The sequence below is a fragment of the Artemia franciscana genome, chromosome 10 (genome assembly GCF_032884065.1).
Source record: "Artemia franciscana chromosome 10, ASM3288406v1, whole genome shotgun sequence".
NCBI lineage: Eukaryota > Metazoa > Arthropoda > Branchiopoda > Anostraca > Artemiidae > Artemia > Artemia franciscana.
The window spans coordinates 14,561,950-14,664,696 of NC_088872.1; the positions used below are offsets into that span (position 1 = coordinate 14,561,950).

Consider the following 102,747-nt stretch of genomic DNA (forward strand, 5'->3'; position numbering starts at 1 on the left):
CAGTGGTTTAATTAAGGATTTCCTAAAATCATTAGGTACTTCACCTTTTTCAAAAATCATATTCATAATCTTCAGTAGCTTATATCTAACCTCAGAGCAACCATATTCAAGATAGTCATTTATCACACTATCAGCACCTGGAGCCTTATTATTTTTTAATCCTTTTAGTACTTATTTTATTTTTGCAATGTTACCACTAGTAAAAGAGCGACTGATTTTATTCCACTTTCATCACCACTCTCATTGCCAGTGTCGCATTACTCGTTCTCACTGCCAGAACAGGCTGTTTCAAAAATCTTGTTGATAGAAGAGCATCGCCAAGTGCTGAAAACCATGTTGTGACCAAGATGGATCCAGGATTGCAAAGGGCCTCCAATCATACTGGAGGTCCCAGGGACTTCTTGCTGTCCGATTTTAAGCCGTCTTAAGTGCTTTGGCATAAACTTGAGAAGATATGTTGGCCCCCGTCCTGCACTGGTATCCGGGGCCATTGCTTTTCCTAAAGCCAAAATAATTTCAATGATTTAAAGAATATGAAATTTGGAACTCGGATCACGAGTTATTGTTTTATATGTAGTTGTGTCATTTAAATGTGAAAGGATTTTCTTGTCTTAGTCTGTCGTATCCATGGCAACAATGGAATTACTTTTGTATGCTTTGTTTAGCATAATAGAGGGGTCTTTGCAGAGATTGGATAATATTTTTATGTCGTGCAAATTTGTCGGTGTGAAAGTGGTTGGAGACCTAACTTGTTTTGGCTGCTATAAAGGGTATTTATGAGACGAGACCTAACTTATTTATGAAACTAAGACGTATATATTATGAATCATAGAAAAAAGGGCTTTCAAATGAGCTACTAGTCAAGCAGATATGGTTTAGTCCCAAAAAATAGTGTTTGACCCCCTACAATCTCCTCTGCTCTGAGCTAATTGTGCTTGTGCTCCAACTTGTGGTGAGTGACAGCTCATTTGAAATGTTCCATCTGTCTGATGACAGCGCTCCATGTTTTGATATGGATAGGAACCTTGTTCTCATTCTTTGACCTTAGAGGCAGGATTTTCAGACCAGGGCGATGAAAAATGGTCTTGTTAAGTAAGAGTCACAAAGAGTTCTAACAATGGAGAACATATTGAAATTTTATGATAATCCAAGGGCTATTGTTTTTCACATAATAAAACATTGTATAGGGCATAATAAGCCAAAGCAAGGCCTATGATATAGGCTTTATGATAAATCTACGAAGGTGTTTATTTATTGGAGTTGTTGGTCTTCTTTTCTGGATATGACTCCATGCCCCCCTTCATAAACTGAAAAAAAATAAGTCCCTAGCTTTTGAAAAGAAAAATGATAAACGGATAACATTTTCTTACAATATCTAGTTTCTCGTACACTGCGATATGTGGCGAGTGATAGTTCATTTAGAATGTCTTATCTGTCTGATGATAGCACTTCAAATGAGACACTAGTCAGGCAGATATGTATCCCAAAAATGGTGCCTGACCTCTTATAATTTCCTCTGCTGTAAGTTAATTGTGTTTGTGCTATTACTTGTGGCGAGTGTCATTTGAAATATTTCATCTGTCTGATGATAGCACTCCAAATTTTGACATGATGGAAGCTTGTTCTCATTCTTTGAACTTAAAGATGGAATTTTAAGACCAGAACGATAAAAAAAAAAGTTTTGCAAAGGTTTAATAAAAAAGTCCCAAACAGCTATAACAATGGATAGAATATTGAATTTTATGATAAATTCAAAGACTATTGTTTTTCACCTAACAGAAACACTCTATAGGGTATAATAAGCCAAAGCAAGGCCATCGCTCGCTTTTTTGTAATACAAGAATTTTGAATTTGCCAGAAAATATTTAATTAGCAAATAAATTGATTTCAAGACTTTGAAACGCGGTAAGATGTATATATTGTGAATCAGAAAAAAGGACATTCAAATTAACTACAAGTCAAGCAGATATGGTTTAGTCCCAAAACATACAGTCAGACCCTTTACAATCTCCTCTGCTCTGAACTAATTGTGCTAATGTATTTCTAATAGTTTTTTTTAAGGTTATAGGAGACAACATGTGGCAACACTTTAATCAATTTAATAAACTGGGTGATCAGCGAACGGTTTTTCCTTCAAATTTTGCTACACTGAAGACAGGGCGATAGGAGACGGGCTGGTCAGGACGGTTGGTGGTATTAAGTTGAAACTTTCATCTTGTGTTGTAGAGAATGTGTAAGAAAATCAAAGGTGTTATGTAAATACTGCTGCTAATGCTATTACTGTTACTGCAAATATTTCTACCACGGAAGTTAAAGGTTTTAAGGTGAAGTTCTCAAGGAATATTTGGTGGATATTGGACTAAATAAAATGAAATATGAGTATGTAGATTGTAAAAAGGGTAACAAATCAATATTTTAAGAGCGGCTTACATTACAAAGTTGGACAGTGGAATTTGTAAGAGCCAGAAGACACTATACGTATACTTTTTTACTACTTCTACGTTTACTGCAACTAATAAAATTAAGGACATTAAGGTGAAACTTTTGGGGAACGTTTAGAGAGATTTTCAATTAAACGAAAAAACTAAATGCATGCAGGTTTTCAAAAGGTCATATGTGCAATATCATAGGGAGAGCTGTTCTGTAGTAGCTAGTAACTTAATTGAAGCTTTTAAAGGAGCTAATTTGATTGAAAATTAAAAGCTCTAGTGCGGTTTTTAAGAGTCAAAAGTTGTTGAAAGGCAAGTAGCCCTCTCCCTTAGTCTATAGTTTTCTAAACACTTCCAATCAAAACTTTGAGACAGATATTTTGCTCAGCATGGTTGAATGGTCCGGTAACTGTGTCTATAGAAATGTCAGGGATGTTAACCACCACAGCTATGCAATTTGCCTATTATGCTTGAAAACCAAATTCTGCTTTAAAACTAAATCAAAAGGTACTGTGTTTGCGGATTCAAAATAAAACATCTCAGCAATATTCCAAGAACTACTGAGGGAATTAAGTTGAAAAGTTTCAAGGCTACTAATATTACTGCTTCTGCTCTTAACATTTGTCTAAATCAAAAGAATATAAGCGCATCAAGGTTGTCAAAGATTATAGATAGAATTTTTGAGGGAATAATATTTATTTTCATTTTTCCGATCAACTAGAGGAAGTATAAAACTAAATTAAACACCCATTTGTGTCAAGATTTTCAAAAGGGTGTGTGCTGTTAAAAATTGTTGAAAAAGTTTGTCCAATATACAAATAGCAAGCCAAACTATGGATTCTTACAAAAAAAAACGAAGAGACATAAAATATTATTTTCTTTTTCCATGAAAAATGTCAATAAAAAACAAACAGAAACTAATTTTAAAAATCTTTTTCCATAAAATAAGTTTTACACAGAGAAGTGAAAAACCCTATTAAACCAAAAAGGATCTACTAAAACAAGATATAACTTCAACAGTGTGACTACAACAAGAAAGGTAATAATCAAGACTATAAAAAAGAGAACGTTTTTTAGCGTAATTAAATTTTTCAGCGCTCAGTCCAACTTTATTATTTCAAAAAGACGCTTTTTCATCAACACTTTCCTTTGAGTCTGTTTAAATCAAGAACATAAAAAGTGATAGATGAGTAATGCTTTTAAAAACCAAACTTCAAACTTTGAAGTGATGTATCTAGTTTCTTTGAAGTAATTGGTCAATCAACAAATTATTTAGCAGTTTATTTTCTTCATATTTGAAAGGAACATGTTCAAAAAGGAAAAAGTGAATGAAAAATCTGACAAAACCGCAATACTTTACCCCCTCCCCTAATATGTAAATATATAGCCCAATTTTTTTTTTGAAGTAATATATTTTTATCACACTGTGGTATATTTTATTAGGATTAACCTAATTTCACTTCTTGAGTGGGCTCGCTATAACAGATAAGTACAAAATTTGCTTTATTCCCTTTATATTTTTGCGAATATTATTTAGTATCGTGAAACCATGCTTAGATTTCCTGTTCCTAAGATTAATTTTGATTCCCTCTTTTTCTTTCGCATTAAGAGTCGCAGTAGTGTATAGCAGGTAGTGAGTCAGCAATTTCAGATTTTTAATGATGGAGAAAAAACTTCAGAATTATTCACTATCAGTTTTTTCCAAATTCCGATTACTAGTATCTATTTTGTTGGGACTGCGAAAACAGAACTGCTAATTCATCCGAAATTGTTTCCTAACAATTCACAGAAATATAGCAAATTCGGACGCGATTGAGAAACTATAAGCTTGGAAATAAACTTGAAAATTTCAGTGATTGTTCTTGAGGCCAATGAGACCTCAAGGTAGGAGACAAATGTATGCTAAGAATACACCGTTTTCAGGAAATATTAGCATTCATGAACTCTTTATTTTTACTATAAAATGTAAATTAATCAATATGCTTTGTTGCGTGGAATATTTCGCTTGGACGTACTGAAAATTTTACTGAGCTAAAAGCCATATACCGGTTCTTAACCGAAAATCACCGATCGTTTGAAGCGCAAAGGGGAAGGCATGTGCTGAATAGGCTAGCTCGATATCTATATAAGATTAATCAACTCATAGATGTATGAGTGAAAAAAATATCCATAAAAGAATAAACATATATGAATGAAGCTCGATCTAGTAAATTTTTGCTAGCCTCTATATGAATCCTCAATTCTCAATATGAGGAAGCTAGCGGAAAACTTTGGTAGAAGAAGGCGACGAAAAAGAAGGCCTAGTAGTTTATTTTCAGAAATAAGCAGAAACGGTATCTTTATCCCTAACTTTATCGCTACTGCTATTTAATTAGTTTTATTGCTATTCACTTTCCAAATAGCAATGTAGACCAGATAAAAATCAAGATTAACTGAGTAAATTATTGAGCTAGGCTGATTAAAGCTTGAGGAATGGACTTAGTCTACAGGCCAGGGAAGTAAAGGTTATGTAGTATTGGCCTATAGACCCCGTCCAGGAAATTTTTAGCCAACCCTTGGATTACTTATTACCTTAATTACTTTAATCCATCTGAGAGCTTATTTTACTGTCTTTCAAGGTATTGTATTTATATCCTAGAGAATGTATCCCCATGCCCTGATGCTAACTGTTATAGGCTAGCCTTAGCCTAGTTTACAGAAAAAATGTAGTTTCTTGGTTTAACTGGGAATAGGCATCATTTTTTGGTTAGTCTATTAAGATTAGATTGTCATGTTTCCTTCTATTTATATCCAAATTTTTCAGGCCTAACACTATGGTATCCAACTCAATTCAATTGCAATGACCTGCCTAATTTTCTTCATGGGTCAGGAGTTTAGCTACTCATTGACAGAGACAATGTATTGCAAGATGAAAAACTGCAAAAAAGTATATCATTAGGGCTATGTCTAGGACCATTAAGGGGTAGAGACATAGAGCACACTATAACAAACATGAATACAAAATTTAGAGAGAGCCAATTGGCTAGCCTATTGAGATTGTTTAGGGCATTAGTGAGGTTGAATTTTAGGGTCATTAGTTGTACACCATTCTGGTATTAAGATGCTTCCAACAATATATGTGGTGAATCACAGAGTACATTAGGGAGTTTTAGGATTCAGGGTTATGGTGTATGTGAATGATATTCAGTTAAACCTAAAGTGACAAGCATTGGAACTTTTGTGCACACACAGACTTAGTTATGAATTATTATGATTATAATCCCCTAAATTCCCTTCTATTTGCTATAAGACCAATGAATATTCAGTAAAATTCTAGTTGATTGACTTTTGGCTACCTTGGAAAGGGGTTAGGTTAGGAAAATGAAACTTTCAGGGATTAGTCTAAAGGCTAGAGTATGTCCCAGGAAGGTATTTTGAAGTACCATCCTCTACTCCTCCCTCTAGAGGGCCCTGACCTTTAAAAATATGTGTGTTATAAAAGTGAAACCTTGTAAAATCGATCTTCTGCTTGAATGAATTACAACAAAATTGTTTTCAGCTTCACAACTTTGCTCAATCCCAATTTGTAAGGTTTTAAAGATATGCAAGTACATTTCCTAAATTTTGAAAAAAACATTGATATGGCTCAGAATTCTACTTGAATAACAGAAATTGCATTTTCAGAACTAAAGGCAGAGAAAAAGCAACTGGTAACTGAAAATTAAGGTAAAATGTTGTTTTGTCAAAATTTCAGTAGGTATAGACCTGTCATGTAAGTGAATTCCAGGGTTCTCTAGAGGGAGAAGGAGTAGAGGTGGGTACTTCAAAATACCTTCCAGGGATATACTTTAGCCTTTAGACCCATCCCTCAAAGTTTCATTTTCCTAACCTAACCCCTTTCCAAGATTGCCAAAAGTCAATCAACTAGAATTTTACCTAATGTTCTCAACAGTCATTACCAGAAATTCACTTTCTTTGTTTTCTTGATGGTTAAGACTTCAATTAGGACATGTTTCCATATTAACCTTGTATTCAGATAACCAAGAAGTAAACATATGCTTAGAGTCAGAATTTCATTCCAGATCCAAGCATAATGTTTATTTGCATTAGAAATGAAATACTATAAGCCTAGAATTGTGGCTATTGAGAAGGAAATAAATTAGAAAACAATTCTTATTTTATAACATGCAGAAAAATCATAGTCAATACATTTTGAAGATGCTTCCACTATACTTTACTCCCAAATCCCTAATATGTAAATATATAGGCAAAATTATATATTTCCAATGTGTTTTTCCAAGTCTTGATTTTGTCAACATTGATCTAATTTATGGTTATATAGCCCAACATAAGAGTGGTGCATAGGAAATGTATAATTTGGGCTGTAATTTGAACATTAAGAGGACAAGGGTAAAGTAAAAAGAATCTAAATATCATCCACAATGTAGATTTAGTATTAATTTCCATTGCAAATTTACTCTACCCTTCCCCATTATGATCAAATATATGCCCTGAATGGTATATAGAGTAAAGGCACCAGTGATTAGACAGTGAAATATTTGGAACCACTGTCAAAGTGTTCCTTCAAAGCAGGATAACTCTGCTTAGTTGTGATTTGGAACCCCATATCCTGAAGCTGGCATTATCTTTTGGCAATATAAAATGTAGACACTATGTTCAATGTACCTAGATAAGAAAAGAATGTTCAATTCAATCAGTTTCCTCTTTTCAACACAAAATGAGCTCTGTACAATTTTTTAGCAAAAAAAAGCTTAGAAATGACATATCTAATCACATTTATCAGTATTTACTCAATCAACATTTTTCACCTCAACCTCAAAAAACTTAAATTTATGAAAGAGCCAGCAAAATTTTTGAATTAGGATCAGCACATACTTTTTAGTCAAGTTGTGAAAGAATTGTTTGTATAGCAGTTTGTTTGAGGTTGACCTCTTTTTTTCATAGTTTTCCCAGACTAATAGTGAAAAATACACTTCACAACATATAAACAAATAAAAATGTGTTTTTAAACCTTTTATTGACTTTGGAATTCTTCAGTCATAAAATTGACAGAAGAAAGCCTACACTACCTCGTCGAAAATATTTAATTTCTTGCCCCCCCCTATAATTTTGCCCTTCAGATCTGTCACTGTTCAGCTGCTGAAAGCCAGGAAACTGGCTTTTAAGAAAGAGTTTTATGGACAAAGAATTTTTTATATTGTAGAATAAATTGTATATTTATTTTAAAGGCGACTTTTGAGATGGGGGGGGGGAAGCAATCCAGGGTTTCCTGGTTTCTAGCCATATCTGATCAGTTGCACTTTTTTTTACTCATTTTCAAGGGATTTCCAGCTCTTTTTTGAAAATCCTGAAAGTTTATTTTTGTAATTCCCAAACACACTGTTTTATTGGATGTGGCTAACAGTTACCACTCTTGATTCAGATTCTATTCTGAATGATATGGGATTTCACTAAAAAAATAGCTTATTTAAGTGTATTTTTATTCTTGGTTATTATGGGCTAGTATTTACCCTTTATTAGGTAGCCATGATATGCGAGGTTGTACTACAGTAGTTGTTGTTTTTGTTACTTTCCTATTTGCTTCTTATACTGCATGATAAGAAAAAAAAAAAAAAACAAAACTGAAATACATATTAGTATTTTACCCTCCTCATCCACAGCCAAATTGGAGGACTCTCCTAGAGGCAAATTATAAGAAAAAAGTAGTGACTGGGACCTGTGCAGTCCCTTTGCCTTTTGATTACCTCTGAATAGTCACTCTTTCTAAATGGAAAAGGAACTAAAGTCACTTTTCTTGCACATCTTGTTAAAGCTAAACCTGGTGATCCAAGGAACACTACGAAAGTACAGCTGTTTTCAATTCTTTTCATTTAATTTGTACTGTAGAACAGATCTAGTTTCCTGGAGTTGCCTTTGTAGATTATTACTAATTTATGTTGCTTACTTGGGAGCAAAAAAGCGTCATCTATAATAATTTTCACTAGCAGATCTCACAGTGTGTTGATCTATATATATATATATATATATATATATATATATATATATATATATATATATATATATATATATATATATATATATATATATATATATATATATATATATATATATATATAGAAAAAAAGTTTTTTTTTAACTGAAAGTAAGGAGTGATATTAAAACTTAAAACAAACAGAAATTACTCCGTATATGAAAGGGGCTGTTCTCTCCTCAACGCCCCGCTTTTTACGCTAAAATTTGACTCTGTCTCTCAACTCTACTTTTTGAAACAGTAAAAAAAAATACCATAAAAAGCGGAGCGTTGAGGAGGGAACAGCCCCTTTCATATACGGAGTTAAAAAAAAAAACTTGTTTTATCTATATATATATATAAATAAGTTGTCTGTGGATGTGTCTGTCAGGTGACGTCATATTTGTGTGTTGACTGACGTCATGAAGTTAGTTGTCTTCATTTTTGTTATGATGGTGACGTCATTAAAGATATTTAAGACATGCGTTCACGTAGAAATCTATTAATGTTTAACTTTAAAATGACTGATGAACTTACAATGGCAACAGCCGAGGAAGATGCTCAAAGAGTCTATGCCAAAAAACTTGCTGCTGATAGAGAAAGTCAGAAAAGAAAGCATGCCGAGGAATCAAAAGAACAGTAAGGAAACAGGCTTGAGGCTGATAGAGAAAGAAAGAACAGAAAGCGTGCCGAGGAACTACCAGAGCAACGCGAAAGCAGACTTGCTGCTAAAAGAGAAAGTGAAAAAAGAAGGCGTGCTGAGGAACTACCAGAGCACCATGAAACCAGACTTGCTGCTAAAAGAGAAAGTGAAAAAAGAAGGCACTGAACGAAAATTCACCTTGCATGGCCAAAGGAAGGTGCACAAAGCAATATCCTCGACTTTTAGTATCCAACACAATTACTGGCAATGATGGTTACCCACAATATAGAAGAAGATCTACTGAAGATGGCGGTAAAACAGCAATAATAAAGAAGTGTAACAGTACCACCATCAAAGTAGATAACCAGTGGGTTGTTCCATATTCCCCATCATTATCAAAAACATTTAATGCACACATAAACGTTGAATACTGTAACTCCGTAAAGGCAATCAAATACATATGTAAATACGTCAACAAAGGCAGTGACATGGCAGTTTTTGGCTTGCAGCCCAAAATCAAAGATATCGACGAAATCGTACAATATCAGGCTGGAAGATACATAAGCAGTAATGAAGCTGTTCGGCGAATTCTTTCATTTCCGATACATGAACGTAGTCAGCTGTTGTTAACTTAGCAGTACATTTACAGAATGGTCAACGTGTTTATTTCTTGGAAACCAACGTGCAACAAAGAGCCCTGAATCCACCGGATACAAAGTTAACCGCTTTCTTTTTGCTTTGCAAAAATGATTCTTTTGCAAAAAAACTGCTGTATACTGAAGTGCCTTCGTATTACACGTGGAATACTAAAAATAAAGTATTTGAACGTCGAAAACAGGGAAGGTCAGTCGACGGCCAACCTACCATCTTCAAAGATACCATGATAGGAAGACTCTACACTGTTCACCCCAATCAACATGAATGCTTCTTTCTACGCCTGCTATTGGTGAATGTACCCAGTCCGACATCCTTTGAGTATTTGAGAACTGTAAACGGTACTATACATGACACTTACCGTAGTGCATGCCAAGCTCTGAATTTATTGGAGAATGACCAACACTGGGATAACTGCATCAATGACGCGTGCGAAACGTCAACCCCAAGTCAAATTCGTGCATTGTTTGGCATCATTTTAACAACTTGCTCTCCATCAGCTCCTACAGAGTTATGGGAAAAATATAAGTCAAAAATGTCCGAAGATATACTCCATCAAAAACAGTTAGAGACGTCAGATATGACTTTTGATTTTACATCAGAAATTTATAACTACACTTTAGTTATTATAGAAGATTTGTGCGTACGTATGGCAAATAAACCTTTTCAGGATTTGGGAATACCTTCACCTAACCGTATCGCTGCTGTTTCGACATGTGTAGAATTGGATCGTGAACAAAGTTGCAGTACGAGTGATCTTTTGTCGTATGTACAAAATAACATTTCCAAGTTAACGTCAGAACAAAAAGACATTTATGATACGATAAAGCATTGTGTCGATAACAACGTTGGAGAAATTTTCTTTTTGGATGCGCCAGGAGGTACTGGTAAAACGTTTGTGATAAAACTGATTCTGGCATCAATTCGATCAAAAAATGATATAGTGTTGGCAATTGCGTCGTCCGGAATAGCCGCAAAATTGCTGCCTGGTGGAAGAACTGCTCATTCCGCTTTGAAATTGCCTCTGAATTTGCATTCTACGGAAACTCCCACGTACAATATTTCCAAATCATCTGGGATGGGTAAAGTATTGCAGCAATGCAAACTTATTATTTGGGATGAGTGCACAATGGCACACAAAAAATCGCTCGAGGCTCTGGATCAATGCTTGAAAGATTTGCGAGGGAAGTCGAAACCCTTTGGCAGCACATTAATATTGCTTGCGGGAGATTTCAGGCAAACATTACCTATAATACCTAGATCAACTCCTGCAGACGAAATGAATGCTTGCCTGAAAAACTCTAATTTACGGGCACACGTAAAAACATTAAAATTAACTACAAATATGCATGTCCGATTGCAAAACGATGACTCTGGTCAAACGTTTTCACGTCAATTGCTGGCAATTGGAAACGGAAAGCTCCCAGTAGACTCAATTTCAGGACGTATGCAACTACCTGATGATTTCTGTAATTTAGTGACGTCCAAAAATGAATTGATTGAAAAAGTATTTCCGAATATTCTAAAAAATCATAAAAATAATAAACGACTAAGTGAAAGAGCGATTCTCGCACCCAAAAATATAGACGTCCACGAAATCAACAATATTGTTTTGACCAAGATTCGAGACCAGGCAGTCCTTTACAAGTCAGTCGACACAGTTTTGGAACCAAATGTAGCGGTTAATTATCCATCTGAATTTTTAAATTCCGTGGATCTTTCAGGGTTTCCACCACACGTGCTACAACTAAAAATAGGCGTACCAATAATACTTTTAAGAAATATCAACCCACCAAAGCTTTGCAATGGCACGCGACTTGCCGTAAAAAAAAACAATGGAAAACCTAATAGAGGCCACAATCTTGACAGGGCCTTTTGAGGGTGAGGCTGTTCTTATTCCTCGCATTCCCATGATTCCAACGGATCTGCCTTTTCAATTTAAAAGATTGCAATTCCCAATTCGATTAGCATTTGCAATCACCATTAACAAAGCTCAAGGTCAGTCATTAGAAAAATGTGGTATAGATCTTAATACTGATTGTTTTTCCCATGGACAATTGTACGTTGCATGTTCGAGGGTCGGTAAACCTGACAATCTATTTATATGCAGCGACAATTGGACAGCAAAGAATGGTGTATATTCGCAAGTTTTACGCAGTTAATTTGTATTGTATCTATCTATCTATCTATCTATCTATATAAAAACGAGTTGTGTGTATGCATGTTTGTTTGTTTGTAAAAAGAGCGTTTGCATATGACGTCATTATTAGTACATACGGCTTTGTTTATGCACAGACAATCGGAAAACCAAGAATGTTGTATATTCGCAATTTTTACGTAGTTTGAAACACATATATAAATCTATCTATATTCACAGGTGGGACACAGGGACACAACTACAATGGCGCGTAACTAATATGGCGCGTAACTAATATGGCGCGTAACGACTTACGCGCGCGGGGGGGCTTGGGGGGGGCGAAGCGCCCCACCAACTAGGTGTTGGGGTGGCGCGAAGCGCCACCCCAACTGCTAGTTATTAATATAAATATTAATTTATTTTATGACTAAATGGCTTTCTCATAGTTTTGATCGGACGTTTTTGAGAAATAGGAGTGGGGGGGAGTAAGCCTAGTTACCCTCCAATTTTTTGATTATTTAAAAAGGCAACTAGACCTTTTTATTTTTTACGAACGTTTTTATTAGTAAAAATATACGTAACTTACGAATTAACTTTTGTAACGAACTTTTATATTCGTATATTTTAATTACGTATATGAGGGGGTTCACTCCCTCGTCAATACCTCACTCTTTACACTAAAGCTTAAATTTTTTCCCAATTCTTTAAGAATGACCCCTGCACAAAGACCATAGAATAAATATTTGAAATTAATAAAATTACTTTAGCGCAAAGAGTGAGGTATTAGGGAGAGGTGAACCCCTCATATGCGCGATAATTTTTGTTCGTTTTGAGTTTTAATGCTGCTCCTTACTTTCAGTTGAAAAAACTTTTTCATATTTATTTTTTCATTGTTCTTTAAAAAAATGTTAAACAGTCCTGTGCCCCCTTCATGGAAATTTTCTTCCTCCATGAAAAATTCCTCCATGGAAAGTTCCCCCAGCCTAACCCCCTCCCCTCAACCCCTCCCCAACCAAAACAATTCCCCTGAAAGCGTCTGTACACTTCCCAATAACCATTGCTATGTGTAAGCACTGGTCAAAGTTTGTAACTTGCAACCCCTCCCATGGGGACTGTGGGGGAGTAAGTCGTCCCAAAAGACATGGTTATTAGGTTTTTCGACTATTTTGAATAAAATGGCTATCTCAGAATTTTGATCCGGTGACTTTGGGAAAAAATGAGCATTGGAGGGGGCCTAGGTGCCCTCTTTTTTGGTCACTTAAAAAGGGCACTATAACTTTAAATTTCCGTTAGAATGAGCCATCACACGACATTCTAGGACGACTGGGTCGACACGATCGCCCATGGGAAAAAAAAACAAACAAATAAACACGCATCCATGATTTGTCTTGTGGCAAAAAATGCAAAAATCCTCATTTTTGTAGATAGGAGCTTGAAACTTCTATTGCAGGGTTCTCTGATATGCTGAATATGATGGTGTAATTTTCGTTAAGATTCTATGACTTTTAAGGGGTGTTTCTCCCTATTTTCTAAAATAAGGCAAATTTTCTCAGGCTCGTAACTTTTGATGGGTAAGTCTAAACTTAATGAAACTTATATATTTAAAATCATCTTTGAAATGCGATTCTTTTTATGTAATTATTGTTATAAAAATTCCGTTTTTTTTTTTAGTTTTGGTCACTATTGAGCCGGGTCGCTCCTTACTACAGTTCGTTTCCACAAACTGTTTGAAAATAAAAAAAAACTAAAAAAAAGAAAAAAAAACTAAAAAGAAACTAAAAAAAAGAAAACAGAAAAGAAAAACTAAAAAAACTAAAAAGAAAACAGAAAAAAAAACCTAAAAAAGAAAACAAGAGAATAAAACTAAAAAAGAAAAAAAACTAAAAAAAAAAAAAAAAACTAAACGCAGTTAAAAATTAGCACCTTGCATACGTGTTGCTGTGGCGCGCAGCAACGCGTGGTAGGGGGAACTAGCTGACATTCCACGTGTTGCTGGGGCGCGCAGCACCGCAGCAACACGTGGCAGGGGTCAGCTAGTATTTTGATATAATGAGCTTTATGCAAGAAATGGGCAATCAAGGAGAACTGATAATTTTTCTGGTGCTGAATTTTGTGCAAATGAGTTTTAACGCGGGAATTATTGAGGAAGATATTATCCATTATGGCTTGGACTTTTTGATATCAGTTTTCAAATGAGCCGTTAAACATCACCTAGAAATTCTAGTAGCCCACTAGCCCCAGCTTTTCCACTTGAGACATGGCACTAAAAGTGATGTTTTTAGTGCCATTTGAAACTTGCAGATGGTGGAATATATAGGAAGAGCGTAGATATTAGCAATATTTTTCATATGAGCTATCAAAAATCTGTCTACGATGTTATGGTACCCCGCTAGCCCCACTTCTTCAGAAATGGCATAAAAGGTACCTTTTTTCGTTCCATATAGCACTTTCAGATGGCGGAATTTATGTAAACCACGTACATATGAGAAATAGATTGTGAATGAGCTCTTAAGCATCTCTCTGACGTTGTAGTAACCCGCTAGGCCTGGAAGAAAGAAGAAAAAAAATACCGTTTTAACGTTTTTTAACTTTAGTTACTACGGGCCGTGGTTTGCTCTTTACTAGCTTGCTGGTAATGCTTCAATCATGACAAAGAGTTCATTGCAAATTCCCTCGAGAAACTAGCTAACATTGAAATCTGTGAAATCTAATAGATGGTAGAGTTTGTTAAAACCTAGTAAATATAAGCAATAGCTTTTAATTGAGTCATTAAACATCTATCTACTATGGTGTGGTAGCCTGCTAATGTTGCAGTAGCTTATTGGTGAGCAGACGATTTATGAAACTTACTACGGAGGCTGGGGGGGAGAGTGTTCGGGAGGAGCTCCTGTAAACACCCAGTTAAGGGTTCTGGAACATAACTTACAATAGTACTTATTTTGTACTTCAGAGCTTTTCCACTTAAGAAGTGGCATGAAAAGTGTTGTTTTCAGTGCTATATCGCCCTTACAAATGGAAGAAAAGATAAAAAGACGTAGATATGAGCAATAGCTTTCGAATAAGCCGCTAAACATAACTGTTAAAAGTTCTGCTACCCCAGTAGCCTTAGCTTTTCCACTTGAGACATGGCACCAAAAGTGCTTTTTTTAGTGCCATTTAGGACTTCCAGATGATGGAATTAATTGGAAGGACTTATATAAGAGCAATATCTTTTATATGAGCTGTAAAAAATCCGTCTACAATGTTCTGGTATTCTGCTAGCGCCACCCATTGAGAAATGGCACAAAAAATGTCATTTTAGTGCCATAAGACACTTGCAGATGGCGGAATTTATAAAAAGCACGTAGATATGGGAAATAGCTTTTGAATGAGCCATTAAGCATCTCTCTATGATGTTCTGGTAACCCACTAGGCCTGAAACCGCCACAAGAGGGTGTCGGATCCAGATGAAAAACGGCACCATTGGAATTGCCCTATTATAGATATAATCCTTAACCTTGTAAGTATAATCACTTTTTCACATAGGATATGTTATAAAGTAGGCATATTGTGCATCAATGTGCATATAAACAATAAAAAGTTAATTCATAACAAAGAACAGTGTCGCACCGATTATATTGAGACCTTAACCTACAACTTAAAGGACAGCGCTGACGTCTAAAATTTTAATATACTGGGGTAGGAGAATTTCTTTTAGAAGGTCAAAGATCTTCTTAAATTGTAAATATCCTTCCTTCGAATCTGGCTCCTCCTTTCGCTCGCAGTTGGAGACAAACACTAATGAAATGTGCCATTATAAAATCAGCTTTCTCTAATAGAGAGAGGAAGAATTATTCTAATCATAATTTACCAAGTCTATAAATATTTCAAATGGTGTTATCCTACTATGTGACCTTTTGTTTTCCTGTTTTATTAATAATCCTGGTTGACTGAATGTTATAGTTCACTTGGCAACAGAATAGTAAGCGTCTCTAAGCGCAAATACACATTGAAAAATAGTAACCCGGTGATTAGCATTTTACCTTTGTATTTATTTAGTTGAAATTCAGACTGGTTAGGGAGAGTCTAGTCAACAATGATACCTGAAGTGTTAATTGTAACCTATTTTTTAGATTTTGTGAATCCATAAAGTTTCTTTGTGCAGTCCTGTAGATGAATGATTTCCCTATCTTCATGGATTGCCATTTTGGAACACCAGATGAATCACGTCCGGCCTTCATTTGGGCCGGAAAGACTTTGAACTTTTCCCGATAAAGGCTTTATTCTGTACATTTTGTTTGATATTAGTGGTTTTCAGTTATAAGATTGCATGTAGTTATAATGCCAAGAAGAACATCAAATGATTCACGAGGGCCAAGACCTGCAAAGATAGTCCAATCAGTAAGAAAAACTCCAAGTCCTGAATCACCACTTTCTGATAATGCCTCAGATAATTCAGACCTATTTCAGTGGTCCACCTTGGACTGCACAACTGTCACAAGCGTTGCACCAAGTTTTGCTGCTATAAATGCTTCAAGAAAGCGCAAGCTTTTGGAGCAATATTTTGGAAATGAGTCTCAACCTGGGCCTCTCTCAACTCCCCCACCACCAAGACCAAGGTCACCACGTTTCAAAACGCGTTTTATGTTTTCGTCACATCGATCTCACTCTGATGATTGCCAACATAGTAGCACTGAAAGTCTGTGCAGTACCCAGGACAGTCCTATACATAAATGTCAGCAAGGTTCAGAGCCACTCGGCGGTTACAAACTTTGTCCAGGGAAACGCTTTCCTGTTCCTCAATCTGAGAGTAAGTGTTTGTTTCTTCTTTCTACCTAGTTGCTTCTAATTCTCCTATCCGTATACCGGACCTTATCAGTTCTTTTCTCTTTATTAGAATTCAGGTTCGTAGCGCCAGCAGATTTATTGGGGGAGGGCAAGAATTTTATTCAAGCGCTCCTGAAGAAAAGTTACCATTTACCGGAGACGCTACTAGGCTAGGTTAAATTCAGAATATTACACAATACATAATAAACAATAAACCCACATTAAATAAACATAAAATTAAGTAGTGATGATCAAGCTTTTACTAAGATTATCAGAAATGAGTTGCTGCAGCGACAGTAGTATAGTTTAAAAAGAGTTTTTGCATGGTTTAAGGTGAGTTTCATATACATTCAGCTTTTTTCCAGCAGGTTTCACCACTAATGTTGCAGAACCTAACCTCCCCCTCCACTTCCCCAACCTCCAATCCCAGCACAGGATGCTCTATCTTATAATTGAACCAAGCCCCATTTTAACAACCCCGTGTATTGTGCTATCAGTTGTACGCAATTTTGAGCCGATTTTGACTCTGTAAGATTAAATTCGTTGTGCTAAACCTTTTCTATGCGTGATTCATTGAAATATTATTTATGACTTCTTATTAAATTGATTTAAGATAAGATAAGATTATTCATCACGAAACACATACAATATTACATTTTACTATCCCCCCAAAGGCTCTTTGGCCTGTAAAAAAGGGAAAATAAGCGAGCCACTTACTCAGAGAAGAAAACAAAAATTAAATAATCACTTACTCACAGAGAGAAGAGCAAAAAGGAGAAGAAAAGAAGATATAAATAAAACAAAAATTATAGAAAACAAAACTAAATAGACTAATAGATTGAATATACTAAATTAATTATTTAGATCTGTAGATAAAACAGACTCTAATGAAATAATAAGGAAATATATATACATATACATATAATTTCTAAGATTCTAATTTCAAAATAATTTCTAAGAAGTCAAAGAATTTTTAATAATTTTTTGAACAAACTGAATGAGTGGCACTTTCGAGCTGATTTGGGTAACTTATTCCATACAATATAAATCGCAATTAAAGGATTAAAGTCTGACCTTGTACAAGGAGTAAAATGAATTTGAATATGATTTTCGGTATTGCGAAGCTTATAATTATTCCGATCAGAAGTGAAAGATGGCGGAACACTTAGGCGATGGGGGAGGTCACCATGAAGCTGAGAAAAAGTAAAACATGCACACGAAAGAATATACAGTGACTCGAGATCAAGTAATGGGATAACTCTTGAACGGTTAGTTTCTTTAATGAGGTTTCTAGCTTTATTATTAACCTTAGAAAGTGGTTTTAACAGTGAAGGAAAGGTTGACATCCATTCTATTGGACAGTAGGAAACGTAAGATCGGATCAAGGAGTGAAAAAGGATTTCCAAAATTGATCCAGGGAAAATATGTTTGAGTTTGAGCATATCTTCATTTTAATCAAATCAATGCGACGCTTGAAAGACAAGTTTTCATCAACAAGAATGCCCAAAAAACAAACATATCGATCTTTAGATCTATGAATTATCCCATTTGGCTGATAAATTTCTGATAACTTGGGATAAATCTGAGAAACATGTGAAAATATCAAAAAACCGGACTTTGAATAATTTAGGGTAAGATAATTAGCATCAAGCCATGAAATTACTCTCTCAAACAAGTATTCCAAGTTTAATCAAAGCTCGGATTCACAGTTTCCCGAAGTGCCGAGTGTGCTATCATCAGCAAAACAAACAAGGACATCAGAAGATGGCGAACCATAGCTGGCACTATGGGCAAGGGAAGGTTTAGGATGACAGAGTCTACAGCAATGAATCGGTTTCTGCTTTTTTACTGCGTAAAAAAGATCATTTACATAAATCAAAAATAGCACTGGGCCCTAAAACTGATCCCTGAGAGACGCCAAAATTCACTTTTGAGGGTGAACGGAAAAGTGGATCGACAGAACCTATCATTCAAATAAGATTGGAACCAAGAAAATACATTATCCCTAATGCCAAAATAAGACATCTTCGATAGAAGAATTTCATGCGTTAAGGAATCGAATGTCTTGCGAATATCCAGGAATATAGCAGCCGGAATTAATCCCGAATCTAATGCAGAATGTATAAAATTCAAAAGGGTCATACAGGCATGCTCAGTGGAGTGCTTCATTCGGAAACCAAATTGAAAATCATGAAGAAACTTTTTAGATTTTAGAAATTTAGGGAGACGAGAAAGCATAGCCTTTTCGAAGATTTTACTAAACACTGATAAAATTGAAAGTGTTCGATAATTTGCTGGATCATTTCTTGGTCCACCTTTATACAGAACAATAATCCGAGCACGCTTGAGAGCATCCGGAAAAACACCATATTTAAATGAAAGATTAACAAGTTTTGTTAGAGGCACAACTATTGAAGGAAGAATAGATTTAACTACCTTAGTAGGAATAGAATCTGGCCCAGATGATGACGGGTCTTTCAAGCCATTAACAATTTTAGTAATTACACCTTCTGTTACTGGCTCTAGAAACATAGACAAGACGGCCCGAGGTAAGATCTAAAGTCCGACTTAAACCGAGATAAAATAGCTGTGGAAGCAATATCCTTACCAATACGAGCAAAAATGAAGTAAATGCTTCTTGGACAAAGCTTTATCCTTACCAATACTAGCAAAAATGAAGTAAATGCTTCTTGGACATTAAGCTCACCCTCTACAGTTTCGTCACCAATGACCAGACTCATAGGTAAAGAGCTATATTGAGAACCAGATTTAAGCACAGAATTTATTACCTTCCAAGTTTTACGAATGTTCTTATCAGACGCAGGAAAATTATTTAGATAATAGAGAGATTTGGCTTTCCTACACAAGGAATTATATATATTCCGGTAAATCTTGAATTAACAAAGACGAATAGCACTTGCTGAAAGTTGAGCGCATTTATAAGACCTCCACAGATTATTTTTCCTTCTCCAGCTTTTGAGAAGTCCGGATGTCATCCATGGGTTTAGAGGAACAATCCTTTTAGACCTGCGATTAGAAGGTGGTACTTTACAAATGCTAAGAATAGCCTCTTTTATGGTTCCATAAAACGACTCAAATAAACAAGAAAAATCCTTATCATTATCAAATAAGCTCCACGAATTTTTCGCTAATTTAGAACCAAGAAGAGATAACTCATTCTCACCAAACCTAATGGAATAGGAATCAAACACCTGAGCCCGGTTATTCTTTCCCTGATTAAAACTGAACCGAGAATATATGGGAGAATGATCGGAGATATCAGTTACTAAAATTGAGTTTTCCTTCAAGCAAAGCCGTCCTGGCCGAGTTGGTTGGTGCGCTGGATTCGGGATCCTTTGTCTGAGAGGACGCGGGTTCGAATCCCAGTGTATCCAATTCTGCAGTTGGGACGGGGGTCAGTAGCGTGACTCTGTAAGCTTAGCCAGAGTCAACCCAGCTCTAAATGGGTACCTGGAGAAATCTGGGGAAGGTAAACAGGAAGGGTGTGCGTAAGCACAGGATGGCTGGCCCCCAACCCCCCATTGTACTTCCTGGTGAAGGGCCGAGAAACGGAGATCAGCACCGCCGGTAGGGACTGTAAAGTCTAATGCCGTATCCTTTACCTTTACCTTTTAAAGCGTAGAGAAGATATTGTCAATCAAAGAAGCTGTAACACTAGTTACTCGTGTGGGGATGGATGTAGTTGGTAGAGTTCCAGCGGCAAGCATGGTTGAAAGAAAATCAACTGAAGCCGAAGAATTTGAATCCATCAAATTTATATTAAAGTCACCCATTATGATTAACTGACACGGACGTTTCAATTTTATGTCAAGTATTTCCTCAAGATTCCGAAGAAACAACGAAACCGCACCACTGGGAAAACGATAAATATTGCCTATGATTAGATCAATACCATTAACTCTAATTTCTATAAATTGTGACTCAAAGATACCTTCAAAATTCCTTGATAAGTCATCCCGCAAGCAATGGTATGCATACGATAAGATATGGGTATGCTCTATCTTATAATTGAACTAAGCTCTATTTTAACAACCCCGTGTATTGTAGGCTACTATTCGGTTGCACGCAATTTTGAATCGATTTTAACTCCGTAAGATTAAATTCGTTGTGCTAAACCTTTTCTATGCGTGATTCATTTAAATATTATTTATGACTTCTTATTAAATTGATTTGGTTGTGGGTATGCTCTATCTTATAATTGAACCAAGCCCCATTCTAATAACCCCGTGTATTGTACTATTCAGTTGCACGCAATTTTGACCGATTTTGACTCTGTAAGATTAAATTCGTTGTGCTAAACCTTTTCTATGCGTGATTCATTGAAATATTATTTATGACTTCTTATTAAATTGATTTGGTAGTGGGTTCGCTTCTTTATATTATTAAATAGAATTGAAATAAGCGAGACTCATAAAGCAAAAGCACAAATACAGGATATTTCCAAGTTTTATTAAATAGATTCCAAGTCTAAAATTATACAGTAACACGAAGACGAATGTGCACATAAAGTAAACATACAATACACACAGAGTTGTTACGAAAATTTTAGTCACCTATTTTTTCTGTTTCAATCGCCAACAGTGCAAGTGAAGAATCTTTCTTGCCCCGTGGTGTTGTGGCAGTACGTCTTCAACCATCGAAGGCAAGAAAAAGGTCTTTCACACGACGCAGAATTCATAGGGATAGTGAAGTACTGTTTAAATAGATCTGATAACAGAGTAAACACGGATTTCATGCGTTTCTCAGCAAAAACAGATGGTCTTTCTAGAATGTTTTTTATATCCTCAGCTCTGTAAAAGCACTGTAGCTCAGACTTGCAGTGTTCAAAATCGAGTTTATGGTACTTACACACAAAGCTTACACTGTCTTTATTCATTTCGTTTGCACGCTTAAGTGGTTCAAAACGTCCAAACTGTTCTCTTCTTACCTACTTTCAATCTCTGTAGTTAGAACATCAATAACATGATACAACACTGTATTTTGAAAAACTCCTCTATTGTCTCATATGGAACTATTGTGCCCCCACCTAATTTCACTGGAACTTTACGTTTCCGGGGCCGTTCAGGACCTCTAAAACCACATCTATTAGCTAATTCTTAGTGTGAAGGCAATCATGAAGTGTCATGACACCCAAAACGTGTACTTTTGTTAAAAAAAACTTGCTTTTTTTATTTGATATTTATCTTTAATATCTTAAATATTTAATATCTTTTTTCTTTAATTTTTACGGGTTGAAGCAAGAACGACGCATGGCAAAATACACGGGAAACATATAATATTTCTGCATACTAAGGCGGGGGGGGGGGGTGGGGAAACTATAGTGCAGCTGCAGTCAAAATGTGTTAACTACAATTACTTTATATATTATGAAGTAGATTCAAGAATTGTTTTTTAACATATTTCCTTCTCAACCGCCTCAATTCTATACTTATAAAAAATTTAAGGATGGGGGCAATTTTCTTTTTTTTTCCCGGTGAAAATACCAAATAAAAATCTATTTTTGAAATCAAGGGATGGGGGGGGGGAGAATACAAGAGGCAAATCAAGAAAAAGATCTACAAAAAAATACAAATAAAAAGAAATACAAGAAAAGATCTAGCCTGTTTTGTGTGTTATTACAATGGTTTGTACGCATAACAGTCCGTCCGTTCCTACTCTTTTAGAGTTTCTTAAAAATGTTCAATCTTCTAAAATATTAAAGGCATCGTTTTAGTCTACGATTTCTGCAGTACCATTTTACTCTTTTTCATTATACTATTCCATTTTTATGGAATGAAGATGTTTTGCTCAATATTCATGGTTATGAGACAGTTAACAGCGATAGCCGAGTCTTCACAATATATGAGCTATTGAATACTGAGCGCATTAACGTTACTTGTGTGAGGATAAAGTAGTTTTCAATGTAATGAAGGTCTTGAATAATAACGGAGCAAGACTGGAGAAGAAAACATGGCTTTTAGTGTTGCAAATAGTCTTCTCAATGTTGGGCTTAAAACTGTCAAAAGGGTCTTGGTGAGCGTTGACATTGCTGATCATCTTGAGAATTTGCGGTCTATTGAGCTTCTCCCGTATGCACCTTCTATATTCCAGCAAATTGTAATCGCTTGGAAGATTTTACTCCGGCCAGGAACTAAATCAGCTCTTCTGGAATGTCCGAAAACAAAAACGCTTAAGCGAATGTCCTGTTAATGTCGATAATGTCTGTGAGTGGTCTCTTTCAAGTTTGCTAGACTTGAGGCCGTACCTCAAAATTCACCGGCCAACCGATTCTAAAACCATTGAAACTCATTAGGAGTTACAGAAAATGAACTTATTTCTCTCTTGCATGTTATCACCGACATTACAGAACTGTGTGTTTTTATAGATAGATGCGACGGAATATCTGGATATTGTAATAAAGAAAGCAATATGATCTACTTAAAGGACTGTATTGGTTGCCACCCACCACCAGTGTGGATCTCTATTCAGATTTGCACACCTTAGACTGTCTGAAGATGGGTATCGACTTATGGATGTTGTCTTTTTGATATTGTTACATTACAAATTGATTCTTGGATACCGTTCAAATGGTGAAAATCGGAAAGCTTTTGCCCAATTCTGTGTCTGTGAAGCAGCTTAGAAGGAATTTCCCAAACGATTTCGTTTTCTTTTGTATTCTATAAAAGAAAATACTTGGCGACTAAGGCTATCAAGACGTGAGGATCAAACAGTTCGTGGTAACGAACTGTAGTAAGGAGCGACCCGGCTCAATAGTAACCAAAACTCTAAAAAATTGAATTTTGATATCAATAGCTGCATCAAAAGAATCGCATTTTAATGCTGATTTTAAATATATAAGTTTCATCAAGTTTAGTCTTACCCATCAAAAGTTACGAGCCTGAGAAAATTTGCCCTATTTAGGAAAATAGGGGGAAACACCCCCTAAAAGTCGTAGGATCTTAGCGAAAATGACACCATCAGATTCAGCGTATCAGAAAACCCTACTGTAGAAGTTTCAAGCTCCTATCTACAAAAATGTGGAATTTTGTGTTTTTTGCCAGAAGACAAATCACGGGTGCGTGTTTATTTGTTTGTTTTTTGTTTTTTTTTTCCCCAGGGGTCATCGTATCGACCAAGTGGTCCTAGAATGTCGCAAGAGGGCTCATTCTAACGGAAATGAAAAGTTCTAGTGCCCTTTTTAAGTGACCAAAAAAAATTGGAGGGCATCTAGGCCCCCTCCCACGCTCATTTTTTCCCAAAGTCAACGGATCAAAATTTTGAGATAGCCATTTTGTTCAGCATAGTCAAAAACCATAATAACTGTGTCTTTGGGGATGACTTACTCCCCCACAATCCCTGGGGGAGGGGCTGCAAGTTACAAACTTTGACCAGTGTTTACATATAGTAATGGTTATTGGGAAGTGTACAGACGTTTTCAGGGGGATTTTATTTTGTTTGGGGGTGGGGCTGAGGAGAGGGGGCTATGTTGGAGGATCTTTCCTTGGAGGAATTTGTCATGGGGGAAGAGAAATTCAATGAAAAGGGCGCAGGATTCTCTAGCATTACTATAAGAAAACAATGAAAAATAAACATGAAAACGTTTTTTCAAATGAAAGGAAGAAGTAGCATTGAAACTTAAAACGAACAGAGATTATTACGCATATGAGGGGTTCTAAAAATACTTTAGTATAAAGAGCGAGGTATTTAGGAGGAGATATATACCTCGCTCTTTATGCTAAAGTATTTTTAGTAATTTCAAATATTTATTCTACGGCCTTTCTGATTCAGGGGTCATTCTTAAAGAATTGGGACAAAACTTAAGATTTAGTGTAAAGAACGAGGTATTAACGAGGGTACAAACCCCCTCATATACATAATAATAATTAAAGAATATAAAAGTTTGTTACGTAAGTTAATTCTAAAGTTACGTATATTTTTTACTAATAAAAAAAAATCGTTAAAATTAAAATTAATAGTTGCCTTTTTATGTAACCGAAAAATTGCATGGCAACTAGGCCTCCTTCCCCATCCCATATTTCTCAAAATCGTATGATCAAAACTAAGAGAAAGCCATTTAGCCAAAAAAGGAATTAATATGCAAATTTCATTTGAATAGTTTACGTGTGGAGAGTCAAAATCAAACATGCATTAATTCAAAAACGTTCAGAAATTACATAAAAAAAACTAGTTTTTCTTAACTGAAAGTAAGGAGCGACATTAAAACTTAAAACGAACAGAAATTACTCCGTATATGAAATGGATTGTTCCCTCCGCAATCCCTCGCTCTTTACGCTAAAGTTTGACTCTTTGCCACAATTCTGCTTTTTAAAACAATTGAAAGCTTTAGCGTAAAGAGCGAGGGATTGCGGAGGGAACAATCCATTTCATATACGGAGTAATTTCTGTTCGTTTTAAGTTTTAATGTCGCTCCTTACTTTCAGTTAAGAAAAACTAGTTTTTTTTTATGTAATTACTGACAAATATTGCTTATTTTGTGCAAGAGATAGAGAGATGGAAGTTTGATCCTTCAGTACAGCAAATTTGTCTTTTTATTTGCAAGAAAATCAATATTGAAGCATACGGAAAAGATCCACGGCTCTTTACCCTTCTTGGTGACCTTAAAGTACATTGATGCCATTGACTGTGGGAGCACAAGTATTTATAACCCTTTGACCCTGCTCTCGATTGGTGTGCTAGGTGCGTTTAACTCCGGTGACCAAGGCCACAATTCCTAGATCCTTTAGATTTTGGCTGGCCATTTCAGGATGGTGAGGCTATGCCACTTGTTTTGAAGCTTATTGTGTCCCCAGATTTCATGGCACCTTGGTGCTTCTCGCGCAAGGACTATGCAACAATTATTCATGTGGGTAAAAAAAGGTCCTCTGATTTACTTTATGACTGTGTTGGGACATGTTTGAATACTTTTCACGTCTTATGTAATAAGTTCTTCTAGATCTATGGCCTTTGAAGTTTCTTTTGACTTTGATTCAGACTCATATGGTTAAATTTTTTATATGAATCTAATATCTTTCGAAGATGCTTTATTAATACCTGATTTACACGAAATTCTTCTTAGTTCTTATTAAAAGAGCATACCAGTCTTAGACACCTTGAGTGCCCAGTGCCCAGAAATGTTGGATTTTTTTTTTTTTTGGCAGTTCACCGAGCCCTCACCCTGCCCATGTCTTAAGGTTCACTAGCTGTAGTATTGAGGCATTAACTATATACATTTCTACAATCCCTTTAATGACTGACTATGTAAAAAAAAAAAAAAAAAAAAAAAAAAAAAAAAAAAAAAAAAAAATCATACGGAAATCCTGGTACTTCCTATCGCCCAGGAAAATTCCTGTTGGCCTCCATGTGATATCTGCACACGACGCTCGCGTGATCAGAAGATGCATGATTATTTCAATTTATATATGGAATCCTTGGGTCAAAACGGAAAAAAAAATTAGTAAGAACTAGAGTCTTCTCTATTATGTATGGTATGCAGCTTCATCAAAATATTGATTGCCCAAAACGTAATCGGTTAACAACAAGTATCTCAAAGATTCTACAGAAAATTAAAGCTATATTTATTTTCTAATTGCTCAATCGAAGCTAACTTGCAAAAAAAATTCATGGCTAATTGTTGCTACCATCTTAACGGTCGGTTTTATCCTGATCATCTGTGGCAAATGTGTAATTTCGAAAGAAACTCTCTACCGTTTTTTTCGATGACCCCTCCCCCCCGCCCAAGACAGCAATTTTGGGTTCCTGTCCCCATTCTCCAAGACTGATTTTTGATTATGCCCATGAAACTTGCTAACTGGGTGCAATTGTGCGCAGCGGTGTCAATGCACGAAAATATTAAGGGAAAAAATTTATATTTCGAAAACTATGGAGGTCAGTTTTTTCATTGAAATTCATTTGAAATTGAAATTCATTTTTTGCTAGCATATAAAATGTTTTAAACCAACGAGACCTTGAACGCAGTAGCAACAATTAGGGAAGGAGGGTACTTCTTCCCTAGATTTTGAAATATTTTTTGTTGTTGTTTTAGTGAAAAAAAAAATTGGCCCCCTGACTTGTATTTCAAAAACACATTTTGCCCCCCCCCCCCTCCCTACGCAGTTTCGTGAATTGGCGCCACTGCTTGTTGGTTATTTTTATGATTTACTTCTCTAGCCATACTGCAGTTTTGAAAAAGTAAAAACAAACTAAATTCTAATTGACCTTCAACCAACTGTCTGCTTGACCTTCAATTGATCTTGAGCCAACTGTCCGCTTGACTTTCAACTGACTGTCAGACAACTGTCAGCTTGTCTACTAGCTTTAAAAATTTTAAATGTTTTAAACCAACGAGAGGTTGTTAGCAGGAGGGACAGTTGGGGAAGGAGGGCAGTTTCCCCCTAGATTTCGAAAATACACTTTTTTCAGTATTTTCATTTAAAAAAACCCGCCCCTCTGCATAGAATTTCAAAAAAATATTTTGCCCCCTCCCCCTAGCAGTTTCGTAAATTGGCGCCACTGCTTCACTTTTAAGATTTACTTCTCTAGCGTGTAGTCCTTGAAAAGTAAAAAAAAAAAATAATTAACCTTCAACCAACTGTCTGCTTGACCTTCAACCAACTGTCTGCTTGATCTTCAATTGATCTTCAGCCAACTGCCTGCTTGACTTTTACTGACTGTCAGCCAACTGTCAACTTGTATGCTAGCTATCCATCTCTTTTCTTGTCTGCTACCTGATCACTTTTACATTTTTGATCCCTTGTGCTTTTATATGCAAATATATTTAAAAATAAGCTTAAGTATCCGGGAAGTGGGGGGCGACTACTGTGGGAGACGAGTGAAAAATACCCTTCGGGGTTGTAGAATTTTCGCCCTCAGTCATAATTATGTTTCTACTCAATAATTTCAGTAAAAGTTATTCCAGTTGTGGTGAAATAAATAAAACAAAAAATTTTAGTGTCATTTGGGATCTGATAAGTCTTTCGTCACATTCTGTTATTAGAGTATTAGAATTTTATAAATTAATTAAAATAAGAAGCTCGTTTATATCATTTTTAAAGTTGTGATTCTTGTTTTGGTTGTGGATAGTGTTCCACAATTGTTCCACAATTTTCTTTGATTAAAATGTTTTATGTAATTCAGGTGAAGCTAGTGGTAAAGAGATATGTCACGAATCAGAAGTGAAGCAGAACTTGTGGTCCCGTGATATATTGGAGGATATAGACAACAACCTTGCTGCTGACTTTGATGGCTCATTATCTGGACTGGGCGTGGACCTTAGTGCTGCATCATACAATATGAGGTGAGTCTATAAAAGCCTTAGATTAACTTTTGACTTATTTCTTCCTACGCCTAGAGGCGCGAAGAGCAGCAACAGTAGTTCGCTTTAACGGTTTATCCTGAGCATTTGACCAGAGATTATTTGTCGAAGTCCTCCCCAACTTCGTCTCCCTCCCTAGCAGAGACTTTAATGTTGCTGAACTTCAGTGCTTAAGAACATAAGTAGCAAATTCATTTACTAACATGGACTTCTTGTCGACTAAAGTACTGCAGAACAGATTGTGAGTTGATCCACATGTATTTATGTCAACGGAGCCATGCTTACAGAGGCGTTTTCAATGGGGGGGGGGGGTCTTGAACCCCCGCCCCCGTAACAAAATCCGAATTTTAAAACGTAACACAAATGCATATAAAGAAATTTTGATGCATTTTTTAAAGTTTTTCGTACCTCCCCCCGAAAATATCCTGGCTACGGCCCTTCTTGCTTTATGTTACTTTACTTAAACAATTAAGAATGTAAATAACAAATTATATCTATTATGTTTAATCAGATCTTTAACATTTTATTGTCTATGTAACCCATGCGTTTGCTGAAGCTGAAGATTTGTAGGAATTCTGAAATTTTCAAGAAGGCGTAAAAACGAATTTTCCGTCGTTCAGTACTGAGATTCATCTGTTATTCCCTAAATATGTCATCTGTACATTATTGCCCTATCGTACAAGTTTATAATTTTCCTTCTTTTCTGATTTCACTCTCCGAGGTTTACGATACAGTTTTAAATATTTTTATCGCGATAAATAAATCAGATTATTATCAAGAAGCAAATCTGATTATACTGACCTATCAAACAGTTCGTGGTAACGAACTGTAAGTAAGGAGCGACCCGGCTCATTCGTAACTGAAACTCTAAAAAACGGAATTTCGATACCGATGGACACATCAAAAGAATCGGATTTTTGTGCTGCTTTCAATTACATAATCTCGTCAAGTTTAGTCTTACCCATCCAAAGTTAAAGCCAAAGCCTGAGAAAATTTGCCAGTTTTCAAAAAAAAGGGCAAACACTCCTTAAAGGTCACAGAATCTTAGTGAAAATCACACCATCAGATTTGGTGTATCAGAGAACTCTACTGTAGAGTTTTCAAGCTCATATCTGCAACAGAAGAAAGATCACGGATGCGTGCAAGTGACCAACAAAATTGGAGGGTAACTAGGCCCTCCAATTTTTCCCCTCCCACGCTCATTTTTCCCAAATTCACTCGATCAAAATTTTGAGATAGCCATTTTGTTCAGCATACTCGAAAATTCTTATAACTATGTCTTTGACGACGACTTAATCCCCCAAAGTTCACGGGGGAAGGGCTGCAAGATATGAACCTTGCCCATTGTTTAATTATTAATTTAAAAAACTATTCTGAAAACTCCCATGCCTTCTCAAGCCCAGAACACAATTTGCGCTTTACTGAAAAAAAAACAAAAAAAAACAAATGACCGTGGATTGTCAGTTTAATTGACATATACTGACATTTGTTGCTTAAGGTTTTGATCATTTTTTATTATGAAAATAAGAAAGGGAAAACATTTCAAAGCCATTTTATTTTCAGTAAAGCGCAAATTGTGTTCTGGTCTTAAGAAGGCATGGGGGTTATCAGCCCTACTCATGTTGATTTTTGCTCGTTTTGAGTTTGACACGGCTATTTATTGCAATTTATTTATTTATTGATGGTGATTTGTGGTACTTTTACGCTTGGAAGATTATTTGACTTAATTTTTGCTCATTCTTGGTTTAATGGAGCTCTTTACTTTTCTTTGAAAAACTTGTTTTGTGGAAAAAAATTTTAAATCAATTTCTGTTCATTTGTTATCGACATAGTCTTTTTTATGGAAAAAAATAATACTTTATATCTTTTCAGTTTTTTTCTATAAGAATCCATAGTATGGGTTGATATTTGTGTGTTGGAGATAGTTTTTAAACAATTTTTAATCCTGATACAAACAATATAATTTTTTAATCTAACTTCATAGCTTCTGAAGTTGATATAAATATAAAACTTAATATTACTCCCAAAAGATTCTATCTATGCTCTTTAACAACCTGGAACCACTTACACTCTTTATTTATTTAACTTGTAAGAACAGAAATAGTAATAGTAGTATACATTTCAACTTAATACCCTCAGTCGTTCTCGATATATTGCTGAGGTTTCTTGTTGGCAACTATAAACACAATGGCCTTTGATTTATTTTAAAGCAACATTTAGTTTTAAAGCGTAGTGGGCCAATTGCATAATTGTGGCGGGTTGGCATGCCTAACATCCCTAAAGACATGGTTGTATGACCGTTCTACTATGCTGAACAAAATGTCTGTTTCAAAATTTTGACTGGATGTGTTTGGGAAATGAATGGGCTTGAGAGAAGGGCTGTTTGCCCTCCAATCTCTTGTTACTCTTAAAAAGGGCACCAGACACTCGCACTGTAATTGGAGTGCAAGGGGAGGACTTTCCCCTTCATATATAGTAAAAACATTTTAAACAAGTAAAAAAAGAGTCAAAACATTTTAAATATGTTTTGTTTTCAGTAAAGTGTAAATTATGTTCTGGTCTTTAGAAGGTATGGGGGTTGTCAAAGACGAATTTCCAGAACTTTCAATTACGTTGAACAAAATGGCTATTTCAATAATTTGATTATATGTTTTCGGGGAAATGGTGGGCATGAGAAGGCGTTTGTTGCCCTCCTAATACAAAGGGCACTGGACGTTTCAATTTTCTATAGAATGAGCTGTTTTCGGAGTTTCCACGACAACAGATGGCCATTTCAAAATTTCTATCAGATGTATAAGACATAGAAGGTCTGATTACCTGTCCCTTGAACCCCCTACGAAGTTTATACGGTCATCCTTTCTACATAAATTTCTGGACCTTTCAATTACCTTTTTTGGAAAGGGCATTTGCCCTTTCAATTTCCGATCGAATGAGCTGTTTTCGAAGTTTCTATGGCAACAAATGGCGATCTCAAACTTTCTATCGGATGCATTTCGGGAAAATACGAGGTGTAGGGGGGATGTCCACCCTCCGATCACTCTGAATCTCAAAAAGGACACTAGAAGTTCTGATTGCCAATCCAATGAGCTCCCTTCAAACTTTATACAATCATGCTATCTATATATATATACTTTATATGTCCCTAGGGAATAACTTTCATCCCTTGTCCCGAGGGCTCTGGTGGAGTTGTCATCCTCAGACATAATATCCGGACCTTTTGACTAAGTTGAACAAAACGGCTATCTCGAAATTTTGATTGGATGTGTTTGGGGAAATGGGGGCGTGGGAAGGGGGCTAGTTCCCCTCCAATCACTTTCGACTATTGAAAAAGGCAGTGGCTCTTTCAATTTTCATTCGAATGTGCTGTTTGTGTAATTTCTACGATACCCCACGATCACCCTACGATCCACACTACGATCACTCTGAGTCTTAAAAAATGCACTAGAACTTCTGATTACCAACCCAATGAGCCCCCTCCGAAGTTTATACGATCACCCTTTCTATATATACCTTATATGCCCCAGGACATAACTTACAACCCTTGCCCTGAGGGCTGTGTTGGGGGGGGGGTCATCCTTAAAGACATAATTTATGGACCTTTCAATTACGTTGAACAAAATGGCTATATCAAAATTTTGATTTGATGTGTTTGGGGAAATGGTGGGAGTGGGAAGGGGTTTAGTTGCCCTCCAGTCACTTTCGACTATTATAAGGATCACTGGCCCTTTCAATTTCCATTCGAATGAGCTGTTTTTGAAGTTTCTACAACAATAAATGGCCATCTCAAAATCTCTTATCAGATGTATTTCTTGAAAACCCGAGGCGTGGGCGGGACTATCCACCCTTAGATGACTCTGAATCTCAAAAAGGGTACCAAAACTTCTGATTAGCAATCCAATGAACCTCCTCCAAAGTTCCTACGATCATCCTTTCAACATATACTTTATATGCCCCCGGGGCATAACTTACAATCCTTGGGGTTCTGGGGGGGGGTGTCATCCTGGAAGACGTATTTTCCAGATCTTTGAATTACGTTGAACAAAATGGCCATCTCAAAATTTGGTTGGATGTTTTTGGAGAAATAGTGGGCATGGGAGGGGCATGCCCTATGATGAGGTATTATATATAATGCCTTGATGAGGCATTATATAGGTTGCCCTATATGAGGGCTACCTATATAGAGGTTGCCCTACAATCACTTGACTATTAAAATGAGCACTACGAATTTCTATCAGAGAATTTCTATCAGGTGCATTTTGGGAAACTACTTGGTGTGTGGGGGGTATCTCCCCTTTGATCACTCTGAATCTTAAAAAGGGCACTAGAACTTCTGATTACCAATCCAATAAACCCCCTCCGAAGTTTATACGATCACCCTTTCTATATATATACCTTATATGCCCACAGGGCACAGCTTACAACCCTTGCTCTGAGGGCTGGTCATCCTCAAATATTTAATTTCCAGACCTTTCAATTATATTGAACAAAATGGCTCTCTCAAAATTTTGATTTGATGTGTTTGGGAAAGTGGTGGGTGTGGGAGGGTGTTAGTTGTCCTCCAATCCCTTTGGACTATTTAAAGGGCACTAGCCCTTTCAATTTCCAATTGAATGAGCCCTTTGTGAAGTTTCTACGAAAACTTTAATACGAAGTGCCCCGGTCTAAAAAGAAAATATACATTATGCCCACATCGCTCATTAATCAGGCAGCGCTATTGCACTGCATATAATAGTATTGGTTATTGGGAAGTATACAGAAATTTTTAGGGGGATTTTTATGGTGGGGGGTTCGGGGGAGGGGGCTACGTGGGAGGATCTTTCCTTGGAGGAATTTTTCATGGGGGAAGAGAATTGTCCACAAAGGGGGTGCCGGATTTCCCAGTATTATTTAGAAAACGATCAGAAATTAAATAAAATAAGAAGTTTTTTCGGCTAAAAGTAAGGAGCAACATCAAAACTTAAAACGAACGGAAATCATTCCGTATATGTGGGGGTTCGCCCCCCGTGAATACCTCGCTCTTTATGCTAAAGTTCTTTTTAGTACTTTCAAAAGAGCTATTCATTCTAATTAAACGGCCTTTGTGTTCCAGGGATCATTCTTAAAGAATTGGAACAAAATTCAAACTTTAGCGCAAAGAGCGAGGTATTGACGAGGGGCGAACCCCTTCATATGCGTAATAATTTCTGTTTGTTTTAAGTTTTAATGTTGCTGCTTAATCTCAGTTGAAAAAACTTGTTTTTATTTTATTTATTTGTAAAGAAACCACTACTTGATCTTAGCGCACTTCAGGATCTTAAGTAATTCGCTTCTTTTCTGTTTCTTCTGTAATATTTTACCTAAAGTATTTTAGAAAGCAAAAAGCATAGCTAGCTGGTAATAACAAGCGGCTTATTATCGAAAGGCTTTCGAAACGTTTGAAGTGAAAAATGATATCGTTGAAGTTAATCAGTGATCTTAACCCACTTTAGGGTCAATAGGGTGCATGTTTTATGTTTTATCTGTAATACTTTTACTGAAATTATTTCAGAAAGCAGAAAGCCCAGCTGGCGGGTAATAGCGAGTGGTTTACTTACCGATATACTTTCGCACCTTTTGAAGTGAAAAGTGATACCAGTTGAAGAGTTTTTAGTGATCTTAACCCGCTTCAGGGTCTTTACTGTGTGACTTTTATGTTTCTTCTGTAATATCTTAAAGTACTCTAGAAAGCAAAAAGCATAGCTAGCTGGTAATATCAATTTTTTACCGAAAATCTGTCGGTGAAGAGATATTATCTATTAAAGAGTTTTCAGCTATCTTAGCCCCCTTCAGGGTCTTTAGTATAATTTTTTTACGTTTCTTCTATAATACCTTACTGAAGGTATTCTAGAAAGTAAAAGCATAGCTAGCTGGTAATAACAATTTTTCAGTCTGTCGGTGAAAAAATATTATCATATGAAGAATTTTCAGTGATCTTAACCCACTTCAGGGTCAATAGGATGCATCTTTTGCGTTTTTATGGCACTTAGTATTTACCAAGTGACATATAGCGATCGCAATTTCTGTCGGTCTGTCAGTTTGTCTGTCCCGGTTTTGCTAGTTTGGGCACTTCCACATAAGCTAGGACGATAAAATTTGGCAGGCGTATCTGGGACCAGACCAGGTAAAATTATAAATAGTCGTTTCCTCGATTCGACCATTTGGGGGGAGGAGTGGGGGGATGGTTAATTCGGAAAAACTAGAAAAAATGAGGTATTTTTAACTTACGAACGGGTGGTCGGATCTTAATAAAATTTGATATTTAGAAATATATCATGTCTCAGAGCTCTTATTTTAAATTCCGATTGGATCTGCTGACATGAGGGGGGTTTGGAGGGGGAAACCTGAAATCTTGGAAAACGCATAGAGTGGAGAGACCGGATGAAACTTGGTGGGAAATATAAGCACAAGTCCTAGATACTTGATTGACATAACTGGAACGGATCCGTTCTCTTTGGGGGAGTTGGGGGGGGGGGGTTAATTCGGAAAATTAGAAAAAAATAGGTATTTTTTACTTACGAATTGGATCCTAATGAAATTTGTTATTTAGAAGGACCTTGTGTCTCAGAGCTATTATTTTAAATCCTGACCGGATCTGGTGACATCGGGGGGAGTTGGAGGAGGAAACCGGAAATCTTCGAAAACGCTTAGAGTGGAGAGATCGTGATGATACTTGGTGGGAAGAATAAGCACAAGTCCTGGATACGTGATTGACATAACCGGACCGGATTGGCACTCTTTGGGAGAGTTGGGGGGGATTCTGAAAAATTGGACAAAATGAGGTATTTTTAACTTACGAACGGGTGATCAGATCCTAATGAAATTTGATATTTAGAAGGACCTCGTGTCTCAGAGCTCTTACTTTAAATCTCGATCGGATCCGGTGACATTGAGGAAGTTGGAGGGGGGAACCGAAAATCTTGGAGAACGCTTAGAGTGTAGAGTTCGGGATGAAACTTGGTGGGAAGAATAAGCTCATGTTCTAGATGTGTTATTGACATAACCGGACCGGATCCACTCTCTTTGGGGGAGTTGGGGGGATTTGCTAGTTTGGGCACTTACAGATAAGCTAGGACGATGAAAGTTGGCAGGCGTATCAGGGACCAGACGAGATTAAATTAGAAATAGTATCTTCCCCGATTTGACCATCTGGGGAGGGGGGCGAGTGAACAAGATAGTTGAGAAGAATTTTATTTGCTGATAAAACAAATGATTGTTCTTCTTAAGTATGGCTTGTGGTATAGGGGTATGATTCTCGCTTAGGGAGCGAGAGGTCTCAGGTTTGAATCCCGGACCACCCCAATTTTTACATGAAGAAGATCCGAAACTAGATACGTGATCAACATAGTAATCGCTGAAAGTTAGCAGGCGTATCAGGGACCCGACCAGATTAAATTAGAAATAGTCTCTTCCCTGATTTGAACATCTGGGGGGGGGGAATGGAAGGAGTGTGAATTCGGAAAAATTAAAAAAATGAGGTATTTTTAACTTACGAACGGGTTATCGGATCTTAATGAAATTTGATATTTAGAAGGATCTCGTGTCTCAGAGCTCTTATTTTAGATCCCGACCGGATCTGGTGACATTGGGGGGAGTTGGAGAGGGAAACCGGAAATCTTGGAAAACGCTTAGAGTGGCGAGTTCGTAATGGAACTTGGTGGGAAGAAGCTCTTGGCTCTTCCGACCTCGTCACAAGTGCCATATTAGCCCTTGGCTCTTGTTTCTGTAATACTTTACTAAAATTATTTTAGAAAGCAGAAAGGAGAGCTAGTGGGTAATACCGAGTGGTTTGCCTACCGATATACTTTCGAAACATTTGAAGTGAAAAGTGATATCAGTTGGAGAGTTTTCAGTGATCTTAAGCCGCTTCAGGGTCTTTAGTGTGAGTCTCTTATGTTTTTTTCTTTAATACCTTACTGAAAGTATTCTAGAAAACAAAAAGTATAGCTAGCTGGTAAAAATGATCTTTCAGCGAAAGTCTGTCGGTGAAAAAATATTACCATTTGAAGAGTTTTCAGTAATCTTAAGCCGCTTCAGGGTCTTTAGTGTGAGTCTCTTATGTTTTTTTCTTTAATACCTTACTGAAAGTATTCTAGAAAACAAAAAGTATAGCTAGCTGGTAAAAATGATTTTTCAGCGAAAGTCTGTCGGTGAAAAAATATTACCATTTGAAGAGTTTTCAGTAATCTTAACCCCCTTCAGGGTCAATAGGGTGCATCTTTTTTTTATAATACTTTTCTGAAATTATTTTAGAAAGCAAAAAACAGGGCTAGCGGGTAATAGCGAGTCGTTTACTTATTGATATACTTTCGAAACATTTGAAGTGAAAAGTTATATCATTTGAAGAGTTTTCTGTAATCTTAACCCGCTTCAGGATCTTTAGTGTGGGTCTTTCATGTTTCTTCTGTAATATCTTACTGAAAGTATTCTAGGAAGCAAAAAGTTATAAAGCTAGCAGAAAGCTAGCTATAAAAAAAAAGTGAAAATAAAAGTAAAAACTTTCAGTTGAAGTGATTGAACGTTAATATACTCGTACATTCTTGAGGCATTGTGAAAAGTACTTTCAATCCCATTCAAATCGTCCTTGTGCTAGAGATGTTCTTCTTAAAATATTAGAGGAAGATCCCAAGCTTCAGCATAAAGAGTGGTGTGCAAAGAAAGAGCATACCAATCACACGCTAGTTAATTTCTATCTTTTCGTCTTGTTTTCGTGTAGTGCTAAAGGTTTTAATGTTAGTCTTTACTAACATTTAAAAAGAGAACTTGTTTTCTTATTTGATTTTTCTGTTTAATTCCATATCCAGGGATATCCTAAGCACAAGAAAGGAGTATCGTCCCATACGCCAGAATTTGTATTACAATTCCACTTTTGCATAATGAAGGGAATACTAATAAGAGTATTTTGCCATGGGCCATGTCAAAAATATGGCCCTCCGAAATCGCTGGTTGTTCGTTTACATTAACGAAAACCCTTTTAAACAATCGGCGAGAAATCACTTTGCTCTGTTAAATAGAATCATATTATACTCAAAGAACAATGATATATTCGTAAACACTTTCCCTACGGAGAGCTTTTGTTTGAGAGGCATGTTATGCCTCTCATTTGATTGCGAGGCAAATTGAGACTCCTGGTTGGCCCCCAACCCCCCATTGCACTTCCTGGCTGAAGGGCCAAGAAACGGAGATCAGCACCGCCGGTAGGGACTGTAAAGTCTAATGCCGTATTCTTTATCTTTACCTTTTATGAGTTTATGAATTAGTCCTATGAATCCTATGAATTAGCAATAAGCTGTTTCGACAAGAATAAGGAAAAATGAAAAATGAAAAGAATGAAGAAGGAAAAATGAAGAAATCATTAGAAGAATAATAGTTTTTTTCTAAATTAGGGACAAAGATACTGTGAACTACGAGATTGTAAACTCAATGTGTTAAATTAATTATGGATTGTGAAAAACATTATGAATTATTCCTGATGAGGTATAGCATGCAAATTTGAAGAATCGTAATTTGAACTAATCTTTAATCGTTTCATGTTGTCCTGTTGGTTCAAAGCCTTCACTTATGTACATGGATAGTGAACAATATAAAATGCAGTTCTTGTTTAGGGGTTGGCCTCTCCAGAAGGAAACGCTATAATTAATCAGAGGATTATAATTCATCCTAGTAAGAAATGATTGCTTCTCTATCCATCCATTTTAAGGAAGGACGAGAATAGGCTATGATAGCGTTAAAAGTATGTTAATTTTCATTAATTATTATTTGACAAGTTCTTTGGAGCACTCTAAGATGCATATTTAAATATTTGTTTTCATGTATATAGAAAGTGATGTTATTAAAAGTCACGCTTTATGCTAATGATATTCGATTCAGTGTTGCGCTTAGGCTCGTGGCAATGGTCTTATTTTTGGAAATATTCCATTTTCAAGATAAAGAAGAAATGGGAGGGGGTGGGTAGGGGCAATGAAGCAATTTTTAAAAACAATATAGTTAGTTCTATTGACGGAATAAGTGTTAAAAGGCAATTGAAGGAACAAAGGAAAGGTTGATACCTATATAACCGGGTAATTAGAAAATTGACCATTTCCCTCGCACCATCAACCTTTTGGTTGTACATTTCTGAAGGAGAATGATGCAAGGATATTCAATCTGTGTGATTAGAAGCACAGAGTGGGCTAGGTCTTCCAATATTCCCATCTGCCTCCCCCAATTTTAATTTACCCTCCCCCCACTGACTTGTAGGTCGTAAAAGCACTGGATCCCCAAAAGACCCAACCGTATAATTTAGCCCACACTGATCTCACAAATTTTAAGTAAAATCCGATTGCCCGAATTCTGTGTCTGCTCTTTTTTTTTGGTTTCGTCACATTTTCTCTTTAAACAATCGTAGCATTCGCAAATATTGCTAAATTATTAAATTCAATTACTGTATTTTAATTTAGTTTTTTTTTGGTTAGACTTGGTTAAACTTAGGAAAGTTGTGCGATAATCTAACATCTCTTCCTGGTAAGTGTATGTTAGAAGCGGATTCAGGGGCCCAGCAATAAAGATGTTTTGCGTCTGGGCACTCAAAAGACTCAACCGTTTAACTTAAACTGATCTCCCACAAATGTTAATTCAGTCCCGATTACCCTTTTGCTTCATAGCCTAATGGCAAGAATTGAGAGCCCTCTCATCCCTTCTGTCACCATAAACTTTCCATCAAGTTTATGTGATATCAGACGACTTACTCTCCCAGATTCCTCTCTCCACAACGTTGGTTAGACTACGTTTTAATCTATATAAGGTATAAATAGTACATTAGTTTTATTTCCTATCAAGTTCGTCCGAAATTTGACAATTTGTCCAAGTAAATGTCCTACTAGCAAGAATTTTCGGATTCCGCTTTTTCGTGTATACGGTTGCATATAGATCTCCTAACAATTTTTTTTTGTTTAATTTGACAACTATTTAGATTTGAAAATGATGAGACTCGATAAAACTTACATCTCTTTCTCCCATCATTGAATCAGATTGTAGATTGGCTTGTTCGTGTCTACTTTTAGGCTGAAACTTTGATTGACAATATGAAATTTCAGCAAATTGGAGAGTGACTAGTATCCCTTTCACGGTGGCGGGTGTTTGCCCCTCCCTGGAAAATAACCCCCGCGGAAATACCCCTCGGGAAATACCCCCCGAGGTAAATGTCGCACTCCCGGATAATACCCCCCTTGTAGAAAATAAGGTTCTTCGAATTTGAGAATTTTATTTGAGTTTTTTTTCCGCATGGGGAAGGAATTTTGCTACTTATTTATTAAACATGACTCACTCAAGTTTACGCTGTGTAAAACCCTAGGAGAAACCGGTTTCTTCGTTAGTTTCTTTCAGCTTAGCGCGAGGCAAGACAAAGACAAGTGCCAGAATAGATGAGAAATATATAATTTGGGTTGTTTATTCGCACATGAGGAGGGGGGGTAAATTATTTGGATAGCTTGAAGTTAGAAAATAATTCTTACTTCATAATATGCAGAATAATTGTACCTAATACATTTTGCATGCAGACACAATGTACTTTATTCCCCCTCCCAATGTTCAGATATATAGCCCAAATTCTTTCTAAAGTAACGAAGAAACCGGTTTGTTCTCGAGTTTTACGCAGCGTAAACTTGAGTGAGTGGCGTATAATACACAAGTACCGAAATTTTTCTTGGAGAGAGATCGGGATTTTCTGGTATCATTTAAAAACGGTCATGCATTGAATTTAAAAAAAAACGGACAAGTTTTTCAATTGAAAATAAGGAGCAACATCAAAACTTAAAGCGAACAGAAATTATTACTTATACGAAAGGAGTTGCCCCTTTCACAAGACCATGCTCTTTACGCTAAAGTTTTACTTTTTGTCCTAATTCTTTAATAATGATTCCTGAAACACAATTGCCATTTAACTACAATAATAACCTTTTTGTTAAAATTCTATAAAAAAAAACTTATAAAAAAACTTATAAAAAAGCGAGGTCTTGAGGACGAGGCAACCTCTTTCATATACGTAATAATTTCTGTTCGTTTTAATTTTTGATGTTGCCCGTTACTTTCAGTTGGAAAATTGTTTTTCTTTTATTTAGTTACTTACAAATAGTATTAATTAATGGGAAACATACGGAACAGAGCCTCATTAAACCGAAAATGAGCAGAAATGAAGTCGAATAATCTTCAAAGCAAAACTATGAAATCGAATAGAAGAAAACAAAAACATATAAAATATTTTTCTATGAAAAAGACTATGTTATTAAAAACGAACAGAAATTAATTTAAAAACTTTGTCCACAAAAAAATTTTGTCAAAGAATAGTAGAGATCAATTAAGCCAAAAATGAGTAGAAATAAATTCAAATTATTTTCGAAGTGTAAAACTCCTACAAATCGCCTTCAATAAAGGAATTAAATCGAAAACGAACAGAAACTACAATAAACAACCAAGTCAAACTCAAAACGAGGAAAAATTAATATGAGTAGGGCTGACAATCCCCACACCTTCTCAACACCAGAACATAATTTGCACTTTACTGTAAACAAAACACATTTTGAATGTTTTCACTTTTTTTTACTCTAATAAATAAAGATTAAGACTATGAGGAATAAATATCAGAATATGTATATTGACTGACAATACACAGTTTGTTTGTTTTTTTTTTTTATTATTATTATTATTATTATTATTAAAGTGTAAATTATGTTCTGGTCCTGAGAAGACATGGGGGTTTTCAGCCCTACTCCTTTTAATTTTTGCTTGTTTTGAGTATAACTAGGTTATCTGTTGTAATTTCTGTTGGTTTTTGGTTTCATTTATTTATTAATGGTGATTTTTGGTATTTTTACGCTTGGAAAATTATTTCAATTTATTTCTACTCATTTTTGGGTCAATAGAGCTCGTTACTATTCTGTGAAAAACGAGTTCAATGCCCAGAACACCTCCCACACCCTTTTTGCCCCTAAGATGTCTGATAAAAATTTTGAGGTAGTCATTTTGTTCAGTGGTCATTTGTTTGTCTGTGTCCTGCGAGGGTTTTTTAACCCCGAAATACAAATTCCGGCCTTCGGGGATTGTGATAGGGATTTTGTGAAATAAATATATTATCTGGGATTAAACAAACCATAAAAAAAAGAAAAAAGTACGAAAAAAAAAATTCTGCTATTGAGATAAGGCTTAGAATCAAACCTATGGCTTGTCGGTAAAACCCATGATGTAGTTTTTGTACCGAGGGGCCACTCTCAGCAATCATGTACACCTGGTGGCGCATGCCAAGCGCGGTAGAACTGTCCAAGTGTTTTGGGGACTCTCTCAAGTTTGGTGGTACTGTGCCAAGCGTGGCGCAACTTTGCAGCACGCTAGCATTCCAAGATGTACGCCAGGTGGCAGGAAGTCAGAAACCCTCGACTTGTACTTCCATAATACAATCTTTTTAAAATGTGTTATCCTTATTAGCTATCAAAGCACGTCTTTAGAACCGAAATCAAGCTGCATGACTAGATTGAAATTGAAAACTAGTATTAGCCACTGTTTCTTTGAGACGAGTGAATATTAGACTAAAGCATCTCTCTGATTTATATTTAATAACAGTGTCAACAATACTAGTTTCTTGTGTAAATATTGTGTAAGACATTAGTGAATATTGTTAGTACGTCATAAACTTGACCGTCATCAACGTGTTTGACGAATATACGATCAGGATTTGGTGTACTCTATAACTGAAATAAGCCATTGACGGTGTAAGGTTATCACCCAATGTTTTTCCTCTTAACCTACCGTGCTATCATCATCAATTGAGGCTTTAGCTCATGATAACTTATATATGTGATATTTTATCAGTGGTGTAAACCCTTAGTAGCAGTGTCCTACTTTTCGTCATGATCTATCACACTGTCGCCACCATTAAAAAGTCGTAAAGTACAAGCTGATCCCATATATTGCTCGTTCCTTAACATAAATTTAACTAGAAATTGTTTATCTACGCATTCAAAATTGGCGTCATCTCAGCGGGATGTCACTATCGCAGGTGAGGGGCATCATGGGCACTCCTGGAATTTTACTGAGCACGCAAGAGATGAGCAGTTCCAGGATGTCGAGTACGAAAGACACTTTCTATCAGGGTATCCGTTTCACCAGGGAGATCAATTGGAAGATTACCAGCCTGGATGGAATGATACGCCAAGTTTATGCTTAAGGTCCATCAAACCTAGACATAGTAACTGGAGGTTTGTGAAAAAAAACATTCTTGCGCTTCCTCCGCTTATTTGAGGGAATATCACTTTGGGTTTAGTTAGACTGAAAACCATTTACTTGTTAATAGTAAGTAGAAGTGTGACTTGACTGACTACCTTCACGTTTCTTCTCTTTTGTCAGTAAAACAACTAGCCATTTTCAGCTTCAAATGATAATAGAGGTTAAAAAACTTAAGTATCCAGAAATAGAAAGCCAACCGTAAGGTTATACATCTTATTATGAAGAAAATGAAAGAACAAAACCCTGTAATCAAAATTATGGGCAAAACCGTAGCCTAGCTTTTAATATGTTATACTGCTAAATGTGGATACTCTAAAAACGGTGGTGCCACAGAGAGGAAGTTTTTGCCCTAAAGCTTAAATAACTTCTACCTGAAACAAATCCGAAGCAAAAATAATTAATAGATATAACGATGTAGACTTACTTTTGCACTTATATGAATTATAATTCGTTTTTATTTTAGCGAAGCTCTGCTTGCTCTGCCATCTCTGACAGTATTTAAGGAAGAAGTTCCATCACCTTCACATACAAGCAATAACGATGGGTAAGTCTGTTACGGATCTTTGCCTGTGTTATTATTCACACCCCCAGTGGTGTCCAAAGTTGTGTTAAACATTCTTTGTAAGTTGAGCTTTCAAATGTTCTTGCTGTCGTAACCTATGGTGCGATAGTTAATCTTCGGCCTTGGTTGTGCTTTATTACTGAGTCCTTCCTTTATAACAAAAAAAAAACGCAAATAAAAGTTTGAATTAGACGATGCAATAAAAATGCACTAGTTTCTATCGATTGTTATTTTATTATTTATTCTACTTTCAGATTCAGTTAATTCTCCTCCTTTTTATTACTCTCCAAAGAAAAAGCGAGAAAAAGTTCTTCCATGTTTCTCAATTCGCTTAAAAAAAAAGAGAAAAAAAATCTTAACGATTTTTGGATTTGTATTAGAAATACCCACTGAAACAATTTGTAGAAGCTAAATATTAAGCGTCAGAGATTAAAAAATAAGAAAGAATATCCATTCTATTATATAGCTTGTTTTTTTCTGTACTTAATTTTTTAAAACCACATCTTGTATTTTTTCATTTTTATGGCACTTGGTATTAACCAAGTGACATATAGCAATCACCAATTCTGTCGGTCTCTCTGTCGGTCCCGGTTTTGCTACTTTAGGCACTTCCAGGTAAGCTAGGACGATGAAATTTGGCAGGCGTATCAGGGATGTGACCAGCTTAAATTGGAAATAGTCGTTTCCCCAATTTGACCATCTGGGGGGGGGGAGAGAGTGGGGGCCCGGTTAATTCGTAAAAAATAGAAAAAATCAAGTATTTTTAACTTATGAGCGGGTGATAGGATCTTAAGGAAATTTGATTTTTGGAATGATATTGTGTCTCAGAGCTCTTATTTTAAATTCCGACCGGATCTGATGACATTGGGGGGGGGGGGGTTGGAGGGGGGAAACCTAAAATCTTGAAAAACACTTAGAGTGGAGGGATTGGGATGAAACTTGATGGGAAAAATAAGCACAAGTCCCAGATACATGATTGACATAATCGGAACGGGTCCGCTCTCTTTGGGGTAGTTGGGGGGGGGGGGGTAATTCTGAAAAATTAGAAAAAATGAGGTATTTTTAACTTACGAACGAGTGATCGGATCTCAATGAAATTTGATATTTAGAATGATGTCGTGGCTCAGAGCTCTTTTTTTAAACCCGACCGGATCTGGTAACATTGGGGGGGGGGGAGTTGGGAGGGGGAAACCTAAAACTTGGAAAACACTTATAGTGGAGAGATTGGGATGAAACTTGGTGGGGAAAATAAGCACAAGTCCTGGATACATGATTGACATAAACGGAACGGATCCGCTCTCTTTGGGGTAGTTGGGGGAGGGGTTATTTCTGAAAAATTAGAAAAAATGAGATACTTTTAACTTACGAACGGGTGATTGGATATCAATGAAATTTGATATTTAGAAGGATATCGTGTCTCAAAGCAATTATTTTAAATCCTGACCGGATCTGGTGACATTGGGGGAAGTTTGGGGTGGGGGAACCTAAAATCATGGGAAACGCTTAGATTGGAGGGATCGGGATGAAACTTGGTGGGGAAAGTATTACATACGTGATTTACATAATTGGAACGGATCCGCTCTATTGGGGGGGGGGGTTAATTCTGAAAAATAAGAAAAAATAACGTATTTTTAACTTACTAAGGAGTGATCGGATTTTCATGAAACTTCATATTTAGAAGGACCTCGTAACTCAGATCTCTTATTTTAAATCTTAACCGGGTCAAGCATAATTTGGGGGGAGGCAGTTGGGGGGACCGGAAATCCTAGAAACTACTTAAAGCGGTGAGATCAGGATGAAACTGGATGGGAAGAATAGAAACCTGTCTAAGATACGTGACTGACATAACCGGACCGGATCTGCTCTCTTTGGTGGAATTGGGGGGGGGGGGTAATTTTGAAAATTGAAGTATTTGTAACTTACGAAAGGGTGACCAGATCTTAATGAAATTTGATATTTAGAAGGATCTTGTGCTTTAAAGTTCTAATTTTAAATTCCGACCAGATCCTGTGACATTGGAGGGGGAAACCGGAATTTTTGGAAAACGTGAAAATTGGGGTATTTTTATCTTACGAATAGATGATCGGATCTTAATGAAATTTGATTTTTAGAAGGAATTCATGTCTCAGAGCTCTTATTTCAAATCCCGACCAGATCTTTTGACATTGGGGGGAGTTGGAGGGGGAAATCTTGGAAAAACACTTGGAGTGGAAGAATCGAGATGAAGCTTGGTGGATAGAATAAACAAATGTTCTTGATACGTGATTGACAGAATCGTACTGGATTCACTCTCTTTGGGGGAGTTGGGGGGAGGGGTCCAGTGATTTGGCGAGTTTGGTGCTTCTGGACATGCTAGGACGATGAAAATTGGTAGGCGTGTCAGGGAGCTGCACAATTTGACTTGATAAAGTCGTTTTCCCAGATTCGACCGTCTGGGGGGCTAAAGGGAGAGGAAAAATTAGAAAAAATTAGGTATTTGTAACTTACGAGTGGGTGATCGGATCTTAATGAATTTTGATATTTAGAAGGACTTCGTGACTCATAGCTCTTAATTTAAATCCTGACCGGCATTAAGCCTCTTATTTTCCTTTTTAAATCAATCTATTGATTCATAGAATTTTGTTAGAGCTCATACCATATGATCTCTTGGCTCTTAGCTCTTCTCGCCTCGTCACAAGTGCCATATGAGCTCTTAGCTCTTGTTTTTTTTAGTACTTACTTTTGTAAAACCACATCCTATATTTTCTTTTAGTTTTCTGGAGCTTTTACTTTTTAGTTACATGGCTGCAGAAGAATTGATACGGAATAACCTTTCTGCGAGAATTGTGCCCCCTAATGGGTATATCCTAGATGTACTGCTTCTTCATAGATATATCTATTCCATTCTATTATATGGCTTCCTTTTTTCCTTTTTTTTTCTTTTTTGTTTCAGTACTTACTTTTGTAAAACCACATCTTCTATTTTCTTTTACTTTTCCTGATGTTTTACTTTTTAGCTACATGACTGCAGGAGAATTGATCTAACTTTTTTGCTAGAGAAGAGAACTAACTTTTTTGCTAGAATTGTGTCCCCTAGTGGGTCTATCGTAAATGTGCTGCTTCCTAATAGATATTAAATTTTAAAAGTTTTTATGGCATTTGGTATTAACCAAGTGATATATAGCAATCGCAAATTCTGTCGGTCTGTTTGTCTGTCTGTCTGTCTGTCTGTCGGTCCCGGTTTTGCTACTTTAGGCACTTCCAGGTAAGCTAGGACGATGAAATTTGGCAGGTGTATCAGGGACCGGACCAGATTAAATTAGAAACTGTCGTTTTCCCGATTTGGCCATCTGGGGGGAGTGGGCTCATTTTTGTGAAAAATGAGGTATTTTTAATTTACGAACGGGTGATCGGATCTCAATGAAATTTGATATTTAGAAGGATATCTTATCTCAAAGCTTTTATTTTAAATCCCGACCGAATCCGGTGACATTGGGGGGAGTTTGGGGGGAGGACCTAAAATCATTGAAAACGCTTAGATTGGAGGGATCGGGATGAAACTTGGTGGGAAAAATAAGCAGAAGTCTTTGATACGTGATTTACATAATTGGAACGGATCCGCTTTATTGGGGGGGGGGGGTAATTCTGAAAAATTAGAAAAAATGACGTATTTTTTACTTACGAAGGAGTGATCGGATCTTCATGAAACTTCATATTTAGATGGACCACGTAACTCAGTTCTCTTTTTTTGAATCTCAACCGGATCCAGCGTCATTGGGGGGGGGGGGGGCAGTTGGGGGAGGGGACCGGAAATCTTAGAAAATACTTAAAGTTGAGAGATCAGGATGAAACTGGATTGGAAGAATAAAAACCAGTCTAAGATATGTGACTGACATAACCGGACCGGATATGCTCTCTTTGGTGGAGTTGGGGGGGTGGGGGGGTGGTAATGTTGAAAATTGAGGTATTTGTAACTTACGAAAGGGTGACCATATCTTAATGAAATTTGATATTTAGAAGGATCTTATGCTTTAAAGCTCTAATTTTACATTCCGACCAGATCCTGTGACACAGGGGGAGTTGGAGGGGGAAACCAGAATTCTTGGAAAATGTGAAAATTGGGGTATTTTTGTCTTACAAATAGGTGATCAGATCTTAATGAAATTTGATATTTAGAAGGAATTCATGTCTCAGAGCTCTTATTTCAAATCTCGACCAGATCTTTTGACATTGAGGGGAGCTGGAGGGGGAAATCTTGGAAAACACTTGGAGTGGAGGAATCGGGATGAAGATTGGTGGATAGAATAAGCAAATGTCCTTGATACGTGATTGACGTAACCGTACTGGATTCGCTCTCTTTGGGGGAGTTGAGGGGTGGGTTTCAGTGATTTGGCAAGTTTGACGCTTTTGGACGTGCTAGGACGATGAAAATTGGTAGGCGTGTCAGGGAGCTGTACAAATTGACTTGTTAAAGTCGTTTTCCCAGATTCGACCATCTGGGGGGCTAAAGGGACAGGAAAAATTAGAAAAAATTAGGTATTTATAACTTACGAGTGGGTGATCGGATCTTAATGAATTTTGATATTTAGAAGGACTTCGTGACTCAGAGCTCTTATTTTAAATCCTGACCGGCATTAAGCCTCTTATTTTCCTTTTTAAATCAATCTATTGATTCATAGAATTTTGTTAGAGCTCATACCATATGATCTCTTGGCTCTTAGCTCTTCTTGCCTCGTCACAAGTGCCATATGAGCTCTTAGCTCTTTTTTTAACTGCAAGTAAGTAGCGACATGAAAACTTAAAACGCATAGAGATTATTCCATATATGAAAGGGGTTCTCCCCCTCCGGAATGCCCCGCTCTTTACGCTAAAGTTTGACTCTTTCACAACTCTACTTTTTAAAACAAAAGAAATCCTTTCATGTACAGAATAATTTTTGTTCGTTTTATGTTTTAATGTCGCTCCTTACTTGCAGTTAAAAAAAACTTGTTTTTTTTATTTAATTTCTGAACGTTTTTGAATTAATTCATGTTTTGATTTTGGCTCACCGCACATGAATAAATAAAACGAAAGTTGCATTTTTTTTTTGCTAAATGGCTTTCTCATAGTTTTGATCGGACGATTTTGGTAAAAAAAAGGGGTAGGGGAGAAGGCCTAGTTGTCCTCAAATTTTCGGTTACTTAAAAATGCAACTAGATTTTTTTATTTTTTGTACGAACGTTTTATTAGTAACAAACATGCATACCTTACAAATTAACTTACGTGACGAACTTCAATATTTGTGTATTTTTATTACGTATCGCTCTTTACACTAAAGCTTGAATTTTATTCCAAATTTTTAAGAATGACCCCTGAATCACAAAGGTCGTAGAACAAATAGTTGTAATTATTAAAAACACTTTAGCGTAAAGAGCAAGGTATTTTGGAGGAGACGAACCCCCTTATATACGTAATATTTTATGTTCGTTTAAGTTTTAATGCTACTCATTAATTCCAGGTGATTTTTTTCCCTCATTTTTTTTAAATGATGCTAGAAAATCCTGTGCCCCCTTCATGGGAAATTCTCTTCCCTCATGATAAATTCCTCCATGGAAAGATACTCCCACATAACCCCCGATCCACCCCCACCCCAATACGAAAAGTCCCCTGAAAACGTCGGTACACTTCATAATAACAATTACTATACGTAAACAATGGTCAAAGTTTGTAACTTGCAGCCCCTCCCCCGGAGACTTTGGGGGATTAAGTCGTCCCCCCAAAGGCATAGTTATTAGGTTTTCTACTAAGCTCAACAGCATGGCTATCTCAAAATTTTAAGACTTTGGGGGAAAATGTGCGTGGGAGGGGGCCTAGGTGCCCTCCAATTTTTTGGTCACTTAAAAAAGCCACTAGAACTTTTAATTTCGTTTAGAATGAGCCCTCTCGCGACATTTTAGGACCACTGGGTCGATACGATCACCCTTGGGGAAAAGAACAAATAAACAAATAAACATGCATCCGTGATCTGTCTTTTGGCAAAAAATACAAAATTCCACAATTTTGTAGATAGGAGCTTGAAACTTCTTAAGTAGGGTTTCTCTGATACGGTGAATCTGATGGTGCGATTTTCGTTAAGATTCTATGACTTTTAGGGGTTGTCTCCCCCTATTTTCTAAAATCAGGCAAATTTTCGCAAGCTAAACTTAATGAAACTTATATATTTAAGATCAGCATTGAAATACGATTTATATAACTATTGGTCTCAAAATTCCGTTTTTTAGAGTTTCGGTTACTATTGAGCCGGGTCCCTCCTTACTACAGTTCGTTACCACGAACTGTTTGATATATGTATCCATTGCGAAGAGAAACAATGTCAGCCTCTCCCCCCTTAAAAGACCAAACATTCTTATAGAATTATAAAATATTTTTAATAGTAATAAGACTAAAAGACTAAAAATATGTGGGAGACAATTTTAGAAAATAACGCTTTTCTGTTAAAATATTTATTTGTGTGTATATATAGTATCGGGAAACCGAGGGCTTCGTCGCCAGGCCCCGACACTTGGCACGCGGCAGGCTTCTATATAAGAATTCTTATTGTCGCTTGTCTTCTAACCGCAGATATTTTGAGCCTGTTCTTGATGTCATGACGTCACCACAGGTTCGATACAGCCACTTTGTGAAAGATACGAATTCTTTCTTAAAGTCCTAACCTATTTAGATCATTTTTTGGCTAGAAATAACCTTAAATTACAATTAGCGCCTTTGCAGAATTATGTTTTTGTTTGGTATCGGACCCTGGCTTGGAGCTTTTATAATTTGCCATTATGAAGAACGTAACTCTGAATTTTTTTTTAACAGAGGCTGATGCAGTATCAGCTTCTCGGCTAACGTCTTTATAAACTCTAATGTCGTTACCTATAGCTATTTCATTGTTTGGAGCTTTTATAAAATGTTGAACGTCAATTTTTGCCCTGGCTTGTCCTTTGTCGTTATTTGTCATAAATACATATCGCCGAAACTTAATTATTTTAACAAAGGCATTGTAATATTAAAGTCCTGACCTATTTAGATCGTTTTTGTGACCAGAAATGACCTTAAATTAGAATTAGCGCCATTGTAAATTGTTTTTTGGTTATTGGACCTTTAATTTTTGCCTTGGCTTGTCATTTGTCATTATGAAAGACATAACGCCAAACCTTTGTTTTTTAACAGAGGCAGATGCAGTATAAGGCTCTTAACTAACGTTATTATAAACTAATGTCGTTATTTATAGCTATTTCATTGCATGGAGCTTTTCTAAAATGTTGAACGTCAACTTTCGCCTCGGCTTGTCTTTTGTCATTATGAAATACATATCGCCGAAACTTAATTTTTTTAACAAAGGCATGGTAAGCATTGATGACCCTATCCATGTCAAAATCCCAAACCCAATTATCATAACTGTAATTTTTAATTTTGGCACGTTTTGACTCCGCTGTCGCTTATCTTTTTTCCTAACCCCATTTTTCTTTCTTCTTCTTTTTGGATTTTCATTACTTTAGACAATTTGCCAATGCCCTTTATTTTAGCTGCCCTTATTGGTCTAGTGTTATACGATGGTCCAGGTTGTAGACTTGTTAATTGATCAGGTGGTGGGACAAAAACTTCTTTTTCTTCTAACGAATCATCATTTATAACGATTTTGGACTATCATTTGATAGTCCAGGCTGCCAATTTTCACCCGTAGTGAATTAATTTTTTTCGGGGCGTTCTCTTGGTCTTATCACGTTTCATAGTTCAGGTGGTTCCAAAGAATCGTCATTATAAAAACTATACAATCTCTTTTTTGTATTTACGTATAATTCTTTTAGCAAAAATATGCTTCATTTATCGTCGACGGTTGTTGGAAAAAGACCAAACACAGCTATTGGGACAGAGTTTGCGTCATTTTCTCATCTTCTCCAGACTCAACATTTTTGGCATCACCAGAGTTCAGGTCAGTTTCGCCTTTCTTTTTTTTTTCATTCATTTTTGTTCGAATTCAAAAAGTAGAATTTGGGCTATCGCGAAAAATCGTTCTAAAAAGAGAGACAAGAATGTGTAACATTCATGAATTGGCAGCATGTATGAGGTGGCAATTTTATGCCAACAATTTGAAAAAATTCAAATTTTTGATGGAATTTGGAATTGCTGCGAAATAAAAAAGCTTGTCTACCTCATGGTATACATGATAGACATAAAAAAAGCTTGTCCACCTCATGGTAGAGTTTTACTTTGTGAATCAAATTCTAATTTATTTTTTAGAGAATATACCTTCTATTTCCGACTATTCTGAATTGTCTGAATTCCAGTTTTTGGTATCATAAGCTTGATAACTAATTAGACTTTTTGTTTCTTTTTTTTTCTTTCAACGGAGACATACTTTATTCATAAAAAAAAATCAACAAAAGAAAGCATGAAGCCCAGTACCCTGGGGTTCTATTGCCATTCCAAAAAAGGTATTAGTTTACTGGTATTAGTATTAAAGGTATAATTAATAATAATTAATAACTAATAATAATTATTAGTTAAAGGTATTAGTTTAAAGGTATTCTGGTTCCCATTTCACAATAAAACAAAAATATATAAAACATATAGAGCTACTTGAGAGAGAGAAAGAAAAAAAAATTCATTAGCCTGCAGACAATGCTGTCTCAACCGATCACAGATGCCGGACCTTTCAGTAATATTTCTAATAGAATATGGCGTCTAACATCACAGCACCTGAAGAATATGAGGAGTAGAGAAAACAGACCTCGCAAACACTCTAATCGGCCTTCTATACATACCAACCTGTCTTGTTAGATGTCCATGGACATCAGCTGCTGTCTTAAACATATGATGAAGACACATTGGAGCAATATTATTAATAATATCATGCATTTGTTGACGCTTAAAAAATAAGCACAATCCTGACTGGCTTTCGAGCCAGTCTCCTTGCCGGGGATGTTATGTGAATAGTTTTATATGTATAGTCAAAGATTAATAAAAAAGATAATGAAAACGGTAAAATATGGATTCGCTGATAAACATTTTTCTAACTGAGGCGAGACTATCAATTCCATAAATAGCACGCACACATGAATTCTGGAGAACACGCAAAGGTTTAAGGTGAACATAAAACGTTCCAGACCAAACAGAACAACTTTATAGTAAATAAAGATTGGACTAAAGAAAAATATAAAAGACGCAAAACTTTCTCAAATAGGAAGAAGAGGTGCAAGTACATTCAGGCAAATTTACTCTACCTTGTCCATCGAATCCATTCAAATTTGAAGCTATTAAAAAAAGGAACCTAGTTTGAAATTCATATCAACTCATACTGCCAGAAAAATCGACAGTGGTTTTGAGTGTCAAATTCTTGTTTCATTTTCATGTTTATCACAGTAGTAAAGTTTTTTGTTGTTGCTTGACCAATTCGAATATTTACCTCTTTAGAAAGAAGGATGATTCGTGTTAAAAAGATATTATAGGAAAATCGCAATATCGCCTAATAATATATAATTAATAAAACGATTTTATATTCATACGCCTTACACGGTTATGCCGATCAGCGGCAGCTCTTGTCATAATAAGGCACTAGAAATGTAAAAGATATGAAATTCAAAGCCATAGACATCGTCATACAAAATTATACATTGATTCGAAATACCTCAGATTCAAACTAAACAGACTAAAACGAATAAAAAGAATGATGAACTAAAGCAAATATAAGTTGTTTGTCTGTGAGTCTGTCTACTGACGTCATGTTTGTGTGTCGACTGACGTCATGTTTGTCAACGGACGTATCTATCTATATATATATAAACTAGCTGTTGGGGTGGCGCTTCGCGCCACCCCAACACCTAGTTGGTGGGGCGCTTCGCGCCCCCCCAAACCCCCCCCCCCCCCGCGCGAGTAAGTCGTTACGCGCCATATTAGTTACGCGCCATTGTAGTTGTGTCCCTGTGTCCCACCTGTGAATAGAGATAGATATAAATATATGTTTTTAACTACGTAAAACATGCGAATATACAACATTCTTCGCTGTCCCATTGTCTGTGCATATAAATAGATTGTCAGGTTTACTGACTCTTGAACATGCAACATATAATTGTCCATAGGAAAAACAATCCGTATTCAGATCTATACCTCATTATTCTAATGATGTGTCCCTGTGTCCCGGTCGTCATTTATATTCCCTGTGTCCCGGTCGTCATTTGTGTCCCGGTGTCCCAGTTTGTAATTTCTCTTTGAGTGTCCCGGTCGTCATTTATATTCCCTGTGTCCCGGTCGTCATTTGTGTCCCGGTGTCCCGGTCTGTAATTTCTATTCGAACAATCCCTGTGTCCCGGTCGTCATTTATATATCCTGCCTGTGCCCCCGGCGTCCCCGTTGTAGTTGTGTCCCTGTGTCCCGGTCGTCATTTATATTCCCTGTGTCCCGGTCGTGATTTGTGTCTGGGTGTCCCAGTGTGTAATTTCTCTTTGAGGTTCCCGGTCGTCACTTATATTCCCTCTGTCTCGGTCGTCATTTGTGTCCCGGTCTGTAATTTCTCTTAGAGTGTTTTTTCTTTTTAGTTTTTTTTTAGTTTTTTACCTTTTTTCTTTTTTCAGTTTTCTTTTTCTTCTTTATTTTTCAGCGTCACTATGAAGTACATATCGACGAACCTTTGTTTTTTTAACTTAAATCTAGTAGGCATTGATGACCTTATCCAAGTCAAAATCCCAAACCCAATAGATTCTTCAGTCATTTTACAATTAAACATTTTTCCGTGAACAAATGTCTTAAATACCGTTAATGACGTCACCGTCAAAGCAAAAATGACGACAACTAATTTCATGACGTCAGCCGACACAGAAACATGACGTCACCTGATCCACAGACAGACAGACAGACAACTTATTTTTATATATATAGATAGATATACTAGCTGTTGACACAGTTGACACAGAAACATATATAAATCAATAATAAATCAATTATGTTGCATAATCAATTATATATAAATCAAGGATATATCAATATAATCAAGGGATATATAAATCAAGTTGACACAGAAACATGACGTCACCTGACAGACAGACACACAGACAGACAACTTATATATATATCTTCTATATATATAAAAATAAGTTGTCTGTCTGTCTGTCTGTGGATCAGGTGACGTCATGTTTCTGTGTTGACAGACAACTTATTTTTATATATATATAGATAGATATACTAGCTGTTGACACAGTTGACACAGAAACATATATAAATCAATAATAAATCAATTATGTTGCATAATCAATTATATATAAATCAAGGATATATCAATATAATCAAGGGATATATAAATCAAGTTGACACAGAAACATGACGTCACCTGACAGACAGACACACAGACAGACAACTTATATATATATATCTTCTATATATATAAAAATAAGTTGTCTGTCTGTCTGTCTGTGGATCAGGTGACGTCATGTTTCTGTGTTGACTGACGTCATGAAATTAGTTGTCGTCATTTTTGCTTTGACGGTGACGTCATTCAAGATATTTAAGACATTTGTTCACGGAAAAATGTTTAATTGTAAAATGAGGGGACGCCGGGGGCACAGGCGGGATATATAAATGACGACCGGGACACAGGGATTGTTCGAATAGAAATTACAGACCGGGACACCGGGACACAAATGACGACCGGGACACCGGGACACAGGGAATATAAATGACGACCGGGACACTCAAAGAGAAATTACAAACTGGGACACCGGGACACAAATGACGACCGGGACACAGGGAATGTAAATGACGACCGGGACACAGGGACACATCATTAGAATAATGAGGTATGCATGTTCAAGAGTCAGTAAACCTGACAATCTATTTATATGCACAGACAATGGGACAGCGAAGAATGTTGTATATTAGCATGTTTTACGTAGTTAAAAACATATATTTATATCTATCTCTATTCACAGGTGGGACACAGGGACACAACTAATATGGCGCGTAACGACTTAGGCGCGCGGGGGGGCTTGGGGGGGTGCGAAGCGCCCCACCAACTAGGTGTTAGGGTGGCGCGAAGCGCCACCCCAACAGCTAGTATAATATAAAAATAAGTTGTCTGTCTGTGTGTCTGTCTGTGGATCAGGTGACGTCATGTTTCTGTGTTGACTGACGTCATGAAATTAGTTGTCGTCATTTTTGCTTTGACGGTGTCGTCATTAACGGTATTTAAGACATTTGTTCACGGAAAAATGTTTAATTGTAAAATGACTGAAGAACCTACAATGGCAACAGCCGAGGAAGCTGCTCAAAGAGTTTATGCCAAAAAACTTGCTGCTGATAGAGAAAGTAAGAAAAGAAAGCGTTCCGAGGAATCACAAGAACAGCAAGAAAACAGGCTTGCGGCTAAAGAACGCAAAACCGCGCAGTTAGATGAAAATCCACCTGGACAGCGAGAGTCAAAACATATCAAAACTGAAAATGATAGCGATGATGATTGGGTTTGGGATTTTGACTTGGATAAGGTCATCAATGCCAACCAGATTTAAGTTAAAAAACCAAAGGTTCGGCGATATGTACTTCATAGTGACGCTGAAAAATAAAGAAGAAAAAGAAAACTGAAAAAAGAAAAAAGGTAAAAAACTAAAAAAAACTAAAAAGAAAAAACACTCAAAGAGAAATTACAGACCGGGACACAAATGACGACCGAGACAGAGGGAATATAAGTGACGACCGGGAACCTCAAAGAGAAATTACAGACTGGGACACCCGGACACAAATCACGACCGGGACACAGGGAATATAAATGACGACCGGGACACAGGGACACAACTACAACGGGGACGCCGGGGGCACAGGCGGGATATATAAATGACGACCGGGACACAGGGATTGTTCGAATAGAAATTACAGACCGGGACACCGGGACACAAATGACGACCGGGACACAGGGAATATAAATGACGACCGGGACACTCAAAGAGAAATTACAAACTGGGACACCGGGACACAAATGACGACCGGGACACAGGGAATATAAATGACGACCGGGACACAGGGACACTTCATTAGAATAATGAGGTATAGATCTGAATACGGATTGTTTTTCCCATGGACAATTATATGTTGCATGTTCAAGAGTCAGTAAACCTGACAATCTATTTATATGCACAGACAATGGGACAGCGAAGAATGTTGTATATTCGCATGTTTTACGTAGTTAAAAACATATATTTATATCTATCTCTATTCACAGGTGGGACACAGGGACACAACTACAATGGCGCGTAACTAATATGGCACGTAACGACTTACGCGCGCGGGGGGGCTTGGGGGGGGGGGCGAAGCGCCCCACCAACTAGGTGTTGGGGTGGCGCGAAGCGCCACCCCAACAGCTAGTTTTTATATATATAGATAGATACGTCCGTTGACAAACATGACGTCAGTCGACACACAAACATGACGTCAGTAGACAGACTCACAGACAAACAACTTATAATTGCTTTAGTTCATCATTCTTTTTATTCGTTTTAGTCTGTTTAGTTTGAATCTGTGATATTTCGAATCAATGTATAATTTTGTATGACGATGTCTATGGCTTTGAATTTCATATCTTTTACATGTCTAGTGCCTTATTATGACAAGAACTGCCGCTAATCGGCATGACCGTGTAAGGCGTATGAAAATAAAATCGTTTTATTTATTGTATATTATTATGCGATATTGCGATTTTCCTATAATATCTTTTTAACACGAATCGTCCTTCTTTCTAAAAAGGTAAATATTCGAATTGGTCAAGCAACAACAAAAAACTTTACTACTGTGATAAAGATGAAAATGAAACATGAATTTAACACTCAAAACCACTGTTGATTTTTCTGGCAGTATGAGTTGATATGAATTTCAAACTAGGTTCCTTTTTTTAATAGCTTCAAATTTGAATGGATTCGATGGACAAGGTAGAGTAAATTTGCCTGAATGTACTTGCACCTCATCTTGTATAAAGACGAACAGAAAAAAATGAGCTTGCTTAAAAGCAGAATTAAGACATAGTAGGCTGGAAAACGAAAGCACTGTCTAATAAATGAGTAGAGAGAGAGAGAGAGAGAGAGAGAGAGAGAGAGAGAGAGAGAGAGAGAGAGAGACGCTTTTGCGTTTCATGATCTAGTTTGATTTGAGTTTGAATCAGATAAAAAAAATGGCTCGTATTCCTTTTGAGATGGCCAGAGAAAACATTTTTGCCCCCTTCCCCCTAAAGCAAAAGTCCTCTTATCCGTTCTCCCCCACTCCAAAAAAACTTCCTGAAAGTTTTAGCTGCATTATCCAGCTGTGAGACAAAATAAGGTAAACTTACCAAAACTGAACACAAGTTCGTTACCATTTCATTAAACCTAATGCCTGTACTGCATAATGCGAAATGTTTTTTTTTTCTCAGACTTCTGGCAACCAGTATCTGGTGTCAGACCATCCTTTTCAGAGCTGAAGACTGTTGATTGGCTAGTAATTACCGACATAGACAATGATGCAGACAGACTCATGGACGGATAGTTTCCCTCCCATCTTCCTGTTCCTGTGGGAGTTTTAGTAGTTTGTCTTACATTTGTAAAATGTTGACTTGAATTATTTAAGCAGGTTTCACAAATGAGTCACACGCCTTAACATCAGGGGTCGGTACAGGAAGCGTGTCAAGTTTAGCATCCTCATCAAGTGTTGAAGGCAACCCATCGAGAGATCTAAATGCCCTGGGAAGCTGCAGTGGAGATATTCTGCATGATTATAAGTAAGTGTCAGTTGTTTTATTGCTGCTGTAAATTTTTATGTCGATTTTAAAGAAGTTTAGTAGTTTTTAGAATTAATTCCAGGTTTTAGTTCCTGCTGGGGAATCATATCTGATACAGATAATTTTTTATCTCCTGATTGATTTATGGTTTCGTTAAAGGAATAGTCTGGTTTAGACTGCAGGGTTTCTAGGTCACTGTGTTTTCCAATCTCAATGAGGTCTCACGAAAAGCACAGTCTTATGAACAAAATTTTTGGGCATGAAATCTTGCAACAAAACGAATCTTATCCTGAAGAGTTTTTGATGAAGTCTCATGAGACTAGTAATCTCGTCAATTAAATTTTTTACATGAAATTTTGCAACAAAATGAATCGTTAATAAAAAAAAATGTTGTAAGTTTAAACTAAAGCTTATATTCCAAGTTTTATTAATTTTGTATATTTGCTCATTTTTTTGAATATCTGAGAATTTTTTTCCAGTTCCGTATTCATTTCAAAAATCAAACTCGAATGTAAATTATAGAGTAACCCAGATATGGAAATTATAAATAATAGAAATTAAAGATTTAATTAGCTTTTATAGAGAAATAGATTTATTTAAAAAAAGTGAAATGACAATGTTTATTAGCAACCCCAAAGAGAGAAAAAACTTGTCCAATGGGGTTTCGATACCAAAAAGAAGACAAACAATCCAAATAATACCCCCCATCGGCACAATAAAGCTTACATCTCAACATATTTACTATGTACAATTTTAGTTTTATCCCCTCGGGGGCGCAATACTATTTAGCAATGCCTAGAACAAAAACAATGTACCAAAAATCATACTTACTAAAAAAAATTCTTTAATAACACTTTATAAGCAAAAAAATATCACCATTCTATTTTCATAAAGGTGGCTTAAACCTCTGATCCCCTATGAAGCAAAAAACAGGTTAAATGGTTTGAAACAACTACTCTGGTGCTAATGCTATTAACACATGTAAGGTGTATATCATCTAAATATAGCAAAAGTGTATACAAGTTTCGTAATCCAGAAGCTGCTCATATCTTTGCAAACATCAGGCATCTTACTCCGAAAACTGGAGTTTTAGGTCAATCGACAATGGAACTGTTTTGTTTTGTAGAACAAAACAAGTTGAACGATGGAAGAAAACTGTCTAGGCCAAACACGACCACAACACAGTGTACATGGGGGGATGAGCGAAAATTGAGAAAGGTATAGGACGGAAAAAAGCAAAAATGTTAAGTTTTTTGGTGATAATTAGGTAGAGACCCGCTTTTACAAACATACTATGTATGGTGATACGTAAGAAGGTTTCACTAGTATTCAACCCCAGGTACCTAAAGGAAGAAATACACTTCAAAGTTTCACGTTGTGTAGTGGTTTTCTAAATCCGAGTATAAAAATTAGAAGGTAGGGCGAAACTAGCAAAACTTGACATATCCAGAATAATATTGAATTTATATACCATCAACTAAAAATGTAGCTTATCAACACTGTGTTTCATCGATGTCTGTAGTATCGCTAATTACTATTTTTCATCTGTGAATAGTGACACTGTGTACTTTTAGCTATATTACTAGCACTATAACAACTAATGAGCATATAATTAGGCTTACTGCTGCCGAACGACAGAAAGCGGAATCTCACCGAGAAAAGATCCCTGTGGGACGCCACATACACTGGGTTAGGCTTCAAATTGAACATTATTCATCTCCAAAAACTGGAACTGGCTACTAAGAATTTCTTTTTCTTGGATCCTATACACCTTACACGTAGAACATGTTGAACTGTGTGAAAAGCCTTTATCAGGTTTAACAACCTGGCATTAACCCTGAACACTTTATGTAAAGCTAATTTAGTTTCAGAACTAATAAATATCAATGTAAATTCCATTTTACTACTATAACGAAGACCAACCTGATTGTTGCTTAACAAATTAATTTCTTTAACTGGGTACAACCCCATTCATTATTAAGAGGAAAATTACTCTTAAAACTAATGGGGGATGATAGTCAGGGTGAATCCGGGGGAAAGGGGAAATGTGTCCTTTCCCTAGAAGGTTTGAAGTTGCATTAATGACAGGAGTTGAGGGGTGAGAATACCGATTTGGATCCTAAGTTTCCCAGCCCCCTCCCCCACCCCGAAAAATTACCTTTGTATGTACCCCATGGCATTAAATACCAAGACTATTTCTATCACCGCCTTTATGAAGCTGTTTCACTTTCGCTTTCTTATTAAAATAATCCCTAAAGGTTCCGTAGTCAAAACAGTTGATCAAAGTTCGATAACGTGGAGCTAATAGAAACGCAGTGGTCAAGCAATGCAGTGGTGGATCCAGGGGGTTCCCCCCTGACGTAGTGGTGGATTGTGGTTGGGACTGCTTGCTCTGGTCTGGGTTGGGACAAAAGTTATTTTTTGTAATTGGTTTTTATGGCACTTGGTATTAACCAAGTGACATATAGCAGTCGCAAATTCTGTCGGTCTGTCTGTCTGTCGGTCCCGGTTTTGCTACTTTAGGCATTCCCCAGGTAAGCTAGGACGGTGAAATTTGGCAGGCGTATCAGGGACCGGACCAGATTAAATTAGAAATAGTCGTTTTCCCGATTTGACCATCTGGGGGTGAGTGGGGGGCCCGTTAATTCGGAAAAAATAGAAAAACAGAAGTATTTTTAACTTACGAAGGGTTGATCAGATCTTAATGAAATTTAATTTTTCGAAAGATATCATGTCTCAGATCTGTTATTTTAAATCCCGACCGGATCTGGTGACATGGGGGGGGGGGGTTGGGAGGGGGAAACCTAAAATCTTGGAAAACACTTCGAGTGGAGGGATCGGGATGTAACTTGGTGGGAAAAATAAGCACAAGTCCTAGATACATGATTGACATAACCGGAACGGATCCGCTCTCTTTGGGGTAGTTGGGGGGTGGGGGTAATTCTGAAAAATTAGAAAAAATGAGGTAATTTTAACTTACGAACGGGTGATCGGATCTCAATGAAGTTTGATATTTAGAAGGATATCGTGTCTCAAAGCTCTTATTTTAAATCCCGACCGGATCTGGTGACATTGGGTGGAGTTTGGGGTGGGGGAACCTAAAATCATGGAAAACGCTTAGATTGGAGGGATCGGGATGAAACTTGGTGGGAAAAATAAGCAGAAGTCATAGATACGTGATTTACATAATTGGAACGGATCTGCTCTATTGGGAGGGGGGTTAATTCTGAAAAATTAGAAAAAATGACGTATTTTTAACTTACGAAGGAGTGATCGGATCTTCATGAAACTTCATATTTAGGAGGAACTCGTAACTCAAATCTCTTATTTTAAATCTCAACCGGATCCAGCGTCATTGGGGGGGGGGCAGTTGGGGAGGGGGCTCGGAAATGTTAGAAAGTTCTTAAAGCAGAGAGATCAGGATGAAACTGGATGGGAAGAATAAAAACCTGTCTAAGATACATGACTGACATAACCGGACCGGATCTGCTCTCTTTGGTGGAGTTGGGGGGGGGTAATTTTGAAAATTGAGGTATTTGTAACTTACGAAAGGGTGACCAGATCTTAATGAAATATGATATTTAGAAGGATTTTGTGCTTTAAAGCTCTAATTTTAAATTCCGACCAGATCCTGTGACATTGGGGGAAGTTGGAGGGGGAAACCGGAATTCTTGGAAAACGTGAAAATTGGGTTATTTTTATCTTACCAATAGGTGATTAGATCTTAATGAAATTTGATATTTAGAAGGAATTCATGTCTCAGAGTTCTTATTTCAAATCCCGACCAGATCTTTTGACATTGGGGGGAGTTGGAGGGGTAAATCTTGGAAAACACTTGGAATGGAGGAATCGAGATGAAGCTTGGTGGATAGAATAAGCAAATGTCCTTGATACGTGATTGACGTAACCGTACTGGATTCGCTCTCTTTGGGGGAGTTGGGGGAAGGGTTTCAGTGATTTGGCGAGTTTGGTGCTTCTGGACGTGCTAGGACGATGAAAATTGGTAGGCGTTTCAGGGAGCTGCACAAATTGACTTGATAAAGCCATTTTCCCAGATTCGACCATCTGGGGGGCTAAAGGGAGAGGAAAATTAGAAAAAATTAGGTATTTATAACTTACGAGTGGGTGATCAGATCTTAATGAATTTTGATATTTAGAAGGACATCGTGACTCAGAGCTCTTATTTTAAATCCTGACCGGCATTAAGCCTCTGACTTTCCTTTTAAATCAATCTATTGATTCTTAGAATTTTGTTAGAGCTCATAACATATGAGTTTTTGGCTCTTAGCTCTTCTTGCCTCGTCAGAAGTGCCATATGAGCTCTTAGCTCTTGTTAATAATTGAGTTTTTAATAAGTTTTTGATTATTAAGACTGTTGCTTTTTCCAAACAAGTTTGAAACAAGGTTTTAATTACTTTGTTTTGAGAAAAAAAAATCTGTTTTTGAGTCTTCCTATGGCACTAAGGCGAAGAAATTGACATCATTACTTTTTTCGGCTGTCTGTTTTTTTTTGGGAGGGGGTTTGCTTTTTTTGCGTAGCGGGGTGGTTTTTACAACATTGTTTTTTTTAGGGGTTTTGTATAATAGAAAATAAATGTAGGAGAAGTGCAAAAGTTATTAATTTAAGTTTTCGATTTTGGTGAGCAAATGGTGGCTACTTTACTGCCTATTTTCATCTAATTAAAGCTCAGCATTATATGACATGTCACCTCCTCTGTTCGTCCTAAAACATTAAAATAAAGGCAAAACTCATTAGAACTTTAAAGGTTCGTATGAGTATGTACTTAAAACTAAGTATACGAGTCGAAGTACTCCTTCAAAGGTCGGAGCAATCATTTAAGAAGAGTAGATTTTCGAAAAATTATTTATAAAAGAAGGCAAATAATGATGTGTTTATTTTTTTTATCTAGCTGGTATAGACGGGTCTCTGAATTCTCAGTTTGAATCATTGGAATGGCATGGATTCTTTTTAAACATTTACTTATAAAATTTTCGTAAAAAGTGGAAATTCACAGAACTTGAGTTAACCACGGAAAAGGAATGCAATTGCAATATTACTTCAGAATTTCTCACCTTTTCAGTACCAACCAGTTACAAAATATAGTTATGTTTTTGTATAGGGGTTGCATACATTTGTCCATAAAAATTGTCTAAACTGATATATATATACCGCTGAGGATTTTTATACTTATTGTGATACATGCCATCCAATCATATTTCCACGATTAGTTGTTTACAAATCAAAGTTTTTACTGGACAATTCTCTTACTTAATGCAATTTAAGTCAAATTTCAAATTTTGATTTTTGTGCTCAACCGACATGTCGAGATTTTAACGTTTGAATTGAAAATACGAAAATCACAAGATTAAAAAAAAATTAATTAGAAATCTCCACAGCTTAAAACCTTGAGAATTTAAATCACCAATCTATACCTATGAAAAACAAATATAAAAAACACATAATTATTTGTTTTTAAGGAGTATTTCGACTCATATACTTTGTTGAACCACATACCATGCATCTTTAATAGAGTTCATATTTTTCTGACGATTTTGGTCTTTATTCAAATATTTAGAATGAATGGAAGAGGAAATACTAAGGAAGAGCTCTAAACTGACAGAACTAGACTAACAGGACTAGCCATTATAAAGGTTCACCGAAATACTGAGGTAGACATTGTGTGTGTAATAAATAGATATGGAGGGAGTGGAAATAGAGAAATAGACTTGTTCTTATAAAATTTTGAATTCTGTAACTCAAGCAAAATATACCGAATTTTAGAAAGTGGGAAGAAACGCTACCTTATTATGAAAAGTAAAATTTTGAAATTTCGTTAAAAGTTGACATTGTTTATGAAAAAACTATTTTTAAAAAGAAACAGTGATTAGTTAATGCTTTATTGCCTATACTTAATACCCGCCTATTAAATTTCTTCTATTCATTTATACCTCTTCGTTCTGTTTTTCTTGTTACACCCCTAAAAGAATTAGTATTTAATGTTTAATATATCTTTTTCGAATATACAAGTTGTATCTTTATCCTCATTTCCTGCTCTTCATTGCTATTATAGTTACGAAGCGATGCCATAAAGTTAGGCGACATGCTAAATGGTCTGACCTATACAAATTGAATTGTCGCAAAGATTGCATGGACCCAAAATATGGTTCAAGACCATATTATAATAAAAAGCTTAACTTATTCATTATAGTGGCCAGGAGTGCAAAGGCAAAAAATTATGCATAAGATATTAAATGTCATATTTTTTTATATATGGTAAACAGTTTTTTATTTATTTTTTTATGGGGGGGGGGGGTTTATAACTTGCTATTTTTTGTATCAATATTTTTATACCACTGTAATTTCAATAGATTTATTAGAACCGTAACCCTCACCAGATTTTAGGTTAAATTTATAACCATTTCTGCTACCAACCTACGACACATTGTCGAGGTTCCCTTTAGATTGCGAGTATTTCTTTGATCGGAAGTTTATCGAAGCAACCTATTATGCACCCCCCCCCCCCCAAAAAAAAAAAATCTTGGATTCGCCCCTGAAGCAATGTGCACGTAGTTTTGTACCCTTCTTTTCGTGAATTTGAGGTGAATCAAAATGAGAACTAAGTCAAATTCCCCCCTCCTGAAAATATTTCTGGTTATACTATTTATTCATTCTGTTTTTCATTAGATTTAGGATACACGAAAAAAAATGATCATTTGTTTTATAGATATCAGTATACACTTGGAGCTGCGACATCAGTTGCCACCAAAATGAATGAAGAAAATCTTGCGTATCTGAATCAAGGACAATCCTATGAGCTCAAACTTCGTAGATTTGGGAGAGAAGGGGAGAAAGGAAAAATGTTAAAGGTATCTCTACCCTTTTTGTGGTATACGAGTCTAATTATTTGTCATAAATCTTGAACTTCAGGTTTACTATTGAAGCGTTCATGAGTAATTTCTTCGTCGATTTCGATAAGACTGCTTTGTCCGTTCACTAGTGTTGTCTACGGCTAATTGTCTCTCTTCATCTCTCTTTTATCAACTCTCTTCATATTATAAATTTCTTTAGTATGTGAATCTTTATCATATCTTTTTACTCAACTATTATATACCTCTTATTATATGTATATTTGTATCTATATTACTATCCCTCTTTATTTTCTTTATATCTCTTTATTATCTTTACACTAGCTCTTCTTCAATAAACTCTTCTGTTTTGTATAGAAACTTTTATCAACTCTCTTTATATTATAAATTTCTTTAATATTTGAATCTTTTTAATACCTTTTTACTCAACTATTATATACCTCTTATTATATATCTTTTTTTTATCTATGTTACTATTCCTCTTTATTTCCTTTATATCTCTTTATTATCTTTACATTAGTTCTTCTTCAAAAAACTCTTCTGTTTCGTATAGAAACTTTGTCTGTTCGCTGTTTACTGCTTGGAGAATTGTCCAATGTTCATATCAATTCATATTCAAAATATAAAAGGTGTTTCTGCTTTAAAATAATAAACATGTTCTAGAAGTACGATTCTTATGTACTCTGAAGATATTTCAAAGGAGGCTCAGCCGTTATACCCAAACCGAGTTGACTTTGAGATTCTTGTGATAGGGGATGCGAGAAAGAAGAAAAAAAAAATCTTGTGTAGTGACAATCATCTAGCTTATAAAAATGACTGCTTGACAGGAAATATTCTAGCCATTTCCAAGGTTTTAATTGTAGGAGATAGGACCTCGCCACTGTATCGAAAAACAGTGGTTTATTTTTCCAAGAATGCTTTATTCATTTAATTTTTGTGTGTGTTGTGTTTTGATATAAGTTCATCTTCAAAGTATAAAGGCTGTGTCTGCTTTTTGTTCGCCGTTCGATTGAGCCGTCGATAGTGTTAATTATAGAAAATAGGGCCTTGTGATAAGATAAAAATAAGAAGATGTTTAGCCTCTAAGAACGTTTCGTTCTTTTACTAATTTTTTTGTATCCCAATATCAATTCATTTTCAAAGTGTTGGTAGATTCCGTATAGCGTCCGTTCTGATTCATTGTTTTGCCGCTTGAATACAAAAAATTTAGTTTTAAAAGGTGGAACCGTGCTGCGCGTTTGAAAATCTAAGACGTTATAGGAGGTTTGTCATAGACCACCTTATCCTCGTATGATTTTGGCATTTGCAAAACATGTCCTGGGTTAATTAGTATACAGCTGATGGACTCTACCATATATTTTAATGGTTAAATTCCTACCTATGAGATATTGACTCCATACGCCAATTATCCTACATAGAAGGCCATCGACTCTTAAGTACTCCAGACTGCGGAATGGGCCACCCTAAATGCTCAAAAATTATATTCAAGGAAAATCTCTAGCTGGCATAAATTCTTCATTAATATGGAGGCATAGTGTTTCAGTCTCATAATTTGAAATGTTTGGACATTTGATACAAATATGCCTGTCTTGTCCAAAGATCAACCTCCCCCCTCCTCTGAAGGTTTTCTTCTGGAAAATTCATTCTGAGTTTAGCAGCTAAATTTTCATCGTTTACATTTTATATATGACCTTTCTAGAAAGTTATTACCAATGAATGTTAATACATCCAGCACTATCACCTTTTGACCAATTGGATTTCCTTCTTTGTCTACCATTTCATTTGTCTGCCCTGTCTTTCTTTATTTATCTCTTTTAATTTTACTTCAGCCCTCTCTTATCCTCTTCCTAAGGCTTCTACATTTTCCTCTGACTCTTTTTTTTTTGTATATTATCCAAGTAAACCTTGGTAACTAGCATGGTGTGAATAGTCCCGCCTTCTTAATTTGTGTCGTTATCCTTAAGTTATTTAGTGAGTTCATTTACATCTGCTCAGTGTGATCCTACCACTCCAGTAGGCTAGGAGTTACCATAAAATACAAAAGTCTCCTCCCTGACAAGTTCGTCTTGCCTCTTTTCACATCTTACATCAGACCAGTCATGGAATATGCATGCTGTGTTTTTGCTGTTGCTCCAAAAAACCATATCCCTCCTCTCCAATGCGCTCAAAATTGAGCAGCTCGCGCACCAGCTTTTGGAAACCCTGATCCCATACTCCTACAATCGGTACAACAACATTTCGGCGTGACAATCATTCTGGTCTTTTACTAATTCATACATTCCCCTCCATCAGAGGGTATATCAAAGTGCATTCTTGAAAGGGCAAAGTCTTTAAAGACAGCTTGTCAAAAAAAAAAAAAAAAAAAAAAAAAAAAAAAAAAAAAAAAAAAAAAAAAAAAAAAAAAAAAAAAAAAAAACAGAACCACCTTGAGCAGGGTACTCCCAGGGTACTTACTCCAATAATTCGTTCCCACCTGTAATAAACTCCCATCAGAGGTGATTCCTGATTACTTGAAATATTCAAACAAGGTTACAAACAAGTACATCAAAACTGAAAAATAAATGATTAAATTCCCAGAATTAACGACATATCATCATTGCTGACGGAGCAGTGAAGAGTTTACAAAAAAAAAAAAAAAAAACAAGAAACTCGTGGGTACCATTCAAATACATTGGGAAAGGAGCAGATTTATGCTTAACGCTCATTCAGCTTGAAACGTGTCAAAACTCGCCCACTCGTTTCCAACACTGCAGTCGAGTATGGACGAAACGCTTATTTTTGTAGAATACCAGAGAAGCACAATATATAAAATTGCTTCTTGTTTCATAATTTTTCAATGATTATCATAAGGTCAAAACCTGATTTAACTTTTGGGTAGAATCATCCTAGCAGTAAAGCTGGAATACCAAATTTACTACAATTAAATCAGCAGCCTGTTGGAACATAGTCAGCACACCTAGGGCCAGGCACATACATGGGGAGAAGAGAGCTTCTAGCTCATTCTCAAGGAGGATGTGGTGTTAGAGGATATCTCCACGGGATGTAGGTATGAACCCCAAAAGTTTTCTGGAGATCAGCTTTTTCTAAATTGCATCTAGCAGTCGTACACGGTAATGGGATTTATAAATTTTGCTAAATGTCACTTAATTACTTATGATACACTCCGATCTGTCAGAAATTGACTTATATGTATTGTTTTATTGACAATGGCGAAACTTTAGCTCTAGTTTTTTCTTTTCTTCTTATAGTAAGCCGAGAAAGCGAATCTTAGTGTTGTTTTATCGTTTTAAAGCATGAGTATGAACATTGGCACAAATTGAATGATTAAGATTTGCGTATACCCTTGTGGCAAATTTATACCAAGGTTAAGCCATCTAAAAATATACGAGTTGAAACTCATAAAAAAAAAAGTTGTAGATTGCTGAAATTATTTTTGGAAACATACTTCTTTTTCTTGGTTATAATTGGTTTTAATTCTGATTTTTTGTTTTTCTACAATAAAGATTAAAACTTTTGATCCCAACAAAGTCGTAAGAATTTGAGTATATGTGTTTTAGTATCTTTGTGTTTGAATATGCATATATTCTCATATGAGACTAGATTTGTTTCGCGCTAGAAATTGTCACGGTTTGTGGATACTATGTTTCCTGTGAATTTACTACTTTTATAACAATTCTCAATGTTTTCTTCTTTTCTTTGGAGCTAACGGGCACCTGTATAAACCAAACTTCTAAACATGTGGGGAAGTCTATTGATTTACTCCCTCAAACTCTATTATACAAAAGTAAGATAACTTTCTAGAGGAATAATTTGTTACCATTCACAGGAATTCAACTTGTAAATCCTACAGAGGACCATCCACCAATATATTTTTTAGTTCAGAATTTCATTTGTAAACGTACAAAATTAATATCAAATGAAGTCCCAAAACTAAAGATGTTATCTTGGCAAGAACAAGACTGCAGTCGCATTTATTTGTTTTTTTTTATAATTGTTTACCTTTATTAATATTATGTCATTTATTTGTGTCCTTTATTATTGTAGAGTGTGGTCCGTCTTTGTTTTCATGATCGGCGATTACAATATATGGAAAAGGAGCAGATAATGGCCTGGCGTCAAGCTAATCCTGGCAGTAGAATTTTGGAAATTGATATACCCCTCTCATATGGTATTACAGACGTTATTCAAGATCAGGTGAATCTGAACGCGGCTACGTTTACTTGGGATCCTGCCAAAGAAGTAGGAGTTTTCATTAAAGTGAGTTTCTTTAAGATAATTTTCAAAGCACTTACATAAGATGACTTTTTACTTACTTTTTTATTACTTACAGCGAGATGTTCTACAGGAGGATGCAGTCCACCTTATCTCGCTGTAAATGCGATTTAAGGTAATTTAAGGTAATAAGTGAAAGGTAAGAGTCGAATCATTAACATGTTTTAGGCCCAATTTTTCCTGGTCGATTGAATTGCTTTCATTAAATTGGACCATCCACCAATATATTTTATATTGGTGGCGTGTCAGGCGTGTAAATGGCGTGTAAATTTTATATAATTGGTTGGCGTGTCAGGGAGCTGCACAAATTGACTTGATAAAGTCGTTTTCCCAGATTCGACCATCTGGGGGGCTAAAGGGAGAGGAAAAATTAGAAAAAATGAGGTATTTACAACTTACGAGTGGGTGATCGGATCTTAATGAATTTAATATTTAGAAGGACATCGTGGCTCATAGCTCTTATTTTGAATCCAAACCGGCATTAAGCCTCTGATTTTTCTTTTAAATCAATCTATTGATTCTTAGAATTTTGTTAGAGCTCATACCATGTGAGCTCTTGGCTCTTAGCTCTTCTGGCCTCGTCACAAGTGCCATGTGATTACTTGGTCGATTGAATTGCTTTCATTAAATTTCTTTCTTTCGTTAAATTAATGTGTTAATTAGATAAATAAAATAAATTTAATTAATTCAGTAAAATTAATACATGAAATTAAATTAATCTCTTTCGTTAAATTAATATAGGCAGTGGAATTCGCTGCCTGCAAGGCGATTAATACTACTACTATTAACAACTCACTGCAGCACCAAGTCGCGTGAGACCACCACAACTACGAACGCCCCTCCCCTCCTCTCAATCCAACTAAAGCCTTCTTCTTTATACCTTGCCAGGAAGTTTTAATTTCCTTTAAATCCTTCCTTATGACCTCCTCCCAACCAATTCAGGGACAACCTATTTTTTGCTTGGCCGTACTAGATGTTGAAGAATTAGTCAACCCTATATTTAAGATGATATACCAACAGCGTTTATCTTAGAAGGATAGATATACTGCTTCTAGATGAGTATATCTTTTGTTATAACCCATAAATATCTATACACTATGAATAAAACTCCTTTCAGAAGGATAGATAAAATATCTATAAAATTAAAAGGACTTATAAAAAAGGGGTGGGGACAAATCAAGCGAACAAAATACAAAGCTTAGGCAATACCGGTACGAAATAATTCAAAAGTGAAAACTACCGGGATATTTTGTTGATTTTTATGGCACTTGGTATTAGCCAAGTGACATATAGCAATCGCAAATTCTGTCGGTCTGTCGGTCCCGGTTTTGCTACTTTAGGCACTTCCAGGTAAGCTAGGACGATGAAATTTGGCAGGCGTATCAGGTACTGGACCATATTAAATTAGAAATTGTCTTTTTCCCGATTTGACCATCTGGGGGGGGGGGGGGGGTAGTGGGGGCCGGTTCATTCGGAAAAAATAGAAAAAATGAAGTATTTTTAACTTATGAACGGTTGATCAGATCTTAATGAAATTTGATGTTTGGAAGGATATCGTGTCAGAGCTCTTATTTTAGATCCCGACTGGATCTGGTGACATTGGGGGTGAATTGGGAGGGGAAACCTAAATTCTTGAAAAATACTTAGAGTGGAGGAATCGGGATGAAACTGGGTGGGAAAAATATGCACAAGTCCTAGATACATGATTGACATAAACGGAGCGGATCCGCTGTCATTGGGGTAGTTGGGGGTAAGGGTTAATTCTGAAAGATTTTAAATCCTGACCGGATCTGGTGACATTGGGGGGAGTTTGGGGGGTGGAACCTAAAATCATGGGAAACGCTTAGAGTGGAGGGATCGGGATGAAACTTGGTGGTAAAAATAAGCAGAAGTGTTAGATACGTGATTGACATAATTGGAACGGATCCGCTCTATTGGGTGGGGGGAGGCAGGGTTAATTCTGAAAAATTAGAAAATATGAGGTATTTTTAACTTACGAAGGAGTGATCGGATCTTCATGAAACTTCATATTTAGAAGGACCTCGTAACTCAGATCTTTTATTTAAATTTCAACCGTATTGAGTGGCATTGGGGGGGGGGGGCAGTTGGGGAGGGGGACCGGAAATCTTAGAAAATACTTAAAATGGAGACATCAGGATGAAACTGGATGGGAAGAATAAAAATAAGTCTAAGATACGTGACTGACATAACCGGACCGGATCCGCTCTCTTTGGTGGAGCGGGGGGGGGGGGGAGTAATTCTGAAAAATGAGGTATTTGTAACTTACAAATAGGTGATCAGATCTTAATGAAATTTGATATTTAGAAGGATCTTGTGCTTTAAAGCTCTTATTTTAAATTCTGACCAGATCCTGTGACATTGGGGGAGTTGGAGGGGGAAACTGGAATTCTTGGAAAACTTGAAATTTGGGGTATTTTTATCTTACGAATGGGTGATCGGATCTTAATGAAACTTGATATATAGAAGAATATTATGTCTCAGATGTTCCATTTTCGACTCGAATTGGATCCGGGGACATAGGGGGTTGGAGGAGGGAAACAGAAATTTTGGAAAACTCTTAGAGTGGAGAGATCAAGATGAACCTTGATGAGAAGAATAAGCACAAGTTCTAGATACGTGATTGACATAATTAGAACGGATCCGTTCTCTTTGGAGGAGCTGGGGGGGGGGGGGTGTTAATTTGGAAGAATTAGAAAAATTGAGCTATTTTTAACTTAAGAACGGGTGACCGGATCTTAATAAATTTGATATTTAGAAGAAATTCTTGTCTCAGAGCTCTTATTTCAAATCCCGACCAGATCTGTTGACATTGGGGGGAGTTGGAAGATCGGAAATCGGAAATCGCTGTAAAACGGAAAACGAATCAGGATGAAGCTTGGTGGATGGAATTAGCAAATGTCGTAGATACGTGATTGACGGAACCGTACTGGATTCGCTCCCTGGGGGAGTTGGGGGGAGGGGTTCAGTGCTTTGGCGAGTTTGGTGCTTCTGGATGTGCTAGGACGATGAAAATTGGTAGGCGTGTCAGGGAGCTACACAAATTGACTTGATAAAGTCGTTTTCCCAGATTCGAACATCTGGGGGGCTAAAGGGAGAGGAAAAATTATAAAAAATGAGGTATTTATAACTTACGAGTGGGTGATCGGATCTTAATGAATATTGATATTTAGAATACATCGTGACTCAGGACTCTTATTTTCAATCCTGACCGGCATTAAGCCTCTGATTTTCCTTTTAAATCAATCTATTGATTCTTAGAATTTTGTTAGAGCTCATACCATATGAGCTCTTGGCTCTTAGCTCTTCTTGCCTCGTCACAAGTGCCATATGAGCTCTTAGCTCTTTTTTCGTAAAGAAGGGGACAAATGTTGTTCTTTTTATATCTGGAGGTAAAGCAGCGAATGGGGACAAGATCGGAATTGGTTCAAAAACAGCTCAAGATGGTCAGAATCTGGTTTGGAAGTATCTATTAGGGAAAATATTTTCTGTGCGAGGGTTTGCTATTGCATTTTTCGCTAAACCAAGACACAAGGAAACTCCTGCGCTCAAATGTTTCCAATTTGGCTGTTTTAGAAGAAAAGAGTATGGAACCTTAGCTTCTCTAAAAATTATTTTTTGTAAGCTTCTTTAAGAATTAATAAAAAATTATTTTAAAAAAAAATTATATTATATATACATGAATAAAAAAAATTTCCGTGCAAAGGTTTAATTTTATAGATTTTAGATGAGTTTAACCTTTTAGATGAGTCTATCTTTTGTTATAACTCATAAATATTTATACACTATGAATAAAACTCCTTTCAGAAGGATAGATAACTGAAAATCAATATACATAAGCAATCACACATAGGCCAAACAGTTTGGAATTCGTTTCCAGATAAGGTTTGGGAGAAGGTTATTTTCTCTAATTTATTGGTTTGATTTTTTTTTTTAACTTGATTTGTACTTTTTTTTTCTATATTGTTTCAGTGTTTCACCTGTTTCAATATTTCTTATTTCTTTATTGTTATTGGTTGTTACCTTCTCTTTTCTTCTTCTTTTGAATTGATAAGATGAATGGACATGAGTGCTATCCAACCGGTCGAGCTTTTTTGGCTTTTGAGCATCGTGTTGTCCCTTTGAGTTTTGTTTATGGTAATAAAATTGTTAGAATTCAATTGCTGCTTATTATAAACTAAGAATTTCAAAAACAAATCTCCATGAACGTATATACTCCATTATTTCATAGATATTTATACTTGTTGAATAAAACTCATTATAAAAGGATAGGGAAGCGAAAATCCATATGGATTAGTAATCACTCACGGGCCCGTCAGTTAAGAATTTGAGTTCAGGTTCCGCTCATCAAGCTGACTGTATACCACAACTCAAAAATTCGTATTAAAAAGTTTTTGTCACGAAATTGGTAATGTTAAAGGTTCGGGAGAAGGTTGTTTTATGTAATGATTAAATTTTTTTATCATTTGAATTGTTTGTTTTTTTCAGTGTTTTCACTTTTGTTGTTATTGTTGTTTCCTTTATTATTTTAGTTGTTACTCTCTCTTTTTTTCTTTTGCATTGGTAAGATGAATTAGCATGAACGATATCCAATCGACCACTTTTTCAAGTGTTTTGTTTTAGCTTAAGAGCGACAAGTCACTTGCGCTGTTCGATTAAACGCTAATTTTTGACGGACAAAGGGGACAATAAAAGTATATGAACAATAGAAGTTTTGATCAATCGAAATATATTTCGTTGCTTTAGAGCGACAAGTCACTTGCATTTTTAGATTAAAGAGCAGCTTTAGTGTACATGATCAGGATTTGAAATACACTAATTTTGACGGACAAAGGGACTTGTTCTATGAGATGTTAAGTTTCAGAGATTAAAACATGAAATGAAAAATTTCATGAACAATAAAAGTTTTGATCAAACGAAATATATTAAAGCCCTAGTGCTGCTTATTTAAGCAGCGTAACTCTGCCTATCACTTTCAACTTCGTTTGCTGATTAGAACAAAAAGCTTTTTTAAATTACTAAAACACTTGAAACACTAAACAATATGAGAAGTGAGGTATTGAAGAGGGTATAGACTCCTCATATTAGAATAATTTCTGCTTGTTTTAAGTTTCGATTTTGCGTCTTACTTTCTGTTGAAAAAAGTTGTGTCTTTATTTGATAAAGAATAAAGAGGTATTTAATTGATAAGAATGTTTCCATCTCCCCTCTCTCAATATTTTATAATATTTTCTGTCCAAATTATTTTCATAAGGTGAATTAGTTTCTACACATTATTGAATAATGACATCCTAGTAAAGAGCCCACCACAGCCCATAGTAACCTAAAGTTTAAAATCTTAATTAAAGGAAAAGTGCCAAAATAATAACTGTAGTTTATGCGTAACGAGGATTTTAAGGAAATGCTTTGCTATTTTCATTCAAAGTAGCTTTGTTAGGAAGTTTTTTTAGTATGAAATAATTTACGAAGTTAAAATAGTTTGTAATTGTAATTTAAACAGATAATTAAGTTCATCTTCAATTTTCATTTTTTTTTCAAGGATTTCTTATTTATATCAGGCTAATACCCTAATTGTGATTCATAACTAGTCTGATTTATTTCTCTTTTATATAGTACATGACATCATTGCAATGCTTTATTTTGTTCTTTAAATGCTTATGAATGTGGTGTCATTCAAATAGAAAATGTTTATCTAAATTAAGGCTCTAAACAAATTTTTCCCAATTCTGGACCTATCTAAGTAAATTTTTCAGGCCAGAAAAATTTAGTTTGCGTATTTTTAGAAGAAATTATGGAAGTTTTCAAGAAAAAATACAAATATTGCTCGTTTAAGAGAATAGATACATAGAACATAGAAAAGAAGTGAGTTAAATATTACTAAATTCTTTTCGGATCTTCATTGGACTTGTTGACTCGTATGAGCACAAATCCCCAATATTCTCAAGATATAAACTCAATTGCGTGATAACCTTTAACCTCGTCATTTTCCACTGACATTGATTGTAAGTCTTCTTTGATTTGAAGTACCATTCTCTTCACTAAAGCTTCAAGTCAGACTTCATACTTTCACAAGCTGCAGCATTAATATATGCAGCATTAATATTTAACGTATTTAGTAGCATTTGGCATTTAGACGGTGTCTCATTTACGGGACCACCATTCATGCCATAAACACCTTCATGAAAAGTTTCAGTCTGAAACTGAAATACCGACAAAACATTTATGTAGCCGGATATGTGGCTTAGGTATATCAGTTCATATTTTATTATTATTGTAAAATGAAGAAAATCTTCACTAGCTTTGTATTTTGTAGACTAAAATGATGAAAAGCTTTGGTATGTTTTTTTTTTAAATACCTCATAATTTTCTTATATCATCGCACAACATGAACCGATATCGATATAAACTTAACAATGCTACTGCTTTTCAAATAATCAAAAAAAAAATGTTTATTGGTGTAATTGTAGGTGTTTTCGTAAAGTTTGTTGCAGACCTAATTGAAAACAGATTGATTTAGATGACAGCAAGTGACAGTTTTTCAAAACAGTCTTGGTAAGGATTGTAATGGGACTGAATGTAAGATAAGTGACTGTTCTTTGGAATCCTCTAGCAGCAACGGTGAAGATAATGGGAATGAGTATAAAATAAGAGAGAGTCAAAGCGATAAAAAAAAACTCCTGTTGGTAAATTAGGATTAATTAGTCACATTAATAGTAATTCATTAGTTATATGGGATTAATGCTTTTGTTCTGAACTAGCCTCGTGTTAGCTTTTCAAACTATTGATACATCTTAGATTCCTTATCAGTTTTTACCAAAATCGTCTCGGTTGGTCCCTTTGGTGATGGGAAAGTTTCAGCCGACGCTGAGACTCGCAAACTGATTTTTTTGGTATCGAATGTCCTTAAATTCGAAAAATTTACGGAAGAAAACCTTGTACAAATAACATTTCAATAAATAAAGTGTTTAGTATTAAAATGAACCGAATATCTCCTCATGCACCATAGCCAATTTTACTAGTCAATGAACTGCGAGAGCCATCTGGAGGCCTCGCTATAGCCCGTTTTCTTCAAAACAGAAACATGAAGAGCTCCATTGGTCGGTATCGAAGATCATTCTTGTTCATAGGTCCCTTGCATGTTGTCAAATGATGGATTTAAAATACCACTCATAATGCATGCTCCGATACTGCATCCAAGAGATCAATTTGGTTCCCAAGTAGCAATATTGGAACTGTTGACAAGTCTCATCAGTACGTACTGAATCAAACTCTTATTTTGATTCTTCAAACAGGGCCTGATCTGCAGCATCGATCAAGTAAACAGTTGTATCAGCAGCTGGGAAGTAATCCTGCCACACTATTCTTGCTTTACTTTAGCCGCCGAAATTGAAAATGGCGAACTACATGTTACCAATAAACAGTTCTTTGAATTTTGGCATAGAGTTGGCATTAATTTTGGCATGGCTAATAGAGTTGGCTTGTCTTTATTATTGAGGCACAATATTAACAATATGTTATTTCTCTCTTTTTTTGTATGTTTCGTTATATACACTTTTCAGGAATTTCAGTAGAAAATCGGGGTTCTTCTGAATTTGAATAGTTGGTACATATTGCACCATCCCATTTTCTTTACAGGTCTCAAATCGGTGGTAACTAAAGTCCTTCGATCCATTGGACAAATAGGGTTCGTTTTAGCCATTTCTTAACACGTCCAACTAAATAAGTTTGCTTACAGAGTGAGAACTGGGAAGGACCCTATAGAACATCCAAGCAAATGGGACGAATACACTTCAAGAATTTCAGCAGAAAATCTGAGTTCTACTGAATTTGGGCAAATAGTTGGTAGATGTAGCATTATCCCAATTTCTTTCAACATGCGCAATAGCGTCTTGTCTGTATTGTCGAGACCCAAAAACAACAGCTTTTGCGATTTTTTTGTAGAGCCCTAAATATCCGAGAACGCCAGTGAGTCAGTCCCAGAGAAACATAGAATTTAATAAAAAGCTTGATTCAAAATATAGGTAAGAAGAAGATTTCAGCAAAAAAAAAAAAAAAAAAAAAAAAAAAAAAAAAAAAAAAAAAAAAAAAAAAAAAATCCAGAAAAAATTACACATCGGAACGCTTACTTTACAAAACTATATCGTGTGCATGCATGGGTTAAATCATGCTAATCTAACTAAAGTTTAAAAATCACTGTCGAGGGAAGTATATATTCAGGAGGATGACAGAACCTGTTTTGTTGCAGTTTATCTTTGTCTTTGTAGTAGCCTTTGTGTAGTTGAGGAGCTTGGTGTAGCCTTAAGTGGTATGTAGAGAGGTCTATAGGGCTGGTGGCTCCTTAGTATGTTAATATACGTATTACAGTAAAGTAGGAATAGTTTGAACAGTAAAGAGTGAACATCAGGGAATCAGGCAGTGAAGTCATCCAAATATGTCATCATACCCCAGGTAAAAAACTTCAAAAGATACATGTATTATATTTTCTTGCTAAAATGTGCATTACTCTTGTTTGGTGTATCAGACAAATGCATTGTGATTAGGCTATGTACAAGATGCTGCCGTTCATAGATAACACTGCTGCCGTTCAGGTAAGAAATGAGGTTAGTAGCTGGCTTCGTATTAAAGTAGGAGTTAAGTAGGGCTGTGTTCTATCCCCATTTATTAGGATCATTGTGATCGACTATGTCACAAGGAGCATTTTAAACAGAAAAGTATATTTGGGATGATTTCAGATCCAAAATTGTCAAAAAAAAAATTACTGTCATACCTGTGAAAGGGTCATACAAGAAACAGAGAAGCCAAACGAGGCAATGTGCAGAAAATCAAATATAGATACGGTAGACAGGGTAAAGTAGGCCGTCCTTACTATACCTATATAGACTCACAGTTGTCTATGTAAGATATTTTATTGATTACGCCACGCACTGGTAGCGAATTATTATGAGTTATGACATTTCAGTACGCAACGAACTGTTATGACATTTTATTGATTAGCCGATCGAAGTCTTCGTTGTCTAAAATGGTTGGTACAGCTCCTGAGTCACTTAGTACAACAACAAAAGAGAGAATAATGAGGACTTTTTTTCCCAAGACAGTGAACCAACAAAACCTATTTGAATATTTCGGCCCTATATCTAAGGGCCGTCTTCAGCAAAGAAAAAAATAAAAAACAATAAAACACTTACAATAAAAGTTCTCAGTTAAAAATCCATTTTTTATTTTAAAATAGCCTTGGCATCATTACTTCTTAACGAAAAGTTCAGCCAAGACTGTCTGATAAAAGCTAACATTTTACAAGATAAAAAGGTTCATTCATTTCACTAACTGTATTTATTAAAAATTGGATTGATTTCTTATTGCTATATAGAAATTATATTGCTTATATAGCTTATATAGATTATTGCTTATATAGGGCCGAAATATTCAAATAGGTTTTGTTGGTTCACTGTCTTGGGAAAAAAAGTCCTCATTATTCTCTCTTTTGTTGTTGTATTATGGAAAGGCAGTGTGGTCTTCGTCATTATTTGAGTCACTTAGTCAAAACAGTTTAACTTTAAATACAGAAAAGTGGGAGTATAACTATTCCTATTTACTATTTACCTAGAACTATTTACTATTCCTAAAATATGAGTTTGGATAATAAGCTTATGGCTGATTCTAGAAAAAAGATTCAGGTTGAATACTCTAAAATTGTAGCAAATCGGGGCAAACGTGACCGGAAAAGTTTATTCAAGTTGTATTCTTTTTTTTTGCGATCGTGCTGTGCTTTTTCCTGTTGGTGTTTTTAGTCTGCTATAATGGCAGGTTGTTTTGCGCCTGCGCTCGTATTACTTTCAATATCTTAGATTCCTTCTTCATTTGAATTGACGTACTCGGAACCAAAAACTTATACATGGCTATAGCGCATCTGATGTAACCAATAAGTTTGACCTACTTCACGTTAAGTTACTAAAGTCAGCCCATGGCAAACTCGGGCCGCACCACGGACTCGTCCGTTTTTTTGTCTATTTCTAGAGTTTTCGTATTTGTGTTGTTTGTCCTTTTTCTTTTCTTTTTTTTTGTACTCTGCTTTTCTTTTATGTTTATTTGCGGGTTAAAAATAAATTATTATTATTATGTCTAAGTAGTCGTCTAAGTTGTCCCACAGTTAGGAGAGTTGTTGACTATATTTTTGCTTTGTGAAAATTTCCCCTTTGGGTAATTATGCCAACTGGGAGGTGATTGCTTTATTCATTTAAATCTCTTTTTCCATATAGGTTCATTGTATAAGCACTGAATTTACACCCAAGAAGCATGGAGGTGAAAAAGGAGTTCCCTTTCGCCTCCAGCTGGAATCATTTGATGCTGACGATCCAGTCGCTAAACGCCATCATGCTGCTGCTTGCCAGATTAAAGTATTTAAGGTAAGCTTTTTTCCTGTACTAAAATATAAACAGAAGCTGCACTTCTGAATAAAAAAAACTAACTATTTACAATAATAATTATATTATAATAACTATATAATATTATAATAACTGTAATTTATACTATATTACAGTAATAACTATTTATAATAACTATTTTATTAAGAATAAAGAACAAAGAACAAATTCCTATAAAAAAAAAATATTATAACATAAGATGTACTAATGCATGTATCTTTTTTAAATGGTTTTATGTTGCTGCTTACTAGGTCAAACTTGTTAAGGTTACGTTTATTCACAGTAATAAAACATGCCAAATTTGTACTTCTGAGTTAGAAAAATAACTCAAACAACTAGTGAAAGAGTGGAAGTTCGACAAAATAGTTTACTAAGATATTGAAATATTAAAATTACGTCATAAAAAGTTTGGTCAAATCCAATTAAGAAGGGTAATTTTGTAACATGAACAGAACGGATCTGCTCTGTTTGGGGGGGGGGGGGGTTAATTCTGAAAAGTTAGAAAAATAAGGTATTTTTAACTTACGAAGGAGTGATCGGATCTTAATGAAATTTCATATTTAGAAGGACCTCGTAACTCAGATCTCTTAATTTAAATCCCGACCGGATTCAGAGTCATTAAGGGGAGGGGAACCGGAAATGTTGGAAAACACTTAAAGCGGAGAGATCAGGATGAAACTTGATGGGAAGAATAAAAACAAGTCCAAGATACGTGACTGACATAACCAGAATGGATCCGCTCTGGATCCGGTGACATATAGGGGAGTTAAGGGGGGACCTAAAATCTTGGAAAACGCTTAGAGTGGAGGGATCGGGATGAAACTTGATGGGAAAAATAATCAGAAGTCCTAGATACGTGATTGACATAACCGGAACGGATCCGCTCTATTTGGTGGAGTTGGGGAGAGGGGAGTAATTTGGAAAAAATAGAAAAAATGAGGTATTTGTAACTTACGAACGGGTGATCAGATCTTAATGAAATTTGATATTTAGAAGGATCTCGTGCTTTAGAGCTCTTATTTTAAATCCCGACCCATTTTCCATGGCCCATTTTAAATCCCGACCCATTGCTCTATTTTCAATTCGAATCGGATCCGGGGACATAGGGGGTTGGAGGGGGAAACATAAATTTTGGAAAACGCTTAGAGTGGAGAGATCGGGATGAAAATTAATGGGAAGGATAAGCAAAAGTTATAGATACGTGATTGACATAATCGGAATGGATCTGTTCACTTGGGAGGGTCTGGGGGGGGTGGTTGTTGATTTGGATAAATTAAAAAAAAATGAGGAATTTTTAACTAAAGAATGGGTGAGCGGATCTTAATGAAATTTAATATTTAGAAAGAACTCATGTCTCAGAGCTCTTATTTCAAATCCCGACTAGATCTGTTGACATTGGGGGGAGTTGGAGGGGGAAACCAGAAATCTTTGAAAACGCTTAGAGTAGAGAAATTGGGATGAAACTTGGTGGGTAGAATAAGCAAATGTCGTAGATACGTGATTGACGTAACCGTACTGGATCCACTCTCTTTAGGGGAGTTAGGGGGTGGTGTTCAGTGCTTTGGTGAGTTTGGTGCGTCTGGACGTGCTAGGACGATGGAAACTGGTAGGCGTGTCTGGGAGCTGCACAAATTGACTTGATAAAGTCGTTTTCCCCGATTAGACTATCCGAGGGGCTGAAGGGAGAGGACAAAGTAGAAAAAATGAGGTATTTATAACTTACGAGTGGGTGATCGGATCTTAATGAATTTTGATATTTAGAAGGACCTCGTGACTCTGAGCTCTTATTTTAAATCCCGACCGGCATTAGGCCTCCGAATTTCCTTTTAAATCAATCTATTGATTCTTAGAATTTCGCTAGAGCTCATACCATATGAGCTCTTGGGCCTTGGCTCGTCCGGCCTCGTCACAAGTACCATATGAGCTCTTAGCTCTTGTTTTTTTAGACTCACTTTTGAAATTTTGGCTGCTATGGGCCTTGATTCGTTCTTTGACTCGTTCTTTGATTCGTACTCTTTCAGGCCTAATACTTCTGTGTAGATAAACGTTATATTTTTGCCGCTTACCATATCAAAAGTTTTCAAAGCTTCTGTGCTGTTTTTCCCCTTTTTACAGAATATATCGGTTGGTGTTTTAATTTTAGATGTGTTAATTAAAAATGCTGTTCCCTTTAATCCAGTGGGAGACCATTGGATTTTGGGGCCATCTGCCCTTTTCCTTTGCATGCCCCTATTTGATATCTACTTTAGGTGTCATATTTTTTTTGTTCCAAAATGTTTAAGCGCAAACCCTTTTAATTTTTTATAATTTATGTATGCTTCCAATATATTTATAGTTCTTTGTCTATTTACTTTTTCCTTTTTAGTTAAAAGGTGGCGACAGGAAGCATAAACAAGACCGAGAGAAATTAATGAAGAGACCACCCTCTGAACAGGAGAAGTACCAACCGCAAAGCCGCTTTACGCTGTTCACGGATGTAAGGTTTTGTCTCCTCTTCTTCTGTCACCATGCTTAGGCAAATTGTCGGTCTTAGTTGTTTGGATCACCATTAATTATACAGTAAGGATAAGAGCTATTCAGGGTGGCGACTGGAAAGCGGACGCTGATAAAGGGGGTGACAGAAAAGGATAGTTAAAAGATGGTAACAGGAAGCATAAATAGGACATAAAACAAGCATAAATAAGTTTCAACCGCAAAGTCACTGTACATGTTCACGGATGTAAGATTTTGTCACGGTACTTATTGTCTGTAGGGAGATTATTGGTCTTTGTTGTTTTGGTTGCCATTAATTGTCCAGTAAGGCTAAAAGTTATTGAGAGTTGGGGTAGTAAAAGTGGAGGCTATTAAAGGGGGCGACTGGAAAAGGACAGTTAAAAGGTGGTGACAGGAAGCATAAACAAGATCGTGAGATATTAAGGAAGAGACCACCCTCTGAGCATCAAATCTAGCAACCGCGAAGCTGCTTTACACTGTTTACGGATGGAGTGGAGATTGTCGATTTTTGTTAATTCGATGACTATTTGCCCACTGAAGCTGTAGGCTAATAGGGCCTTGCATGCCCAAAGAAATTTATTTAAGGAGTATTGGGGCTAGATTTGGAAGGGAAGGATATTATTGACATGAACGATAATAATATGAAAGTTCTTTCATATTACAGAAAGAACTTTCTGTGTGGGTACGTTATTCAGCAGGATTTTGGAGTTTGAAGTTTTTCTTATGTAAAATAATGGTTACCCAAGTTCATGCAATTTATTATTATTATTGTTATTATTATTTTTTTTTATCGATCTAACGTTGGAAAGCTTGTCATAGCCACTTACAGTCATTTTTTTATGAGTCTTCAAAAAATGTGGTTTAAAATAAATGTCTGCATCCCAAAATAACTTTTTGATATTTGCTGAATAATATGACTGGCACTAGCGTCATTGATAAAAATTTGTAATGCCATCCAGCGTTTGGTAGTTTGTCTAACTCTAAACTGCTGTAACTTTCCTTTCACGCATTTAATATGTAGAAGAGGGTAAATAATGCAGAATTTGTCACCAGTATGCTTAACACCCTCAATTCCGCTGGTTTACTTAGCCTGCTAAGGTTTTCTAACCAATCCTAGGCCTCTTTGTAAAAAATGGATTTCGACTTGTAAGAAATCTTAAAAATCGAACAATCTGATTAATTATCACTTACTGATGAATTTCAGCAGCAATCCTATAATATTACATATTAACTATATCAAGTATCCAATTTTCTTTGAAATGTTCTACTTTTTAATGAAGTTGCCAGGCGGAATTTATTTTAGGGTGGAGGTGGAATAAAAAAAAACTCACAAAATACAGACGTATTGTGTGAAAAATATAGGAAAGGAAATTTTTTGAAAAACTCCATATTGGGGGGGGGGGGGATAAGAAAGGGTCTGATGTGAGAGATGTGCAGGGATAGAAAAAGAACTTTTAGGGAGAGGCCAAATTTGATTCTACAGCTGTTCAAGGGTAGAATAGAACTATCATTGGGAGGGTTTTTGCAAAACATGATCAGAATATTTTCATTTCTTGACTTTTTACACAAAATCAGTTTTTTTCTTCTTTCTTTTTGCCGTGTACTTCTTGATGGAATTTTATTTCTGTATAAAGTTAACGAAACTTCGTATAAATTACATCAAATTTGGAATATCTTTAAGGAAAAACGGGGAAAAAACTGTTCGTTATGTTGTCTTTCATCTACTGTTTGTTTTTTTTTTTTTTTTTTTTTTTTTTTTTTTTTTTTTTTTTTTTTTTTTTTTTTTTTTTTTTTTTTTTTTAGGCTAAACAGGAAGTTATATTAACTTTTTTGTTAAAACATGGTCAATATTGATTTTTATTTTGGATGTTCTAGATTCCTGTTGAGTCCCTGACGAGTCTACAGTCAACAAATGATTTAGCAAGCGCTGCGAAAGAAAATCAAGGAAATTCTAATCCCAATAAGCCGGCATTTTACGTTGGCGACAATGAAAACCCTCCCAGATTAGATGGTGCTAATGAAACTGTTTCAATTGTAGAAACTAACACTTTGTGCTCCCAAGTGCTTCGTCCGGAATCTACCTCGACACAAGTAACGTTTCATTTACTTGTCATTTTAATATATCATTTATTTAGTAGTAATAGCAATTTATTATCCAAAAAATAACAGAGACAAAATCAATCGGTAGTACACCAAAAGGTCTCTTGCGATGGTGTGCTACTAACAAAAAAGAACAAAAAATAGAAGAGAAAAAAATAATAAAAATAAAAAACAAAAAAAACAGCAAGTTAATCTATAACAAGTAGAAGGGTGAAACCGTACACCGAAACAAAACCTTACATAAATAATTCTTACTCAATAAAACAACATAATATCATGATCCCGAAGCAAAGAAAAAATAATAATAAACAATGATTGTCAAGTTTAAAGCCACCCCACACGCAGCTCAGATTTAAATGACTAATGGGTAATTCCTTGGTACCTGGGACAAGCTTATTCCATAGCTTAGCGCCTCTGTAAATAATTGAAAAAGCAGTCCTACTTGAAACTAGGCGAGGAACCAAAATATCTCCACTTGTCCGAGTTCCGTGACAGTGAACGTTGGGCCTTTCCCGACATATTCCTGTAAAACATAAAAATCAGTGTATAAAAATCACGCAATCCAGCAGCAGGCATTATGTTAATTATACTGTACATTGACCTGACCGAATCCCGGTTCCCTATTCCACAAAATGATCTAATGGCATTATTCTGCAGTATGCGTATTGGGTGAAGTATTGAAGGAAAAGTACCAAGCCATACATTACGAACAGTACAAGATATACGGATGTATATCTTGTACTGTTTATTTTGTAACTTTGTATATCTACATGTATATCTTGTAACTTTGAAAAGATAACAAAATTTGACTTACTTATATTTAGGTCAAATCGGTTTACCTTCAACCAAAGACATGTCATAGTCATTGCTGCATTAATTGTAGAGGTAAGTTGTTGTTCAGTTGAAGCAACACACATGAATGTCGCATCATATTGTCTTTCTATATTGCCTTTTCTATTCTAAAATTAGTATTTTCAAAGTTACAGCTATAGGAAATATACCCTGTATTGTCTCACGGCTGGTGGCTCGAGTTAACACTTTAAGGGAAAGTCCTGTTGGCTGAGGAGGCAGGGAAATGAATTCAGATTTTGTATTGGCGGAGGTAGGGGGCAATTTTCCCCCATCGTCACGAAAGAGTATATGCTACAGTTTTACCTTTATGTCTGATGCTACGAGTTCTGCTTATTTTGCAAGGCTTTTCAGCTAGTAAAATAAAGATTAGATGAATAATTATTTATCTTATTATGATATAGCCTTATTAAAGTTAAAGTAAAATGTAAGTATTGGGCTAAATAAACTTGTCCAAAAATGTTGTGTAATATATTTGATAATTTCAGGTGTTTCAGTGGCTGCAAGCCAACCGCTTTGGTAGCTATAATTCTTTGTTTAATTTCTTCTCTGGTGCTGATATGTTACGCTTGACCCGTGATGATTTTGTACAAGTTGTTGGCGTGGCTGACGGTATCCGCCTCTTTAATTCTTTGCATTCTAAGTAAGTTCCACTGCTTTTCCACTATTGTTATGTTAATGGTTCAGTTTCCAGTTGAATTATACCCACTCGAACTGCTGATTACTAGGCTAAAAGCTATTGAGGGTTGGGGTAGGAAAAGCGGAGGCTATTAAAAGGGGCGACTGGAAAAGGATAGTTAAAAGGTGGTGACAGGAAGCATAAACAAGATCGTGAGAAATTAATGAAGAAACCACCCTCTGAGCATTAAATTTAGCTACCGCAAAGCTGCTTTACACTGTTAATGGATGTAGTGGAGATTGTCAATTTTTGTTAATTCTATGACTATTTACCCAATGAAGCCGTAAGCTAATGTCCGAACTGCTGAGTACTAAGGACAGTGGAAATGAAGATGATTGGTGAAATTGGTAGAATGGAAACTTACACTTCCATATATATCTTAAATACAAAGTAAAAGAAAAATATGAATAAAAGAAAAAGGTGAGTAAAAGAAAAAGAAAAATTATGAAAAAACGAAGTTTTAATAATTTCAATATCACAACACATACTTAAACTAATGCCATCTTAGTTCTTGAATTTCCAGAGGTTTATAGATTCTTGCATCAAAACTGTTTGCTTCAACCTCCCCAAGTCTCAACCTTAATAAATAAAAGAATTCCAACGTGTAAACGAGTATTCAAGAATTTAATGAGATCAGGTTCTTAATATGGTCTATGTGTTAATTAGAAATCAAGTTCTACTTAAATGCAAGGAAATATTGCAATTAAGACTTAAATGAACAGAAATTATTCTGAATATGAGGAGGGGAGGGGGGCTTATGTACAGGGTAATTTATTGTTTAAAGGAAATGTGCTATAATATACCCATCCATTCTTCCGCTATATTGTGAAAAATATTGTTTATTCTATTCCTTTTAGGCTACACTGTTTAAAGTATTGGGGACAAAAGCTATACTTTAGCGTAACGAATACGGGGCTGAGAAGGAGTGGGACAGTCTCCCTCATATAATGCATAATTTTCGTTCTTTTAAGCTTTAATGTCACTTAATAATTTTATTTGAAAACACATTTTTTTTTTTTATTTAATTTCTGGTCGTTTTGTATTATATCCAGGTCAATCTCAAATATAAGAGCCACTGTCCATCAGCCCCCATTCTTTATCTTAAACTTTAATTTTTGTATAAAAGTGTCTCGAATAAAGGGTTCATTTAGTGTATGTATATTTCCATTAGTGTGTTAATTTAGTGTTTATACAAGGGTTCATATATTTCCTATTTTTCAAATAGAGCCTATCACCCTCTGAAATTACACGCATTTCGTCCTTTGGTACCGCAAATTCCAGCTGAAAAAACACGCATTTAATTTTTCAGTACAGCCATTTCGCATCCTTTAGGATTTGTATGCACTAATTCGCAAGGATGGTAAAACAGGTTACCACCCTTCTCTAGAAAAATAGTAAATTTCGAATTACAATTTACAAAAGATGTAATACATTGAGAATTTTGGTTCCCTGTCTTATGTGAAGTTGGGAACGAAGAAGTTTACGCTGATAAACTACAAGCTTCTATTATCTTTCTTTGCTGGTTCCAAGAAGTCATTATTTTACTTCACAATAATAAAGTCACAAATTTCTAGTTAAGTTTTTTTATTGGTATTTTCACCAAAATGAATCTATATCTGAATCATCGAACATCTCACTTTCATGGTTTTCTAAGCTTACCCCAGGGAATTTATTCTAATTTATTTTTAGAAATTTATAAGCAAGGATTATACCGTTAGAAAGTATATTTTAATGTCATTGATTTTCTGGGATTGGACTCCTATTGACAAATCGTTGAGACGCACACAAATTGGTAGTGTTTATTGGGAGAAATGTAAGTACTACTATTGCCGTTTATTTTCCAGACCAATCATTCCTCGTCTGACTTTGTATGTTAGCGTAAATCAAAAACAAGTGTACAATGCTATTTACATGCCAGTGCTGAATTGCTCAGAGCTACGTTCACGTCTGCTACTCGTGATGCAGCTTAGTTCGTCTAAGTTAAAAGATGTGTTTCTTTGGGGACCTGGTGGAATTCATATCCTGGTCACTGATGAGGTAAGATCCCATGCAACTACTTATACCACGTACTTAAGATATAATGAATTTTAGTTTTCGAATCTGCATTAACGTCATTTATACTCAAAAAAGCTTACGATATTGTTCATCAAAAATTTACGATTTCTAAAGAGCTAGGCAAACAGCGTTTTCAAGCTAAAAATGGCTGTATTCATTATATTTGGATGCATTTGTACGCTTGATTTGAACTAAGGACTTTATGTATTAACGTTATTTTAAGCGTTTCTTACGCTGACTTATTTAAAGAGTTGGACAGAAGTAGTGTTTTCAACTAAAACGGCCGTATTTATTGTCTACGAGTAATTTTACACCAGTTATTAGACTAAGATTTTTTACTAGCTTAATGTGCATTTTGACTCTTTTTTTTAAGGCTGACTTTTAAGTTCAAGAAATTTCCTCAAAATGCTAGAATATTTTCAGTAAAGGTTTGTGGTTACTTCTTTAGTTCCTACTTAATTTAGTGTTTTTCATATAATTTATCATTTTTATAATTCTATATAATTATTTTTCATTATCTTCAGATAGGTTTTCATTATAATTTTTACTATAATATTCACTATATAATATAGTATTTCGTACGTTTTTTCATTTTATAAAACATTATTAAATGTTGTCCAAATGCGGAGGTGTTAATTATTTTTACTTTCTATCTTTCCTCTTTGAATAGTATCTTTTTTCTACGAGCTATATATCTTACACTAAGACAACCTCAAAAGGTGGTGTTGCTAAGAAAATTTCGTGTCAAACTATATTTGTTTGGTATTTGACTATGCTAGTGTTTTCTGGATTTTGGTTTTAATTTTTTGCTTATCTTAACCAAAAAATGGTTTAATTATCAAACTTATTAACAACAAGTTTGATACTCTTGACGAATTCCTTGTTTTTAAAAAACTATTCCTTTGAACATGCAAATTTAAAAGTAAAAAAAGGTTTAGATTAACCGCATTTCATTCCCCCCCTCTCCCCCTCAATTCCAACTCCATATATGCAGATATGGATTAATGTCATAGTTAAAGAAAACCTAAAAGTAGACTTCAAATTAAATTTAGTATAATTGGGTTCTTCCAGACTTAAATATGAATTTTCCTTTACTTGGCCTATTTCGGTATTTAGTGGTGTAATCTGAAACCCCTTTTATGACAGCTCATACCAACAAAAAGAAGTTACTTTATGGAAGCAAAAAGGACCATGTGTCTTGATTTATGACTTTAAGGGAAAAAAACATTTTGAATGATACTGGAGGTGCTTGGTTGTTTGAAGCATATCCCACCCCTTCCACTGTTCTTAAAAGGCTCCCATTCATGAATACTTTAGATTGATAAAATTGCATTTATTCTATTGGCACTTAAACCGTTCAAAAATCATTGGTCAATAGAAATTTTGTTTGCAGTTTTGATTGTATTACACCAAGCATTTGGTTGTGAAAATGTCCATATTTGTAATGTTGCTCGTGTGCTTGAAAATTTACTATGCATTTTCTATTGACCTTAAGTTCATAGTATTTATGTTTATGTCTCTTAAGCTTGTGTTTCTTATGTTAGTGTGTTCTTAAGTGTATCTTAGAATACACTTATTTTGGTATTTTTGTGTTGTAATTTTTTTTGTTATTTCGTGGTTAATCGATTCCATTGAGTAATTTGATGCTAAAATCTAAAAAAAACAGAAAAAAATTATCTGGTTTGCTTCTGAAAAAGTGTGCTACCTCAGTTTACATTATGGTTTAATGACATTAAGATATACTTGCATATATAGATTGAGACTGCGGGAGGGTGTGGGTACCTTTTGTATCTTGACCTATCACCCCCCACTCTTCATCCGTAAGGGTCATACCTGTCTACAACTACGCATTTACCCATGTTATATCATAGGCAGTGCAATAGCGCTACCTAAGGTAAGAACGATGTGGGCACAGAGTATTATTTATTTATTTTCATTTGTTTTGTTTTTTATTGTTGTCTTTTAGACCAGGGCATTGTATCGAAGGAGTTGTTGTAGAAACCTCGAAAAGGGCTCATTCGATTGGAAGTTGAAAGGGCTAGTGCCCTTATTAATAGTCGAAAGTGAGTGGAAGGCAACTAACCTCCCTTCCACGCCCACCGTTTCCCCAAACACATCCAATCCAAACTCCGAGATAGCCGTTTTGTTCAGTGTAGGTAAAAGGTCCGGAAATTATGACTTTAAGGATGATACCCCCCCCCCCACAACCCTCAGGGCAAGGGTTGTAAGTTATGCCCTAGGGGCATATAAAGTTTTTTTTTATAGAAAGGGCCGTTGTATAAACTTCGGAGAGGGCTCATTGGAATGGTAATCAGAAGTTCTAGTGTCCTTTTTAAGATTCCAAGTGATCGGAGGGTGGATAACTCCCCCTCCCCACACACACACACCTCGTATTTTACCGAAATGCGTCTGATAGAAATTATGAGATGGCCATTTGTTATCGTAGAAACTGCGAAAAAGGCTAATTCGCTTGAAAATTGAAAGGGCTAGTGCCCTTTTTAATATTCAAAATTGGTTGGAGAGCAACAAGCCCCTCCCCACGCCTATCAATTCCCAAAACATATCTAATCAAAATGTTGAGCTGGTCATTTTGTTCAGCATAGTTGAAAGGTCTGTGAATTATGTCTTTGAGGATGACAACCCCCAGAGCCCTCAGCGCAAGGGTCTTTAGTTATGCCCCGAGGGCTTATAAGGTTTGTATGGAAAATGGGTCGTATAAACTCTAGAGAGGCTCATTGGATGGGAATTCAGATGTTTTAACACCCTTTTTTAAGAGTCAAAGTGATAAGGGGCAGCCATCCCCCCCCCCACGTCGTGTTTTCCACAAATGCATCCGATTGAAATTTTGAGATAGCCATCTGTCCAAAAATAGTCCAAAGATCATATAATAAGGCCTTTGGGGTTAACAGAATACCCCAGAGCCTGGGGGTAAGGGTTGCAAGTTATGCCCCAGGGAATATAAGATTTTTATGGAAGGAGTGGTCTTTCGAACTTTAGAAGAGGCTCATTTGATTGGAAATGAATAGTTCTAGTTCAGTTTTAAGAGTCAAACATGATGGAGAGTAACTAGCCCCCCCCCCCCCCTCTACCTGATATCCTCTTCTGCCAGAACGCATTCAATTGAAATTGTATAAGATAGCCATTTTGTTACCGATAGTCCAAAAGTCAGATAACAATGTCTTTAGGGTGGATACAATGGCAAGAGCCCATGTTCATGGGTTGTAAGTTATGCCCCGGGGCATCAGAGGTTTCTATGGAACGGGTGGTCGCATAAACTTTGGATCAGATAGAGCTTATTTGATTGAAGGTTGGAAGTTTTAGTGCCCTTTTTAAGAGTCAAAAGTGAATGGAGGGCAATCAGCTATCCCCCTAGCCTATCACTCCCCGAAGTATATCGGATCCAAATTGTAAGAAAGCTATTTTGTTCAGCATTGTTGAAAGTTCCAGTAATTTTTTTTTGGGGGGGGGGTGTCAACCTCCCCACAGTCCTCAAAACCAGGGCTGTAAGTTAGGCAATTATGGATGTTATTTTGAAACGGATTGTAAGTTAGGCAATTATATTTTTGTATATGTTATTCAGAAACGGATACATGTTTGAATTTTACTTTCCAAGAAGACGTAGTGCATTCTGGTGAGCCTTTCAGAGAATGTTGAGGGTAGTGTTGAAATAAATAAAAACACGTTTTGTGTATACGGATTTTCAGAAGGTCATAACACAAAAATAACTGAGTATAATAATTTGGGAAATTCAGAAAATGATAAGGGCATGCTACCAATACTACTGCAACTACCACCTACTACTACTACTACACTACTCCATTTACAGTGTTGAGGGGAAATTTGAACTAAATCAAAAGACCTTATGTGCATGCACTCTGTCAAAATAGCGTGTCTAAAGAATTGATTTGGGTACTAAGTTGGAACTTTCTGAGAATGCTTAAAGGGGAAGATCGTCTCACCAAAAGGCAATATGTGCACACTACCGCTAATACTACTGCTACTGCTACATTTACTACTACTACTACTACTTCTATTGCAACTACTTGTAGGGCTAAGAGCATTGAGATAAAAATTTCAAAAAGTATATGAACATACAGGTTTTTAAAAGGACATATCAGCAATCTCATAGCAATGGCTTATAGCATTGAGTTGAAACTTCCAGGACTTGATGAGAGGGATGTTCAACTGACCAAAAGGCAATAGGTTAATGCTACTGCTGCTAGTGGTACTACAGCTGTTCAATGCTATCACTACTAATATCAATACTACTACTGTGACTACTTTTACAACTATGCTTAAGGGTATGAAGGGGAAATTTTCAAGGAATTTTGAGGGGGGAATGTGAACTGAATCAGTGCTCCGTCTGTATGTAGGTTGTGAAAAGGGTGTGACAGCAATATCTTAGGAACAGTCGGGTGTGTGAAGTTGAAACTAACAGGGCTTGTTGTGAGAGATGTTGAACTAACCAAAAGAAAATATTTGCACCCTAATGATACTGCTTTTACTCGTACTAGTACTACTGTTACTATTATTACTACTTCTGTTACTACTGTTGCGACTAAAGCTTAGACTACTATAATTAATTCTGCTGCTACTAGAATTAACGCGAAAAATTTGGGATATATAGAAACTGTATGGAACTCGAAACACACTATGCCCGCACAGGTTGTTAAGCGGACACATCAAAAATGCCTCAGGAACGCTTGATGGGATTAAGCTGAAACTTTCAGGGTATGTTGAAGGGGAAATAAAAGAAATTAAAGGTGCAATGCGCCTACTGCTACTAATGCTGCTACACCTATCGCTATGGCGCAAGCTAAGGGTATTAAGGTGAAGCTCTTAAGGAATATTTAGGCGGATGTTGAATGAAATCAAAACAAACTATGAGCATGTGTACTTTCAAAAAGGTAATGAAGCAATATCTGAAGCACAACTTTCAATGTTTAGTTAGACCTTTAAGGATAAGTTGTAGGGGGTTTTGAGCTAGGCAAAAAGCTCTATGTGTATACTTTTAATACTGCTATTATAGTTACTGTAACTAACGATGCGAAGCGTATTAAGATGAAAATTTTTGCGTATTAAGATGAAAAGTTCTGGTGCCCTTTTTAAGAATAAAGAGAGGCTGGAGGGCAAGCAGCCCTTCTCTTTTTGAGACATTTTCGAGTACAGCAACTACGTCTTTAGGGACATTGGGCATTGTCAACCCCCCACAATTGTGCCGTTGGCCCATTATCTTTTGAAAATAAATGATGCTTTAAACTAAATCAAAAGGCACTGTGTTTATGGTTGCCAATAAGACACCTCAGCAATATATCCAGAACGACCGGGGGTATTATGTTGAAGCTTTTGGGGCTACTACTATTACTACTTTTGCTGTTACAATTTGAATAAATAAAAAGTGTGTAAGTATATTCAGGTTGTCAAAGAGCATAGATAGAATCTTTTGGGAATGATATTAAGTTTTATTTTTCAGGTCAACTTCAGAAGCTATAAAATTAAATTAAAAAATACTGTTTGTGTAAGGATTAAAAATTGTTCAAGAAGTTTCTCCAACATACAAATAGCAACCCATATTATGTATTCTTATAGAAAAAACCGAAAAGATGTGAAATATTATCTTTTCCATGAAAAAGACTATGTTAATAAAAAACGAACAGAAATTAATTAAAAAACGTTTTCCACAATACAAGTTTTTTCAAAGGAAAGTAAAGAGCTCCATTAAGCTAAGAATGAGCAGAAATAAAGTCAAATAATCTTCCAAGCGTAAAACTACCACAAAATCAATGTTAAATGAAACTCAAAACGAATAGAAATTACAATAAATAGCCGGGTCAAACTGAAAACGAGCAAAAATTAACATGAGTAGAATCTCAAGACCAGAACATAACACTTTACTGAAAACAAAATGCGTTTTAAGTTTTTTGACTTTTCTTACTTTCAAAGAAAAAATTATCAAAACTTTAAGGAATAAATTAAACTGACAATCCAGGGTTTTTATTTTTGTTTGTTTGTTGTTGTTTTTTAGCCACCATAGCTTCTCAAGACCAGAAAATAATTTGCGGTTTACTGAAAACAAAATACGTCTGAAATGTTTTCACTTTTTTTGCTATCATAAATAAAAAATTATCAAAACTTTAAGGAATAAATATCAGTATATGTCAATTAAACTGACCATAAGTTATTTGTTAGTTGGTTTATTTAGTAAAGAGCAAATTATGGTTTTGTTTTGAGAAGGCATAGGGGTTATCAGCCCTACTCATGTTAATTTTTCCTCGTTTTGAGTTTGACTCGGTTATCTATGGTAATTTCTGTTCGTTTTGAGTTTCAATAATTTATTGATAGCGATTTGTGGTATTTTTGCGCTTGGAAGATTATTTGAATTTATTCTGCTTATTTTTAGCTTAACAGAGCTCTTTAGTTTTCTTCGAAAAACTTGTTTTTGCAGAAAAGTTTTTAAATTAATTAGAATAAAAATAGGAAAGCTATTGTTGTTTTTACTGTTGACAGATATTTGTCAAAGTTTGTAATCTTATTAGCCTTCTGAAATTGTGCTTGAATTGTCTAATTCTGGGGGGGAGGGTGCACAAGAAACATTTAAAGATTAATTGTTTATTGTATTCTACAGGAATAAATATGACACTTTCCTCTGGAGCTAAAGTACGGATGTACGGAACTACGCCACAGTTCTTATTTGGTATGATCTTATATAATATGATTTTGGCTTTTATCAGAGAAATCGCTAAATTTTCGTAAACTTGAAAAAGTGGCTAGTGAAAAATGTAGTAGTATCATTTTACAGGTTGAACTTAATTAACCTAATGGACTACATTGCCTTATTATGTGCTCCTTATGATTGGCAATAGCTGTGAATTTAATGACTATGACTTTTAAAACTCGTGCTTTTATAGCCAAATTAACACGGAATAAAATAACACAGAAAGCACAACAATGGGTAATTTAATGAGTATATTTAAGGGGAATCAAAACTTCCCAGGAGGGTGTAAAGAGGAGGGCTTTAAATAGATTGGGATGGATGGGGAGCTCGCGTAGCTGTTTTGGCCTCAGGCGAATTGATGCTGCAGTTAGTTGTTAATAATAATAGTAGTAGTAATAGTATGTTTTGTTTATGTATTGATTTGGTCATGTTAGATCGATTTATGAAATTTGAAAATCCTCTAGATCAATCTTTTAAGCTTTCTTTTATTACCGACCCCATTGACTTTGTTATGTTTTACTTAATTTTTCCATTTCAGGTTGTTCAAAATTTCAAAAATGACTCATCCTACAACATAGAAATAGTGAAAGAAAAATCAGATGACTATTTCTCCTTGGTACTCAAACCCTTAGTAAACTACTAATTATTTTTTATTGGCTTCTTCTATAGTTTAGTCTATGGACTAAGAACGTTACTTGACTACAAAGCTCCTTATGTCTACTGGGTCGAACCTCTGACCCTGTATTGCTGAGGAGAGATCAATCCCCTCTGACACCACAGGCACTTTTCTATGGAAGAAGCATAACTGCCATGTTCAAATGTTTGTGCCTTTCATGATTCCTTTTCAAATTTGCAATCAATTTTAGAAATGGGGACCAATGGGATTAATGATGTTAGAGATATCGAAGATGATGTGTCGTTTGTTACGTTTTTACATTTCTAATTGGTAGCTGAGTAATTTTTAAACTTTACTCCACTTTATTTTTGGGTTTGTTAATGTAGCCTTTATTACGTAATTTTTGTTCCTATTGTAGGTATGAATTCGAATTTTGTTGTTATTACTATGTTGCGTTTTGGTTGTTAATCTTCAAAAGTAAGTACAATGCAATTACAAAGTAATGTTATTGTTGTCTCTATGTTCGAAAAATCTAAAACAGAATTAGCTACAATTTGAATCGGGCACTCAGTTTGAGGAGCTAGGAGCGGGGGAAGGGAAAGGGGTCTCGTGTGAGTGTTTCCAGTCGCCTGTGGGTTTTTTTGTAGTATATACCCCCTTTTTTTCTCAGAAAAGGTAAATTGTTTTAAACATATATAAAGGGTTTTAATTGGTGTAAGCAACTCGCATAGACCGTTACAAAATTTCACGTTGTTTAATGTTTATCTGTCTGTCATTTTACTCCTTAAAAGTTTTGGTCACACCCCCTCCTCCGTCATTTGATTGTCTGTTAATCTGTTTAAGCGTTAATGAGCCCCTATCACCTTTTAAGTCAGTTCAACCGACCCCTGTGGTATTTTTAACTAATGCTGTCATATATTGTAGTAGTGACTCCGTCACTAGTACAATGTCAGTAAGATTGTAGTTTATTTGTTTAGTGTTTTTAAGATATTCCTGTTCGATTTTTCGTATTTCTTTTTTTTATACAATCTGTTTCCGTTTTCAGTATCAACACACTTACGGCGCCAAGGAGGCCCTCCCCCATCCTAAAACATTCCCCTCTTCCCAGACCCATCATGGATCTATTCACACTTGAAGATTACGGTTATTTTCCTTTCAGTTGCTTAAAAATTATGAAGCGCCAGGGTAGTCAAAATAAATGAAAAAGCGAACTAGTGAAATTCAACGACGCTTTTAAACCATAATAAATCAAACACTAACAATTTTTCGAGAGATAACTACACCTTCCAACAAAGCTACACCTTCATTACCTGTTTCGTTCAATATATTTTAGCTTACTTTTTAAAAAAAATTTCACCCACGTTTCTTTATATTAAACCAATTTAATAATAACCAAGAATAAACCAATTTAAACCATAATAAATTAAACATTAACAATCTTTCGAAAGATAACTACAAAGCTACACCTTCCAATAAAGCTATACCTTCTTTACCTGTTTGGTTCTATATATTTTAGCTTACTTTTTGAAAAATTCTCACCCACGTTTCTTTATATTAAACCAATTTAATAATAACCAAGAATAAACCAATAATAAACCAATTTAAACCATAAGAAACAAACATTAACAATCTTTCGAAAGATAACTACAAAGTTACACCTTCCAACAAAGCTACATCTTCATTGCCTGTTTGGTTCAATATATTTTAGCTTAATTTAAAAAAAAATTTCACCCACGTTTCTTTATATTAAACCAATTTAATAATAACCAAGAATAAACCAATAATAAACCAATTTAAATTATAAGAAACAAACATTAACAATCTTTCGAAAGATAACTACAAAGCTACACCTTCCAACAAAGCTACACCTTCATTACCTGTTTGGTTCAATATATTTTAGCTTACTTTAAAAAAAAATTTCACCCACGTTTCTTTATATTAAACCAATTTAATAATAACCAAGAATAAACCAATAATAAACCAATTTAAATCATAAGAAACAAACATTAACAATCTTTCGAAAGATAACTACAAAGCTACACCTTCCAACAAAGCTACACCTTCATTACCTGTTTGGTTCAATATATTTTAGCTTACTTTAAAAAAAAATTTCACCCACGTTTCTTTATATTAAACCAATTTAAGTTATAAGAAACAAACATTAACAATCTTTCGAAAGATAACTACAAAGCTACACCTTCCAACAAAGCTACACCTTCATTACCTGTTTGGTTGAATATATTTTAGCTTACTTTTTAAAAAAAAATTCATCCACGTTTCTTTATATTAAATCATTAATAATAACCAAGAATAAACCAATTTAGACCATAAGAAATTAAACATTAACAATCTTTCGAAAGATAAATACACCTTCCAACAAAGCTACACCGTCCTTACCTATTTGGCTCCATATATTTTAGCTTATTTTTTGAAAAAATTTCACCAACGTTCCTTTTCTTCTTAAATTTAGTGCCCACGGCTACCAAAATCTCCATCTGCATACAGGGGGCTTTTTTTTTTATTAAAGATTGATTTCCCCTCCTTTTTCATTTTCACTCTCCTTGGAACTTTCAGGATAGTTTCCTATCCTGCTTTCCTGCTATGCTTTCCTTTCCTGCTATACTAATTCGAAGACACGCAAGTGCTCTGCCCATTTCGTCAATATTTGTAAGCAAAACTAATCAGAATTGTTTGTTTTTTCGTCTGTTCATTCATATGGCATACTAGCATAGTTATGTTGTTGATTACTCAACTTGTATATTCCAGAACTTGATTGTCATTAATGGTGATTAATTGTACGTTATTGTTTTAGTTTTAAGGCAATGAATAACACAAAATTATAAGCAATTTTTATTATTGTGAATGCAGAACCCACTGCAGATTAGTCCTTTTTATGTATTATAAGCGTTTTTGGGGCTAAATATGTTATACGCCCTTTTAGACTGAAGGTGATGACAAATGGGTAAAGATCATAATTATAACTGCGATCTGGAACAAAGTTTATGGCGATTTTAGCACATAAACTGCTTTTCTTCCATATCATTTTATTGGCTGAGTAAGGTGCTAAATCGGGGATGTATGTGGAAGGAGAGATCAGTGGATCAATCCCAAAATTATAAAGTTCCCTGAATTTGTAAGTGTTTCTATTACACCCCCCCAACCTTCAAAAAAATTCTACTTATGTGGCGGCGATCAGTACAGCTATAATCCCTGGAGCCCTTGGTTCTTTACCAAAAAATAAATAAATAGTTAGATAAAAAGTTATAATGGGTGAGTGACAAAATTGAGTCGTTTAGAGTCTTTAACTCATGGTGATTAGTATAGCTGTAAATTGGGGCCTAAAAATGCATCTTTTTGTTAAAATTGATAACAATATCCTATCCAACCTTGACGTAAACTTAACAAATAACAGCACCATCTTCTGATAATATTCTTAGTCTAAGTCAAGTTTTAACCAATTCAAATGAGCTGAATGGGATGTCCGGTGGAAATCAGTTTAGCCTAAAACTTTATTGGTTTGAATCAAAACTCGCACTTTTTTTCAAAAAAGAGAATCGTTTTCTTTGCGTTTGGCAACCAACTTCTGACCTTTGAGCCTTAATTAAAATCATTTTCTTTTAGAGTGTGGATAGTTGTTCTTGATTCAAATTGACTGTAATATGCTGAATAAAATGTTGTTCTCCTTTAAAATTACCAGCGGAATACGTAACACATGGAAACCTGCGCTTGGCCTGTATCTTTTTTTTTCAAGAGCGCCTTTGTTAGTTATGTGGTTTGTTAATAAAAGTTATGATAAATATTTCTATTATTTTGGTTTCTATTCTATGCTTTTAGGACTAGAATAAATTGTAAAAGGTAGAAAAATAAGGAAAGGGATGCTCAACATGGAATGATTTCTTCGATTTTTTTTTTTTACTATTGGGCAGTAAAACTAACGATTTTTCTTCGATTTTTTTTTACTATTGGGCAGTAAAACTAACGATTTTTCTTCGACTTTTTTTTTTTTTACTATTGGGCAGTAAAACTAACGATTTTCTTCGATTTTTTTTACTATTGGGCAGTAAAACTAACGATTTGACGGGGCCGTATCCAAGATTTTTGTTCGGGGGGGGGTATACGAAAAACTTTAAAATGCAAATGTATTTTTGCTACGTTTTAATGAGCCTGACATTTATTTTTTTTTGGGGGGGGGGGAGTAGAAGGGGTTAAACCCCTCACCCCCTTCCTTCCCTCTCTGAATACAGCCTTGCGATTTGAATGTGAAATTGTTTCAGAACTAACTGCGGAGCATGTTGGGTAGCAGGCTTAAAAAAAAACTGTAGCGTATTCTCTTTCGTAATGACTGGGGAAAAATTGCCTTCCCTTAAACAAAAGATTTGAAGTCACCTTGCCTCCAAAATTTTTCAGCTATGTCTGTTCCTTTGTCCATTTAAGTTTCATATAATATTTTCGAAATTATCTTGTAAATTTTTTATTTTCTTCCTTGGAAAGTTCCTTGGTCTGAAGTGTATTTTATCTATGGGATTTCATCATATTTTAGCGCTTCTCTTGTAAATATCCTAAGTGAAGACTTCCTAAAAATATGTTTCTGAAAAGTTCCCAATCAGTCTATGCCATAAAGTACTTTTTTGCCTATTTGTTTGCTAAGCATTCCTAAGCAAAGGGACCAAAAGCTTGAACATGGTACGTATGGCTTTTTCCGGCAGAAGATGATGGTGGAGGGTATTTAACAGACCACAATTCGTTTTAAGCACTTATAGCATGTGTGGATCTCTGATAGGGGAAGACCAGGATGTGGGAGGGATAGAGGGGAGAGCTTTAAGATTCACATTGAGTTATGTATATCGTATATGACTTGGCCTTTGTTATTATTATCCTCTACTATTTAAGGCACTTCATTTACCCAAGAGAAGCTTCACTGTCTATTCTCTTCTATGAAGTTAGTTCTTCCTTTTATTATTTCTTTGCGACCTCTTCACACCTAGTTCGAAGACATTTTTCTCCCCGTTCGACCCTGAATGTTTTGTCAAAAAGTATGAGAGCCTGTATGAAAAGCGTCTGGCCTCAAAATAGTTTGCCTGTATATAAAATGCGGTAGGGCTGTAATGGAAAAAAGGTTAAGTTGCCTTGGGCACGTTTGATGGTTGAAAGATTGCCAAGGATTGTGTTTTTTGGTCATTCATCTGAGGCCAAACAAATATGGGTTTTACTTCGCACCCTTCTTAAGCTTCCCTTGAGAAAGTAGAATTTTGTCCAACAATGAGTCCAAGGGGCAGGAGTGCATCCGGGGTTTGTCTGTGTGTGTGGGGGGGGGGCTTTTTGTTACATTTTGACGAGTCGGACGAAAATATAGGAGGGGTCAAACCCCATAACTCCCCCTGGATCCCCCTGAAAACTTCTGGTTATTGATTTTTAACCTTTTAGATTTATATGTCACCTTTTTCATGATTCCCAGAATTCAGTTTCAACTTCGCTCTTTACTTCCAGTAGAAAAACTTTTGCTGTGTTTAAAGTTAATCCTTGCTCGTTTTTAATTTTAACAAGCGTGAAAAACGCGGTTTAATATAAACTACGTTTTATGCAATAAATTGCATTAACGTTTATGCAATAAATGAGTTTCTTAATACGGTAATACTATCAAATATATGACACATCTGTCTGGAACTAGGCAATTATTCCTGTAAAACGTACCACTGATGAAAAAAAGGTTTATTGTCTATGCTTTATAAAGCAATATAAATAGGGGAGAGGGGGGCAAAACCGTACGTTTTTGAGTTTTTGACCCCTATAAGATGTTCTTCTAAAGATACAAACTTTGTTTTTACATGTACAGAAAGCTTATTTATTCATCTTTCTTAGGATTTTTTTTTCAATGACTTCCATCAAGTCGTTTCTCAGTGAGACCCAAAAACATATGACGTCTTAAAGTGTCCGAAGTCGCCCCTACCGTGGGCGACTTCGGACATATGAGGGGCATTTTCGGACATCTATTAGTTAACGATTCAAACAGCCCATTCAGATAACATAAAAGTAGCAGAATTAACTGGAATATCAAAACAATTTTAAAGGCATTTCACATCATTATTTTATGGCATAGCGAGACAAGTCACACCCAAATACAAGGCCTTTGACTGCTTGCTCGCCCTGTCGCTCCTGTAGCAAAAGGAGTCATAATTGTATCATCAAAATCAGTTTCAGCACAATCGGGACATTCTGGAAAGATGAATTTTTCACTTGATTTGCGGAGGTAGTTTGTTTTAGCTAATCTGCCACTCACTTCTTCAATCTCACCAACATAGTAAACAGCAGAGTTTTTTTTTTTTTTTTTTTTTTTTTTTTTTTTACCATAAACCTCACAAGCACAAAATTTCCTGGAGAAAATTCTTCGTCATTCTGAAGTTCACTGACACTTCCAATGTGCGAAGACTCATCATCCGAATCGTCTATGAGCTGCATATCTTTGTCTGAACTGCTATCTTCAGCCTCCTCGTCAATGGATAAAAGCTTGGACTTCTTCAATGACTCCGACTTCAAGGACTAATCTGGTTTTCCTTTAGGAATCCGTTTTTCAGTTTTCTTGTCAAGCTTTGCCTGAGCCTCTGCTTCAAGGGATTCCTTCTCTGGAGTATCTGTCAAAATCCTAGTTTTCCCTTTCTTGTGCTTTTTGCGGGGACCCATTTGCATTCTTGCTTTTGGATATGGTCTTATGCTTTCAGGAGCTATAGGCAGGTTTGATGTTGCCTTTGGTTGATCCACCAAGACAGAAGCAGAAGAATGAACTGAACCAGGGTGAGGATCATCCTTAGTAGAATCTGCGGATTCTGTTCTTCTGGGTCAGGACCGTTTGTCACTTCAGCTGGTAGAAAATCGGCTTCTGTGAAGACATTCGGATTCAAAGGCCAAATTCCTGCCTTTTCGAAACCAGCTGTGATGTTATGAGTGTTCAGCTTTTCTAGATAGGGCTGCTTGCACAACTTTGCTATTTCGTGTATTGAAATCCTCTGACCTGGATTCATCTGCAACCAAGTGTCAAATGACTCCCTGATGGCATGTTTGAATGGTGCATAAACCGAAACATTAAGGGGCTGGATGTGATGAGAGCAATGGAGAGGAAAGGTCAGAAGATGAATGCCATTATCTTTGCACAAGGAAACTAGTTCAATTGAAATATGGGTTTCATGATTGTCGAACAAGAGCGAAACAGGATTCTCTTTGCTGGGTTTAACTTCTTTCTGGAAGTGCTGCAATGAACAAAGGAAATTTTCCGAGGTCATCCATCCACTGCGATGGGCTAAGCCAATGCATCCTGGTGGTCCATCTCGATACATTCTCTCGGGAGCCTTGACTCTTGGAAAAACAAACACTGGTGGAATAGTCTGACCAGTTGCAGACACAAAGCACAGCATTGTGGTATTTTCCCCTCTTTCTGCCGACACGGTCTGTGCCACCTGTTTTGCCCCCTTTTTAGCAATCACCTTTGGAGCCTGAACAACTGTGGGTACTCCTGTTTCGTCGCAGTTCCAAATCCTACCAGGAGGAAAATGGAACTTGCTATACAGTCCCTGAAGATTACGAAAGAAGGCACCAATTACTGTGGTATTGAAGCCGGCAGCACGAGCCTGGCTTGTATTTTCCGGTTTCCTAATGGACAAAGTGGCATTACGCTTCATAAATACTTTAAATCAGTCAACTCCTGCTCTTTCATTCAGCTCCCAACTTGGTGGGAATTTGAGCTTCAGAGTTGTTGCCCATTGATAGGCTAACATTCTCGTTGCATTTGAATTTAGTCCTAGGTTCAATATTGAGCAGTTTTCGAGGTATATAGCAAGTTCTCTCTCTTGTTTGGGAGTAAAAACGAACTTAGAACTCTCCTGAACACTATCATTATCATTGTTTGCACTTGGACTACCCTCCTCAAGATTTTGCATTCTACTCTTGTAGCGTTTCACGGCATCCACAAGGGTAGACTTCTTCAAAGAAAACTCTTCCGCGGCTGATCAGAAAGATGAATTCTCATTTAAGACTTGTCTCACAGCACCCTTCAGCAATTCTGGATCTGGGGTGCCACCCCCTTTTTGAATATAGATGCGAACCATCTGTGAAAGCAA

The 102,747-nt window shown here is 36.0% G+C and overlaps 2 protein-coding genes, 1 long non-coding RNA gene and 1 pseudogene across 4 annotated transcripts; 1 reads left to right on the top strand and 3 right to left on the bottom strand.

Moving 5' to 3' along the window:
- Positions 1–286: 286 nt before the first annotated feature.
- On the bottom strand, positions 287–15,820 carry LOC136031822 (uncharacterized). Its single transcript, XR_010618590.1, has 3 exons — positions 15,767–15,820; positions 14,299–14,418; positions 287–499 (listed from the first exon to the last, which is right to left on the bottom strand). It is a non-coding gene; the product is annotated as an uncharacterized LOC136031822 (long non-coding RNA).
- On the top strand, positions 4,691–96,240 carry LOC136031820 (transcription factor CP2-like). Of its 2 annotated transcripts, XM_065711641.1 has the most exons (15): positions 4,711–4,762; positions 5,233–5,355; positions 15,986–16,662; positions 27,813–27,972; positions 42,725–42,805; positions 50,635–50,759; positions 57,407–57,554; positions 64,280–64,421; positions 68,466–68,678; positions 78,968–79,114; positions 81,498–81,608; positions 83,501–83,716; positions 85,063–85,217; positions 87,098–87,290; positions 94,562–96,240. In XM_065711641.1, exons 3-15 carry the CDS (start codon positions 16,194–16,196, stop codon positions 94,664–94,666), a joined length of 2,265 nt encoding a protein of 754 aa, XP_065567713.1. In that variant the 5' UTR covers positions 4,711–4,762; positions 5,233–5,355; positions 15,986–16,193; the 3' UTR covers positions 94,667–96,240. The 2 variants fall into 2 exon arrangements, with proteins under 2 accessions (XP_065567712.1, XP_065567713.1); XM_065711640.1 differs by lacking the exon at positions 5,233–5,355 and having other exon boundaries at positions 4,691–4,762.
- LOC136031821 (small COPII coat GTPase SAR1-like) lies at positions 75,727–76,966 on the bottom strand (annotated as a pseudogene).
- Positions 96,241–101,358: 5,118 nt separating the features above from the next.
- Positions 101,359–102,309, bottom strand: LOC136032403 (uncharacterized). Its single transcript, XM_065712712.1, has one exon. The coding sequence runs from the start codon at positions 102,307–102,309 to the stop codon at positions 101,359–101,361; it is 951 nt and encodes a 316-aa protein (XP_065568784.1).
- Between the last annotated feature and the right edge of the window lie 438 nt (positions 102,310–102,747).

Excerpts from the sequence above, each read along its gene's own strand:
- LOC136031820 (XM_065711640.1), top strand. The coding sequence starts at position 16,194 with ATGCCAAGAAGAACATCAAATGATTCACGAGGGCCAAGACCTGCAAAG. Across the intron at positions 68,679-78,967 it reads AAGTAGGAGTTTTCATTAAA|GTTCATTGTATAAGCACTGA; the intron begins GTGAGTTTCTTT and ends TTTTCCATATAG. Across the intron at positions 81,609-83,500 it reads GCTTTACGCTGTTCACGGAT|ATTCCTGTTGAGTCCCTGAC; the intron begins GTAAGGTTTTGT and ends TGGATGTTCTAG.
- LOC136032403 (XM_065712712.1), bottom strand. The coding sequence starts at position 102,309 with ATGAAGCGTAATGCCACTTTGTCCATTAGGAAACCGGAAAATACAAGC.